The sequence below is a fragment of the Grus americana genome, chromosome Z (genome assembly GCF_028858705.1).
Source record: "Grus americana isolate bGruAme1 chromosome Z, bGruAme1.mat, whole genome shotgun sequence".
Classification (NCBI taxonomy): Eukaryota; Metazoa; Chordata; class Aves; order Gruiformes; family Gruidae; genus Grus; species Grus americana.
The window spans coordinates 71127140-71249035 of record NC_072891.1 but is presented as its reverse complement, the minus strand read 5'-3'; the positions used below and the strand labels follow the sequence as shown (position 1 = coordinate 71249035).

The following is a 121896-nucleotide window of genomic DNA, read 5'->3' as shown; positions in this document are numbered from 1 at the left end:
GGTGTACCAGAAGCCTACCTGCAGTACTTGGAAGGATTTTACCACCTTTAGCACCCACAGAGATTTCCCAGGTCCTCCAGGTACATGTGTTTTACCCACTGGACAGCCTGGCTGGCTCCTGTAATAGTGTATTTGAAATAGGTGCTGGGTTGCAACATGTAAAAGTTGAAAAGAAGTGCATACAATGTGAAGAGCAGTATGTTTTAGTGTGCCACACCACCACTAGGACCTGAAGAAACAGTAAGTGGAAAACTCTGCTTTGCTTTCCCCAGTTAACAGAGAAATGGCAATTTGGACAGGCTGAGAGAGTTGGGGTTGTTCAGCCTGGAGAAGAGAAGGCTCCGGGGAGATCTAATTGTGGCTTACCAGTACCTGAAGGGGCCTACAGGAAAGATGGAGAGGGACTGTTTAGCAGGGAGTGTAGTGACAGGACAAGGGGTAATGGGTTTAAGCTGAAGGAGGGTAGGTTTAGATTAGATGTTAGAAAGAAATTCTTTCCTGTGAGGGTGGTGAGGCACTGGCACAAGTTGCCCAGAGAGGTTGTGGATGCCCCATCCCTGGAAGTGTTCAAGGCCAGGTTGGATGAGGCTTTGGGCAACGTGGTCTAGTGGAGGGTGTCCCTGCCCATGGCAGGGGGGTTGGAACTAGATGATCTTTGAGGTCGCTTCCAACCCAAACTATTCTATGATTCTGTGATTTTTTCTTCCTTTTTTAAGGCAAGCTAGTAGGCATAAAGCTTGGTTAAATGAACACTTCAGGTTTGGGTGGTTTATGTTGTTTTGGTTTTTTTTACCTCTACATGAAGGTCAGTATTTTCTTTCTTCCTTTCCCAGAACAGCAGTCCCAAACTGAATTTTTCTATATGTTTTTTAAAATGTGGTTGTAGCTGCTTCAGAGCTTGTTGATTTGCAGCAAGGTTTACCCTGAGATGACAGGGCAAAAACAAGCCCTCCCCTGTTCTGTGATCAGCTGTTGAACAGAGTGGGGAGAAGCAATTGCTCCATGGCAGAGAAAGGGTTACTGCAGCAGGGACATCCTAAGCGGAGGCATCAAGCTGACAGGCCCCACCAGCCATGAAAGGCAGGCCAGGAGCTGATGGGTCTTGACCTCCAGGGAGCACTGTGGTGGGGTAGTTTCCATGTGGGCTCTGCTCCTTTTGCCCCAACTGACCCCTCCAAGCCAAGGTCCACGGGGTCTGGCCCTTGGGCTGTGCAGGCCAGGTCTACCACTGCTCACTGCGGCCAAGGACAATGGGGCTACTATGCATGGTGTCCTGGTTCTGGCAAGGACAGAGTTAATTTCACAAGGAGCCAGGACAGGTGAGCCAAGCTGGCCGGGGGCTATTCCATACCCTGTGACATCATGCTCACCACAAAAGGGGGCTGGTCGGGCAGGGGCAGGTTTGGCATGGCTCCAGGACAGGCTGAGTGTCCGGTCGGTGGTCAGATTGGTAAATTGTTCTCTGTTATCACCCACTGTGAATATCTGCTATCAGTGCTGTTGTTGATTGTTCCCCTCTCCCTTGCTGTCCCAGTAACCTGCCCTTACCCCAACCCACGGAATTTGGGATTTGCCTTTGTTTTCCCATTCTCCTCCCCATCCCTCTGGGGGAGGGCTGAGCAAGCAGCATGTGGTGCTCAGCTGCGGCTGGGGCTAAACCACAGCACATGGCTGTTCCTCACAGCCTGAAAACACCATGTTGTGTGTTTGCAGAGGAGTGCAAATAGGGCAAGCAATCGGATGAAACTACCTGGGAAAATCTGGATCACCATTAAAGTAACTCACAAACCAAAAATGCTTAACACACTATGGTATTATCACAGAAAGATTTTACCAGTTACAGTAAGCGCTACCCACAGAAGTAAGGGTTCTCAAAGTGCTTGAATGTTCAGGGGTCAAACTTAGCATGCAGGTGTCATCTTAGAAACTAAGCAGCACTATTTCATAGGTTTGTTACAACACAGCCACCCTCTCACGGAGCACAACCCAATCTCTAACAGCAAGGCTACAGAATACCTATAAAAATAGTGCCCAGCTGAAACAAAGTATGTTTCTCTCTGCAGAAGTGTATTTCACTATTTTTAAAGCAAGGCTACTCCACAAACATCCAGGGTAGAAGAGATGTATTTTTCACAGACAAATTCTAGTTACAGATCTCTGGAACTTGGAAATAATACTTAGAATACAGAATTTCAATTCAGTGCAAAATGTACAGTCAAACACAGAACACATATTGCAAAATATATACAGAATTGTTCAAAGAACATAAGGACAAACAGATGTTTAAATAGGAAAGAAAAGTCCATCTTTTATACTTTTTTTTTAAAACCAATTAGTACACTAGGTGTGTTATTTGTAGACAAGTTACCACAGCATAGTGATTTGCAAGGCAGACATTGAGAAACAAGTTACATCATTATAAGCCTGTTTCTGAGACCAATCTACAAGTAAACGTGATAATGCATTACTGGTTTGAGGCACACAATGTGGAAACAGTTTTCAACTACTTCGATGCTTATACTTGTGGGGTTTTTTTCTTTTTTTTCTGAGAATTCTTAGGCAGATGCACAAAGAATAAGCACTAGACAATAACTAAACTGTTCAGTGATCAACTTACCGTAGCTTGTTGGGCCAAGATGATTTATTACCAATGTATTAGAACATTCACAAGAAATGCTATAAGACATATTAGAGTATCTTGATATTAAAACAGCATTCATAAAACTGCTTGAAGTTGGATGATTTAAATAACCAGAGGTGAAAAACAGTTATTTAAGCAATAGTTAAGCCATAGTTTGAGAAGAGTTAAGACGTCATGGGTAGTTCATAAGTAGGAGGGACACTGAAATCTATAGTGAATTACAAACTCTGTGATGCTTTGCATTCAAAGCAGAGATACTCCTTCCAAGAACCAGAACTTGCAGCTTCAAAGTATCAATTGCTACTATCTACATCATTGCTAATTAAACTATCCCAAGGGTAACTTGCTTTTGACATGTTCAGAAAGCTGGACGTATACAACTATTGCTATACTACAGATCCCCAGAATTTTGCTTTAAAATAGCAGTGAAGGCTTTATAAGCACCTAAAATGACACAATAAATACTCAGTAATTCGTCAAGCACCTCTTGCTACCCCATTTGGCAAGACCAGCAGCACAAAGAAAGGGATGTCATGGTGGGATGAGCTGTTAACTGTTTGACACTGTGAACCTGTTGATTTGCGCCTTCCTTCCTTCAGAAAGCAAAAGGACCAATGTGTGGCGCACCCTGTGGAGGGTGAATGAGGACTCTTAAGTGCCAAACAGTCACCAGACTTGTAATGTTCCTGCAGTCAAGCACAAGAGCAGGCTTCTCCGCTCTTTTTCCCCATACAAATTGCTGCAGGTTAAAGTTCTGCCTTCTACACCTGATGTTTATATTAGGAGTTGCTGCCAGAGGTGTAATATGGGATACACACAACATAAATGAAGCCACATCTTCTGAAATCAAGTAATCTCCTAAATAACACACTGTGCACAGTGACATGTTGATTGGGTCTGTGCTATGAGAGCTCAGAGAGCTAACTACACCAGTAACAGTGCCCTGTTAAAATTACTTTGCTTTGGGATAAATCTTTAATATCTACACACATTTATTTCAAGACTTCAGACCAACTTTTTCTACAACACTGATCTGCTTATAAAACATTCTCATAAATTATCTTCACAAAAAATACAGTGAATCTTTCAGAACATGTGTGCAATACAACACATGTATCAGTAGAAATTCTGTCTACGAGTCCATGGCAGTAAAGTCACAACCCACGCTTAAATCTCTCCAAAGGGACATAATCAGGAATCCAAACCAGAAGGCAACTGTTTCATTAATTGGCATGGGAAGTGGAAATAATGCTTCCAAAACACAGAAAGAGTGCACTGTTTCAACTGACATGTATGGGTTTACAATCAATAGTCACTGTCCTGTAAACATTGAAACTGCTGGTCTAACTGCAGGTTACAATTAGTAATTTGCATTCATTTCACTGCATTCTGCACATACAATGGCTACGCTGTTAAAATACATTAAATAGCAAAAGGAACAAAGGCTTTGAGCTGGATCTCTTCTACAAGCCAAGTGTCAAGTCAGTAAATGTTGACATCATAAATAAAACTTTAACATTACTTTTACGCATTATAAAATCAGTCTAATAAACCTAAATCTTAGAATAGCAGCCAATTTGTAGTTGTTTAAAAATATATACGAACTTTCAGTCAGTCAGCTATAAATACATACTGCAATGGGAGGAAGATACCATCTCTCATTCCCAAGCAGGCTTTCAAGGAGAAGACAGTATTAGAGATGGACGGGGATCAAGGAATGCTGCAGTCAGATAAACACCTGAACAGCTGCATTCTACAAACTTGTTTTTATCGTTACCTGAAAGTGCATCTTTATAGAATCATCCCCATAGTTACAAAAAAGTACAAACATTGCAATTTTGCCACACTCTAAGCTTATCCTGCATTTTCTGTTAAGTGCAAAAAGTATATGAAGTGATACATGCACTGGTGCATACAAGATCAAAGCCTGAAAATGAGGCAACGCTATCACCACAAATCCAAGGTAGTTCAGTAGTTGCTGAGTCTTTTCTGCACAGCTGTGAAATGGCTGAAGTAGAAAGTCATGAACAGCCTAGCCCAATAGTCCAATAGCTAGAGTGGTGCTTTGGAGCAGGATCTCCATTCCCCCACCCTCCACACATGCGTCACCACACACTTGTGCCTTTGTTACCAGTTTCAGTATAAAGACTGGGCCCAAAGGGCAGGAAGGCCGCCTAGCAGAAGAGGAAAATGCACGGTTACTATGAAGGTTGTCAGGAAAAGAGGTATGAGGCACAGACTGACAGAGTTTCTACTGCCAGGTCTCTGAAGTGCACAACTCCAACGCACCCCGTTTCAGTGCTGGAGTATGGACTGGTGGCTATGCAACACTGGGCGTACCTGCTCACGCAGTCAGTACGTTATAAAATACCTATGCAGCTAAGTCTGTTGTGTCTTCAACATAAGTGCTTTTTAAGTGTCACAACAGCTCCTCTTACCTTCTCCTGCCACAAAATGAGGCTTCCATTTGATAATGACACATTTATATGCCAACAGACTGCTGCAGAGTAATGTGGACACATAAATGCTTAGTGATTCCAAACAGCTGATATTCAAAAAAGTACATTATTTGCTCTTTAAAGAAATGCAATCTGTATAATACTTGTAAGAGGGTAACTGAAGATTAACAAACAATAGTCTATTTAGTTTTGTACCTTAGTTACATCTTGCAGTGGACTATGCTACAGCTGCTTCTAGTTTTTAAAATGCTACAATAGCCATTGCTATTGATTTTAGACATATACGGACTTGAATAATATCTAGAAAGAGGAGTTTAAACTGTACACATGCAGAGACTGTACTCTAAACACAGTTGTGCTTTCACTATATTGCCATCACGTCTTGTTGGAAAGCACAGGTCCATTAGAAATATATGCTGGGCACCTCAGTGGGACCAGTAGGAAAGCAAGCTCTGCCTCCTATCCAAAACTGGTGAGGGAAAGATCCAGAGGTGAGTGCTATCAGAATGTTGTAACAGCAAAAGCTGTACAAGTAGGCACTGTGAAGGGAACAATAAGGCCTGCTTTTAAAGGGTGTGTGCAGATGTGTGTACACACACACATATATAAACAAAAAGGTTTTGGCAAAATAACACTTTCATTTAAAGATCCATGCAAAGAAAACATCAGCAATTTAAACTATACAAATCAGGTGTAAAAGTCATGGGGAGAAAGCAGCAAATTTTCTGAAGTAGCACCTGTATCTCAGGGATGAGCTTTTGAATTTCCATTCTCTTAATTCAAGACAGAGGTAATGTGTTTACCCATCAAAACAGATTTTAACCAACTGACCACCTTCTCTTATCTGCAATAGTGGGATATTTGAAATGCACCATGATTTTCAGGACCCTTTTCTCCCCCATGCTGGCAAAGTCTAGTAGGACACTAGCAAAAGGTCAGGAGCACATGCCTCTGCAGGAGAGATACTGGCTGTGCTGTATGTGCCTGCCATGGTTTATAGGCAAGGTGAAAAGGCAGGGCAGAAGAGAGAGGATGAAAGAGTATGCTCAGGATAGCAATAAGCTTCCATCTCCTCCCTGCCTACAGATCATGGTTCCTGGTCCTATGTCCCTGATGTTGATTAACACCTGTCTTGATAGAACTGAGCCTCTTCTCCAACACTTTTGTTATTGCATTACTTAAAGCATTTGGCCATGTGACCAGTACGTTCTCACACAATGTTGCTGAGAATGATTTATCTGCCCAGTACTAAGGTAAATTATACTGCCCTGTTTTACAAAACATAAAAGCTAAGTCAAAACGTTTTGTATTAGCTGCAAAGAGTTCTCTCTTCAAGGAAGCCTTACGTACTATGGAAGAAAATACTAGACCTTCTCAGATACTATGTGTGATGAAAATGACAAAAAAAAAAGTTCTTGATATTCTTGCCTCTACAATACCTGCAACTGAAACATCTTAATAGAGTGGTTAAGTAGTGAGTTTCTCCTTTTAAAAACTTTGCAGGAGCTTTCCTATCTCGACTGCCAAGGAATCTGTTTTATCTTCAAAACACACTAAGAATCATTTTATCATGCACAGAGACTTTAAATGCCAAGTGTGTTTTTCTTAAGATACGTTTTCATTCCAGTGTGGGATCCATCTGGTCAAACAACACGTGGGAGTCACTTTCTGGAAAAAAAAAAAAAAAAGAAAAGAGAAAAGGGAAAGAAAAAAGAAATCTCAAAGCCTTCCACCAGGATCCTCTCTGGCAGTTGAGAGAAGAACACATTCACACTTCTGTGTTGCCTTGCTACCACAGCTGAGACAGGCTCATACAGTGTTCCAGAGATGGAAAATCCTCATGGAAGGATATGCCACAGTAAAGGGCCCTCTGATTACAATACTGCGGCCCGAGAATTTCATGTTATTTCAGATAACAGATACTGAGCAACAGGGAGAGACAGCCAGGCCCTTAACAAGCCAAGAACACAAAACACTGTCAGTTGCATGCTGCAGGATGATATATATCTGGAAAAATATTACGACAGGTTTATTTACTTGCGCTGTAGAAAATGGTCAGTACCAGCAAGCTTAAAGCTTACACGTTTTCTGTAACAAAAAGTCAAGTTTTCCCTTCCATTAATGAGTCAGCAATTGGAAAGAAGACCATGCATTCTTTCTGCTGCCCTGGGGACACAAAGCATTTTTTCTGGCTTTCTGGACAATTACAAGCAGCAATCTATTTCAGATTTCCTCTCTAATTTATGAGCTTCATCCTGGGAGGGCATACCCCAAAATACACTTTACCCTTCCTGCTTGCAATGCTGGTACCAGGATGCCAGAGGAGCTCCAGCTGATCCTTTACGCCCAGGTTCTGAAGCGGAGACAACCCTGTGTTTAATGATCAGGAGATGAGGATTTTAGCTCTGTACTATCTACACTATCTCCTTCATACTGTGAGTCCAGTTTGCATGTTAAATAAAAAGGTAAGTTGTAGCCTACATGGTGGTGCCTGAAGAACATCTCTGAAATGAAATTAACTATTTAAACAATTAATAACATTGAAAACAGGAGTCAGTCCTCCCAATGCATTACTACCAGAACAGTAAGAACAGAAGGAATCAGGACAGGAAGGAGAGGCTGCAGGCAGCTGCCATTTTTGCATGGCTGTTTTGTCTCTCTCATAGCTTTAGCTGTATCACTTTTGCTATAGAGGACTGCCTTGCAGCACTCACTTTCACACCCTCATCTGCACTGTGACTGAAAAGTAGAAAGCAAGGTAACGATCAGACATTGCTGAAGCTGGCACAGTGCTTGGAGTACAGACTGATCAACAAGCCCTAGCAACAACTGCCTCAGCACATCATTGGCTCCAACACAAAACACCTTTTGCGTATTTCAAAGTTATACTGAAGTCCCCTGAAGCAGCTGGAGGTGTTTTTCTAGACACCCTGGCAAGAGGAACACTCCCAAAGCTGCCACTTGAGTGATCAATTCATGCCATCCACAGCTGAATTCATTAATACCGTGCAATAGAGCAGGCAAATAAGCCCACTGGCTAGCTAAGTGGGCTCTGGCCAACGCGGCTTAAACAGCACCAGGCAGCAGATGCAGATGCCTACAAGTGGCAAAACCATGCAGGTCCCCTGCACCACAACTGACTCGGCCCCTTGTGTATGAGGTTCATCTGAAGTGAAAGGTTCAGTCACTAGACAACCACAGTGAGATGAGACCAGCAGAGATGTGAGTGAAGACCACAACTATGGCCATAAACAGCAGCTATATGTAGTGTATGACAGGACCAGCATGTCTGCTCTCGCACCAATCTCTAGCAGGAAGCTGTAAAAGAAGTACTGGATCCCCACATCTTCAGCAGATGGGCAAGCAGAGAGGTGATCTCCATCTCACAGGAGCTGACAGAGGAACAGCCTCTGAAGCGCACACACTCATCCAAGTGAGGAGATAGTCACCATGTCCCTGGGCCCACACCTGATAGCGCCACTCACCAAGAACTTGAGAAGGCTGACCAGGTAAGTCAGTTTTCATGACAGCTAATGCATTCCCAGTTATCTGAAGCCTACAGCATGTTACATGCACACTACAAGCTTCAATACCTCCTGAGGGTCCTCAGCAAAGCTACACTGTACTTCAGCTCTAACACATGAATGTGCTAATTTACTTAAGTGAACACTAAATGGTGGTACTTTTACCCTAATTAGTGATGACTTTTAGTCTTTGAGCTTGCTGTTAAATAACAGCCCAACTGTGACAAATTAATGAAAATGAAACAGTGCAAGTAAAGAAAGAATAAGAGCCTGGTGTCAAAGGTAATGGTTTCAATTATAGTAAAAAATCAGTGTAATGTAATACTGCCTCGGGTGTTCTTGTTCCTTTTTACATTAGCTCCTAAAATTCAAATGCCTTTCACAACAGGCTTTGGCCAAATAATATAGGAGAAACTAAGCTGCAGCTGAAAACTCGCTCTACAAGCTGTGTCCTCTTCATTCATATTGTCCAAATACTGTTGAAATAAACTCTCTGAAATATTCTGACTCAACTGTTGTGGTACATTCTCTCTTCCCAGTGCACAGGGCTCCTTTTATAGAAATCATCTCTCCTGTGTTTTGTATTTTTCTCTTTACGGTAGTACTGTTTCAGCTGTGCTGTTTGGACTGATCCAAGGAGTTCTCAGCAGCTCATATCTTTGCCTTTTTTTGGTTGGGAGGCTACTGTGATAATTAAAGGAACACATTTTCATTTATGGAACGATGCACCAAAAATTATTGATGGAATGATTTTCTTTAAGAAAAAGCTGGGAGAAGGGGAAGAGTCTTTGTGAATGTAGATGCAAAAATCTCAGCATCTTGGAATCTCTGGCCTCAGTTTCTATATAGATGAAAGACTGGTAAATGGCTTACAGAAAAGCAACCCAAAGTAAACAAGATGAGACAAGTGGTACATAATAGTTATTTGTAACAATGAGGCACTATCTTTGAAAGATGAAATAGAACCCAGTACTATCAAAATGTAACGAAAGGCACACTCATAAGCAACCCTCTTCACCAGATGTCTGCACTCAGTTTTACTGAACCATCTTGGTATCCGCAGTAGGTGTGCTGCATCGCTTCTGAGTACAGCTCTCCACTTAGCGTCCTCCTTCGGAGCCTGATGTGCTATCCACTCTCGTCTCTCTCAGGCTTCCAGTTTTTTTCTGTTTCTGCTTGGATTTTTTCAACATACGGACCTAAACCAGAAAGTTTTAAAAGAAAATGAGTATTAAAATATCTGTAGTCACCTATAAGCAGATCTAAGGCAGCTAACTAATAAACAAGTAAAATGTTGGAACTGCAACAGAAAAACACTTAAGTACACAACTATCTGAAGCACCTATCCTTACAAAGCTATAGGACTAACTGCTTTTTTAAAATAAACATATACACACATGTATGTATATGTATATAGATGCATAAGGATAGGTATGTGTGTGCATATATATTCATGTACACACATACCCATATATGCAGATACCACTATTAGTCACTAACCTGATAGAAAGACAGAAAAATTTCTCAGTGGAAGGACAAGTTAGGTTTGTTCTCCTTCTCTTTTTCCCCCTTTCTTTCAGGAAAAGAACAAAGCTTATAATATTCCAAAACATTTGAGGTATGACCCTCTTTCACCCATTTTTCCTCTGCAAGGCCCATTGTTCTGGTAGCCCTCTCGGTAGGGCTACATATTCTCCGAGATTGCCTGTAGCAACAAATTTCTGTGAGTTAAAAAGGCATCTTTAAGGTAGCAGACAAATGTGCAGACTGGTGTGCACTAGAGTCAACTACTGCAAAATGTTTATTTCACAATTCCAACACCAAGAGAGAAGTTAAATTCTTAGGTAGCTGATGCTCTTTTCCTTCTACATATACATTGAGATATCAAGGAAAAACAGGCACCGATTACTCCAAAGTCTCTCTTTCTCAGACTGTCATCCTCCATTATTTGGTTTTCTCCTTTGCTGCTGACAGATCTTCCCTCATCCGACACTGGCAGCAGACTGCTTCCTACCCTGCACCCTGCAGTACTATCGTGGCCCTGATAACTGTGATCTGCTTCAGGGCAAGCAACACTGCCTGGAGATCTCAATACAGGGGAAAAAAATAAGTCACTAGGCTGAAGCTCAGGGACTAATTTTTTTAAACTCAAGTCTCATCTAAGCCAGTGGAGAGGGTCCTCAAACCATCCTCTGTAGAAACTGCTACGTATTTATCCAACAGTCACCACACTGTACTGACTAGCTCCTTTAAAGTTAATCATCAGACCACAACAGACAGGCAAGATAATATGGTAATATCTACTGGAGAAACAAAGTCAGCTTGCTAAGATGAACCTACAGCTAGTACCTTTGGTCCTGCAGCAGAAATAATAATCTGGCCGGGGGCCTGAATCCAGGGTTCTCCATCAACTTGAACTGGAATGGGCTTTAGGAGTGTTACACGAAAATATGAGCCTTGGGCTATGCGGATTCCTGATCGAAAACCACCTTGGACTTGACCCTGTCAGGAGGTAAAAGCCAGGACATCAATCACCCCCAAAACCAAGAAGCACAAATATTAGCTGCACTTAAACTGGGTGGATAGAATTTTATTCTCACCTGACATTTTAAGTTTCAAGTAAAAGACCTTCTTAGGCAAAATCTGCATAGGATGGCTCTACTGACACAGCATTAATTATTTAAGTTAGTGCACGAAGAAGAACTCAGATACCCCTGCAGGCTGCTGGAGGCAGAATAACTTACACCGTGAAGTCATCTGTACGCTCAGGTTGGCCAAGAAGCATGCACTCAGAGAGGTCTTGTTTGCTTTTACTTCCCCCCTCCATAACATAGTAAACACATTTTCAGAATAGCTAACTATACGCACAGACTTCGGCACATGTGAAACGCATAAGTCTGAAAGCACTTTATCAAACAAGGAGAGAGATATCTGCCAAACTCAACTCCATATACATACATACACACTCAACACCATATACTCAACTACAAGTAATGGCTGAGTGTAAACTATAAAAAGTGAAGCAAAGTGAACTTTGCTGCTACATATTGTCTTGGGGAATGTATACAGCCACCAAACATGGGGGTAAAAACCTTACCAGATGATCACAAAAGCGGAGCATGGGCTTGTTAACATTTATATTCCAAAGCAACAGGTATACTCCTTGTTGCTTCTAACTTCACAAAGATTTTAAGGATCTCTACGAAACCACTTCTAATGGAATGTTTTACATTTGTCTTCCTTAAAAGATCTGAATTACAAAATGGTAAAAGTTGGCAAACACCAAAGATTGAGCTGCACAAACAATTTTAAGCATCCACCTTTCCATTTTTGGTGGTTGTATGGATTAGTTGTCTCTAGTTACCTGACCACATACACTTTTTCAGCAGCAGATTTCTTAAGAGAGTGAAAGAAATATGAAGAACACAGAAAAATAACCCGCCATCCCACAGGACTGCATTGCTAATAGCAGACCATTGTAAAAATTCATAATACATGAAAGAATTAAAGTTGCATAAACTGAGTCATAATATTCTTTGCAGAACTGGCATGCCATCTGCTTCATGTAGCATTCGGATCAAAAGCAGGAAGCATCAGATTCTCAGAGACAGGTGCTGGAAAGCCTGTGGCATATAATTATAAAGCCACCTGTGTAGAAGGAATCTCTGCCCTGATTGTGCTGAGGTATGACAAGATTTTTTGCAAACACTAAGTGAAAAGAGGGTGCTTTTGTAATATTAAAATAAAATCTTGTTTTCATCCTATGACCTGTTTGGTTTTGATACCATAATACCTGTTACGAGAAAGCCAGTGCATTCCATAATACATACCTGTGTGTGTATATATGTATTTGCAATTCATATATATGTATACATGTATGTTTTTGGCCTTGTTTCAAAGCCTACTTAAGCCATGAAGCACTCTCTCATGCACTTTTAACATGTTCTTCACACTCCGATTACTACTTCTTATCCAACCACAGGTTTCTTCAGTTTCCATTCCAACTGTGTAGTCTGGTGCCTAAACATCTATCTTCATGGCAGGCCAATACAGAGGCACAGAGAGGGCACTGCAGTCCGTGAACAGGCGTACCAGCTGCAGCTGAACTCCCAACACCCAAACACTTTGTTCACAGACAGCTTACACTGCCCATGAATTCTGTTGATGATCTATAACCATTTCTGCGTAATGCAACAAGTACCTGAATAAACAATGGTATAACCTTAACACAAACGCATACTTTTTAGGACTATGCACTTACAATGCCTGTTACAAAAATAAGCCAGTCTGAGAAAATGTATGTTTCCTCTGTTCCTACTGGGATGCCAACTTACCATGTGAACGACGCCAGTCACGCCAACAACTTCCAGCAGGCCGTCATCGATGCGTGGTTTCTCAAAGCGGTTATCACTCTCAGACCCCCAGAGATCAGCTCCAGACCCCCAGCTGCGTAGAGAGCACACCACAGTGACCACCTGTGGACCTGCCATCTGCCACAGAGCACCGTGCCCTGAACCCTGCTAGAGGTGGTTCGACAGGCTTCAAAAGCTAAACGTTCTGCTCCCCACCAGCTGGAGAAGACAACACAGCTTTCCCACACTGTAAGAGCAGTAAGTCTTTCCTAAAATTTGGAAGACTTCTGACCAGGAGTGAAAGAAGGAGTAAAATAAGTAGTTTCTATTTGTAAGAGAAAGAGTAGGTAAGAAGAAAGCAACTCCAAGGAGTTTTAGTTTGCTACAGTAACCCTTAACTTCCAAGAGTTGAGAACTTAACATACTGGTCTTGACAATATTCACGGAAGCTACTGAACTAAAACTAAAACAAGTATCAAGTTTTTATTCTTGTACCTGGCCAAACTCGCTTGTGGTTAAGTGGGTATTCCTGCACTGCAATCCTCTGAAATGCTTCTGACAACACTGTGTTGCTTTTTGTGCAGTGTTGACCCTCCTTATTCAAATCACTTGCTTATCGTTTTAGTGTGTTGACTGCTCAGTACTAATTGTGATCTTTCCCTCTCCACAGTTCTCATGTGCAACATGTACTTGTGTGTATGTGCACATGCATGTGTGTACAAGAAGTATATATATTTCAGTAAAAAGTTGAAACATTTTCACACTAAAATGGAAAGACATACAGGTAGTTTGAGATAAGAGTGTACTTGAAAAAAAACAGTACAGTAGCACTAATTACCTGCTGGTTTTGTGCAAACAAAAAACCTGCCTCTGCCAACAGTACACCTAAGGAAGCCAGATTTCCTGCAGATTTGCCTTCCTTTCTTCCACAGCAATAACTGTAGCTCCCTGCAGGTGTCAGGGCAGCCCCCACAACAGGTACCTGAACTGTGGGGTTTCCACAGCTGCCAGGGGAGCATCACCAACTCCACATACACTGACCAGCTGGCTGTAGGACTGGGACAGTGCTTAGCAGCTGAATCCTGGCTGGCCTTCACTGCAGGAACTGCTTAGGCACCTGCTCTCTAGCATGCCAGAAAGTGTGTGCAAGTTGATCATCTTTGATCCTTCTACAAGTCATGGTGAAATCTGGTGGACCGTTCAGTTGGGGGAAGGGAGAAAATGGTAGTGGACAGAAGCCACAGGCCTACAGTCATGCCTAAAAAGTCATGTTTTACTAGAATACTGCTCCAAAGAAAGTCTGAAGGCCTTTGGTAAGGGAAAAATTGCAAATTACTGTTAGGACACAGAAGAAATAGCAAGTGTTTGGGGGTCTGCAGAGGGAAAAGAAGATAGTAGCACCTTTACATGGAGTGAGATTGTGAGTCTCAAAGGGTCTAAAAAACTATGTCAAAATGGCATTAACAGCTATCTCCTTAGGCACAGTTGCAAAGACAGCGAGTCAGGCAATAATCAAAAATACCCCAAACCAACCATCTATTAATCTAGACCATTTAACATTTTATCTAACCATTTGACATTTGATGCTCAAATACCAAGCAGCATTTCCACATGTGCAGCCAGACATGCATCGACACAGGATCCTTCCTCTCCTTTTTACCTGGGTATATTAATAAATATGAGTCCTTCTATACTTGGTAACTCCACCTCATGCTGGTCCACTTGAAGCTTTATGTCTTTGTGAAGATTTCTGGTATGACTTATCTTCTGCAGCCCAACTTTCACGTAAACTCCTTTGTTGTGAAACCTAGGAGCAGACAAGCATCCTCTAACTGAAGGTAAAGCCCAGCATAGCACTCTTCGTTTATGTATACAAGTATTGTCCTCTAGCAGGTATGTTTAAAGAGTTTTTCAATTAAAACCCTCTCCTAATTCTTATAGCCTTACTGCAGAAACAAAGCATAAGCCATGAACTGTTACTTTACATACCTTTTACTTAAGGCATGATTTGTGCTGTCAAGGCACGTGGAGGTCTGAAATTTTATTGCAGAAAAATCATCCCTTCTTAAAGTGTTGCCTGAATACAATGCCTCTCTGAAGTGTAAGCTTCTGGGCTGGAAAATTGTATTTTTAATTAAGACCTAGAGGTCTTCATGAAACATTTTAAAATGCTTTCTCATGCAAAGTTAGCATAATTAAGGTATAAAAGCCTTTGCGAGTCTTTACTTTACACATCGCTAATTCATTTGAAATGTACTAGCTGTAGAAACTTAGAACAGGCTTAGTAATGTTAACCTGTGACAGAGCTCTACCATCTCTAAATTTAGAGTAAAAAAATATAAGGAGAATTTTATGGCATCCCTAGAAATGTCAAAATGTTTCAAGAATAACATAAACAAGCGTTAGTTAAACACACACAGTTTTTTTCTTCTATAATGGAAACCTTTGGATACACGGCCTTCAGGGGCAACCTTAAAAAGCATAAATTTTCATTATTTGACCCTACTAACACATGGGTGTCATTGGAATCCAACTCTGCAAAATCTCTCTAGCATTATGTCTAAATGCTGTAGACATTCAGATGGGGAAGACAGCCAGTTCAGCATCTGGGTTATAGTCAACTCGTCAGACAAGGACTGTTCAGTTCTTTTAAATTATTACATTGGGAACAATTAGTCCTACATGCTAGCAGTTTTAAACAGCACTGAATGAAAGGTACCTGATGTAACACCATTTAACATATGCTTCTACTCCAGACAAGACAGTAAGATATGTCTATGCTAAGACAGGTTTTGTCTAATTTGGATACAACTGAAAAATAACAGAATAGCGGTAGGAAACACAGTACTTTAAGTATCCCCAAGAAGCATTAATTTTTGTTGCATGAAGGAGAAAAGCCTGCAGAAACTGAAAGAATATGACACAGTGCCCTAACTGCAGACACAGTTCTGAATTACGACTTCTAAGAAACACTTACGGACCACTGAGGTCCACAGGATCCAGAGACACTGGATATAGCACCCTGTGATGCACAACAAAGGGTAAATCTGTCAGAGATTAAATTCTATCACTTCATTCTTGCATACATATTCCACTTATGTATCTTATGAGGACACTGAGACCAAATAAGAATGAACAAACTGATTTCTGTAACGTTACCAGGCCAATTCCTACCCAATGGTTTTGAAGGTGACTGAAAAATTTTATGATTAAAATGTCCAGCCAAGCTTGGAAGGGTGATCTTTGCACATCCACTGCTAGAGAGAATCACCACATGTCACTGCACATTGACATGTGGGACATGGTTTGGGGAGAAAATGCCAGTGGAAGTTGTCAGTCTACTTGTAGCTGTAGCCAATAATATACTAGCTTGCCCACTTGGTGGAAAGAATAAGCATCTCCTAAAGCAAACTCATGGTTGGATACATTTTGCAGACAGTAGTTTCACCACAGTTAATTAGCAAGGCAGGAAGGAGGAAGTTGTCCTTGGACCAGTCTCCAAGGCCTTATTTGTGCTGAAGGAAATCAAGGTTTGCATTAAGTGAGACCCACGTTGCAGTCACTGCTGTAAATGACACTGATAGGGGTGAAGGAGGAAGGAAGGACGCGACATGCAGCTCATCCATCCCCATACAGCCAGTGAGTCCTTGCATCAGCTTGGCTGCAACGCTTGCATCACTATGTCATCCCAGAACTATCTGGAAGGCTCTCTAGCGTACAGACATGGAAGTGATATCGTACTGCTCAGATGATTTTGGGGATTTCACCTGTACAGCTCAGGAATCACCCTTTGGTTTGTTTTATTACAAAATATGCACTACAAGTATTGCCATGTGTTGGGTTTGTGTGGCAAGGTTTTGGTAGCGGGGGGACTACAGGGGTGGCTTCTGTGAGAAGCTGCTAGAAGCTCCCCCTGTGTCTGACAGAGCCAATGCCAGCCGGCTCTAAGACGGGCCCACTGCTGGCCAAGGCCAAGCCAATCAGTGCCTCTGTGATAACATATTTAAGAAGAAGAAAAACACTTAGAGAGAGAGCTTTTGCAGCCGGAGAGAGGAGTGAGAAGATGTAAGAAACTCTGCAGACACCAAGGTCAGTGCAGAAGGAGAGGGAGGAGGAGCTCCAGGCGCCGGAGCAGAGATCCCCCTGCAGCCTGTGGTGAAGGCCATGGTGAAGCAGGCTGTCCCCCTGCAGCCCATGGAGGAAGGAAGAGGGGGTGTAGAGATTCCACCTGCAGCCCGTGGAGGACCCCACGCCGGAGCAGGTGGAGGCACCTGAAGGAGGCTGCGGCCCGTGGGAAGCCCACGCTGGAGCAAGTTCCCAGCCAGACCGGTGGACCTGTGAAGAGGGGAGCCCACGCCAGGGCAGGTTTGCTGGCAGGACTTGTGACCCCGTGGGGGACCCCACGCTGGAGCAGTTTGCTCCTGAAGGTCTGCACCCCGTGAGAGGGACTCCATGCTGGAGCAGGGGAACGATGAGAGGAGTCCTCCCCCTGAGGATGAAGCAGCAGCAGAGACAACGTGTGCTGAACTGACCGTAACCCCCATTCCCCGTCCCCCTGTGCCGCTGAGGGGGGGAAGGTTGAAGCCGGGAGTGAAGTTGAGCCTGGGAAGATGGGAGGGGTGGTGGGAGGTGTTTTAAGAGTTGATTTTATTTTCTCATTCCTCTACTCTGTTTTGCCTAGTAATAAATTAGATGAATTCCCTCTCTACATTCAGTCTGTTTTGCTCGTGACGATAATTAGTGAGTGATCTCTCCCTGTCCTTATCTCGACCTACAAGCATTTCGTTATGCCTTTTCTCCCCTGTTTGGTGAATGAGGGGAGTGAGAGAGCGGCTCTGGTGGGCACCTGGCCTCCAGCCAGGGTCAACCCACCACATGCCAACATTCACATACTACCTGATGCCCCACTGGCTACTTACACCCATCCTGAGGGACATTCAGAAGGTGGAACTGATTCTTCAGTTTAGCTAACTGAATATCTCAGAATAGATAAAGTTAAAAGGTGATCCTATATAGGACCAGTTTCATGGATTATGAAATTAAACAAGTGTTTTTTAAGTCTTCCAATCCTGTATTTATCTTTGATAGAGCAGTCTGAAAAACACACTTTGTTCAAAGTCCCATGAACAAGTCTCCATAGACTGAGGGAGATACCACAGCATCAACTTACACTATTAGTTTAATCATCTCAGTGGTTGTTGCTCAAGCAGCAACCACCTCTGGTGGCCAGAGGAAGCAAGACTATCAGTAACTGCCTTCCAAGCATTCATGAAAACAAAAGAGAGAAGTAAGTCCTCAAGCCATGAAGCAGCGAAGTGAGCTGATGCAGAACGTCAGACTTTTCAGAGCTCTTGCCAACTGCTGCACACCCAGAAGGGTAGGTTTGGGGAACTATTTTTTTTTTAAAGGTGATGGATAAGAAGGCCTTTTTAAATGAACTTCAATTTCCCATGACTGCTAATAAACAACTACATACCATCTCCCAGAAGCAAACCTCTTAGAACTGCAGCACACAGCACGGAAAGCTATCAAGCAAAACAAAATGACCACCTTTTATCTCTAGTCCTGCAATTCAACAAGCCCACCACTGGGTGGGAAACCACCACTGCGAAAGCTAACTGCTCTAACCATTAATTAGCTATCATTTGGGTGCTTTTATTAGGGTGATCTTACTGACTGGGAAAGAACTTTACCAGGTGCACATACAGAGGACCCAAGAACAGAAAACACATGAGTTATACAGTAGCCATTGTAGCATTTTAAAACCCACAATGGACAAATCAACCAACACTTTCAAATCTTCCCCCCACCAAGACAGAAAACAGTTCTCTATCTTTGTAAATTCTCAACTTGCATTAAATCATGCAGAATATTCTCTGTGGCTAACCTTACACCCAGGACACTGCCTGCCACACCAGTCTCCTGCCATTTTTGGATGGCACAAACAAGATGTGGTCTCTTCTGTAGCATGCAAAGCTGAAGACTGCTCCAGGATCCCATAGGAATGGGGGAATGAAGGCAGATGCCCCGATCCTTAAGTTTTACACCGTGAAAAGAACTCACATAGCTTGGCACTCAACAACATAAAAACCATCACTGCCACAACATACACTAGTTCTGTCTGCCCTGCGATGCAAGTTCAGCACTAAATTCCCTGCAGAGAAGTCATCATTGCACTGTGAGTTGCTAGCCAAAGGTAAGGAGTCCTGAGCGTGTAAAGAGACTCTACAGTGCTAGGCCAGAGAACACACAGCTTTCAGGACACTTACCAGCTTAAAGTCTTGATTCAAAAGAGCACTCAAGCCCATTTTTCTTCCAACGACCACCTGCAATTTCAGTTGCCACAACCTGAAACTTCCTGTTCTGCACAGAAGAGCAGCCAGTTCACATGCCAGCAGCTGTTGCATGTGGCATGAAGTAGCCACCTTTCTTAGCTAATTTACTGAAAAAAATTTTTAAAAAAGGTAATCTTGCTGGCAAGAGCATGGACTTGCATATCCTGGGAAAGGGTAAAGCAAGCAATTTTAACAATCATTCTCAGAGGCAGTGAAAGACGATAATCATGTGCCAGCACTGTTAGCCTGCACAAGCTGTTTGTCTCCTGCAAAACCATACCTCATTATCAATTCATTATTTCATGTTTCTCTTCCAGATCTTGAATCACAGAAATACATAGCCCTTCATATTTAAAAAACAAAATAAAATCATCTCTTCTTTCCCACACAACCTTGAAGACACCCTGCTTGCATGGTGTCCAAATAAGCACGTAAAAGGTCTGCAAGAATGGTACCAAGTCATCGCCCACTGCACTGCAGGTGCTGCGTGCTGTGAACTGAGATAAAGGTTCAAGGGATGAAAAGCACACAGGGCAATAAAAGTTCAAAGTATAATCCTCAAATACAGTGGCAATAAGAAAAGGACACTTTTTTTTTTTGAAGTGCTGCAGCTTTGCAAAGTCAGCGTAGCATATTTTAAAGGAAGAATTAACATTATTCTTACGTTATATTAATTGCACAAGTAAATCTAGAACAGGTTTATACACTAGAACAGGCACTGCTATACGCAAATTTATTGCCCAATTTTACTATCTATGATGCTTTTAATCCAGTGGATTGAAAATGCAAACCAGTGCCTAATAGTAACTTCTGTACCACAAACAAAATCCTGCATTATTCCATTTTTAAGAAAAAACCATGAACAATGCCTGTAATGACAGACAGAACACATTACACACCACTACAGTCATAACTGGTCAGAGAATATTTTTAATAGTTAGGATTTGAATACTGCATAGTTGTAACTGGCTGTAACTCTCTCTGGCAACTGAGAGACAATTTAGAGAACATTTACTCACAAACATAGGGGAAAGCAGACAAAACCAGTTTCTACAAGGAATTACTGATTAATTACACAAATGTGATTTCTTTTTCTCATTAATTTCAGTGATTATGGGAAGAAAAAGTACTATTGCCAACTGATCTGCATGCTAGAAAGGAGAAAGGTCTCTCTCCACACCTTTTTAATCACACAGTCTCACTGGAGATGTGGTGATCTCTTTTTATCCTCATTACCAGCACACAGGTGCTACCACAGCACTAAGCGAGGGTGGGAAAGATACAAACAAGTTCTGAACATTGTGTTTATTGCTCATGTAGCAGCACTATCCTCCCTCCTGCTAAAGGCTTTGAGTAAGAGATATTTCCACCTCCTCAAAATTTCACTGAACTCAACACTGCAGTTATTGGCAAATAAGTACACTGAATAATAATGACAAGGCTTTCAAAAACTTCTTTGCTGCTCTCTCTTGGTAAAGGGAAAAAAAAAACCCAATCAAAACCCCAATTCTGTGTCTACAAGTTCCTGGCTAACTTAATTCCTCCCTGTGCCAGCTCTGCCTCAAGCAATATTGTTTGTGGACACCTGCAGCATTTCAAGATTATAGTGTAAATTGGAAGTTATGCAATACCACAGAGTTTGCTCTTCACCCCTGTTTTCCCCAGGATTACCTGCTATTAAATTTCCCTGGTTCTTCTTCTCTAGCATGATGAAAGTCCAAGCTCAACTCTGCGTCAATGCCAAGACCACAGTAATTGTTCATCTGTACAATCTGACAAAAAAAAATTGTATTATTTCCTCATTACATTTATAAATGAGGAGGTTCCAAAGTTTTTCAACAAAAGTAAGCTTTGCAGATGATCCTTCCAAGTCATTTGCATCTTGACAGATTTTGGAAAACATTTTCCAGAAACGCTGCACTAAAAATAAAACTGTGCAGACAATTGTTGACACGTGTAGTCATTATTTCCAAAGTATCAGAAACTTCAAAATTTAATCTAAATTGCAAGTAACAAGCATAATAAGGTAGAAGTAAAAATAAATGCAGAAATAAAACCAACCCAACTTCTCAAAGCAATTCTATGCAACAACTACACAAGTTGCTGAACACTAATGCCACTTACTTTTGGCATCAGCCATGGATTTATCATGACATCATTGAGAAGACGGTCTTCCTTACTTTGGAAGGTGACCAGCTTACGCCAGATGAGTAAAGAACTTGACTTCACCTACTCAGCTGCATTTTAAACAGCTCCCTATATGCCAATCTCAAGTTTCTACAGATTTCAACCACTTCTGCAATTAATTGTTCCTTTGCATGTCAGTTCATTCCATAGCTTTTCTACCCCAGTCCTTGACCCTCCACCCTTCACCTCTAAAAACCAGATTAGGCACTCAGGGCAAATCAACTCCTATCTCCACCAAGTGAAAAATAGCTGGAACCTGAGCAACTTAAATCCTCCAACTGACGCATAACGCCTAGCATTTTCCAGTGATTGGACTACAATCTTAGACAATTGGTACCATTATTACAATTTCCTACTTTCTTTTTGCTACCCCCTTGTCCAATTTCTTTGTTTTGTCTGAAGATAAACAGAACCAGGGTTCACACAAAGCTCTGAAGTCACCATCTACAACCAACATTTTTATTTTCCTAAACAGAAACAAGTAATATGAACCAAGGACAGGGACTTCCACTCAAAAAAAATAAAACAGATGCCAAAATAAAACAGATGCCACATATACAGTCATGCAATGGCAGTAAGATGACAGAAAGATTAACTTCCTGTATATGCTAGCAACTCATAGTAATTTTTTAAACTGTTAAAGGAAAGATGACAGTACTTTTTTTTTTTGGGGGGGGGGGCGGGGATGGGGTGGGGTGAGTTGGGGTTTGGTTGACATTCCAGTTGCACTAGTGTTCTGGAACATGTTTGCTGTTCCTTCAAAAAGCTCTTCTTATTTGAGAAATAAATTTATTTCCAACTGAAGCAAAAAGGTATGCCATTGTCACGTGAATCTTTTCATTAATTCTCCATCAGATACATTTTACCAAACAGCTACGAAGTGTGTTCTGCAGCCAAGCAATCCTACCAAAACTAAAGCACTAGATCCAGAGTAAGGAATAGCTCAGTAAGGCCCAGCTCAATGACAGGTGAGCAACAAAAGATTAAACTACATTAATATCTATCTTCTTTGTGATTTTTGCTAGAAATCACATCTTTGTGGTTTTCCTAACAATCAAACCCAAATGGTGCTCAGCTCACCTTTGGAGGCTCAGGTTCTGCCATGCCATTCATTGCACCTTCAGCTGGCTCGTCTGCATCCAAAAGGATAGTCCAGCGATCCATAAGAACATCGTCTGCCTCATCCACAGATACCAAAATAGAGTAGGGGTCCTCCCCACTGTAGCCAGCTCCCCAACGCAAGACCCTCCCTAAGTCATTACCTGGGCAACAATAAAGAACCCCAAAATATGACTGCATTTCAGAAAGTTAGAGAAAAGCATCAAGTGCATCAGCCCTGTTTTACAAATCAAATCACATTAAAGTGCTCCAAACAAGTCACAGTAGTAGTTAGATGGGACTGAAAAGTTAACAAGCAAAAAAATATCTAAGCATTTTGTGGTTGCATTTGTGCTTAGTATCACATAGATCTATGCTGTCTTATCTGAAGACTCTTCACAAAAAGTGATGGAAAACCTGTTAGGGAGTTGAGAAGTCAGGGAGCAGCTGAGTTCACTGGTTTACAGCAATGGCTGATGCACCTCTGGTTGTCAGGGGGAGAATATTTTGCCCTCTCCAACTCCTGCCCACTCACACACACCCAAACCAACACTCCTGCTGCTCATTCTTCCTTCAGAAAGCATGACTGACATTTCCTTGAAAAGTTGATAGTGCATTTGCTCTCCAACACCGGCCAGAGCTGAGTCATGGCATCTCTACTGCAACACTCCGTTATTTGTCAGATGGATAAAGATAAACCTTCTGGAGGACTTCCGCCCTCAGAAGAACAGTGGTCACTGTGATTCTCACCTGTTCCTAAAGGTAAGATGGCAACCGAGGGCTCTGCGCACACCAGCTTGTGCCTGATCTCCTCCAGCGCACCAAGGACCCAGCCGACGGTGCCATCCCCTCCACACACCAGCACTCGGAAGGAGGGGACTTTAGAGAACATGTGAAGCCTCCATTGGGAAACAAAGCAAAGGGGAAAAGAAATGTTACAATGTAGTACAGGAAAAGCAAAGCCTCTTAATATGCTATTTAAGATAACACATTATTATTGAATTCCCTCCTACTTTACCATCAGTTTCAGGATCAACTTCAACAAAATGAATGGAAAAATACGAACTTTTTAAAGCTGTTTAAAGAGTGAAAACCACATTCTTCTATGATTCTTCACAGCTAGAGTTAAATTGTTAATAACTTTCTTTTTCACCAAAGACACAGACATCTAACTATTTGTATGCATATTCACATATTCAATGTGAACATCTATAATTCCAAATCCTAGTGCAGATGTTGATTAGTGGTGTATTTGCGTTTTTTTTTTTTACTTAGTCATAGGACTCACAGTACATTTTCTTCTTCACAGTACTGTCTCCCAGGTCACTCTTACCCTTTGCGGCTTTTCATCCTACATAGCAAGATGTCCTACAAAGGAATTTTTATTTCCCATTGCACAAGGAGCAATGAACTAGTGGAAGCATTTTGGCATAAAGCTACAGAAGGATTCCATGGGCAAAACAAAATGAACAAATTACTGAAGTTGCAGCATTAGAAAGACAACAGAATTATACAGTTCTGACAAAAAGCTTAGTTTGTGCAGCTTGTTTTCCTTGCTTCCTGCATAAGCTGTGTTTCTCCCACAAAAGTTTTGGTTCTGAAGAGCTTATCATGACAGTTCTTTGTTAAAGCACTGCTGAAGGCATGAGGCTACTTTGAGTAGGCTACAACCATCACTCTCGTTTTATGAAGCTGGTAACAAAGTGGTGTTGATTAAATCAAGTAATCGGTTCCTGCCTCCCTACAAGCACATTATGTTCTGTTCCTTGTATTTAGAAATGTTGCAGCTGTGATCAGGCAGGCCCTGTTAATTCTGCAATTGTGGCCAAGTTTCAAGAGTCAAGATAGAAAATTTTATTATACTTTCCTCTTAGTTCCCATGAAACATCAGAGGAAATAAAAGCAAAAACGAGCACTCGTCAGGCAATGTGACATTTCTCTTTCCATCCCCATCCGATTATAAAATCTTTTTATTTTTAGTAATTATGTGTTATTGTAAAGCGCATATGACTTTCCCAGGACTGGACTCTATTAGACTTGACACAAGCACATACATCAGGAACTACTCTGTTCTCTTTTCTTTAGAGAACTTCAAAGTTTTCACAGTGAGAACAAGTCAGGAGGAGTGATCCACTGCTCTGGTCTTCAGGCACAGAACAGAAGCAATACAGATCTTCATAACAAGTTAATCGGATCCATTCTTTCAAAAATTAACAAAACAGCATAGAAAAATTTTAAAAATATGATGATTTACCCAGGCAGTGGGCCACCATTGGTAAGCTCAAAGACCTGATGTGGGTTTAGCAGCTTTCTAAAACTGTACAGCAGATCCCGACCTTTCAGACCACCACTTTTTGGATTCACAAATACAAGAAGTGGGCAGCAGTTCTGTGGTATCTTGGAAGCCTGAAAGAAGACAAGAGAAAGGATTACCAAACCCATGACTAGGCAAGGAAAATTACTACTACATCTCAGAAGTATTTCCTGATGCTTCCTTGATGCTTAGTAAAAAAAAAAATCCAGATTTGATAAATAAAGATTCAATGTCCAGACAATGGACCGGTTAGCTGCTGATCTTGTTTTTCTGGTAACTGAAGTTTCTTTAACCCATTCCAGCTACGCAGTTGAGCCTCATGTTAAAAGCAAAGGCACTGTAAGTGTCCTTCCTATGCATTCGCAGTAAACAGTCTATGTCAAAGACTAGTGTGAGGGATAAGGTACCTTCCAGAGTCACGTACAATTCAGTTTTCCTGCAAAGAGAGAACTCCCCAAAACAGCTAAAACATTTGTCTTAAGTTTTGTGGCAGTCTTAGAATAAACGTTAATTTACAAGGATAAAACATTTCAAAATGAGGGGCATGCCCCTCCCCATGAAATAAGCTGAAAGCTTCTTTTAAAAATATGTATTTACATTTTTTTTATCAGGAGGATTTGGTGCCAGTATCTTATGATTCTCAAACTTCTGCTGAAGCTGCTGCTGAAAGGACTCTCAAAGCACAGCCGTGCTGTGGGGAAGCCTGGTACCTGTCTGGAAGCCACTCCAAAGGAAGCCACTGCACAGGGCAGAGGAGGCATTTTCTGGGGTACTCCACGGACCATGCAGGAACAGTACCTGCAGCCTCACCAGAGATCAAAACTTCCAACCACCAGAAGCACCCCCTCAGGATTGGTTGTCAGCCCATAAATCATTCTGTAAAATTACTTGTAAATGGTTCAGAAAGATCAGAAAATGCCAGCACACCTTTCATCCCTCCTGCCGCAGTGCTGTGGGCAGGTAAGTGCCAGAACAGTCCGTCGGGCATTTCAATGAGCGCACTTCAGAACAGAAACGTTTGCCACAGTCCCTAAGTTGTGGTAATTTGTATTTACAAATTGGACAGCATTCAGGGAACAGCAATTTGTCACGCAGCTGACAGGATGGATTCAGGGAACAGAACAACACTGCTAAATATAAGTCAATTTAGACAAGAATGATTCAGGAGGCTGTGAGGCAGCAGCATGACCGCAGTGTGCAAACATGCGGAGAGATACCAACAGCTACAGAGAGGAGGAGAGAGCACCCAGAGAGCCTCTCAGCTGCTGTCTATGAGTGACCACCAGAAAGCTAGAACTAAGGTGAAGAATGGAGAAATCAGGACAAATTAATGAGTAACTTCGTGGGGAAGCAAACTGGAGTCTGATGTTGAGATACCCCAGACCATCATCTATCTGTGAGCTGACCTGGATGCTTAAAAACAAATGATCATTTGGGTCTTCCCAGTATTTGAGAGATTTCCTCAAATTTTGCTTTCCTAAAACAGCTGAGTGCTAATCCTCTGTAAGTCACACCCTGCCAGATGTCAAGATACCCACATCTGTGTCACTGCCTGGATGAGAAATGCACTGTGCCATCCAGCATGGCTCACAGGCACAAACAGAAAATGCATTGGGAAGAGGAACTCTAAGCAGTTAAGAAGGTTGGTGGAGCAGGCACACACTCCTCTTGTCCGTTCCTCCACTTGTCCTTTACATATTTTCAGACTGAATGTTTCTGGTAGAATGTATGTTTGCACACACATACCCTGCCCCCGCCCCCCCCCCAAAAAAAAAGAAGAGCCAAATAAGGGCTATTTTGGCTGACAAACAGCCAGAAGAACCTCAAAATTTCGTTTTACTGCAAAGGTTTCAGTGCTGGCAAAACAACTAGACTGGTGAGACAGAAGCTGCAAAGCTGTCCACACAGCTTCCTCCAGAAGAACCACCTTCACGCTATACTGTGACAGCTGCTAGGTCAAAACACCTCTCACCTCTATATTCAGGCTTTATTGGAAAAGAGGAAGCAACTACTCAAAGAGTGTCCAACCCACAACAAGGGTAATATATTTATTTCTGTTAAGCACATAGAAAGGATATTTGTAGCCAGCAAAGGAAGTCTAAGGAAAACACTGCATGCCACTGTCACAAAAAGGAAGGACTTCTTGAGTTGTAGGCTCAACAGCTCAAGGATCCACACATCCCAATGAGAGAAGTGGATTTCCTCCCTTCAAGCCATCACAGGCATTAATAAAAATAGTAAGCAGAGTTCTGGCTTTTCCCAAAGTAAAGCTCTTCTCATTACTCCATCAGTTCCTGCACCACCATCTGCCACATCCCATTATGAATAGTCCTCTGAAAATCCCACAGGCAACTAAAGGCAGAGCAGGTCTGAAGGGAAACGCCATGTCCCATGGGGTAACAGGGCAAACTGCTCTCGTCCTACACTCCTTGTTCTAGCTTCTACTCTGCCCCACCTGTCCACCTGACCACTTCCCATTTCTTCCTCTTCCAAGTTTTTTTACTACCTAAATTTCACCTCCTGTCATTTCAACTGTCTGAAAAATACAGGCTATCTGAAACCTCAGGCTTGGTCCAATGCCCGGAAACTTGTGGGGTTTAAAAAAAAGGGGGGTAATGGGATAATAGAAAGAAAAAATATTCAGTTCTTCAGCTCAAAGTAAACAAAAACTTTTTCAATAAAGAATGAGAGAGAAGAAACCAGCCCAACACTCAAAGTCAAACAAACACCTTACTTGAATGTGGACAAGAACGGTTGATTACCTTTTCTTCAGGAAATCAGTTTCTAAAAATACTGGGTTTGGACATTTAGAAGTGACATGTTGAACACATGTTTTATATTACTTGCTTTTACAGGCAAGTTCTAACACACTGGGTTTAAAATCAAGTAACTAAAATAATTCAAAAGGAACTTCAGGGAATCACAGTGATTTTTCAGACGTGGTAAGCTCCCATGCATTCAAAAGCACAGCTGTGTTTTGGAAAGTTGTCGGAGATCTAACCCAAGTAAATATATATTGTTGCAAATATGTATTTACAGTTTGAACAAAACTGCTATCTAAATTTCCTAATTGTCCAGTGTCAATATTATAAAAAAAAGTGAAACATTTACCTTGAATGCTACTAAGATTCACAAGCAGCTGCGGAGAACGCCTGGAGCTAACAACATATCTGTATGTAGTGTAAACTGAGCAGTCCTACCACTCAAACCCATCTTTATTCAAGCATCTTCTAATGTAAATCTCTAACTATACCTATTTAAGACTAAACACACCTATGTAAAATAAACAGAAGTATTCTAGAAAGTGCTTAGCCTTACAGATAACATGCTTTCCATCATCACTTTTCATTAAACTTAGAGGAGTAAGGAACATTGCTAAATCCCTAGATAAAGGGCAGCTTCTAAGAAAACAATTCTTTTTCCGTACGGGTTAAAAACTCTATGACAGTTTGTACAGCAGAGCAGGGCTGCTGCATTGCTTTCTGAAGACTACACACTCCGTTACAATTATGGCCATACAGGTAGCACTCATGCTGCAGAATTTTTTTTTTCATCCGTTAATAAAGCCCCAGTGGGGACATACGAATGAGTGTGTTACTGGGCAAAAGGGGATGTGTGACTCACAGCCTGAGGACTCCCTTCCCCCTTTAGCCCTGGCTTCAGCAATCTGCTTGAGAAGTGAAATCTGCAGAGGGGTTTTGTGTTGGCTGGTGTTCAGGAAGGAATTTATTGCTTGTTTCTTAGAGACAGCTGAACGAGGCAGTGTGATTTAGACACTGACAGTCACTGTGAATCGCTTAATTTGTCAGGATTAGCACAATGAAGCTTCAGGCTGGGGCAAGATATTTATTACCCATGCTAATCCCCTTTCTGTTGAGGGTACTGTGCATCATCTCATGATTAAGCAGAACAAGGCGTTCTATGCCACAGTCCTGCCAGCACGACAACCACGGTGCATCTTCCAGGGTGGTGGGTTGTCTCCAGGAACCGTAGATGTCTCCAAGTGACAAGTAAAACTCAACATTTGCAGGCAGGCTGTCTGCAGCATCTCCCACGTGCAAGGACTCAGAACACTGCAAATGCATACTTCCTCCACCCTGGCCAGAAAGGAGTCATTGCATCTGCTAAGAAATCATGCGCAAGATGTCTCAACACAACCAGAGCACCAGCTAGGTCAACACAGCAGGATATCATGCCTTTTCTTTACTTTTTGGGGAACTGCAGCAGTAGAAGGGTGGAAAGTAACCTTTCATGGTGTTTTGGCTAAGAGGGACATTAAACCATCATGCTTTTAAGTTGGACACGTGTGGAATTAGTGGAATGAATGAAATAGAACATTTCACCCATTTGGGAAACTCCCACATCTTTTTCTACTACTCTTAAGGAACTTAAATACAGTATGTCAGAGGGCACTCCATTCATAAGTGGCAATAGCGATAAAGCCACAAAAACTTGTCACCTTCGTGCCAATACTGGCCTTATACAGCACTCTGCTGATTTCCTTGTTGGCCAGTACTGCAAAAGGAGTTCTGGTAAATTAGCTTGCAATTCAAAGATTCAGCCCTGCAATGTCTTTCACCTTGACATGCTACCAAAGAGTGACACCAAACTGCCCCTGCAGGTCCTTACATATAACAGCTAAACAGCTTTGGAAGAGACTGTATTTTTTTCACACTCCAACAAAGGGAGTATTTTCATTTATTTGAGTATTGTGAAATGAAAATGCGTGTGATTAAATTCTTAAAGGCCCGAGATAATGAAACAGCAGAACAGATCAACACATCTAATCACTCTAATGGCTTGGCTTTCTAATAAGCAGTTAGTGAAAGCTAATTCTGCATTCAAACTTTTCAGTAATGACAGCAAGAAGATTAATTGCTTCTGGCAGACCTGACCATGCCAGACTAGAACTGGGCCTCCTCCTTAGAAGGTGTATCAGGCACAGAGTAAGTGAATCTCACCTCGGGAAAATGAAGGACTAGCAACCTGCTAATCACCATTTTACTTCTGTGCTTTTATTGACTTTTAGGAAGGGTTGTCTTGGTTTGTTTGTTCTTAAATTTAAGTTGTAATTTGGAAAAATAATTCATTAACCAAAACACGGTGGTGTTTATCACCCATTCTTCTTCTGAGACTTGGCATTAGCCCTTCATTTCCCAATTTCTTTGTATTTCACCCACAAGAAATGTCAAACAGCATAAGTTTAATATTGTGCTCAGTTCCTGTGTAAGTATTTACTGGTGCTGTATTTAAATGGTCACATGTATAAACAAAGGCTACTAGTATCATAGGATAAAAGGATAATCTAGGTCAGAAAGTACCTCAGGAGGTCATCTAGTCCAATCACTACCCAAAGCAGGGTAAACAGCCACTTATTAGTTTACCCTGGCTAATTAGTGAATGGCATAAGCTGGGTGGCCAAAGCACATATGAACAACACTTGAAATATTATTTAGATTAACTTTTGGCTTGTTTCAGTGGGGTGACCAAATATAAACAATAAATGCTGAAATGGAAACAAAATGTATGTGCACATGTACAGCCCCTCTCTCTTTCTTACACCTTAGAAATCCATCCCTAGCAGTCCTCTGAACTGGAGTTTCAAAAAAAATGTATTGCATCAGGTAACAGATAGCATTATCCATATTTTCCTGGCATCAAGAAATTCCCTTCAAAGGTATCTACTGTCAGAAAACCAAACACACATAATAACGGAGTGGAGTACGTTCAACTTCACACACTGTGCACCAAATCTAAGCTCATAATGCATTTGCCTAAAAGTCACCGAAAACATGCATCCAAAAGCAGTCCCATTTTCATGCTGCTTTCTGCTTCTGGTAACAGAAACTCTGAAACATAGTTAGGACAAGGGGGGGACTTTGGTTTCTAAGGATCTCACAAAACATAATGCCTATGCATGCATAAGAACAAGGCTCTCACTTTTTTTGGAGAGAGGATAGTTTTTCATCTGGCCGGTTTCATGTGAGCACTGCCACAAGTATCTGCTCTTACAAAAAAAATAATTTTACCTTCAGAAAACTTTGATTAGCATAAGGCTCTTTAAATGGTCAAAGCAGGCATGTCAGTATGCAACTATGGGTATTGAACTTGAGACTCTCCCATCTAAAGTTGTTTCATAATTTCCACTAATTATGTATTTTTTTAAGTTCTCAACGGTGAAGTTCTAAGAAGTCAAACGAAGACCCCAACTCCACCTGCCATAATGCAACTCCAGAAAGACAGTAACTGCTAGATACACAACAGCTCAGCAGAAAGTAACTATAGCTACACTCTCTTTTGGACAGAACCTACACTATCCTGGTTAAAAACCACTGTGCTCAGTGAACCATTTCCCTCTTTTCACCATGAATTTGCTTTAACATGAAACCTATTATTAAACCAACTAATTCATAGGAAAATGATTTGTAACCATAAAAATGAATAAATCAGAATCAAGTCAATTTGTGAAAGGACTCTTGCACTACGTCTTTCAAAAGACTGTTTCCCTCTGAAATCCGTGATGCAGCGTTTAAACAAGGTCAAACTCCCTCTGATACAGAATGGGGGAAATGAAGATACTGTAAATGTGAAAATTAGCATTAGTACTTTCTTTACCTCACGGTTAGTGAGGAAACACATTTAGTCCCCAAAACAAAGTTGTTGTAAGCATTTTAAGATATGCCAGTTAAAACTAAAACCCTACCTAACATTTCAATCATTGAAAGAAATAAAGAGGAAAAAAAATGTTTTTTTCTCTCCTTTATAGTTGTAGAGTTATTCCTGACAACTCAACAGTAACAGGACAAGTGACTTAACTCACAGAAGTATACCATATACGTGAAGTACAGACTTTCAAGTATTTTTTTTTTAATCACACTACTTACAGAAACTTACTGTATGGCTCCTTTGAATAAAATGTATTTTCATTTACTTCCAGCAGAAAAAGCCTTAAGGTAGTTGTTTTTCTTTTAAGACATATTTTAAATTCAAACCCGTCTCTTACCATCACTTCAGGAATCACCACAGCATTCAGCGGCTTGTCATTGACAGTTGTATCTTTAACTAGCATATATATTCTTTCAGCTTCAGAAAAGCATGAAATTTCGAGTACAACAGCACCTGTGAAGAGGCATCAGAACTATTTTTTGTATTTTCTGTCACTATTAGGAAATTGGTATCATCATATCACAGCAAACGTTTACTTGGTTTACTCAGGACATTATTCAGTAAGAGTTACTCTGCAACACTTGCGGTTGTTGGTTATCAGTGAATTGGGCTGGTTTTTGTTTTGTAAGCCTTCCTTCACACCCCCAAACACCAGATACCCATACCCCAGATTTTTGTTAAAGCAAAGCAGTTTGACGACAAGAACTGCAGCACAGAACTGATGCATATTTAGAGACTTCCTTTGGGCTTCAGAAGCATGGCCTATTTCCATACTCTTTATCATAACTAACAGGCTGTTCTCACCATATGAAAGTGACAAAGGTATAAGGTTTCATTTTTAAATTAATTTTCATCTCATTATTAAAAAAATCTAGTAGTTCCATTCATTGACAATAGCTCAGTAAGAATTACTACAAGCAAAGATTTGGTTTGAGAATCAATTAAGATCTTTATATTGGCTTAGATCTGTATAGGGAAGTTGGGAAAGAAGGAAAGACAAAAGGGAAAAACAAAATACTGACAAATTACTTTAAAGTAAGATACTTAGTGAGGAGGAAAACAGGGCAGGAAAAGATCAAAAGTGCATAACAGACAGCATATGAGATGTAAGCTGGTAACACAACCTGGCTGCAATCAAAAGTGAGTCAGGAAGTTACCAGAAACCTAAAAATACCCAGGAAGTGAAAAAACACAAAACACTCACATACAAGCAGAAACTTCTGAAAAACATATGCAGGTAAACTTGGTTAAATGAAGCTGTGACATGATAAGATTATCACAAAAACAACTGTTCTGCAATGACAAATATGAAAAGGAGTAGGCACATCTGAAAGCTTTATGGTTTTCCTTATGAGAAGTCAGTATTAACTAGCCATGTGCAGACAGCAAATGCACAAAGGAAGCACACATCAGTCCCCAAAACCACACTATAGAAAGATTCATTTAGCAGTCATGTGAAAGTTAAGCCTGCCAAAGGATGTGAAACACCTCGGATACGGACACCTAAACGTACAAAAGATAAATGCCACCCTTAAGTTTTATCAACCACAGGTCTCCACCTGACCCCTGCACTAAAGCTGCACAGAGCCACTGCTGCTCCGGCTCTCAGAAGCCTCAAGGCTTCTCCAACCTTGCTGAAATAAAACTCGTACAGCAAAAACAAAGCAACAGTTCCAAGGATAAAGGCAGAGAGGAGTGTACTGATTTTCTTCAGACTTCCAGCCACTGAATCCCCACTTAACACTGTGCTAGGAAACAGTGACTGTGAAACAATCCTATCAAGTTCAAAAGCAGTACCAAATTTTAGCATTTTGGAAGTCAAAAGAAAGAGACAGCACTTGAAGGGTTTTTAACAGCTCAGTGGCGTTAAGACTATTCCACTGAAGTGCAACTTCAAAACTAATTTTTACAATGAAATATTACCACTTACTGGTACATGAGGCATGAAGCCAACTTTTTTTTTTTTAATAAGGTAACACTAATCCACTGCTCTTCATAAATACGTGTTAATTTCATCTGAAGGGCTTCTTGCTTATGCAATAAGACTAACATACTCTGAGCTTAGAGACTCTAGTATTAGGCTGCAGTTTTGAAAATAGACGTTGTCTGCAAGACTAAAAATCTTAACGCTTACCTTGTGCTTGATAAACATGACTCACAGATACTACATTTGCTGCAAAGAATAAAAATATAAACACATAAAACCTTGGGTACATTTAGAGTAAATATTTAAAATATTTTTAAAAGTTACATAAATATAATATAAATAAATATTAAAAGTTATACAAATATAGGGAGAACCTCCAGCTAACACTTTCCCTCTCCTAAGTTTACTTTGCAAGTTAGAAAAGCTAAACTGATTTTCATAAAAGGTGACTATGAATTCTTTCTGGCATTTAAAGTTTAATTCCTCTTGAAGTTACATAAAAGATTGGGAAAAATGCTTCGTTTTAAGAAAGAAAAAGCATGACACATTCCTGATACTGTTTATAGAACACATTGGTTGAAAGAGTATTATGAAAAATCAATTACACTTCTTTGAAAAAGAAAAATTAATTATTTTCACTGACTGTTGTCCGTATGCGTGTACACACTGCTCATACTTCATGACCAGGCACAGAGCTCATGAACAACATGGAGGACAGTCCATGCAAAAGACATCAGAGGTTAATAAAGGTGAGGAACACTCATGCACAGGGAATTAAAGTGACTGCCATAATTTGAATGGTGTAAGGTACGTATGGTTCATTTATGAAAAGTGATGCTTTTCACTAAAAAAAAAAAATGGTGTGGTCACATATAACTCCAGTAATGTAATAATTATTCTGTGAATAATGAGCTGTCACATCTCTCATGCAACCATGAACACGTTAAAATGAATAAAAAAGCCCCATGTGAGAGTACATGGCAGACTGATTTTTCAAATAAGGTCAGAAAATGTTAAAGAAAAAAATAATAAAAAGGAACAATAGATGCTACTACATTTTATTCTCTACAAGTGAATATATCTCAAAATGCATCTGTTCACTTACTTTTGATAGCCAATTCATCCTTGAGAATATTTGTGTATTCTTCAGGCGAAAGCTGAGGTGGAAGGCCACTAACAAATAAATTTACTCGTACAATGGATTTACTGTTTTCCACAATGTAAAATCTTGTTTGATTCATCTGACGTATTGAAGTCTACCAAAACAAAGAAAAATAAATGACATGACATTTGACAAAAAAGATATCATGAAAAAATCCCAAATAGTTCTGAACTTAGCAATCAAGTGCTCTATGCCTAGACAATATCATTAACAGAAACAAACTTAAGTCCAAGCACTTAGCTTCTCTACAAATGAGCCAGCTGGGGGGATAACTGATTACTTACTTTTTCTGCAAAAAAGAGGACTCCCTACTTGCTATTAAAAAGGATCATATTTCTTTTTCAGATTTACCTTTCTTATGTCCTTGAGTCTGTTAAGAATCAGTTCGTGATTGTCCAAGATCATGCGCTGAACTAGAGACAACAATAACATTAACCATGTTTGAAAGCACTGTAAGTTATTATCAGGCTTAATTAAACAAAAACAATACAAAAATTTTAGGGAAAAATTCACAACTCTGCATAAAACTAACATTAAGGACCATGCAGACCCGAACTACTCATTACTCAAGAGAAAAATCATGTAGGTGCTTTGAGCATTCTGATTTCGTTCACAGTTCTTAAACACCACCCTCCTTTAAAAAAAGGCAGAAACAGCTTGAAGGCACTCAAAAGACAAGCAGTACTTTGGTAACAAGCTAACTGTTTGACAGAAGACTTTAAAATTGCATTCCCTGACAACTACAGTAATAACCAACTTCTGTATTTTATTAAAATATTAAAACAATTTTAACACCTTTCTAAAGTGAGGTTGTAAATGATGCTTTAAAACAGAGCACCAGAAATCAGCCAAGGTAAGACATTCACAAGGCTACAATAACCTTATAAAACGACTTAGTGATAGTGTTCACAAAGAAAGCAAAATACCAGGCCAGAATTTGAACTACAAAGATATTTACTCGGGTGTGGCCAGGGCATCAGACTACCTCAGTGGCTTTATTTATCTCTCCATGCAGCCTTACAAATAACGAAGCACAAAGGGATGTGAGCTTGGAGAACACCAGCTCAGCTCCTGCAGGTTCACAAACCTCTTGAGCAATGCCATGACTGCATATTTATGTACTTCATAACACACACACATACTCCTTGGACTACCTCAGGACTCAAGTTTGCTCTTGCCTGGGGGCAGTGTCAGGGGGAAAGAGGAGAAGAGGAAGGGAGTCAACTGAACTTTAAAATTAATCTTTACTAAATAACTGCAATTAAGAAAAATTACATCAGTTAAATGCAGCTCCCCAAAACAGGGCTCTTTGCCAAAGTGTCAATACCCACCAGAGACCACTAATAAACCTTTACGTGATGATGAAGAAAGAGAAGGGAACCATATTCCCACAGGACACACAAGACCGAAAAGAACCAACATCACTTCTGATTAAGTAATTCAACATGATGGTGAAGTATCATTCGTGAAGGCATTTATTGTAAAAAACTGTGACTGTTAAAAGGGGGGAGGGGGAAGCTAGAAGATCAGTTACAGATGTGCCTTTGGCCAATACTCCTTCACTTACCTTGCTTACTGCCCATAAGCACTTCCACCAATTTGAAATTCTGGAGGCACTCCGTCTGCCAAAAGATGCAACATGTAAATGTAGTTTCTGAATGAAATATAATTTTGCCAGATGTTTACGTTAAAGTTATGTTATACAATGCAAACATAGAGCATGGAAAATTAAACATTTTTAAATCAACCACAATGTTCTTCACCTAACCTACTCATCCCGAGACAGGAATAATCTGTAATAAATAACACGTAAAAATCACACTCAGCCTCCCACACATGGTGTCAGGCTCCCGTGCCCTTAACTACATTGGCATCCTCACAGCCCCACGGCAAACGGGCACCTGTAAAGCATGGTTAACTCTACCCCTCTTCAGTGACCAGCAGCTCAACTAGGGTATTTCCAGAGCGTCCTTCCAGAGATAGTTTGCAGGACTGGAAATGAACCTGTTCTTTGAGAGGATGGCCCAGGAACCAGGCTTAGCAGAAGCAGGTTGACTAGTCCCCATCTCCTGGGACACTCCACTGGCACTGATGGAACAAAACCCTCTTCACATGTGCCACAGTTCCTTCTCCCCTTCCAGGGACCACCTGAGCCCCTCACAGCCAGTTGAGAAAAGCTGCACAGCCAAGAGTTAAACCATTTACTAGGATTATTGCAACCCTGGAAACATGTGACACTCAGGATTGAGGAAATCTTACACTGAGGTAAATTTTGGCCTTGAGACTCAGAGGACAAATGATCTTGCTTTAAATGTCATGAACAGAAGTATTAAAGGCCTCAACTGCCTACATCTCTTTTCCTGAAATTTGATGAGAGTGACATGGAGAGGATCTTCAACACAGGCAAATTCTAGATATTAAAAAAAGAGATTTCCTGTATGTGCATCTTCATACAGAAAAACGAGAAAACCCTTTAAAAAACAATCAGTATCAGAAAAATTGCAATTGAGCCAATGAAGTAAGTCTCTTACAACATAAAACTAGCTTTCCAAATACAGAGATGTGAAGATCTTTCCCAAACAGAGCACCTGGTGTCGTGGTTTAGGCCCAGCCGGTAGCTGGGTGCCACGCGGCCGCTCACTCACCCCTCCCCCAGCGGGATGGGAGAGCAGAAGTATAACAAAAGGCTTGGGTCGAGATAAGGACAGGGAGAGATCACTCACTAATTACCGTCACGAGCAAAACGGACTGAATGTAGAGAGGAGATTAATCTAATTTATTCCTATGCAAAACAGAGTAGAGCAATGAGAAAATACAATCAAGTCTTAAAACACCTCCCCCCACCCCTCCCATCTTCCCGGGCTCAACTTCACTCCCGGCTTCAACCGTCCCCCTCCTCAGCGGCACAAGGGGGCAGGGAATGGGGGTTGCGGTCAGTTCAGCACACGGTGTTTCTGCCGCTTCTTTGTCCTCAGGGGGAGGACTCCTCTCAACATTCCCCTGCTCCAACATGGAGCCTCTCCCACGGGCTACAGTCCTTCACGAACTGCTCCAGCGTGGTCTCTCCCACAGGGTGCAGACCTTCAGGAGCAAACTGCTCCAGCGTGTGTAGCCAAAAAGAAAGGCCTGTAATGAAGGCCTGCTTATATTATACATAATAAGAAAATGTAGCCAAGAAGAAAGGCCTGTAATGAAGGCCTACTTGTATTATAGGTGATAAGAAACTCTTCGTTATTACTTTAGGTAGAAGGCTAATGATTCTTAGAATGAGCAGCTGCTACACATCATGAGAAAAAGGAGGAGCTACAAGACACTTCAAGCTCCTTATGTACATACTTTTCAGAAACGGAGGACACTAATTGCCTCCAGCAGCATCCTTATCTTGCTGAGGTGTATAGCAAACAATTACCAACACCGAAATATTGAGAAACTAGGGGAAAGGTAACCTGGGCCAGGGTCCCCACAACCACCGACTCATAAGCCCCCTACCCAAATTATCCCACCTGCTCAAAAGATAGAGGCGGAGAAAGGAACTGAGCATGCGTTCTAGCTTGCATACTAGGCGAAGAAATATGAACCAATTATTATAACGGAGAGTGTACCATTTTGTAATCTTTGTAACATTTCTGTATAAATATGACAAGAGAACCAGCATTAGGGGTGCCTGATTAAAGGAACTATCCTCCTGACACCAAGCACTGCAATAAAGGAAATGCCTGCTTCTTAATGCTAAATTGGTGTTAAGGAGTTTTCTTTCATTCCTGAATTTCAGTGACAGTGGGTCCCCCACAGGGTCACAAGTCCTGCCAGCAAACCTGCCCTGGCGTGGGCTCCCCTCTTCACAGGTCTACCGGTCCGGCCAGGAACTTGCTCCAACGTGGGCTTCCCACAGGCCACAGCCTCCTTCAGGTGCCTCCACCTGCTCTGGCCTGGGGTCCTCCACGGGCTGCAGGTGGAATCTCTACACCCCCTCTTCCTTCCTCCATGGGCTGCAGGGGACAGCCTGCCTCACCATGGTCTTCACCACGGGCTGCAGGGGGATCTCTGCTCTGGTGCCTGGAGCACCTCCTGCCCCTCCTTCCTCACTGACCTTGGTGTCTGCAGAGTTTCTTATATCTTCTCACTCCTCTCTCCGGCTGCAAAAGCTCTCTCTCTAAGTGTTTTTCTTCTTCTTAAATATGTTATCACAGAGGCACTGATTGGCTTGGCCTTGGCCAGCAGTGGGCCCGTCTTAGCGCCGGCTGGCATTGGCTCTATCAGACACAGGGGGAGCTTCTAGCAGCTTCTCACAGAAGCCACCCCTGTAGCCCCCCCGCTACCAAAACCCTGCCACACAAAACTCAACACACCTGCCTATCCTGTTTGACAGTTGCTTTTTCCAGATGAGACAAGACTTTCAGACAAGATTTTCCACGTTTTGTTAAAAGGTACACAGCACTTGAGGAAAAGAACTGAAATCAAATCCTAGGCCCCTCCCATGGCACAAAAGGAGGTGGATGCACTACATAGCTGTGTACACCTAGACAGAGATCTACAATTTTCACCTCCTGCAGGCAGATAGCCAACGTGTGTTCCTATGTACCCTGTAAATAACCACAAAGGCGGTGGTCACCCTCTGTGAGCGTGGTTGTTCCCTGGAGCAGTGGAAGCCTGCTCATGTGCTGGTGTGCTTACAAGCCCCAACTGCTCAATGAAATGTACACCCTATAGCTTCATGCCTCCACACTTGTGTGTCTGATTGAGACTGCCTTGGCATACTTGCAAATTCTATTAACATGATTTCCAAAAATCATGCTATCTTGGCACCAGCTGTAAGAAAGACAGGCAGACTGAAAAGAGCTTATCTTTCAAGGAAAACATGTGCATCTGCAAGATAACGAGATGTATCTAATCATTTCCAGTGACATGGGAAGGAATGCAGATGGTAAAGAATGTGGGTGCCATTCAGCCCAGAGTCCTTCTGTGTAGTCCTTGAGGACTACAGAGATACTGTTTGCCACTGTAGGGAGAAAATTTTTGCAGCCAAAGCTTAATTAGGGTTCAAGCTGGCCAGTACTGTGAAGGACAACAGAAAGGGTGCTTTTAAATATGTTAACAGCAAAAGAAGAATCAGAGATAACATTGGTCCATTGTTTGACAAGGTCGATCACCTCACAAACAGGGACATCAACAAAGTGGAGACATTCAATGCCTTCTTCACCTCCGTCTTCAACACCGATGATGAGCCGTGGGACCCTTGGAGCCTTGCATTGGAAGACTGTGACTGGGGGGATGATAAACTCCCAGCCAACCCTGAACTTGTTTAAGACTTGCTGCTCCAGCTGCATGCACATAAATCTAAGGGGCCCAATGGGATTCATCCCAGGGTACTGAACAAGCTGGCCAATGTCCCTGTGGTCTTCTATCCATTATTTTTCAACGGTCTTAGGATTCTGGAGAGGTCCCAGTTGACTGGAAGCTGGCAAATGTTGTCCCAATTTTCAAGAAGGATAAGAAGGAGTACCTTGGTAATTACAGGCCTGTCAGTCTCACTTCAATGCCTGGTAAAATTATGGAGGGGGTAATTCTGCGAGTTATTGAAAAACACTTGAGAGAACGCAGTCATCGGTCATAGCCAGCGTGGGTTTACAAGGGAAAAGTACTGCTTAACCAACTTCATTTCCTTTTCTGACAAGGTCACCCACCTAGTTGACCAAGGGAAGCTGGTGGATGTGGTGCTTTTGGATTTTAGCAAAGCTTTTGATACTATCTCTCACAGTACCCTTCTGGATAACCTGTCCAGCACACAGCTAGACAAGTCCATAATACGTTGAGTGTGTAATTGGCTGATGGGTCAGGCTCAAAGGGTTACAGTAAATAGGGTTACATCAGGCTGGCAGCAGTCACCACTGGGGTTCCCCCGGGCCCATTTTTAGGCCAGTGCTCTTTAATGTTTCTTATAAATGATCTGGATGCAGGAAATGAATGTACATTAAGTAAGTTTGCCAATGATACTAAACTAGCAGGAGCTTGTCACGGAACCACACAAACTAGGCCAGTCCGGTTAACAAACAAACAAAGATATTTATTTTACAAGATGGAAGGGGAAAACCTAGGTTTTGTTCTAACTGAAACCACTCTGGCTCCAACGGACATTAACAATCCACAGGTTCAGGATGTTGGTCGGGATATTAGTGCTACACTGCCGACTTAAGAGCTCCTAAGGTTTATGGTTGATGACCCAAAATGTGCAAAATCACTCATCCACGTAAGATGAGGTCTCTCAGTCTGTACAGAAGATGAACCGCAAGTGGTGTCCCAACCCACGGGGAGAGCCTCCAACCGCAGACCTGCTGCTCTGAGGGAGACCGACTCAAGATGGCCCCCTCGCAGGACTCCATTTATACCCAATTTGAATCCGACCTGTGGTCATATATCGTCACGTAGGTCTCCTATTGGCTGAAGGCCTCAGCTTTGTCTCCCGTCAACTGAAATGGCCACTGCCCTGTGGGCTTAACTCAAACTGTGGCAGGAAGGTTTTCCCACAGGCTTTATCAGGGTGGGTGCATCTGCCACAGAACTGTGGACTTCCCGGAGGGTAGAGAGGCCTTACAGAGAGATCTAAATAGGCTAGACAGCAAACTGGGCAATCACCAACCGCATGAAATTTAACAAGAACAATAACTGGATTCTCCACTTGGGATGGGGTAATCCTGGTTATACATACAAACTGGCACATGAGAGGCAGGAGAGCAGCCCCACGGAAAGATATCTGGAGTTTGGGTTGATGAGTCAACAGTGCACCCTGACACCCAAAAGGGCCAGCTGTGTCCTGGGATACATCAAGCACAACATAGCTAGCCAGTCAATGGAGGCAACTGTCCTACTCTACACTGCACTGCGGCAGCCCCACCTCAAGCCCTGTGTGCACTTTTAGGCACCTCAGTAGGGGAAGGACATCAAAATATTAGAGTGTGTGCAGAGGAGGTTGACCAAGATGGTGAAAGGCCTCGAGGGCAAGACTTACAAGGAACGGCTAAGGCCTCTTTGTTCAGCTTGGAGAAGAGAAGGCTGAAGAGTGACCCCATCACAGTCTACACCTTCCTCAAGGGAGGCAGCAGAGAGGGAGGTGCTGATCTCTCTCTGGGGACCAGAGGACATGAGGAAATGGAATGAAGCGGCATCAGGGGAAGTTCAGATTGGACATTAGAAGAAGTTTCTTCACTGAGGAGGGTGACTGGTCACCGGAAGAGGCTCCCCAGGGCAGTGCTCACAGCACAAAGCCTGTCAAAGTTCAAGGAGCATCTGGATGATGCTCTTAGTCATATGGTTTAGTTTTAGGTAGTCCTGCGAGGAGCAGGGAGTTGGTCTCGATGATCCTTATGGGTCCCTTCCAACTTGAGATATTCTATGATACTCTGATTCCCTTTGCAGAGCAGCACAAAGAAGTAGGAGACAAGCATGACCATCATAATAGTGATTACCAGTTTCCCAACAAGGTAAGATTAACAGTGTAGTTAAATACAAGTGTATTTTAACAATCTCAAGACATAAAGAACCAGAAAAAAAATTATACTGCATACCAAGAATCATTGTGTTCATAGAACTAAATTTGCTTGACCCAGACAGACTGATGGTAACTTCCAGTACAGAGCAACTAGGTCTACCATTGAGACCTGCAGAAAGTTTTGAGCATCATACCAGTAACAAGAGATAAGCCACCAAACATTAACAACATTCACATAAACTGCAAATGGACTGATTATAATTTTTCTCAAGAGAAAAACATACACACACGACTTCAGGGTCACTCAGGTGGCATATGGACATGCTTATGATCTTTTGTTTACCTGCCTTCCAAGTAATGGAAGCACTTCTTTGATCACAGTCTGTGTAGTGCTATCCTTATTTACTCGTAGAGAAACATACGCCATTCCCACCCTAAAGAGAAAAGAAATACTTATTTTAGGACAATCATTTGACCTATCCTGTATGTATCTTTTTTTCTCTAAGTGGCAAATTTTCTACGGAGTTAGACAGAAATTTGTATTAGTTAAAGAAACTTGTTCACTGAGGCTCACAGAAGATGCAGTATTAGCCCCACTGACAAGCAAAGACTTTCATCTTAAGGAACTGGTCATTACAATTGTAGCACCGCAAATTAGTTTCTTCCTATATACAGAATTACCTGCAAGTCTTTCATAAAATTTGGCAATGTAGTTGCATTAGTAAAATGAATAAATTAATTTGTTTAGTTTTGTTATTTAAATTTTATCCCACTGCTCTTAATGAATGGGTCACCAGCCAGTCTTGTTTCCACTGCTAAATATGCTTAAAATGCATATTGTCTCAGTGGTAAATGGAACAGACTTTTTTTTTTATTTTTTCCTCCTAACATCAGAAGTTACACTGAATTCTTCTTATTTAATATTCCTTCCAAAAAAAACAAGCTTTCAAGTGACATGTTTATGTCATCATTTGTTTACAGATGCAGTTAATGCATCTTCTTGGCCAAACGCACAATAACAGAACTGCACAAATTGCACAGTATGTTCCATGCATGTAAAGAAACCCACGAGTACATTTCCAGGCATAGAAATGAATATGTATATTACTCAGAAAAATAAACAGAAGAATCCTGAAATACAGAAGAAGAAACTACATTCTCTGTTATATTTGTGTGACTTCAATAAATGAAACACACTGGGCTAGTCTACAGAGGACAAATGTAGCCAAACAGGATAACCTTGTGATAAAAGAGGAAAAACACTCACTTCAGCCAAGCAGGATAAATTCTGATCACTTCCTCATCCTTTGGTTTGGCTCTGATGATCCAAGCTTCAGGAACAGACTCTCGGAATACTGAGCCCAAGTTGCTATCCTCTGCAGCATTGTTCCTGTTGATAACATCATCAGACAGCAGCGCCTGCTGTGTAAAGGTCTGAAGCTCATACTCCTGCTGGTCATCATTTATGTAGTATGCCCTCAAAGCAGCCTCCTACAACACAGCAAGATAAATTAACATTTTCTTGAAAAGACACCGTCAATATCTGTATAGCCATTTATAAGTGCTTTACTTATGGAACCAACCTTTAATGCATGTTTTAAGCGCAGAACAGTGGATAAATAGCAATGGCAAAACCAAAACAAGAGTCAAGTTTTGAAAAACAAATTTTAGTGGAAGATATAAAAAGAAAACTTGAGATATCAATGGATTTGAACACAGCCCATAGTATTTTTGTCATGTCATAGTCATTTTAACTCCATAGATCAAATGTAAAAATTCAGCACCAATAAAGCTACACTGACTGCATTCAAAATTTACTGTGCCCACCTCTGCATATTCAATCTTCTTGCACTAAGGGGGTGCTGAAAATTAGTGAGCTTCTCAGCCACAAGGCTGCCCTGAACCCACACACCTGTGAAGAGGAAAGGCAAGGGCTGTCCTCGGAAGATGTAAGCAGGAATTTTACAGCCATTACTGGCCCATGCCTGCAGCAACTCTGCGAACACAGATACTGCAGTGAATACAGCCCAGTAAGTCACTTATGAGAACTGGTATTAATCTGTCTCGGTATTGTAAGCACCAGCCTGATAAAATGTGCTTGAAAGGCAAGTAGCACTCCTAAATATAAGTGTTTTCAGCACTGTACACAATTTTCCTTGAAGATATTTGACATGTAAAACACTACAAACCATTTTCAAAACTCCTGTTGATTTTGAGCACAGTATCAAGATAAAAATCTTAATGAGCTGTGGGTTTAAATTGTCAAAATTCTGGTGTAATAAATTCCTCTGTCAAGTCCTTTATGACTTTGAGTCCTCACCATGCTCAATTCTGCTGTGCACCACCTTATACCCCCTCTGGGCTTCATTTCTGCACAGCATGAGGTCTCTGCCCAACCTAGTAAATAAGATCTGTACAGAACATTTGATTTAGTACTGAATCATGTTTCCACCCCAGATTGAGCACTGGAAAAGCTAGGGAGTGGCCACTATGTGATCAATAATTCATTACTTTCACAGCCAAGGACTGAAAGTAATTATGGCATGCTTCAGTCTTCAAAACTGATTAAGTGAAGTGCAATAGCAGTGGCTGTCCAGAATAAACCTCAAACCTCTAAATACTATAAAAGAGGAGGAAGATCTAAGGAGCTTATTATCCAGTATTGCTCACATCAATAAAATCAGACTTCAGTGTCACACAGGGAAGAACACGTAATATGCTGTGATGTCCATTATGCTATAGTTACGTAGGCCACCACTTCTTCAGATACTCTAAAGTAAGAGCACTACATGAAGAACAAATTACATTGTAATATTACAGCCCATTTACAAATTTTGTGGTTGCTAAGTTACATTTGTAAAACTCTTAGCTTTTGACTATTGTAATTTACAATGATATGCCCCTTTATCACACTGGAATATGGACCTTCACAGGGTATCTTACCACAACTTCTTCATTTTTTGCAATCCTTGGTACTGAAATCAGTCGAAATTGATTGCGTTTCACTGCATCATTCCCATCAAATATCTTTAATGTTTGTTTACCTGAATGAAAACAATTATTGTATTTCAATAACACACCCCTCAAATCATAAAGCTACCTGAATAGGAAGCATATAATGGAAGTATTAAAAACCCACTTTTAAGCCATTGAACTGTTTCTTCATCCCAGGCTTTGAGGTTGAATCTTTTCATTTTTGTTTTGTTACTGTTCATTTAAAACAGGGGTACATTCACAGAGGAAAGCAGGAAGAATATTTCAAGTAATAATTGTTTTATCCTGGCTTTTGATATAACTGTTTATATATAACTATACTGCTTATGTTATCACTTCTTCATCCTCACCATTCAAGACTGCATTTATTATTGGCAAGTTCAGCCACATGAAAACCAAGACAGAGTGCCATCACCTTCAGAACAGCTCCCAAAGCACTGCCAGGTCCAAGAGCATCCTTCCAAAGAAAGTCCTTAAATTACCTGGTTAGCTGTACAGACAACAGGAGAAAATACAGGAACAATAGAAAAACTAGAAGAAAGAAGGTAGAGCAAATGAAGAATTACAACCCTTTGCTGTGTTTCATTTCACTAACGCGTTATCAAATCCATGCTCAAACCATGGAGCACAAGTTGTTGCACAGACATCTCTGAAAGGTTGAAGAGTTAAGAATTTCAGGTTCATCTTTCATACACATGAATCAAGACCCAGTCTGGTACAGTCCACTGCATGACAAAGTTTCTCTCTTATTTAAGTGACTGTTTTAAGAGCAATAGCAAAGTGTAACCAAATTCTCATAGAACAGGCCATTTTTGAGAGGTTTTAAGAATAAATTAATGTTACCTGTCCAATATGTGTGTCCTTATCACCTATGGAAAGGAATCAAGTCAATCAATCCAGAACAAAAATGAGATTCCAAGACAGACCTTGTGTCATCTCCTGATCACATCTTTATGAAGAGACCCGATGAGCTGTTCAGTTTTCCAGGTTTTCGTGTACTCCCCAGAAAGCCCATGCTTTACAACAGACATGATTATTGTTCACAGACAGAATGTGCCCTTTCCATTGCAGTGTTGAACTGAACTGTTAACAAAGTCACTCTTTGTGTAGCACACTACAGACTCTGATCTCATAACAAATCTGTACGCCTGCATTCATTATAAAGTAATAAAATCACTAGACACTATCGCTTTCAGACTTGAAATGTTAGATATATTAACTGAAAGCCACATACACCAGCTGTAAAGTTCACACAACGGGTTAATCATGCAGTCTGTTAATACACATTGTAAAGGAGAGATACATCGCATACTGGAGTCTACTTCCATCTTTCTCTTACAGCTTGGAAATATTTTGTAGTACAGATGAAAGTAAAGACTTTTGCTCTCAAATAATATTGGCATTCGTTATAGAAGGATTAAAAAGGAGACCTGGAACTGGAGAAGCAAAAAACCAAACCATCCTAACTGATGGCTGAAAAAAGCAAGCTAGAATTCCAGGCAGAAATGTGCATCATTGGATACCTCAATGCTGCCGTGATAGATTATGAGGAAAGACTGCAGCAAGTAACAGCTTTGCAAGGACACTTCAGTGATGCTCTGCAAGCTTTCTGGAGCCACCTGAAATTCAGGTATGCTATCTCTAATCTACCTATTCCTATTTCAGTGTATATTTTGTCACTGCAATTGAAGGCAGATGCTGTGCAGAACCATTTTAAACTGAAAGAGGGTACATTTAGTTTGCACATGAGAAAGATTCTTTTATAAGAGTAGTGAGACACTGGAACGGGTTGCCCAGAGAAGTTGTGGATGCCCCATCATTGGACACTACAGGTCCTGGTAAAAAGTCTCTCTATATTTTTCTTATACGTCCCCTTTAAGTACTGAATGGCTGACATAAGGTCTCCCTGGAGCCTTGTCTTCTCCAGGCTGAACCACCCCAACTATCTCAGCCTGTCTTCACAGGAGAGGTGCTCCAGCCCTCTGATCATCTTTGTGGCCCTCCTCTGGACTCGCTCCAACAGCTCAATGTCTTTCTTGTGCTGGGGACCCCAGAGCTGGACGCAGTGCTGCAGGTGGGGTCTCACCAAAGTGGAGCAGAGGGGAAGACTCTCCTCCCTTGACCTGCAAGCACGCATTGTTGGCTCATGTCCAATTTTTTCATCCACCACTACCCCCAAGTTCTTCTCCTCAGGGCTGCTCTCAATCCCTTCATCCTCCAGCCTGTACTGATACCAGGGGCTGCTCTGACCCATGTGCAGGACCTTGCACATGGCCTTGTTAAGCCTCACAAGATTCACATGGGCCCAGTCCTTAATCCTGTCAAGGTCCCTCTGGATGGCTATGCCTTCCCTCTGGTAGATCAACTGCATCACTCAGTTTGGTGTCATCCACAAACTTACTGAGGGTGCACTCAATCCCACTGTCTGTCATTGATGAAGACAATAAATAGCACCAATCCCAGTACGGACTCTTGAGGGACACCACTTGTCACTGGTTTCCACTTGGACATTGATGTGAAAGTACAAAGGGTTTAAGCAGGAAGCAAAAGAAAAATTCCTAAATGAAAGTCAAACTGAACAAGCAAAAATTACTGCCTTTCTAAATAGTATCTACAACATGACAGATCTTTGAGCTTCTGGTTTTGCAGGTTTACTTCTGGCTCCTGTCAAGAAGAATGAACTTTGTAAGCACAGCTCCAATTTCTTCCTTCCTATATGGCTATTCCTCAAGTACTCTTTTGAGACTAGTTAGCTGAAACCTTTTACAACATCTGTTTAAGGAAAATAATCACACAATTTCCACAAGCAATGTACACTCTTTACAGCAATGGAAAGTAAGTTATTCTACTGGAGAAGCGAGCTTGGCGTATATCATATCATATATACCAGAACTTTTCAAGTTTTTTTTTTGTTTTGTTTTATTGTTTTTACTATGAAAAGTAGTATTACCAGGTGGATTTGGCTTTCAGTTTTCCAGTTATCAACTTAGTGGTTGTGTCTGTTGTCAATTTTTTTTTTAGTTACAACATAAGGAACATTTAAATATCATCAACTCTGACTTCTAAAGTATCGTTGAAACTCTTGTCATTGCATTGAGACTATAGTACATGTCAGAAAGTGATCTGCTCCTATAAACCCTGCTGGATTAGTGTAAAAAAACTGAAATTCTTTTAAAAAGAGATTTCCGTCAGAATGATCTCCATGGTGACTTTAGTATAGACAAATTTGAACCAAGACACACTGTGTCCTGGGTCACCTTCTTTAGGGCTAACGCAACTTGAAAAAACACAGCAAATACTGGTTACTGACAGCACATGTTCTGAGTATGAACTTTCATAACATTATCAAAATCTCTACTGTTTTCTCTAGCAATCCAGAGGGTAGGCAACCATCTGAGAATAAAAACATTAATCCAAGTTTTAGTACTTGTTTTCATTCAAACTGCCTCTGTAGTCTGCTCTTGTTAGATACTAGCTGGCCTGAGAGAATCCCTAGCAATTTTAACTGGTGACTTTTTTTAAGAGCTCTCCACTTCTTAAGACCAGCCAAATGTTGCAAAAAGTTGACTTGACTCTGAAAATAAACTGGTTTGCAAGGAGGAATTTATATCTACAGATCAGTAGTAATGTCCTAAACTCAAGTATGTTCCTTAGCTAAATACACAGTATGCTCAGCCCTGCTTTCCTTAAGGTAATCTTGTAGCCAAAAAGATAGGCCCATAACGAAGGCGTACTTGTATTATATATGATAAGAAACTGTAGCCAAAAAGATAGGTCTGCAACAAAGGCCTGCTTGTATTATATGTGATAAGAAACTATTCATTGTTACTTCAGGTAGAAAGCTAACGATTTGTAGAATGAGCACCTGCTACACATCATGATGAAAAGGAGGAGCTACAAGACATTTCAAGCTCCTTATGTACATACTTTTCAGAAACGGAGGACACTAATTGCCTCCAGGAGCATCCTTGTCTTCCTGAGGCGTATAGCAAACAATTACCAGGACCAAAGTATTGAGAAACTAGGGGGAAGGTAACCTGGGCCAGGGTCCCCACGACCACCGACTCATAAGCCTCCTACCCAAATTATCCCACCTACTCAAAAGATAGAGGCGGAGAAAGGAACTGAGCATGCGTTCTAGTTTGCATACTAGGCGAAGAAATATGAACCAATCATTGTAATGGGGAGTGCACCACTTTGTAATCTTTGTAATATTTGTGTATAAATATGACAAGAGAACCAGCATTAGGGGTGCCTGATTAGAGGAACTATCCTCCTGACACCAAGCACTGCAATAAAGGAAATGCCTGCTTCTTAATGCTAAATTGGTGTTAAGGAGTTTTCTTTTATTCCCGAATTTCGGTGACAATCTGGTTATCTGTCATACAAAACAAGCTCAATTTATTAGTGAAAAATCATGTTTAGCTTTGTCACTGAACTCCTTACAGGGGTCACTTTTACTGCAACCTGACAAAAGATGGCTTTCTTGCACATGAGCTTCTGAGGACATGTTAACAGAAGAACCAACAGCTACTTATTTGACCACAACTAGTCATCCAGAAAAAACACTTCCCAACTAATTCAAGTGTACATTCACAACATGAAAGTTAAAGGCTGTCTTATGCCAATCTGATTTGTCTAACTACCCTTGGAAAAAAACTCAACTATAATAACAGCTTTTGAAGTTGCATAAAGCTCCTTCTCCCTCCTTTTCCAATTTTTAAATATTAGAAAATGATCCAGTTATAGAACTGAAGTCTACATAACACTACTTAGTATAAAAAAATCTTGCTAATATGTAACAGATGCACATAACAAATTTTGCTATTTAAAGGAGTTACTGCCTGTTTTATAATATTGACATTTCACTGCCAAAGTCTTTTATCTTTTTCTGTTGGATCACACTACACAGTATCAGGACCTTCTCCTGAAAAACACATTATTTTTTTTTCTTATCATGGGATACTGAGTTGAAAAAACCCCCTGTTCTTCATGCTTATGCTTTTCAAGGGGAAAACAACTACAAAAAGGTCAACTCCAGGCATAATTTACCAAACTATGGAATCTGATTTCAGAGGCTAAGATACCAAGTTTTCCTGGGAAAAGGAAAAACAGCATATTCCCAACAAAACTTGTGCTATCCACATGCTTTCTGCTTTCCTTCTCTAGTCACTGCTACTTTGTATTACAACAGCATGAACTGACAAATTTTGGTTCATTCACAACCTACAAGGTCAGCAAAAAAATCCTAAGAATTGTGTATTTTTTCTTTTATTGTTCTTGATGAGAGTCTTTCAGAATCCCAGATTCTTCCTTTCTCTAGCTGTTCCTCTTCCAGGACAGCCATTTGTAGGTGTGTCACTTCTCTGATCAAATCCCCTTTGTTCTAAGACAGTTTTGAAGCACAAAGCTGTGTTAAACAGCCATCCTCCCATACTGGTAGCCACCTCTTCACCCTTCTCCTCCAGGGTGGTTTTCAAAACTTCTCCAAGCATGTGCCATATGTATCACCACTTTATCTGTTTTCACCTGTTTCTCCCTCTAGCTTTAAGGCTCCAAAACCATTTAAATAACGTTTCAGAGGAACATGTGACATGCTTAGTTATTTGTAAGCTGTTTTAGCAGAGTACAATAACCCATTTTCCTAAGTATCTTTAGAGGAAAGATCCCTCGACTCCACACATGCTGTCTTTGCTTCTTCCTGAAAACAGTTTGTTCCTGTTTGTAGAATTACAGTGAAGGTCTCCTCCACACTGTCAGCAGGTTTGGGACAAGGCATAAGCAAGCACTAAGCCAATGACTTAGGTCTACCTAATACAAGAACATTTTATCTCCCTTACTTGGCAGGTGAAGAGCTACCTGAACAGAGCACTGCTGGGCAAAAAGAGGGGCAGTGGAAGGACATGGTGTGAAAAGTATGTTTGCTGACAGCACCGTAGCCCCCATTTCTCTCCTCAGTCAGATTCCTCTAAAACCTCCTTCAGAGAGGGTTTTCTCTCCGACAGCTGCATTTTGTCCTGCAGAAGATGGGCACACACTGAAGCGGACAGTTCACATGTAGTCAGTGTGTGCTGAGAGACGCTCATAGGGCTGAGGGCCTCCCAGGTCAGGGCCGTGTCCTTGGCTCTTCACATGCCCCCATCTGACAAATGGGTTACACACACACACAGCCAGAAAGTCTGTTGAGCCCTCAATACACCTGCTGTACGCAATTCCAGAGGGCTGCCATGGAGAAACTGTACCCAAGCATCAAGACTAGCAGGATGTTAAAGCAAAGAGAATGCATAATCACAGAAACAACCCAACAAGCATGGATCTCTGTGTCATTCTTAAGTATCTATAGTTAAATTTTTATTCTGGTAAGCCTTGTCATAAAGACCTGTAAGGCAGGGAATAAATTAACACTAGCTAATAACATTTGAGAATATTTCTCCATAGCCTTCTGGCAATGATGCTACAGAACTACAGGAAGATTTTTTTCAATCTTTCTTCTTGAAGAGATTTTCCATAAAACCTCTTTACATTTTCAGGAAGTATTTAAGACGACGTGCTTGCCTTCCCTGAAATAGACATCCAGAGCTGCCAAAATTTTGACTACCAACTGGTATGAGACATGAAGGATGAAGGGGCAAGGGATTCAGGCAACAAGAGAGGGACAGTCACACTGAAAGGGAACCAAGCCAAAGCAGCAGCAACACTGGAGAGTAAATGTTGTGCTTGATGAAGGAGGGAAACTGGGAGAGACAAGTTGGGGAAGAGCACAAAACACAACTTGATGAGAAAAGAGAATGGCGGGCAATATCAAGTGTCAGAAAAGGCCGATGAAGGGGGTGGAAGGAAGGAGAGGAGAGTAAGATACACACAAAGGGGAAAGTGATTTTTTTTAGAACACTCATTTTTCTTTTCCCAGTAGTTACAGACAATTCAGCCAAGCGAAGGAAATATACGACCTCTTCCAGGACTTAAGCCGCTAGTTCATTCAATACAGTTGAGCATAATCCTCTTTTTCAAAATATCTTCAAACACAGGTGAAGCAAACTGTCTTGCGGGAAAAAATTTTTTCACCAGGTACAGCCGCTGAACTTGTAAATGGAGTATCTTTTGAAGTACCACCGAACACAAGCTTTTGTGAGGAAAGAAGTTGAGGACATGGAGAAGCAATATCCCTCAACCATGATCTATGATGGATAAGCTTTAAAAGAAATAAAAGCTGCCTAGGCCTCACTATACAGTAGTCAAGTACCCTCAGCTTTTATTGAGGCAAGCAATTAGGGCAGAATCTAATCTATTTTTAAGTGTGTCAGTCTGCAGGGATCTGGGAACAAGTAAGAAGTCTTAACTAATTTTTTATTTCAGGAATTACTGAAATAGCTCCTCTGGGATTCATTTGTTGCATATATACAACAAATCAAGTTTTTTTATTTCCCCCTCCCTCCACTAAGTCTTCATACTACCACGGAATAATAGGAATGATTTTCAGAAGTTTGCCTTTGACTTCTCAGGCTTGACAGATTACATCTGTGATTGCATCTGAGCCGAAACCAGTGAATTCTGCCTCCAGGAAAACAAGAATAATCTGTGCTGGTTGAAACCTAGTTCAACATTGCATCTCAGAAAGGACAGACAATGCACACCCTTGAGAGGCGCCCCTAAGGAGTACTTTAATTCCCTTCTTTACCTCCACCCCCAGCTATCTAAGGTTTGTCAATACAGAGCAGTTTTATCTGTTACATATTCCCAGAATGACCAAGAATTATTTTAGTATGAAAATGGAGTATGGGGCTCAACTCTTTCCCCAGGTAGTACAATTAACAACACTAAGGAGACCATCTACATGATATTTATCTTACTATCTTTGTAATATTCAGTTCTCCTAAAGTTAATTGTTCACTGTGTAGACAAGTCCTTAGAAGCTGGCTCATGTTCTCAGGCACAAGGATTTATAGTCCTTTTCCAAAGCAGCTCTGTAAGTCTGTTAAATCTATTATCTCAGAAAGTGTAGGATTGTTTTTATGGTCATTTTATGCTTTTGGCTTCAGTATCTTGGTAGACTAAGTTTTATGGTTGACTTACATATTTAAGCTCCCAAAAATCAAGACTTAAGTCTAACTTTACACTTCACTCAACAAACCTACTACAATAGCAAAGAAATAGAAGGGAACGCAGATCACTAATTCAAACTTTCTTCCACTATTAATCTACAGACTTTGCATCCTCTCCTATTGGCTTTTTTCCTATGGAAAAGCATGTCTTTATAAGGCAATATTATTCAATTTGTTCTGACTTGTTTTCACTGTTCTTAAAAATATGCATCTGTAAAACATGGATAGTTGATATTAAGAAAAGCTACAATATTCTGGAATATAGTTCAGTTCAGACACTCCTGAGGGAAAGCATGGTAATATCGCAAAAGATGTGGCAGATGTACTGCGTCAACACACAGAAGCTAATAAGCAGCTTGCTCTTGACCCATATTATATAAATGGTATTATCTAGAGATGGGGGGGAAGAGGTCCAGCACGCCATAAACGTGCCTGTCATGTTTGATAGGTTATGATTTCCCACACACACAGAGGCACAGAAGCACAACAGCTGGCAGGTGAACCCCAATAACTTTGTCAGAGAAGTCAGAGAAGCCATGCCTTGCCCTGACACAAGGGCATCAGCCCCATGGGCTAGGGGTGGTACCCACCAGATGAGTCTGCAGGAGAAGGTCTGTGGGTCACCTCGCCAACTGAGGAGGTCAATCAGGGTGTGGGGCTCTGAGATGCATGGGAAGAGCATTCTGGGATTGTACAACAGTTGTTAGGGGATGTTTAGGGGAGGAACCAAAGGCAAGGGAAGGGAGGGATCAAGGTGCTTTGTGGAGGAACAAGTATGGGCAAGTAGAGGGATAAGGCAATAAAAGAAGTCATTTGTAAGGAGGTTGCTGATTGGTGTGCCTGCCTGTCCATGCCCTGCACCTGAACAGCACAGTTCGCCCTGTCTTCTCATTAAATGCTATTTCTAACTCTTTTTGTGGGTGTGGTTTCCACTCTTCTGCATGCACATGTTCATATGGGTTCCTGAGTACAGCAAGTGAAGCAGGACCACAGGTCACTGTGACCAGTGTCCATGGTGCCAGCAGAGTGACAGCTGCTGTGCAAGCACCTGCAAACATCAGGTTGGACTCACTGGCACACAAGGTAAGTGGCCTGGGAGCCACATGTACGCGTGTCTCTGAGCGAGGCACCTGGCAGAGATGACTACTGGAGGGATGAGGAGGTCCAGGATGACTGCTGGAGAGAATGGAGGGGCTGGGGGTCCACAGAGAGACCTGGGAGGGGGAGGAGGGGGGAGCGCATCTATGTATGCACACATACACATGCAGCGCCACACACATCACGCTTTCTTTCTTTGGTTACCAAGTTGTCAGGGTAACGAACAGATTGTCACTCATGCCAATCTACCAATGGAAAATAGTATTGAGATATTTTTAAGACCCTAGATAAACGTGTTAGACCAAAATTTTGGACCTCAAATTGATACCCAGCATTAGAAAAATAGCCATTTTTTCATAAGGCAAAACAAGTTAAGATTATGAATAAAGATTTGACTGAAGTCTTACTTACTAAAATTCTGCTTACTTGAATCTGTTGAAATTTGGATATCTTTTGCTGATCCCTGCGTTGACCCTTCAACATCATCATCTTCATCTGTGAAAACAGAAACATTTTAAGAAGGATTCTTGTTAATTTGAACTAGGAAAAAAAAGTGTTTGCCATTTAAGGATGGTTTCCAAAGAAGCTTACACAAAAGAATCCAGTAAGAAAAGAATATGTTCTTCTACTTTATGATAATAATCCATACTATAAAAATGGCATTAAAAAAATCAAACCTGCATATAACTACAGTGAAGGCATGCCTGAAGTCCTTCTACTATGAGCTTTAATATTGCAACTACTGCATTTCACCCCTTTCTCAAGCCGCAGTGTTTGCCTATGACCAAACTATATATGGTTTCCATTAAGTTTTACATTACCAAATCACTCCAGGAATTGCAGTAACAGTTTTCCAGTCAGAAGTATGGGTATTATATAAATAATTTCTGTAACTGGAAAATAGATTTGCGGACACCCAAAGAGAAAGAAATTACTGCACTCCAGACAGCAGCTTACCGCTCTCACTAAAAGCTAGGAGCTAACATGTCAGATAATAACGCAGCCTGTAAAATACTTAGATGAGATTAAAAGAAAAGCTAGTAACATTTACATTTGCTTCTGTGAAGACTGCATTCTCATTCCTGACACTCAACTCCATACAGGAAGACTGGTGCAAATCCAAACATGATAAATTTTTCTTCTCTAAGGATAGCAGTAGCACGCAACATAAGCCAATCCAGTGTGCTGGTCGTATAACGGTATTCATACTCCCAGCCATTAAACTCCCAGTCAGTCTTGACAGGGATTGAGACAAAGCTGCCAAAAGATATAAGCCAGGCAACACCTTTATAAAAACTATGCCTTGCAGCTGAGGAAGAAAGCAGAAAATCAAAGCACAAAACAAGACAGAAAAAGTAAAATAAAATCAGTAAAGATAGCTCTTCTGATCTGAAGAGCTACTAGAGAAGTCTAACGCAGGAATCCTAACGCAGAATCCTAACGCAGGAAAACCTTCCAGGAAGCAGAATTACAGCATGTCAAGAAGGGTACTTAGCAGAAGTTCTAAAGCGGAGAACAAGTAACTTACTGAATATTTGGGTGATGCTTCAACTGACTACTAGAAAGACCAACAATAATGTTTCTGGCTTGGGGTTTTTAAAATATAAAGGAAGGGTTGAAATACTTCCCCTATTATAGTTGACACACAAAGAAATTAAGTTTCAAATTGGAGAGAAGTTTAGACAATATGGTCTTGAAATGCTGAATGCCTTCTTGAATTTCAGTTTAGACAAAATCAAATAAAAGAATAAGTAAATACAACAATAAGAAATGAAAGAATTCTTGACTTCTCCCAACCTTCCCCTTTTTCTAAGTTTAGATGGGAAGCAGCTGACATCTTTCTTTTATTACTCTTTCTCCCTCAGTCCGGATAGTAGGGAAATCTACACAAACAGCATCTTGAAGCTATTCCAATGAAGTTCAATGATTTCTTTTCAAATACGCTAAGACAGGAGTCACTTGGAGGAAGGGGAAGTGACTGCTCTACCATTGCTTCCCCTGGTAGCACAGCAGTTTTGAAAAGCCACTTTCAGCACAGATATGTTCACTGAATGTTGGCCATGAAGCTTAGCATTTACTCAGTGGCAAAAGCTAATCTGGACAAATGCTCCCCAGCAGGTCAACGATGATGTGCTTATTCTCTGTATAGGACAAGACACCTGGCACTTCGCAACCATCAGCTTGGGAAGAGCTGTGCCTGCAGCAGTTAACTCATGTAGGCAATTGCCACCAATTCTTTGGTACCGCAGACAAGTCTTTTCACAATCTTCAGAGCAATGCCCTTTGTCAGGTGTGGCAACAGAAGAGAACCCTTTGTGCACACTGCGGTGTGAGGACTCCTGAACAAGCATGCCTGCACGACGTGTCCCACAGAAGTGAGGACAGAAGTGCTAGTTATTCTCCAACAAAGCTGAAATGCTCCTTGTTCCCCAGAAACATCCCTAATGTGCATGCAATCTTTAATGAGATCTACCATTGGGAGCCTACACCTCCCCCTGGAAAGGCAGCAGCATCTCCCAGGGCAGCTGTCCCAAGCTGCTCTGTGGTCAGAGGAGTTTCAAACACAACCTGAAGAGTGTCAGGGAGCTGCTGGAACTGTGACACGTCTTGGTAACTTTTGGCGCATGCCAGGATCTGGTGCAGTTTTGAAAGAAAGTGCATGTTACTCAGGTGAACATTGGTAACAAGAAGGACTACCAGGCCAGAGCAGAGCTCCCTTGACGTAGGATAATACGAGAATTAGTTTAAGGCAAATCCCAGCTCTGCCTTTAAGGAAGAATCTGGGTAGAGGGAAAAACCTGCATAGTGATGGTATTTGGTGCCTTTGGCAGGGACCTGCAGAGAGCTGATCTCCAGCAGATGACTGACAGCAGCAATACTCCAGCAAAAAGTTTTAAAGCAAGCCTTAACAGGATGTGAACAGTATAACAAGGAGCCATGCGTGAAGGCACCAGACTTGTACCTGAACATCAGGGACCTAGGTGCTAAAACAAGTGTCGCATACCATCGTAAGCTAAGGAAAAACAGAACAAAATGCCTTATGCACAGCACACTGCAAGGCAGGTACCACAACGCAAATATTACTCTCCGTGCGTTGCAACCATGGCCCATTGACCACGCGAATTGCTGGGGGAAGCCATCAAGTTCAGAGGCACCAGCAGCAGGAGGAAAGGGGAGCATCCCCATGGCTCAGACCCTACTCCCCTGGGTGTCAGCAGCCCCTCCGCCCCAGGAGGCTGCTGCCCACCATGCGACAGGGAGCTCAGCCCAAGGAGCAGAAATTCTCACAGACCAGCAGAAAAGAGATCTGATGTTAGAAGAGAGATTTTTTTCAGGGTGTTGCTATATTTTATCTGTGTATATGCAGGCTAAGCACTATAAAAATGCATTCTGGCTTTTCAAATATGGTGGGGTTTCTTCATATTTTTTCATATCACATTAAAGCACTGGAAATGGTGCAAATTAAGTTACTGAGTATTTCCCCTTCCCCATGCATCTGTTTCTGATCACCAGCTAATGCCTAATCTGCACTGCATTCTGTCAATTCAAAGTACAAGATAAACATTTTAATTGAAGGAGTGCAAAAAACATTATTATTTCAAAAAAAGTTGAATATGCATAACATGAACTCATGCACTTAGTACGTAGCCTAAGTCCTGAAATGGAAAACCTTCTCTTCTATCATGTAAAATAATGAAGGAAGAGACTAGAAGGTACAGCTATAACCTTAGATTCTTTCACTCAAGGTGGTCCGTGTTCAATTTTTACTTAGATGTTTTTTAAAAATTAAGAAAGGAAAAACTTTAAGTCTGACATATTAAAAGAACACACCACTGCTTAAAAGACAAGCTTAGTTAACATCAGAAAAGTCACACCCGAAGAGGCCATTTAAAAGGTTTGTGATTAACTTCTGTTAATAATAATAGAATTTTATCTTCACATAAGCCCTTGGGACACTTGCAGAATTCCTAACAATAGACCTGAATCAAGGTTCATAGTGAGTCTTCCAGCAAAACCAAGCTCATCCAGATTGTTTATTTCTGGTATTTCTTACGTTGGAAGCGTTAAGAACTCTATGACTCTCAAGTCTGTTGTACTTCATGTTCCCCCACCAACAAGCAAATTCATTTAAAAGAAAAATAATTCACTGAAAAAAGCATGCTAACCAACAAAAGCAACATTAACACCTCCTCTCCCCCTTCACAATTCAATAGATCGCTTAAGCGTATCTAAGTTACGTAGACTTAGGGTCATGGAGTTTATGCAGTAGCAGGACTCTTGCTATAGCTTCTGCATATGAGAACGTATGGTTCTTGTTAGCGACCAGCTGCCTTCACTAAAACCAAACCTACGTGTTCAAAGCAGAAGGTTCAAGAACAACCTGTCGGGTTGAGAAAACCACAGTGCAAATATTTAACTTCCATGCCCTGCATTTTGCCGACCTTTTATTTGCTTTCCTATTGTATTCAAGCACCAAAAGAAAGGCTTTCAAGAACGTAATAATCAGCGGCTTAAAAACCTTCTCTTGTTCTTAAAGAGCTGTTAAACAAACATTCACTCTAGGTGGCAGCAGAACATTACCCTCCTAAATAGATGATTTCCTTTCAGCACAGAAATCTTAAAAAGGGCAGATGCTTAATTGAAGAGGCAAATAAAAATATCTGCATGCAAGATATGTCAAATAAAACCCAACATGTATATCAGTTGGTAGCAATAATAACATTCATCTGCTAAGCAAATTTTTGGATTTTAGGTTTTCACTTTCTGCACACTTACTATTTAAAGTACAGTTTTCAAATCGCCCTGCACCAGTAAACAGAAATTTCAGCATTCAGCAGTCTGCATTTAAAAATCTATATCCTGTCCCAGAAATAGCAAGAAGTTACAGTATTGTCACAAAAGCAAGTGAAAATTAGCAATCGTATGCTTCAGTGAATTGTAACAGTAGGTTAAGTGTGCTCATCAATTAATTGCATTCAACTTTGAAAATTTTTACCTGTTTCTGTTTGCAAATTTTCTGATATTCGAAAACAATGCAGTTTGCTGAAGTTGCGAGAAAATAATTGCACACAACTTGGAGGAAGAATCATATTCCTCAATCTTCCAAAAGTACATTCTGGTGTGACAACTATGTAGCAAGCAGCATGAGCCTATAAATAAAAACATCAATTAAGAACTTAGTGATACACAAAGAACGCAAACTTTTTTATAACAAAATATGCACCCGAATTGCAAAACTCAGACTAGGAAATATATAGACTTTTTGTAAATCACTTTCATGGAATGACCCATTTTTCACCATAGGTTCTAATTTGTTCCATTCAGTTTTTATATAACCAATAATGGGAAGTTTTAACGTATGAAGAAACTCCAAGAACTACAAAACTGCTCTATTAAAAACCTAAAGGTTTTTATACAGCTATGTGGAGAAGTTAAAGTTTTGGTCTCAAACCCTGGATCTTCCATTCTATATGGATATTTACTGGGGGAGGTGAGAAAGGTAGGCAGGTTATACTGAATAGCTTGAAAATAGCAATATCCTCTTACACAGCTGTACTCACTTGCAGATTCAGAGATAACACTGTCTGGACTTTTATTCCAAAACATGACTGGCTAGTTTCTGCCTTTATATTTGTGTGAGATCTTTTGCCATTATTGAATACGCATACCTTTGTATGTGTGGCCATATGGCATGTTACATTTATTAGGCTATTCTCAAAGACAGCCCTTCCCACCTCAGAAATTATGAATCTGATTAAAAATACAAAACCCATAAGATTTTTTTTAAAAAAATTCATTATTCAAATCACCTGAAATACTTAATAACCTCAGTGTTTTATTTTAAACTATTATTACATAGAGTACCTCATCTTGCATTAAGTGGCAAGTTAATGATTACCTACTCTTTTCAGTTCCCACCCCATGTGGTGCTACTTTGCCCTTTCATCTTATTTCAGTAAGAGGCAGCACTAAGTGGATGGACCAATTGTTATCTACACAGCAGGCTGTGAATTAGTATGTGAAAAGCTGTGGCTTTCATGAGGATTATTGAAGGGTATCATTATGTTGCACAGGAATTAAACATATGTTGTGTGAATGCAAAAACACAGAAACCAATATTGACAGCTCAAAAAAACCCCAACCACACAGGTTAAGAACTATTCTACACCGAAAAAGGAATAAGCATATTAGAATGGTAAGTCTTTGACCTTGCAGAATTCATGAAATTTGAAATTCCGATTTCACGCAGGAAAAGTAACTGCAGGCTTCTAAGCAGAAACCTATAGTGATTAGTCCCTGTTAAATTTTAATTCCATTACATAAAAGTTTAACTATGATTTTGAGAATTGCTTATTTTAATGACTAACGAGGGGGGTTAAAAAAACCAGATTTTCCATCTAACTCAAATATATGTTTTTATACATAAGTGTACAAATGAAATCTTTATAAAGTGTCCAAATAAAGTATATTATATAAAGTGTTTAAATAAGCATGTGCACATATATATAACATATATATATATTATCGAGTGCACCCTCAGAAAGCGTGTCACACCACCAAGCTGTGTGGTGTGGTCGATACGCTGGAGGGAAGGGATGCCATCCAGAGGGACCTTGACAGGCTGGAGAGGTGGGCCCGTGCGAACTGCATGAAGTTCAACAAGGCCAAGTGCAAGGTCCTGCACGTGGGTTGGCACAATCCCAAGCACAGCTATAGACTGGGTAGGGAATGGATTCAGAGCAGCCCTGAGGAGGAGGACTTGGGCGTAATGATTGATGAAAAGCTGGACGTGAGCCAACAATGTGAGCTCACAGCTCAGAAAGCCAACTGTACCTTGGGCTGCATCAAAAGAGGTGTGACCAGCAGATCAAGGGAGGTGATCCTGCCCCTCTACTCTGCTCTGGTGAGACCCCACCTGGCGGTACTGCATGCAGCTCTGGGGGCCCCAGTACAAGAAGGACATGGAGCTGTTGGAGAGAGTCCAGAGGAGGGCCATGAAGCTGATCAGAGGGCTGGAGCACCTCTCCTATGAAGACAGGCTGAGAGAGTTGGGGTTGTTCAGCCTGGAGAAGAGAAGGCTCCAGGGAGATCTAATTGCAGCCTTCCAGTACCTGAAGGGGCCTACAGGAAAGGTGGTGAGGGACTGTTTATCAGGGAGTGTAGTGACAGGACAAGGGGTAATGGGTTTAAGCTGAAGAAGGGCAGATTTAGATTGGATGTCAAAGAAATTCTTTCCTGTGAGGGTGGTGAGGCACTGGCACAGGTTGCCCAGAGAGGCTGTGGATGCCCCCTCCCTGGAAGTGTTCAAGGCCAGGTTGGATGAGGCTTTGGGCAACCCGGTCTGGTGGAGGGTGTCCCTGCCCACAGCAGGGGGGTTGGAACTAGATGATGTTTGAGGTCCCTTCCAACCCAAACCTTTCTATGATTCTATGAGACAGACAGACAGATAGATGGTTCCCACAAATATATGCAACAGCACAACATACCAGGATGCCACACCATTCACATCTCATGCCAGACAGCACCTCAGAAGAGCCACATGTTTTTTTGCAAACTTCGCAACGAGCACTTGATGAAAGGTTTCCCTCCCTCCAGTGGTGGTGATAAGTATCCTGCAGAAACACATCACGACTTAGCATTACACAAAACTATACAGAAGCATCTTCAACCTAACTTTACAGCACTTCAAACAGCTCTGAGGAAACAGCAACACAGACTAGGACATTAAGTATTTTCTCACTGTAAATATGAACCTGAACAATCTTACATTTCACTGAAAGAAGTTTATCACACTATCAAAAACTTTATTGTATAGTACTTTTTCTTCACAGTCCACCAAAAATAATATTATTTTCAAAACAAACTCCTCAAAGGTCAGTATTATGCATGTATTTTACAGTGAGAAGCTGGGCAGTCTTGCCTCAGACAGACTGCAGGAAGTCTGAGGAACATGATAATGTTTGCCAGGGATGCAATGCAGCCAACAGCTTAACATACAGAGGGGAAAAAAAAAAAAAGAAAAAAAGAGTTTCATGCCAGCTTCTGCAATGCAAATTTTTAGATAAGATGCTTGATTTTTTTCTTTTTTTTTTTTCTTTTTAATCAGGACATTGTATACATTGCACAGACTTTTCAGCACCATTTCAATAAGCATTGTGAATATGTCAGAATTTAAGTTCATCTCACTTTCCGCAATACACTCTGAAGTCACATGTTTCCTTTGCCTGCCAATAAGCAGCAAAAGTGCTTTGAGAATTGGCAGCACGTGAAGAAAAGGCCAAGACTCCTCCCTCCTCCTCTAACCCACGTTTTCACACCAAAAATGGGTGACCACTTTCTGCTGCAGAGGCATCTGCACTTACATGGTCCTGGTGCCCATCCTGGTGACACTGCCGGCAGTCACTGCAAGCAAACAGGATACAGTCTGTGTGCACATGTAGCTCACAAACTAAAAGCATGAAAACAAGAAAACTTCTTTAAGCTGGAAACTCTGGGGTTTTTGCAGCTCCTCCCTCCATCCCTCCAATACTCCTCCAGTACCTTTTCACATCAATTTTTCTTTCCTTTATGCACTTTTCTGTTCAGCAAAGACAGGCAATAAAAGAAATTTATCAGCATTGACCTGTGTGTTAAAATGATGAAGCAAGTATAATAAAAGGCTGAGCTAATTTTGCTTATAAGCACTAGCCATATTTCCTTCACGTTGTGGTTTAACCGCAGCCAGTAACTAAGCACCACACAGCTGCTCGCTCGCTCACTGCCCCTGCCCAGTGGGATAGGAAGGAGAATGGAAAAAACCCAAAAACTCATGGGTTGAGATAAAGACAGTTTAATAGGCTAATAAAGAGAATAATAATAACAACAATTTTTAATATATATTTAATTATATACACACGTGTGTGTGTATGTGTGTGTGTGTATATATATATATATATATAAAAAAACCCCAAGCAATGCACAAATGCAATTGTTCACAACCTGTGGAAGAAAAAACAACTATGCCCAGTCCATTTCTAAGCAGCAGTTCTGCCTCGTGGCTAGCCTCCTCAGTTATATGTGGTGCATGACATTACATGGCATGGGATATCCCTATGGTCAGTTGGGGTCAGCCGTCCCGGCGGTGTGCCCTCCCAACTCCTCGTGTGCCCCCAGCCCACTCACTGGTGGGGTGGTGTGAGAAGCAGAAAAGGCCTTGGCTCTGTGTAAGCACTGCTCAGCAGGAACAAAAAACATCTCTATATGACAAAAGCATCTTATAACACTGTTTTCAGCACAAATCCAAACCATAGCCCCATACAAGCTACTATGAAGAAAATTAACTCTGTCCCAGCCAAAATCAGCACACTCCAATACAGCAAGTTAAATTTGTAACAACTGTTTGGCTTATTACAGGTTTGTCTCAGTTTCACAGGAACTGCTGCCTATTCCAATATAACTGTGCCTGAAGTCTACTTTGATTTAATCAAATCTGAAAAAAGCTGAATGTTAGAAGCATGAACAGAACAACAGTTAAGTTCTCCTTCTGCATCCAAATACCACCAAGTCTCGAGTGTAAAGTAATGGTCTTCCTGAAGCAATACTCTATTCTCTTTATACATCCTCTTCCAAACCCTACTGCAGAGCAAGCAGGCATTTCACAAGTGGGTTCAAAACAGCAGATGCTTTTCTGCTGGAGGGCCCCTCTCTCCATCCCTGTAGCTGTCAGAAGCATGAGTAAACAGGAGATGAGGTGTGCTCAAGCTTCTAGACCCGGCAAACCAGGGAGCACTACTGCCAAAACAGCAGCAAGGCAGTAGTGCACCCCTCCTGCTCACAGCCAGGAGCCCTGTCTCACTCACGGTCCCGCAGGAGATGCGGCTGAGGTCAGATCAGCCACCAACCCACGTGGCACACCTGCACTGGCACGGGCTCACTTGTGTTTGCAAAGTGATATGACACACGCTGATGTCAGAACATGCAAAATGACTGGAGGATATAATTCTCAGGGAGACTGCAACAGTCAGAAAGCGTGTTTTACTCAGGAAATAAATCCTTTTATTGCCAGATGACACCCAATGGATTTAATTTTAAACCTGACCAGAATAAACTGGTATATTAATCTCAGAGAATATTTGTCCAAGCTGTGTCTACATGCAGTAAATCACTATTTCATTGTCAGGAAGAGGAAAATAACTATTTTTTCAGCGTACTCTCCTAACCAAGCTTAACATTGTCTTCCAAAATACCTCTTAGATACTGTAGCTGGAAGGAGTTTTAGTGAAGCCTATAAAGTTTTAGGCAAGTAGGCAAGTTTGGTTTTGGATAAAGTACCTTCATTATTTAAAAGCTAACTTGAAGTATTAGATGTGAAAGAAAAGAGCTAAAATGCTATGCTGCAAAGGATCTGTCATTAAAAAAATAAAACAACTAAAAGATCTCAATACCTAGCTTCATTACTACAAGAGTTACAAAAGTTCTCTGCCGTCATAGACAGAGATGGATGAAAAAGATCCTCCTCTAGCTGCTTTTTAAAGACTTGTGTAAACAAGTACTCTGATTTTTTGTTGAGTAAATGAAAGTAAGAGGCAAGTGTCAAATTCCTCAAATATTTTTTCTGTTCTGCTCAAACAGGTTACTACTCCAAGCACATCACAAACTTGAAGACTGTAACCTGAAGATTGGAAGGTGGCAACTGCATCTTAGCTGCATTATCTGAAACTATCCTGAAAACAGTATTAAATTCCATGGAGAATAATACCTTAGTTTGAAATCACTCTCTGGGCTCTAGAAAAGGTGATCAGTACCAACACCATCTTATTCTAACCCCACAGAAGACCATGACCTAACACCACACCAAAACGAAGCCTCTTTTAACAGAGCTTACTAAGTCAACCACAAGCTTTCACATACATGGTATGGTGGGCTGTGTCTTCAGTGAGCTCAAGAACTTTTATATGAAGTGTGACATGGTTCTTCCTCCACTCACATTTCTCCACATTCATAGATGTAACAGGTGTATTTTACAGTTTTGCCAATTCAGCTACCAGGCAAGCTAGATGTTTTGAGTCACACCCTCAACTAATGGTAAAAGTTTCCATAGACCCAATTTCAGCTTCAAGGAAATAACAAAGCGTTGGATTTTTTATTGTTAATTCTGCTAACACAGGTACATGCGGCCCTTTGCTATACTTTGTAGGAACACAGAGGGTTTTTATCCCTTCATTTAATTCATATCTGCTGCTTCTAACACCAAAATCAACTCAGAATTAATAAGAAAATGTGTCCATGTAAAAGGTGGGAATGTCACAGCAGTTAAACCATTAAGATAGCTAGCCTGCTGATAGGAAAGACAAAGTTTTCAGTATATAAAGATCGAGTCAAATCAGAGGGCCTACAAAAAGAAGTTTCATCTTTATCAGCCCTTCCCTAATCTACACAATTCTTTAACTCGTAACAGAATGATGGTCTTCTGTTCAAGCTAGTCATGAAAGTGCTGTGAATTCCTTTACAATTGCCAAAAAACCCAAGTTGGTTAATTTCAGACACATGAACTCGTCAGAATAACATTTAAAATGTTAACTGCCTCCCTTCCCAGTAAATTGGCTGCTCTTGGTTGATGCTTAATAAGAAACTTTTGTAAGTGATCCAACACTAAAAAAAAGTTTGGATTACTCCCTTTGCTCTTCTTCTTTCCAGCCCTTCTTGGAAAGAAAAGGAAGAGCAACTCTCACCATCATGAGTCCAGGTTCAACTGTTACCAGTGAATGCTAGAGCAAAAATAGCTATCTAAAGCAATTAGTAATTGTCAGCAGAATTTGGAGTCCAAATATTGTAATTTTTGCCAATGAACTGTAGGTACTTATCCCACCAGGGGATACATGCATGCTCATTTCTGAGAAGATATGCCCCACTATGCACCCACAGCATTTAGTACATGTCAAAATTTTCAACTTACTTTCAAGAAAATTTATTTTATTGTAAGATATGAAGAGTCCAAAACAAATTATTTAAATTATTTTAAAAGTACATCTAATGATGTCAATCATTTGCTTAGAAAAGGTAATTTCATCTTAACCCTCTTTTCTATCTTAATTATGGCAAAGATTCCAGGAAAAGTTCTCTAAATTTCAGTGTCAGAAGAGAACATCATAACTAACAGCAGACTTGTACTACTAAGCTAAGTTATTAGAAGTAAGAGAAAAAAGAAGAAAGTTCAACATCTCCATCTGGATTGAAAAGCTCTACAGATTCGAAGAGCTGACTTCTAAAACAAATACTGAAAGATTTTTGAAGAGTAAAGGATGAATTTTGTGCATTTTACGAACCTCAAATGCCCCTTTAAAGCAATGTTTTGGAAAAATATCAGAGAAACAAGTTGTTGCCTTATTGGTATTCAAAAAACAGGATAGCAAACAAGTCAACAAGTCACACCACACAAAACAAGAAGACTGTTTAATCCACACTAGGAACACAATTCAGAACCTTCACTGAACCAGAAAAAAACCATGTCCGGGCATTTGTAATACTGAAATATAACACATGAATTCACATTTCTTGTTTAAGAACACTTAAATGGAAGTGTCTGAAAAAATAAATGTTCCCTTGTAATGGGTACAATGCTAATACAGTAGAAGTAAGAGTGTAAGAATATGAAAGCAAAATTTAGGAAGTTTTAACTAAAATAGATCGCTACACTAAAGCTATTTTCAAGACTTCAGAGGACATAGCTAGCAAAAATTTTCTTTTCAAGTTCTCTATGTTTATCTCATGCCACACAAGTTCTGAGGCCTATTGAGACAGATCATCAGAAAAGACTCTGTGGTATCTGTAGCTCTTTGACCATCCCACCAAATCATCCAGCTCACATGGTAACTATATTAAGTGACAGATTCCCACTAGTCAGAAGAAAATAGTTTGGATTGGTTATGCAACTCATCAGACAAAAGCAGAAACAAAAACACTGCACCATTATAAATCTAAATGCCCCAATCAAAGAGAAATGTTTCCCTTACACAGACAACAATATTAAATAAGACATTATCTTTAGCATAACAGCTAAAGACAATCTCAATTCCCTACAGAACTGGTTATTCTCTCAGTAGACTCTTATCTGTTCTTTTAAATAGCTCACAGGTAATATTACTTTAAAATACTAAATTCTATGCAATCTCACAACAGCAACTGAGCAACTACTAGACACTCGTCACAGGGGAGACAAGGGAAAATTAATGAGTTGCCCCACGTCATAATCAGTCAAGTACTTATGACAACATGTATTTCAAATAAAGATGCTGGTGTTTGGGTGATTTCTTTAATTACTGTTTTTTCAGAGAATCCCTGTCAGAACACTCAGAGCAGTACTATTATGACAAATAATATTTTCAAATATCTTTCCATTGAAGGCACCTCATCCCCATTGCAAGCAACAGACATCGGAGACCAGTAACACAGAAAAGTTATATTCTATTCCTTTGTAGAAAGGGGAAGGTTTTAGAAACATGAATACCTGATGATCCCCTGCATCAAAAATCTTCCAGTGGAAACAGAAATAAATTACCTCAACAGGAGAAGTTTTTCTTTTGGCATAATAGTTTCTCATTCTTTGCACATCGCAAGCATGGATTCATTGCACACCATCAACACCACAGACTTGCTCAAAGTAAATTGGAGGAAAAATGAAAGAGCATACACATTTGACAAAGTTTATTGTTTATTGAAGGTTATTGAGGTATTATTCCTCAATCTGAATTACACATTTCCACAATCAATGAGTGGATGATAAACAACCCAAAAATCTCTCAAACACACTAAGCACATGTGTGTGTGTGTGTCTCTGTGTGTACATACACAAGGTAAGCAATGCAAACAAAGTGTATTCTACTGAATAATGCAGATGGCTACACAAATAGGGGGTTTTTAGGTTACCTTCACATCGAAAGGCAGGTGAGTCTAGTGACTTTCTGCATACAGTGCAAAACTTTTTTTTGTAATGTCCTGGAGACCCAAAACAGTGTGCAACTGGAACCTGCCAATGAAGAATGCATAAGACATCATCAGCCACAACTTTTAAAGTGCCCGTTACAATACACATACTGCTTTATCATGCAAGACAGGACAGTATATACAACAAATTTAACTAAGCCTGAGAACAAATATACAGTCAAATAATCCTTTTAAAAAACATTCATGCTTAAAAAATAATTCGAAATACTTTATTTTAAAGATTTTTTTAAATTTTTTTTTTTTAAATTCTTGAGTTTCAATACATAATGTATGTATTTTTAAATGCCGGTCAGCTTCGTGATGATTCAGTGGCATGAATCCAAAGGTCTCCTTTGAGATCAGTACTGTGCAACTTACCTGGAATCACAGTTCCTCTCCTAAGTAGTCTTAATTGAATCAAGGACAATTAAAGAGTAATAGTTGCGTATGTACACAAAAATAACCTCAAGACAATTTTTAAAAGCTCAGTGCTGCCACAGTCCAGGACTGTCCAACTGGCTGATCAGGACAAAGGCATTGGTCTCCCCTCAGCCCACCAAAGCTTCAAAGCCTGGATGGTACAGAGATCCAGCTCCTGAAGTACATCCATACTGAGGTTCATATTGACTGTGGAAGATAATACATTGCAATATCCACGTGCCAAGAGCTGTAGCAACAGTTTTAGCAAATGTATTTTAGAATACTATTCACTTGTCCTAAAAAAGTAGATTTTTTTTTCTTGTTTAGCGATTAATAATGAAGACTGAAAGTGACAGTACCAAAAGATCAACAGAAGAAAAGATGAAAAATGAAGAATAAGAAACATACTTGATCTTTATACTTGTTCTCTAGAGCACTCTTCCTACAAAACGCATATCTTTGTAAAACTGAACTTCTCAATAGAAGGAAGAAGCATAATTGCATCTTTAACATTCTAGAATCCAAATGACTTCCATAAGTTTGCTGTGACCTAGGTATTTAGTATTATTCATCTCACATGCCCTTCCTGATATAACAAACATATCAGATTCATCTTCTGGTTTTTGCACCACAAAAAAAAAAAAGTATTTCTAGTAAAGGTTGACAAATGGTTATTTAGGTATGAAATTAGATTAGTTATTTCCAGCAAAAAGCTGGAAATCATGACTTAAGATACACGTAGTCCCAGATAGCTTCTTTTCCTCCCAGATTTACTAGTAAACAATCTTCCAAAGTGTTGAGAGGATTTGAATTTTTGTCCTTGTATATTAGGGTTTTTCTGGGAACCACTAGCAGCAAGTCTGACATACTGGGAACACAGAATTTGATGACAAAAAGTCACTTCCAGATGTAAAGGTCTAATTCCTACCAGTGTTTCTGCCTCTGAAAGCTGAGGACAGTTATGCTAAACAATCCTGTACTTCAAGTATGCGCAATACTTGAAATAAGCAAGATAAAGTTTTGCCAGATGTTAACACAAGAACAAAGAAACATTGCTGGAAGTTTAACCAAGAAAAATCACTAACCGTCAAACTTCAAAACATGTGGTTCCTCCAGTCCTCCTCAGAATTAGTCTTTGGGAAGTAAAGGAGGATGAAGAGAGGTACAAAATGTGCCTGTTATAGATGTGAACAAGATCATAGAAAGCAGTTGACCGGTCAGGCAGAGTCACCAGCTCATTGTCCCGGCAGACTGTGCTGTCTGGAGGAATCCTTGGTCCCTTGCTGACCAGGAGCTGTCTGTCCAGATCCCAGGCTCACCTCCATGCTGGGCTGCCAGCCAGCCCACCAAAATGATTTCATATCAGCATCTCCAACATATTGCAAAATGTCCTTGCCTCCAAAAGCTTAAAATTTTTTTCTTTATGTATGAGTTCGGGATTTAAAAATACAGACAAACCATGCTTTGGGGTCCATCTCCCACTCCCATCAACCCAAACAGAAATTTCATTTTATGCAGCCCTCTAGAGCTAACTGACACAAAGTTCATGGATGGCTTGCATTATTTTACCTTTCTTTAAAATCAGAATACTCTAGTCTGCATGTTTATAAAAAGAATATATATCTTTGGAGGAAAAAAAAAACAACTGGAAAGCCTGGGGAATTTTAATCAAATTATCTCAGATTAAGTTCAAAGCTCATAATCCCTCCCCACTTTTCTTGCGCTTTCATGCTACTTCTTCAGGGGAATGGAAAAAACAAACCTCCCTATACAGTAACATACACGTTACCTGGCTTAGCTAGTCTGGAGGAAAGCATTAGAGCTGTTTTCTCACTCTAGTTGCTCCAAAAATTCAAGTCCAATCCCAGCTTGGTGGGAGAAGGCCACTTGCCCAAGATTCATCCTACACAATGAGTCCAAGTGCAGAAAGAAGAGGATGAGAATGGCAATGTGAGCACAGTCCCAGCCAGCCAGAGCTGTACAAGGAGTATTGAAAAGCCCCGGTTAGATTTTTTTTTTCAGGAAAGCTTTTCTGCACATCCCAACCTGTCTCCAGGTTTCAAGTGTCACCTTCAGGTCATCTGCCTGCCCTACTCCCACCACAGCCCCAGGCACAAGACAGCAGTATTCCCCTTGGTATCAGATGCAGAGGAGACCTTCTTTAGCTCTGGAGCAGTGAATAACCTGCTTTGGACACCCTGCATGAGCATCTGATGCCCTCAACAACCCATGTTTGAAACACAGAGAACTTTTCTTTCCCTAGCCATAAGCCTGGCTATGTAAGATAAAAATCTTATGCCTGGCTTAGAAATGTAGGCTTTTCATTATTGTCACAGAAAGGTTCTGCTGAAGAAAAAGGACACTCCACAGATAAAGGATCAAAGTAGAGTTTTGTGAAAAACAGTGTTTATTTTGAGAACGACTACAAGAAAGGATTTTGACAGGAGTCAAACTTATTCAGGGTCTGACCGTACTTATCTAGAAGACTTGAGGGAAGGAGACCAAGTCCAAATTTTGCGGTTGTTCAGACCCTGGTTACAATCCTCTGAAGTCTCAAGTCACTACCAAAAAGAAGCGAACAGCCTGCTGATTGAAATGTTGAGTAAAAAAAAAAATGGGGAAAAAAAGAAAAAAATCTGTTCCTTTAACATCTTCCTTTCTGAAACAAGCCAAAGAAACTTTGTTTATTATGAGTGGTCTTTCTGACTTGCTTTAGAAGTGACAGGTATAAAACCACTGCAGAGCCTGGTGGAAAATGGGATGGGAATAAGATGGAAAAAGAGGTAAAAGAGCAAGTACAACATAATGAACTCATCAATCACATCATGCTTCTCCCAGCAGCTCCCTGCATTTGCTTTGTTGCTGAACAAGTGCCAAGTACCCAACACATAACAAAATTCAAAACTCAAACTGGGAAAGTCAGTGAGGTAGCATGTCAGAATATCAAATGTTATGTATTATTCTTTAATTTATATCCACCTGGATAAGTACAGCAAAGTACAGAGGCATAAGGAGGCCTACAGAAAGTTAATAATTGATAAGAGTTTAAAGCTGCTTTTTCAATACAACTACTTAAATTACTTTATGCAAACCACTAAAATCAATTTCCACAGAAAAACAGAAAATTTCTGCTAGTAATACCATTGAACAACATCTAAGTACCCTTACAGTATTGATCAGAAGCCCATGGACAGAAAGTATAGTGGTAACATGCCAGCATAAACTCCAGAATGACTTTGCACTCACAGACAAGATACTTCTAGTTCCTATTTTGTTTCCTGCCATCTGTTAAAAAATCCAAAGCATTACAGAATGTAACACATTTCTGTAAAAGTTTATATAAGCCTGTAAGAAAACGTGATCCTGTAAAACTTAAATCCTAACCTCTTCAGTGCAAACCATGCAAGTGCACAGCAGTTCTGCATCATACAGAAAGAACAGCAACAAACTGCTCTTAACATCCAAACTTTGGAAGAAAAAAGACAGAACTGTTTTCTTTTGGTAGTGCCTTTTAAAATTGTTCCTTATCCTGAAATACCACAGGTTATCAAGTATGTGGCCAACAGCAGATCATAACTATAAGTGCTTCTCCACTGAGGTGGAATCACTACATACAGAGCAGCCCAGCTACCACCCAAACCCTCTGGTTCATGGATAGAGTCAGGTCAGCTTAAGTCTTACTGGTCTGCAACCTCCTGGATATGTCAGCAGGGAAAAATACAGCTCCAGGAAGGCCTATTCTTCACCCAGCTGCAGCTGCTTTTCTACCAGCTCAATCAGAAGAAAGTTTTTAGCCTGCATCCTAAGCCAAAGATGACCAGGGGAATGAGAGAAATACAGATATACCAAATGCCAGAGCGACAGCTGCTGTCTTGGGCAGTCTTAAAGAACAACCTACTAAAGACCTCCTATGTCTGTGTCTAAACATTATTTTGCCCACACTTCTCCCTCCCCATGACATCAGAGAGATTTGCACTTGGCAGGACTTTGTAAAACACAGCAGAGAAACTGAGAAAGCAGAGCTGCAAGACCTACACTAGTGTGGGGCTGATAGCTTCCAAGGAGGAAAGGGTACACAGAAATAAGGATACAAATACTCTCCAGCCTCCAAAGGCTGAGCAAAAGGAATTTAACTTCAGGTCACTAGTTTTCAGTTCAAAAAACACCGTAGCATTTTAAGGATCAGCACAACCAGCTTGGAAGCAACCATCTTCATGAAATGCCCATAAGAGTAGTCACACAGGGTCTTTCACAAAGACTGCTCTCAACATAAGACCAAAAAAAAAAAATTGCGATACAAAATGACATGGTGTTTCTGAAACATCTTCTATAGATTCTGATAATTCCAGTGCAAAAGTACTTCCTTATCTAACACTCCTAAGGCTCACTCTGACACCAAAAACCTTTGCTCCAGAGAGGTAGATGTGGTGATCACATCGAGTACACCCTATGATTCCTTGGTCCAGGTTAATTAAGTGTCTAGACCACACACTCTAAGAGAAGTTAACAACTTTGTGATTCAACTTTTCCCAGTATTGACATCTTTTCAATTATTTACTTATTACGTAGTAATCACAAAGAACCCTTTTAGTTGCTTGAAGCCCCTCTGCTTTAATAGCAAAACATTTCTGCTACTTAAATACACTGCATGCACCTGAATGCACTCCATTTCTACATTTTCCTTTTAGGGACAAGGCCTGTCAATTACTCATCAGTTGTGTCCAAACTGACATTCTGCCTCTAAGCACTTGAGATATATCAGTTGGTGTTAAAAAGCAACTTTAAGTACACATTCCATATGGAACTTCTGAAATCAGATAAGAATACAAAGTTAAATGGTATCTCAACATATCATAGGACAGGAGAGATGAGAAGATCAAATACGTAGTTATCAAAATTTTAACTGGGGCTAATGCAAGGGAATAAAGCACACATCCATATGTCACCTCACCATATTCAGGATTTTTTTTTCTCCATCCTACAGATCTCTCTGACAGGACATTAGGCCTTATCTACAAACTCTCAAGGACTCTTTGTGATGGGAACTATACAGTGAATTCCATACCATTTCAAATCAGGAATATTGATACTTCTACTAGAAATAAGACTTGTATAAGAGCTTTCCACGGCAATTAAAAGTTGCTTCGACTAGCATTTTTTTGTACCGTAAAGAGAAAACTATATGCAAGAGACAGTCACTCCTTGCTTTTACTGCTACAGAGGAGATCAATGTCCATCTCCTTTTATCAAGGTAAAGATTAAGAATTAAAAGAAACACACACAGTGACATCCCATACCACTTCTGAACCTGAAGACTCACTGATACAAGCTACAGGGCTTGTCTGGGAGTTCACAGGCTACCAGGCAGCTTGCATCTATTTTCAAGAGAGCATAATAAGCTCTCTTGAGTGTATAAAATACGGAGTGCTAGTCCTTCCCTTTAACTTCAGGGTTAAAGGGATTATCACTTTGGGGAGGTAAGAGGAAACCTTGGTGCAGTGCCAAGATGACCAGCAAGCAGTTTTACACCTCATTTGGCTTCTAAATTATGCCACGTGGTTGCTATACTCCAAGCAATTAACTGCCTTGCTTCAACAACACAGGGATGGGGAAAGTGTTGAAGAACTAGAGGTGGACTATCTCAGTGAAGGTGGTCAGGGCTATCCAGCAAGCACCCAGATAAAACATAGAACCATAGAATAGTTTGGGTTGGAAGGGACCTTTTAAAGGTCATCTAGTCCAACCCTTCTGCAATAAGCACGGCCATCTTCAACTTCATTGGTTTGCTCAGAGCCCCATCCAACCTGACCTTGAACGTTTCCAGGGATGGGGCATCTATCACCAGAGTACTCTGTCCCAGTGTTTCACCACCCTCATTGTAAAAAATTTCTTCCTTATATCTAGTCTAAATCTACCCTCTTTTAGTTTAAAACCATTATCTCTTGTCCTATCACAACAGGCCCTGCTAAAAAGATCAGCTTGGATTCCAACTGTTGCTAAGACACAATGTGAAAAACTCCCTCATACCAGCAAAGCCTCTTTACCACGGACAAATAAAAAGGGAAGAAGAGAGAGAAGAAAGAACTTTCCCAAACTTGTTTTTATATTATATAATATAAAAGATGAAAAATATTAAGCATATATTTTGTGAAGTCGAGTTCATGTTACAGATCTAACTCCACCACCAAAAGGATAGAACAAGAGGGGCAGGATAAAAAGTTCCTTGATTGATGCATGCTAAATATACAGTAATTTGAAGATGAGATGTAACAATACTATGCCATTCAGCTTATTCACAAACATTGCATTTCAGCTTGTCTTCTATGACAGTCTGCTGGGAGAAGCAGTTAAAGTTCAGCAAGCATTAACTGCAGCATTTTTTAAACCATGTTGATATAAAAACTCCAACACCTGCAACTACCACCAAGGAATGATTTTTCCAAAATCGGATTCTGATTTTTCTCCCCCTATACTGTCCAGAACTCCCACCCAATCCAACCACATCAAATTCTCCTTCCCAGCTTGCCAAGCTCTTTTCCATTTGTTAAAATGTTTACGAGCCATTTTCAACAACATTCTGTATATTCTCTGAGGCAGTCACACAAAAATCCATCAGACATTTCTGACAGCTGAATGAGACTGGGGGATTTATAATTCCAAGGCAGGTGAAGCAGTAACCAAGCCTTGATGGCTTTTGTCTTGCATGTTGGAGCTTCCCATTGCTTCTTGGGCAGGGAACAGAGGTAGGAAGAGAAAGTAAACAAAAAAGAGTTTGTGTCCCAGTCCAGAATTCCTTCAGCTGCAGAAGAATGAGATGCTGCTGTTGTGTATACAAAGTATGAAGTGTCCAATACAGAATAGATTATCAGAAGGTGGTTTAGGGGAACTTACCCTAACCCGAGGATCCTTTTTCCCTCTCTTCTACTTTCAGTTCATGAGGAACTGACCCAAATAACCACCTGCACACAGCTGAATCTAGCTGTCAGAGGGACAGACTCAGGTCAGCTGGCAAGGGCAACACCTGCTTGCCTGAGCGGAGACCACTGTGACCACCACAACCTTCCCATTCCCTATCACAACCTGTGAATGCAGTAGCTACCCACATTCTGAACTACAAAGTCAAGTTTTATTTTTAACATAGAAAGCTTCAGGAGAAGCTGTTGGCCTAAACCAGCATTTTTCCACTCTAGACAACCTGGCTTTAAGAACAAAAGCACACAAGAAAGTTTAATGAGCGGCCTAACAACCCTTCTCAAAGTGGAAATGTTTAGAAACCATTACAGCAATGCACCAACACAATGAGGAAAAAGAAACATGGCAAGTGTCTAACCTCACTAAAACCACTTTTAATGTACTCTCATTTCCATTTAGTTTTCAAAGAACAGTTACACAATACATACACACACTTCTATGGCAAATCTAAAGGGTAAAATGTCTAATTCACCTTCAATTCTAACCTAACTAGGGAAAACAAAACTTCACATTTCACACCCAAAGAGGTTTTGTTTTCACTGTTATTTTGGTTTTTGTTGGGTGTTGGTTGTGTTGGGAGTGGGTTTTTCACGTCTTTCTTTTTTTTAAATACATACCTCAGAGTAGGCAATATTTATGGGAATGTGGGGGAGAGAGGGTTTGAATTTGGAAAAGTCACCAAGATCTTACCAGTGAAACAAATCATATCCTCTGCAAACCATAAAAAACACAAACTTGTTCAAGAGACTGATTCATGAAGTCTTGTTTTGAAACATCATGACCTGAATTCAGTCTGGAATGCTAAATGCAGGTGATAATGATTAACAATAGTGCAAAAAAATTCTTAGGGCAGCCTTAAGAGTGAACTCATGAAGAATGATCTGAGGCTGGATGCAGTCATGGCGTGCTTGTGGTGCTGTGAGCCTTAACTTGACCCTGGGAAGGAAACCCTAACTCTCAGGAATAAGTTTCCATGAAACATCTGCTGAAAAACTACTCTCTGAGAGTTTGACTTAGTATCAAATGACACACACTCTGACGAGCTTTAACAATTGCCATCTTCTCTAGATGGAATCCAGAGGATTAAAAAAAAAATCTCATTTCTGTAATACACTGAATATTGACATACTAGAAGGAACTATCAGAAAAAAAATCCCACCAGTGTTCCCTCCTACGTCAGACCTTTTCATAAAGGGATACACTCAAATAATCCGAAAGCAGAACAGGAGATTAAGAAAATAAACTTTCCACACATTCTATAAACGATTATAATTTGATTTTTGCTCTGTTATGTTTTTTAAGCAAATGCCAAGTTCAATATTTACTTCGACAGAGCCTGCGCAAAAAATGACATCTGCCATATGGCAGACTTCACTTGCACAGCAGACCAGGATTAATGCAACTTGGATGACCACATCAAGGAGGACAAGACTGTCCAGAAAGAACAGGACAATCCAGTATTTTCAAAACACAATCGTTATAGCTCAACACAGATAACACAGAAGACTTCACAGCTGAATACAGCAACATTAAACTGCAAACAAACAGCTTTGAGTGCTGACAACACTCAGATAAAACAAATTGTACTGCACAGCAAGGATAGATTTTATGTGTAAACAATAAACAGATAAAATTCATGTCTTGAGGCAGGTGGAGAATGGGAATCAGCAAAAGAACAAAAAACTACACTGACATCCATGACTGATGCAAGTGGAAACATTAATAAGTTTAAATGGAGGATTTTTACCATGCAAAAGCAAAGGAACAAATACTATTTTGAACAATGAATTAAATCTAGAGCAAATTCACAAAAGAAGCACTCACAGATGTTTAAAACTCTGACATTCTGAATTAAATTAATGTTTCCCAGTTGGCTTTGTACCATCCTCCCAAAGACCCTTGCAAAGATACCTATATCATCTGACTTGTCATTCATTTTCCCATGCTGCAATGACTGACCGCTAGCTCACTGAAATAGTAGTAGATGCTAGTTCTTAGTAATAGCATTTCTCACTACCTACCTGTCCCTTTACTGTGGGTTCTAAGACTTAACAGCAGTATTTCTTAGTATTTCACTGGCAACTTTCAATGTATCAGACATCTTTTTGCCACCTCAGTTATACATCTCAAGATGAAAAGTATGTGGGAAAGAGGAAGCATGTAGCAAAGCCTCACAGCAAATTTAAGTAGAGTGGCTAATTTCTCTCTATCCAATTTCTGCAACTTGATGACGCTTTGGGCAACGTGGTCTAGTGGAGGGTGTCCCTGCCCACAGCAGGGGGGTTGGAACTAGATGGTCTTTAAGGTCCCTTCTGACCCAAACCATTCTATGATTCTATGAACTTGAGTTTCATATTGTTTTAATCTTTCCTGTCTCACCCTCTACATAAGTTTCCGCAACACTAAGGAACGTGTAAATCTTTTTAGGATACAAAGAAGGGAATCAACTCCCCTTCACAGGTTCCCAGATCCACACAATGCGTTCCTATAAATGTGCTTTTAGTCAGCGAGGTCTGTAATGCACACGATTCTGATATTACAGCCATATCTCATTTCACTTTCGCATATGGCTCCTTAAGGTATCTGTAGTGTTTTACTACTTCTCTAGTAAATTTCTCATCTCCTTCTCTTTTTTCCCTTTTGTCACCTTTTCCCAGGTGATTAATACACTTTGTTCTCTCCTCAGTTTAGCTTATTATCTTAGTTGCATCCTATTATCTTCTTTAAAGTTGTTTCATCTTTCACACCCTTTAAAAGCAATCTCTTAAGCATGAAGTCTTGTGGGAAAAAAGTCACAGGGCATCTGAAAGCAAGTACTTTATAAATTACCAAAAATTAAAAAAATTAATTCTTACCATCAATTGAAGTCCTGCCCTCTGTTTTTTTGGCTTTGAAATCCTATGCTTTTAATGCAATGACTTTATTCTCTGGACACAATAAACAAGCAAATTCTTAAGATGCAGCAATCAATAGAAGCCAAACATAGCCCCTTTGCTAGGCCGAGAAGCTTTAGCGTTTTCCCAGTAAGATCTAATTGCTGTAAAAAATTCAGTGGTGTACAGAGTTGTTCTTTAGTATGACACATGGTATGGTTTTCTGAGAGCACTGATATCAATCAGTCACCCCACTCCATTGTTGCAAGGTTTCCAGGTGATGACACACAAGTAAGAACTTCTAGTAATATTTAAAGAATGCAAATAACTGCTCTTCAAAGACAAGACTACCCACAGCCGCTCATAGCAGGGGCTTTTTGAAGGAAATGTAACTTTGCCTTTGAGCAGCTATAAAAGCCTCAGTGATGACTAACACAATTGATTTAAGCATTACAATATTAATGAACATGGTGTAGTACAGTGGTGGCTCATTAGTGATAAATTTGTGCTATTATCCCCAAGAAAGAGACAAGGCAGTGTGTGCTTACTCACCCTTACAAGGCTGGGAGCAATACATGAGCATGGTATCTTGACATTCTTGAGGCACTTTTCATGAGACATAAAGTTGCAAACTGTGGAAATAAAATAAGAACCGTGAGCAAGTCTTCACAAACAAGGGAGTGTGTGAAAAACAAACAAAAAACCCTATGTAGTCAAATACAATTAGGAACACATCTTTTTAATCACATTTGCTCTCCCCTAGGTTTGAGAACCTACATGACTTCTTGCAGTATATGAACTCCAGCTTGTTTTGTTACTCAGAAGTTGGCAAGGGAAAAGGAAGGAGAGTTTATCCCAATGCATTAACAGGCCTACAGCAAGTCATGCCCTCCCACACTCTCTCTCCATAAGCACCAAAATGAACTCTTAAATTTCAAGAGATTTTAAACAGTCTAAAGTCCAAAACAGCTCTTTGATGTAGCCAAAGCAGATGGACATGTTTGAAAGTGAATTATTCTACCATTTAGTGCATGTGACAGGAATAAATCGGAGAAAACACTGTATTGTTATGCACTGAGTGTAATGGATGAAGGAGATGAAATTAAAGGTCACCAGTGGCATTCAGCTTTGAAAGTCAAGAGCAACTAATTATTTCTTTTACTGTGGGACCAACAGGTTTAGAATTCCACTCAAACTCCACAAAGCATGCTTTCAAGCAAGACAGTGTTTGAAAAAAATCATTTCACATAGGGTTGATATTTTCCACAGCTTCTTACTGTGGATTTACATGATGTTAAGCTGTGCAAAGAAAACGAGGGATTCTTTATTTCATTCCCACCACCTCACATTAATTAGGAACTAATAAGCCACACAGCCAGGGCTTTAGAGTCCTCCTCCTTTCAGAATCACTCTCTACCAGTCCAAGCGTGAAGATGCTTACACGGATGCTCAGGCCCTGACCTCTTGCATGGAAGCATGTACCTCTCCCAGTGCCTGGGCAGAAGATCACTTGCCAGTGGCAACTGTTGCCATACACAGGAGGTTTTTGCACGTCCCTGCTTTTCAGAAGTGTGCTGTACCACTTTCTAAGTTTCACCAGCAACTGAAAAAACTGCCACGAGCTTCAAGCTTCCCATCCACAACCCATTGCATTGGGCTGTGCTAGTGCCATCGAAAGCAGACAATTTGCCTCTCCTTCCCCTTCTCCAGCTCACTGACTTCTGATTTCACAACACTGCTTCTCCCATGCCAACTCAAGCATTAAAAACCAGGTCCACTTCTCTATGCTGCTTACTGCCAGTCCATGCAAAATAACCTTTCCTTTTGGTGGCACTAAAAGAAGGATGACCCCTTTCACATTGGTGCTCATCTTAATGTGAACAGTAAGCAGATGTTTGGTTTTCATTAGTCTGCAAGTCAGAAAAAGCAGCTCTGCAAGTCACTACTGTGTACAAACATGTTATTCATCATCCATGGTTGAACACAGAGTGATTACTGCACTGATAAAAAAAAGTGGGAACAGAGCATATCCAAACCTTCTGCTGGGTGCTATGAAATGTTACATGCATCTTTAAGTTTGATAACATTCCTGACTAAATGGGGCTGATAAGAGGTGGAAACAGCCAACAAAGGGATAATAAAGCTGATTCTCGGAGCTGAAAATGCAGATGCTCAACACATTTGGAGGTTGTCACCACAGAGGAAGAAGCACACAGCCCATCAGCACAGAGGAGACCAAAAAGAACAAAATGATTCTCCTGGCACAGGAAAGCTGCAATCTCCTGCTCCAGAAGACAGGTATGACCCCACACAGAACTGGTGAATTTTTATCACACTTCTGTATGTTATCACAACATGGATGTAGCTGGACATAACCTACTCTCTCCTCAGGTCTCTGCAACATTTCTACTGACACTTTTAGGAGGGTCAGCTGGTTGTGAGAGCAGATCTGCAGAGGTTGCAGGAGAAAAGCCACCTGCCCATTACCAGCTGGTCTGAGATTTACCACATATGCCCTGCCACTGCCAGAAAACATTTGCCCCAGCCATTTGTTTAGGCAGCCTCTTCACTGTCTCAAAGGTAATGCCCAAAGCTCAGCTGAACCTGGCTAGGTTAGGGGGACTGACCTCTGCAGGCAGAATTGTAGAGTCACAGAATGGTTTGAGTTGGAATGGAACTCAAAGATCATCTAGTTCCAGCCCCCCTGCCATGGGCAGGGACACCCTCCACTAGACCACGTTGCCCAAAGCCCCATCCAACCTGGCCTTGAACACTTCCAGGGATGGGGCATCCACAACCTCTCTGGGCAACCTGTGCCAGTGCCTCACCACCCTCACAGTAAAGAATTTCTTTCTAACAGCTAATCTAAATTGACCCTATTTTAGTTCAAACCCATTATCCCTTGCCCTGTCACTCCATGCCCTTGTAAACAGTCCCCCACCATCTTTCCTGCAGGCCCCTTTAGGCACTGGTAGGCTGCAATTAGGTCTCCCCAGAGCCTTCTTTTCTCCAGGCTGGAGAAGCCCAACTCTCTCAGCCTGTCCTCATAGGAGAGGTGCTCCAGCCCTCTGATCAGCTTCGTGGCCCTCCTCTGGACTCTCTCCAACAGCTCAATGTCTCTCCTGTACTGGAAACCCCAGAGCTGGATGCAGTACTCCACAGTGACAAAGATCCCCATGGCTCCAACCCACAGAAAGCTTCAAATATAAGCAGGCAGCTGTCAAGAACTTCATAAAGGGGTGAGAGCTAGTCAAGGAGAAAGCATCAGTGACAAATGAAATTCAGTGAAATGGCATTGTTTTCCCTTGTATTTGTTTCAGACGCGGGCAGACTAGAAAGGAAAGAACAGAGCAAGGCACGGCAGATTGCTCCCAGAAATTTTACGGTCTGCAAGAAGCAACAGGCAACTGAAGTCTGCAAGACCAGTATCTCCAGGTGGCTACTAGCTTTATTTTAAGTGCACAATAACTCAATACACAAGTTAATCAAGCCCTACTCAAACACCCCAGGGAATTCAAAGAAGGTGGCTCCGAATCAGCTGATAGAAGTGAGGCTCCTTCCATGGACATGGACCTTGAGAGGTGCTCTCCATTTATTCAGACAACTCAAGTCACTACACAACACCACTTAATTTTCTCTTTGTGGTGACAGAAGCCACAAAACATGGTCCTGCATAAAGACAGCATCTCATAGTTCAGCTGAGGAAACATCTCATGGCACAGGAAAATATACTAAATAAGAATTCGAACAAGCAGTAAAGTCTAAAGGTGAATGAAGGTTTCAGAAAAGGAGTAAAATAGGAAGGTGTATAAAGGTTTTAATTGTTTGACTGAGTGCATACAGAAAAAGACAATATGCAAAATAATGAGTTTCTTAAAATTTAAAGGGAAAGATTGAAGCATTTGCAAAGATTCAGATTAAGGAATATCAGGAGACAAACAGGAGTGTATCAGCAGTGCCCAGAGATTGTAACATTCTCCATGAAAGACTTTCACACATTTTTCAGGAGGTACTCACACACCCCTCGTCTGCTTCTCACATGTCTCAAATTTGGCAGGGAGTATGCACTCTGGAGCTGCATGTCTTTTTCCTGTCCCACAGAATTCCTCAGGGAGCAAGCTAACTCTTACAAGTCACCATTTTGTTTTTGTTTTCCACATTCCCCAAAGAAAGAAAGAAAGAAAAAATAATGGCAGCAAGCCAAACTGAAGCACGAACAATATTTGGGGGGGGAGGGGTGGGTGGTGTGTTTGATGTGTGTAAGGCAGAAATCCTAAATTTGTATCAGTAGTCCCAGAGAGGCAACACAATTAAGCCTGAAGTTCTGACAGCCAGGACAGGTTTGGTGTTTTTAAGGGGTGATCTTTCACCAGGAAAAAAAAAAGAAGACGCTGTGTGAAGTTTCAGGACATGAAATGCAAAATTTTGAGGAAAAGCATTTAAAGGAAAAGGAAGAGGATAGGCTGTTCTATTTATAAGAAGAGGATTTCTTCATAAATACAAACTCAATGATGAGCTACCAGCAGACACATATATGGATTGTCTAAGTCAAAACAAAGCAATTTCAATTGTAGCTTTCAGATACTGTATACAAAACTGCATCACTGTTGCTGTTAATAAAGTGTTCCCAGGCACAGCACAGTAAGATGACAAGCAGTACAGTAAGCAGCAAAAGCAAAAAGCAGCCACTAACAAGCACTGGACTCATACACAGTAAGGCAAGCAAGACCCATGCCAAGCACAGGACCCTGCCTGTTAATAGCTAAACAGCAATAACAGCTGTAAATTCAATCTAGCACATTCCAATCAAATCTGTTGTTATCTCGAATCCTTCGAGTCCCATGTTGGGTGCAAAAAGGACTGTTGTGGTTTAACCTCAGCCAGCAACTAAGCACCATGCAGCTGCTTGCTCACCCCCCTCACAGTAGGAAGGGGTATAGAGTTGGAAGAATAAAAGTGAGAAAACTCGTGGGTTGAGATAAAGATGGTTAAAGCAAAAGCCGCGCACAAGCAAAGCGAAACCAGGAATTCATTCACTGCTTCCCATGGGCCGGCAGGTGTTCAGCCATCTCCAGGAAAGCAGGGCTCCATCACACATAACGGTGACTTAGGAAAATAAATTCCATCACTCCAAATGTCCTCCCCTTCCTTCTTCTGCCCCCAACTCTATATGCTGAGCATGACGTCATACGGTACGGAATATCCCTTTGGTCAGTTGGGGTCAGCTGTCCCAGCTGTGTCCCCTCCCAACTCCTTGTGCACCCCCAGCCCACTTGCTGGTGGGGTGGTGTGAGAAGCAGCAAAGGCCTTGGCTCTGTGTAAGCACTGCTCAGCAGGAATGAAACCATCCCTGTGTTATCAACACTGCTTGCAGCACAAATCCAACACACAGCCCTATACCAGCTACCATGAAGAAAATTAACTCTATCCCAGCCAAAATCAGCACAGTACATACAGCAACACCCAGGAAACATACAGCCTGTAGCTCTTCAACATACACTTGCAAGGAAACAGAAAACATCCCTCTCCAGCCCTCTCTAGGAAGGCCGGAGATAAAAGCTAGGCATCACTATAACTCATGAGCTGTGTTACACTTGCATCTCAATTAACGTGCCCCAGTATCAGAAGCAGCAGTAACACTGTCTCCTTTTTCCAACAATTCTGACTTGCTGTCTTCACTACAGCGTGCCACAACCCATGGGTATTGCAGGACATGGTCTGGTACTAACACTGGAGCCATCACTCTTCTCATTGCTACAGGTTATACTGAGGACTCTCAAGAAGAGAGGGCTCCTGCACCTGAAGACAGAGGTAAGTTCCTGCAGCCAAGCACTCTCTCCATGCACACCTTGCATGCACTGGCAAATGGCAGACACACAACAAACTTCAGTAACTCCCAAGAAACAACAGTGTTTTGGCCAACTACCTGTCACAGAGCCAGCACTGGGAAAATTTCATACCCCAACATGAAGTGACAACAACACAACTCCTCAATATTGCCTGTATGACTTGGCAAATAATAATTTCATTTCATTATCTGTGAGTGCCGTAACTCACTCGCATTTTGCTCACCTGCAAATTTTAAGTCCCAGCAACTGCCTGCCAAAGTTTCTTCTAATCTTTTAACAAAGGTTATAGATTACTGAATGACCTAGTTGACTAAAGGGCTTATTCTTATCTTTAAAACAAACCATTAGCTCAGCCAGGAATTGCCTAGTAACTCAGAATTGTTTTCCCAGCTATCAGTACACAATAAATTTTTCATTTCTGGAAAAATTTAAGTGCAATGCATTAAAGAACATACTCAGCTCATTAATGGGAATATAAATAAAACTAAATGAAAAGCAGTAATTCTCTGGCGTATCTTGTTAAATGCAAGACTTGGAAGACGACCCTGTCTTGGAGAGTTTACTAGACACGATGGCTTGGTATATGTAGAAGTATTACATAAATGAAAACTCTCTACAATCCTCCGTGAAAAGCCCTATAAATTTACATAGATTACATGAAAGAATTATAAGGGGGATTAAAAAAAAAAAAAGAAAAAAGAAAATGCCTTGTTGAAGATGCAAGGCTGCATGAAACTCCTACAGACTCGCCAGCAACCCAGCCACATAGACAGTATGTGCTCACTGAGTTTATATCACAGCAGTGAGGTGGCTTTTGTGCCACTCCTCCCCATTCCTTTCCTAATAATGTCTAGCATTCAATTTGCCTTTTTTTGATAATTACACACTGCGCATATATTTCACTAGACACATCATTACAACTCTAACTTCATTTCTTGCCCAATTTGTAAAAGCTGACTCAAGGCTCATCAACTTATAAGAGTGTATTTCCCTCCTTCATACACACCACTTAACATTCATCAACCCCAGGTAATAAAATGGTAGATTAAAATTAATTCACTTAAAAGATTCTTCTGCACTCCTCAGCAGCTGATCTCCAATGTGAACTCTCAGCTCACTACTAGCCTTTGTAGAGAGGGTGGTGGGCAGTTCACAAGAGAGTTGAGTAGCATATACCCTACTAAGACATTGCTGCCACAAATCCACCTGCAACACTGAGTTCATTGCTTCCCTCTATCAGTTTTGTCTGCCACCCAAACCCAGGCCTATAGTCAGTGTGGTTTTATTTTAGCATTTCACATGTCATGAATGCCAACTTTCAGTTCTGGAGGGGACCTTCCATGCAGAGTACCTCGATTGTATCTGTCTTTTGCTAAGATGCTCAGAAAAAACAAGACAAAGCCTGTGGTTATGCCTAGCAACTGACTCTAGCACTGGGCCACTTTTTGCATGGCCAGAGGAATGTTGTCTACATTATCTTGAGTGCACAGAAATTGTACAGGACAAAAACCCCCTCCTTCTACCAGATTAAATATCAGGCAGCTTTTTTTTCCCCAACAGCAGGTGTCTACAAGTGTTATAGATGATCCCTATCCAAACACATCATCTTTGAAAGGTTATCTTTAAAAAAAAGAGATGAAACACAGTAGATGGAGAAATATGGACAAAGTCCTCATCAGGTATCTAAAGTGCAACTCTACTTCTCCTATCCTGAACTGGAATGTGTGTCTCTACTCACACGTATTTTTGGCTTACAAATTTGAAGTATTCATTTTAAAAGTCAAACACATTTATAAGTAGCTTCCTGGACCAGATGCAGGTGGTACAAGTATCACAGAATCATAGAATGGTTTGGGTTGGAAGGGACCTCAACAATGCTAGGCCAAATACCAGCCCCTGAGGAACACCACTCATCTCCACTTGGACATCGAGCCATTGACTACAACTCTGAGTGCAACCATCCAACCAATTCCTTATCCACTGAGGAATTAGTCCTTATCCAGCCAATGCTTTGCACAAGTTGAGGTAGTTGACATCAGTTGCTTTTCCCTTATCCACCAACCCCATAACCCCTCTTGTAGAAGACCACCAAATTTGTCATGCACGATTCACCCTTAGTGAAGCCACGTTGGCTGTCACCAATCACTTCCTTATTCTCCATGTGCCTGAGCATAGTTTCCAGGAGAATCTGCTCCATGGTCTTGCCAGGCAGAGGTGACGCTGACCAGCCTGTAGTTCCCTGGGTCTTCCTTTTTTCCCCCTTTTAAAAATGGGGGTTATGTTTGCCCTTTTCCAGTCAGTGGGAACTTCACCGGACTGCCACGACGTCTGAAATATGATGGAGAGTGGCCTGGCCACTTCATCCACCAGTTCCCTCAGGACCTGCGGATGCATCTCATCAGGTCCCACGGACTTGTGCACCTTCAGGTTCCTTAGATATTCTCAAACCTGATCTTCTCCTACAGTGGGCGGTTCTGCATTCTCCCAGTCCCTGCCTTTGCCTTCTGCAACTTGGTCAGTGTGGCTGGAGCACTTGCCGGTGAAGACTGAGGCAAAACATGTGATTCTTAAAATGCATAAGAAACTTCAAATTTTTAAGCCTAAAATATGCATGAGTACAGAGACACATTAAAGTTCAGGATAGGAGGAGTAGAGTTGCACTTTAGATACCTGATGATGACTTTGTCCATGTTTCTCCATCTACTGCAGAAGCCTAAATTCTTCTAGTTTAAGTCAATACACCAGATTATAAATCAGACCATGTAACATACATTTTGTTTTTATCAAGACGAAAGAATGAATTGGGGTAAATTATTCCCTCAAAAACATTCCCAGGCTTCTCATCACTAAACTTCATAGGAAAAGATATCCATCAGTACTTCTAGCAACACAAATATTTCTTTTAAACAGACAATTATTACAAATCTTTGTTCTGTACATCACCAACTTATATAAAGCATCAACAATGCAGAAAAAGAGGGAATATTTGAATTTGCTTTGGCTACACCAAGTCATTATTGCAACCTATTCTGCAATTAGAGGCATTTCGTCTCCCTGAAGTCAGAGCTAATCTTCAGAATATGAATGTTCCTCAGAATTATGAAATGTTCTTCTACTCCAGATGCCAAACCTGAGAATGCTACAAATTCAACAATTAACAGAAAAGTATTGGCATTTATCAAAATAAATAACTGTAGGAATTCTCGCATGGCTTGCTCCTGAGAAGACACCTCTCAGAAAGGAAGGGATGAGGACATTCCTGAGCCCAAACGATGAGGGAAGCATTGCGATTTCCATACTTTTCTTCTCAGATCTGCAAACCAAAACTCATTCTAAGCAGAAAGATGGAAGAGTAGTAACAACTCTGCTCAGCTGATGTCAAATATTCGCACATTATAGTTTACAGTGTGTTATTTCTGTGCCACATACGTACTCTGTCAAAATAATTTCTAGAAAAATATTTACTACTTTGGGCATGAATCTCAGTATGTCTCAGAGGTAACTGTAATGAAAGCATGTAGGCAACACGTTAACTTTTACAGAAAACTGGGCACCAAGCAACCTCAAGAACTCAGCTAGTCTGTGCTTCTGACAAGTGCCAGCCAAACCCGCTCCAAAAACCCACCGAGGAGAGATAACCCTCAGCCTCTCCACACAGCCAACTCTTCAAAGTCCTTTCAGTTAGGAGCCTGGTGCTTGATGTCCAAACTAAACCTCCTTTATTACAACTTATGTTCAGCATTTCTTGCCATGTGTACTACAGCCATGAGGAACTGATTATTTTCCTTTCTCTGTGCAACTATTTCTGCAGCTAGGTAGTGAGGCAAGGTGCTAGTTATTTTAACAAGTCAAATAGGCTTATTTTGGGCACTTACTGACAGCAAAACAGAAAGGACAGCAAAAACCACATAAGGTGGCAAAACTTAGCTAGTCTTTCAAATGGTTAATCTCACCCCTCAATAAAAAAAAAAAAAGAAAAAAGATAAATGCTCAGCAAGTGAAAAAACCAGCTCTTTTAAAGAGCACTGGAAACCACTGCTAGAATAAGAGAAAACAAGACGTTCTGTTATTACCTCTCTTATTAAGGAACGGGATGCAAATATTTGCTCAGTCTAGCCACTTTCCCCAGGGTTACCCTGAAACACAGCAGAGCCCTCTGCCTTCTGGTGGATGACCAAACCAAACTGCTTTAGTCCAGGACCTGGAAAGGCTTCCAAAATTCCCATTTTGTTTGCCAGCATTCATAGAGATGTCTTAGCTTCCACCTCGGTTCTGCCAGGGTTCGCAGTCATGAAACAGCAGCACTGATTTACAAAGAGGCTGTTTACGAGCGCTTGGGGAAGGAAGATGGGTACAGAAGAGCTGAACGTGGAAGAATTAGCTTGCTCAGAACAGTTTAATAAAAGTACACCCATGCACACAATGGTAAGGATGCCCAGCACAGGAGGCATAGCTTTTGCAGTGTATTTAAAAGATGGAAGGAGGAAGGACAACTGTCTATATATGGACAGAGCAAAACAAACAAGAAATCTAGCAAAGCCAGGGAGTAAACCAAAGCTTCAAAGCTGTTATGCAAGACAACAATAACAGCCTCTACTTTCCAAACAATGAATCAGTGGGACCTAAAGGGCATATCAGCACCAAAACAATTCAGGCCAATTCAGACTAATTCTATCAAAACAAAGTTTTATTTTGGTCAAAACTAAGTAGGTTATTTCCTCCTGTCTTCCTGCTCTTCCATAACATGTGCCTAACATGACAGAAGCCAAAATACAAGTTTAATCTTAGAGTATCTCTGCCCTTTGGGCACTTTTTCACTCACTTCTGAAGTTGTCCTCAGTCCTGCAAGCAGGCTACTTTGTTCAGCAGGACAGCCTTTGTGTTCGCTGAACAGATCCATTGATAATTAGAAGACAATAGCTTTAAGGAAATGCTTGCAGACTAAGTAGCCATAGATTGGAGAAAAGTACTTCTTTTTATTTTAAATCTCAATGTTTTTAAATTACTATGTAAAACACACTGTTATCAGACTGCTTGTGCAGACAGGACCATTCAAGCTGATAGAGGAGATGTTATTTTCATGAGTAACTTAAAAGCAACACTCTCTTTTCACTGGAATTTTGTGCAACTTAACTTTTCCATTTGTTACACAGCTTTGAGCTCCTTTTCTATTGTAGCAGCTTGCCAACACAGACACATTTAGCTTTTTTGTTTAGGACCATGACCACAGGCCAGCCTGAATACTGTGACTATTCACTGAAAGGAATGCTGGATGCAGTACATGGACCTTGCCAGCTTATTTCCCAATTCATCAGAAACATGCAAAGACCTGTATGCAATATTGGTGTGCTCTCTCAGACAAAAACACAACCTTGTTTAAGTTTAGAAGCCTGTTGTGCAATGCTTGCTAAATGTCACCAGGAAAGCTGTCACTAGAGGCTTCGGTCTTCCCAGAACATTTCAAACAGCAAGACAGGAATGGAAAAAAAAAAATCTCTGAAAGCTTTAAGAAGTCAGGCGTTAAAAACACCCTCCTCTCTCACTGCAGTGAGAAACCCTGGGCCTTTCTGTGTCTTACAGTTCAATGAGACCACATTGTGTATCCTCTTCCCCTGAAAATCCAGAAGAAATTAGAAACCTGTTAAGGTTTTCCAAATGTTTACTGAGCTTCCCTACAGATCACTTGTACTTGCCAGGTTCTTTCACCAGGACTCTCAAGTCTTACCTGTCTCTGCCTTAAATGGAGATACTAGAATACACCCTATATGATAAAAATGCAGTTTCCCCACACACAATGTGGATTGCATTGTACTTTATATTTCCAGAATTGTCTACATAGGACCAAGCTCTATTTATAGGTATAAATACCAAAAATAAATGCTTTTGTAACATCTGAGCTCTGTGATTTCAAGGTAGCACATTTGAATCCAAATTAATTTGTATTTCAGACATGCTGTTAGGAAATAACATAGCAACAAGTCAAGTGAAAACAAGACAAGCTCCTGAATAACAAAACAGTCAAATTCATTCAATTATATACTTGAACTGTCAATAATAAAAGCACCAATTTGGTTATAGTAGGTTTGCTTGAATGGTGGTAGCCTTACAAAGCCCCTAGGCTACCCTGAGGAACTCTAAGTCTCTCATCAGTAAGGCCGTAAACATTCTGAAGTCTTAACAACAAACTCTATCTTGTTTTTCCATCTTCCCTGGTACAGTGAGACCAGTACTGACAAATGAACTAATAGAACTTCACCTGTCAGAAAAGCATCCTCCCCATCCACCCATCTCCTGACTTCACCCAGAGCAGGTTTCCTAAATTCTGCTAAGCAGGTGAAGCTAGAGCACCTACAGCTGGAGAGACAAAGGTACCTACACTGGTGTGCTTCGCACTCCAAGGAGCCAATAACAACTGCAGTAGCAAGCTATGCAATAGTAGCAAAAAAAGCCATCTCCATTTGGACAAGAGGCTTTTCTACATCAAAATCATAGCCAGCAGAAAATCTAGACACCCTACCAGCTGTACCTATACAAAGAAGAGTGGTCCACCCTCTCCACTTAACATGCTGCAGTTCACTCTCCTTCCATGCTGTGCAAGAAGGATATGGCCCAGCTCAATACAGGCTTCAATTGTCTAGATGGTCACATCCAGAGAGTAGTGGTCAACAGCACAATGTCTGGATGGAGATCAGTGATGAGTGGTGTCCATCACGGGTCCATATCGGGACCACTGCTGTTTAATATCATCGCCAATGACAGACAGTGGGATTGAGTGCACCCTTAGCAAGCTGGCAGATGACACCAAGCTGAGGGACACGATGCCAGCCAGAGGGACCTGGACAAACTCAAGAAGTGGGCTCACGTGAACCTCATGAGGTTCAAGAAGGCCAAGTGCAAGGTCTTGCACATGGGTCATGGCAACCCCTGGTATCAATACAGGCTGGGGGATGAAGGGATTGAGAGCAGCCCTGAGGAGAAGAACTTGCAGGTACTGGTGGATGAAGAGCTGGACGTGAGCCAGCAATGTGTGCTCACAGCCCAGAAAACCAACCAAATGCAATTTGCTCACCCCTGGACCCAACATCCATCCTGTCCCCAAGCAGCAACTCCTCCTCCTCCTGGTGTCATATACTATGGAATACTCCTCTGGCTAGTTTGGGTCAGCTGTCCGGGCTGTGTCGCCTCCCAGCTTCTTGTGAAAATTAACTCTACCCCAGCCAAAACCCAGGTCATTATCCACCCTTTATATCATCGATGTCATGCCCAGATTCTACACTAGAACACCACCACTCCTCCCATCTTTGATATATATACAGAGAGACAGAGAGATACACACATACACACAGATATCACTATCTTTGTCTGTGGGCCATCCCTCTAAAATGTCTGTTGAGTTCCTTTAGTCCATGACTTCAGGTCCGTCTGTCATAACAGGGGAGACTGCATGGTGTTGGATTGTTGCATGCTGCATCCAGAGCTCGTAGATGACTATCTGGTGTGGTCCATGCTCATGGCCTGTAGGTTGAAGATGTCAATCTTGAGGAAGTTGCTGGATGCTCGTTGCTGAAGCCAGTTCTGGTTTCATCACCTCTGCACTTTGCTGGGTTTCATCAAAGTTCATTCTTCACTAATTTAAGTGATTCTTACTGTAATACCATTGATACAGCACATAGCAATGATAACATATGACACAGTTATTTAGCAATTAACATCACAGAATTTAATTTACAGGCTATTCTCAACCAAAATCAGATCCCCTTGAAGTACACATCGGACTTCCCTATCCTTCTGCATGACCCTCCGAGTGCACCCAGGTCCCTGAGCAAAAGCAATCCCACAGATGGGTTTGGCTTTGCCTGAGGCAGGAGTCACCAGATTGTCCTCCCTAACATATCCCTTATGTGCGCTACAGGGACTTTATGCCCTTCTACAGTACATAAAAGTTTCCACTGGGAGGGTCAACTCAATTGGTTGACCCCCTAGTGTTACCTAACCTGCACCGGCAGTTGGGATGCCAGGAGGAGCTGTGCTTCAGACCAACCACCCCCAAAGCAGCTCAAAGCCCTCCATATGCTGCCACTCTCTTTTTCAGTTGGAGTGTAGCAGGCCTCAGATCCTCTGTATCCCCAACTCCAAAACCCCAGGGGTCAACCTCGAGTCTCCCCTGGTGCTTTCTGCCAGAGACCCCAGGTAGGGCCGTTCTCCTCGGCTGCGGTGTACAGCACATTTTGACCTCTGGTCCTGCCTGGACTAGCCCAAGGGCTACTACATGAACTATTTCCTGTTTAATTTGTTCAAAGGCTTGTTGTTGCTCAGGGCTCCATTGGAAATTGTTCTTAATGTCACCTGATAGAGAGGGCTTACAACCGAACTGTAATTTGGAGCATGAATCCCCCAAAAACCCACAACACCTAAGAAAGCTTGTGTTTCCTTTTTGCTAGTGAATGGAGACTTAGCTGCTATTTTACTGATCACATCCATTGGGGTATGACAGTGTACATCTTGCCATTTTGTTCCTAAAATCTGCATCTCCTATGCAGGCCCCTTCACCTTACTTTGTTTTATGGTAAAACCGGCTTTCGGAAGGATTTGGACTATTTTCTTCCCTTTCTCAGAAACTTCTTCTGCTGTGTTGCTCCATGCAATGATGTCATCAATGTATTGCAGGTGCTCTGGGGCTTCACCCTGTTCCACTGCAGTCTGGATCAGTCCATGGCAAATGGTGGGGCTGTGTTTCCACCCCTGGGGCAGTCGGTCCCAGGTGTACTGGACGCCCCTCCTAGGGAAAGCAAAGTGTGGCCTGCACTCTGCTGCCAAAGGGATCGAGAAAAATGCATTAGCTATATCAATTGTGGCATACCACTTGGCTGCCTTTGACTCCAGTTCATAGTGAAGTTCCAGCATGTCCGGCATGGGAGCACTCATGGGCGGTGTGACTTCATTCAGGCCATGATAGTCTACTGTCAGCCTTCACTCTCCATTAGACTTTGGCACTGGCCATATGGGACTGTTAAAGGGTGAGCGGGTTCTTCTGATCACTCCTTGACTCTCCAGTTGATGAATCAGCTCATGGATGGCAATCAGGGAGTCTTAGTTAGTGCGATGTTGCCACCGGTGCATCATTGTGGTAGCAATTGGCACCTGTTGTTCTTCAACCCTTGACAACCTCACAACAGAAGGGTCCTCCAAGAGATGAAGCAAAGTAGACAACTGTTTTATTTTCCTCTGTTCTCCAAGGCAGCTATGCCAAAAGCCCACCGGTAGCCTTTTGTGTCCCTGAAACACCCTCTCTGGAGTCAGACTATGCCAAGGATGCACGGAGCCCCTGGGCCAGTCACAATGGGGTGCTTCTGCCACTCATTCCCAGTTAGACTCACTTCAGCCTCCAGTACAGTCAGCTGTTGGGATCCCCCTGCCACTCCAGAAATAGCGATGGGTTCCACCCCTTCATGGCTTGATGGCATTAGGGTGCACTGTGCACCGGTGTCCTGTAGAGCCTTACGCTCCTAGGGGTCTGATGTGCCAGGTGTGCTGGTTTGGGCTGGGAAAGAGTTAATTTTCTTCATAGTAGCTAGCATGAGGCTACATTTTGCATTTCTGCTGACAACAGTGTTGATAACACAGGGATGTTTTCGTTCCTGCTGAGCAGTGCTCACACAGAGCCAAGGCCTTTGCTGCTTCTCACACCACCCCACCAGCAAGTGGGCTGGGGGTGCACAAGGAGTTGGGAGGGGACACAGCTGGGACAGCTGACCCCAGCTGACCAAAGGGATATTCCATACCATATGATGTCCTGATCAGCATATAAAGCTGGAGGAAGAAGGAGGAAGGGGAAGACACCTTTGGAGTGATGGCATTTGTCGTCTTAAGTCACCATTATGCGTGATGGAGCCCTGCTTTCCTGGAGATGGCTGAACACCTGCCTGCCCATGGGAAGTGGGGAATGAATTCCTGGTTTTGCTTCACCTGTTAAACTATCTTTATCTCTACCCATAAGTTTTCTCACTTTCACTCTTCCCATTCTCTCCCCAATACCCCCATAGGGTGGAGAGAGTGAGCGGCTGCATGGTGCTTAGCTGTGAGCTGGGGCAGAACCATGACACCAGGCCACTGAATCCACACAGTCCAATAAACCCACTTGTCTTTTTCCTCCACCTCGCTGGAGGCAGGGCCCCTCTAGTCCTGATCATCATTTTTTTTACTCATTTCTTGTAAAAAGTTACTTCTTGTGAAAGTTAACTCTGTCCTAGCCAAAAACCAGGACACCGGGGAGACTGTATTGTGACCTTTCAATACGTAAAGGGGGGCTTAGAAGACGGATGGGGACAAAATTTTTAGCACGGCCTGTTGTGATAGTACAAGAGGTAATGGTTTTAAACTAAAAGAGGGTAGATTCAGTCCAGATATAAAGAAGGATTTTTTTTTTTTTTTTTTTTTTTTTTTTACAATGAAGGTCGTGAAAAACACTGGCACAGTTTGCGAGGTGGTAGATGCCCCACCCTGGAAACGCTCAAGGTCAGGCTGGATGGGGCTCTGAGCAACCTGATCTAGTTGAAGATGGCCCTGCTCATTGCAGAAGGGTTGGACTAGATGACCTTTAAAAGGTCCCTTCCAACCCAAACTATTCTATGAAATTTTATCAGAATGGTGAGTTCTGCGTAGACTTTACTTACTCCCTCTTGAAAGAGGGATAGATCAGACTTCCCACCTGTGAAATGCAGGTGGGCACAGAATTGCAAAGGCACATGATTTTAGCACAGAACAGGTCCCCGACATTAAGAGCTTTGTCTTCTTCAGACAGACATAAAATGGCTAGTGCCAAACTCACATTCATATCCAGAAAGCACCAACCCCTTCTCTTTTCTTGAGGATTAGGCCAAAGACAGAACAGTGCACTGGGACAAGGCACTGGTTCACTGATGGAAAACCAGAAATCTCCAAGAGGACCACAACATCAGGAGAGAGCTCACCATCTCTTTTCTGACAGTTCCCAAAAAAAGACCTTCCAGAGGAAGAGGCATCCCAGTTACAACGTGGAGTTGCACAGAGAGCTTGGAGGGACACGGTTTTTGCCCTCTGTCCACTGAATTCACCTTTCCACTGCATGGTCCTAGCATGGTAACACACTACTGGGAAGCTGCACCAACCATGCAACAGCCACAGACCATTGGGATGGCCACAACTCTCCTTCCAGTAAGAAGGAATCACAAGATCCCCATCTTAGGGGACTAGCAATGGTGCTCAGTGATGCTGAAGACAGGGATCCTGAAAAGAAAGTCTCTGACCGCAGAAATCTGTCTATCCGAAGGCAAACAATTAAGCGTTGCAGTAGCTCTTTTGTATGGGCTAGAGGATGAAGGTTGCCCATACAAACCAGATGCCAGCCCATTTAACACAGTTGTAGCTTTTTGCCAGATCTTCCAGACTGCAGCCTTTACACAGCTAGAAAGGGTCAAGCCAGCTTGAAGTCTGACAGAAAAAACTCTGACCACCCTCACTGCACCTGCAGTGAAAGGTTATAGCTCCTAACACCCTGGAAAGGAGAAGAGAGATCTTCCAATGACACCCAACTCAATCTCAGCAAGATGCCATAGGGGTAAGAAGAATGTAGATACCACTACAGACAAGCCTCTTCAAGACCACTTAAACATCGGTGTTTTCCTCTGACTTTGTCTTAAGCTGGAGCCGCTTTTGTCTTCTGCTGCAGACTGCCCACGCGATCAGCTGAACAACAGATAAAAAACAGTGGCTAGCATAGAGAGGCACCAGCTCTGCAGCATCTGTAAGTGAAACGGGACAGCAGGGGCAGAGAAACATGCAATGGTTAAAACCAGGAGAGTGACAAGGGAGACCCAGATGGACCACAGAACCACCTACTGTAGGACACGCACACCAGTGTCAAGAATACTAAAGACATGGCACTTAACTCCCTGCAGCTGTTGTCTGCAACAGCTTCTCCAATTCACTGCTTTCAGGATGATGCTTTCTTTACAAAGAGAAACTTTGTCAATTGTTTATCAGCATGCTCCAGCTGACTCACAGCTACTGGTCAAAACAAAGAGCTATATATTACAGTATTCAGAACAGAGTAACACAACAAAAAACACCAAGGCAGTCTGATACAGCCTTCAATTTTAAGGAAAATCCACTAAAATAGTTTGACATTTACTGAAAGCTTCCTTGTAACTAAAACTTCACATTCTTAGGGAATGTACATAAATCCTGCAGGTTTCCAGCCCTCACATACATGGCCTCCTGCATCATTACCACTGGTTGCCCAGTATTGCTCATGTAACTTCACACACAATGTCAATGCCATACTACAATAACTAGTTTCTGAAAACCCAGGTGGACAACACAGATGTCTCCTACAAAAATCAGTCCTGTTAACACTTCCGCAATCTTAGACATATTCAAGCCAAAATGCTTCCCCACTGAGGAAATAACAGTAGCAAGTCTTCAGCTTTGAAAAAGAGCAGTTTGAGTTACACTTAAATAAACAGAGCAGATCACAGCAGAATTTAATGCAGCACAGGACTTCATAAGCCATGAAGGCATTTTGACAGAAAAATGTGAGGTTTACACAGTTGCCTGAAATCCCTCACAGTACTCAAAAATTTGGAGACATTCTCAACACTACAGCATTCAGAGCAGCCATAATATAGTGTTGGACCTATGGGGCATATCACCAGGGGCACACAACATACACGGCACATGCACACACCCCACACAGAGCCTCAATGCTCGGTGGGGGGGAGAGGGGGGAAACGACCCATGAATTCCCTCCAAAACACAGGTAAGCATTTGAATGGACCAAGGAGAGAGAGGCAGCATTTTACATAAACCCAGCCTCCAACGCTCAGTGATGTACCCAGTAAGCAGGAGGGTTGCAGCCCCTAGGATGTGCACTTCCTTCCACCTTGCCTCTTAAAAAGCTGAGCATAGAACATAAAAAAGTAATAAAAAATCCTGAGGAGACTAAAACTCACTGCTAATCTTAGCTACAACAGCACCCACCTACCTCCACAGCAGTTATAATTTTAAAAGAAACACTGAATACAATTAAAATGTATGCCAAATTACTAATATACGTAACCCCAAGATAAGTGTTCTTCCTCTTTTAACTTTGGTAATCTCAGCATTATCTAGGGCATCTTAACACTTCCTATCACCACAAAACAAGTGAAGGGAAAAAAACCCCAACAAAAATACCCTATTTGCCATAGCAACCTCTACCTCTCATTCATGCAGGGCTTCATTTCCAAGCTGCATCACAGACAGAAGTGTACAAAACTGCACGATTTGAGTGAAAAACAGAGCTGGAACAGAGAGAAAGAAAACCCCAAAAAACAAAGAACCAGGGTCCTCTGCAAGCTGGGTAAGTACATCCAGTATTTTCTTCAATGTGGTTGCTGTGAGGGTATTGACATGGTCAGGAAACTAATGATTCATACAGTGGTGAATCAGAGGAAAATAAAACACTCACAAGGCACTATTTCCAGAAAGAAACTGAAGGTGCTAATCTCTGAGTTACTTTTTTTTAAATCACCATTCCTATTTTCATTACGAATTTCAAGCATTTTAAAATGATTTCTGTTAAGAAAGAGTGAGGATTTCAATTCCACCACTCAGGCTTGAGTCACTAATGAGACTCAGGACTATACTTATCTTGAATTTAAGGAACTGTCTCTTTCACATGAGTAAGATCATACATAATTCATAGAAGCTGAGCATTTACATCTATCTGGAGAGCAGAAGTCTGCAGTGTCAAGGTATGTACACCATTTATGAGTGCATCAGAACTTCCAAGGTGCAAGAGCTCTGTTCACAAAACAGTAAAATTCAAAATCTACCACCAAGAAAGTATAAATCATTCCTAAGGAGGCACCAAATGATCTCAAGTTTTTCTTTATCTTGGTTTGTTGTTGTTTGGATCGTGGGGTTTTTTTAATCAGACTATCATGGCAAGTTCTTGTAGCACTTGCTCTTAATTTATTATGTAGCATAATCAGGTATTAATTTATACACATGAATTACCAACGCATGCTGAAAGGTTCTTAAGGCTTCCCGTGAGACCGTATTTAGAAAATAAAGTTACACTGAGCAAAAGTATAATATATCTCCATTATCTTTCCAGATTTGGGACAAGGAAGGGGAGGAGGATTTATTTTTTAAATAGTCTATTTGCTCCTCCTGAAGAAAAAGTGCTTGAATGAAAAATACAATAGCTTCAAGAAATCTCAAGGCACTTGCCAGACAGGAGCTATTCTGGAGCAACAAGAAGATAAGAGGAACAGAGTAAGAGAGGTCAAAACCAGAACGGAGACGATGATACTTAGCTGTTTGAAGGGTATTTTTAACATTACAGTATTTTTACCTCCTACTTCAGCCAATTTCTGAAAGAGGATTCAGCTGGGGAGATCTGATAGTCTTAGGTGCTGTTGGGAATACGAGGCACTGGTCAACTTCTTTTCTTCACAAGAGAAACTACATGCATGCAAGTCAATGGCACAGAAACCAAAACAGGAATCTTTTCACTTGTTTTTAAGGTTATGTCTACTTTCACACCTCCTCATTTTGGGTCGCATGCGCAGTTTCTCACCATGCATCTTCTATTTGCAGAGTTAATCTCCCCAGCATCCAGACAGAGGGTTGGAGCAAACATAATTGCAAGCACCATTTTCCTCAGGTTTCAACCCCTTCTAGGATAAAGAAGTTGTGATTACTTTTCGAAGGGCTGCCATTACCACCACCGACAACCCTCCAGCAGCAAGCGCAGACACACTGCTCACAGCTCACGTGCACACCTACCAGGCACAGGTGTCCTGCTGTGGTACTATACCACCAGTGGCATCTGTGGCCACCCAAAATTTGTGTATTAACTTGCAGAAGTGTCTGGAGACTTTTAAATTTTTTAAATATTTGTGAATATCCAAGAAGTTTGAAATCAGCTTTTCCAGTTCTCTGTATCAACAGTTTTGAGAAGAGGTTTAATGTGAAAAAGCAGGCTTTTTCTAGGTCATGCTACTCAGCCTACACCTTTGATTCAAGTCTAAGGGCTTCTTTCTACAGCAGATACATTCCAGGATTACTAGTCCTAATCACTTTCCTTATGCAAATTTGTGTGTGTGATGATTTACACTCACTGTAGCATCCTAACTAGAATCTGAAGAAAATCTTTCATCTCACAAAGGGCATTTTTTATTCTGAAAGAGAGCATCCATGGTCTCAAACAGGACTAACCTTTCCACTTCATGTTCACATCCTTCCCTCATGCCCTCTTCATGTTTAGAAGATTCTTAGCAATTTCCTTCTGCCTTCTTTTGAAGCTCCCAATCACGCAACAATTTCAGCACTAAGGAAGTATTTTTGTTTGAAACACTTAAGGAATAGGTTAGTGGAGGACTCCTACGCTCACTGGTTAACAAGGTGTACCAGTTTTTATCTCCACGTGCTGTACAGAAAGTACTGCAGAAAAGGCACAGACTCATTTCCTGAATTACATCATAACAAACCAAAACGTGACACATTCTGCAGAGGAGAAAGACATGCAATGAGGAACAGAGATTTTTTTTTTGCTACATATTCTTGTACTTAAACTGGAAGACCCATTTCCTAGCCACTGTAATCTACCCTGCAGAACAACATACTACTACTCCTATTTTAACACCTGAAGTTCAAATCATTCAGTTTTTCCCAAGTGCATCTGTTTAGCGAAGTATTAGGAATGTCTCTAGCAGTCTTCTGTATGTAAAACCTCCAGGGACAGAATAAATTGTGGTCAAACACAGTAATTTTTATTCTCACTTTTAGTTGCTTTAGATCTTAAATGACATTATTTTTACATAGCAAGTAGCACAGCATTTATATCATACAAGGCGTATTTAAAAAGAAGCCAAGCAGGTGAGCAATATTACCTTCATAATCTGAAACATACTTCCATGTAAATCACTCATATTCAGTTTTAAACAGAAAAAAAGCAACAAACATATATAAAAATACATGTATTCTTCCTGTGTGTATATATATATCAATATATATGTATGAATATATACACACACACATTCTTCCAGAGCCAAGCGAATAAAAATATTTAAATAAAAAACAGGAAGTGAAATTAGGGGTTGACTGTACACTAGTGAATAACAAACTTTCACAAGTGAGACAACAGTAGGCAGCAATATGGTTCAAAAAGAAGAATACTGTGGTGGCACATTTAGAAAAAAAGAAGTACATTTCCACTTAGTTCCTTATCACATTGTGATATACAAATGTTAGTTTTTGCTCTTTGCTGGCAAGTGTTTCCAACAGCCTTCTCTCAAAACTGAAAGGTGCTATTAAATAAAAAGGCAGGGGTAGGCGGGAGAACAGGAGGTGATCAGCACACACTATAAAATAATTTAGAAAGGTCTATATGCTATGGATACATCCTGTTCTTTCCACACCGAAGCCAAGGCAAATTAAATACATGAATGTAACTTAGTCACCTGTCTTCAACAGGGATTGCAAAAGCAGTTTCACCAAAGGGATTTTCCTGAGCCAGGATGGTCCTAATAAGCAACAAGCAGCCTGGGAGGAAGACATTTTGAGCTGGTGAAATGCAATGTTAGAAACAACTGGAAGAAACTAGAGACATAATGAAAAAGCAAAGGTCATCCGGGGACAGTCTAATTCAAAGAGAATTCAAAGCTGCCAACTGACAGAAGAGCTCCACAAGCAGGAAGAGAACCAGGTTTCCATGGGATAGTAAGCAGAAAAGCAACATTATGGATGAGCTGAAAAGAGTACATAATCAAAGAGGGGAAAACAGACAAGCAACAGGGACCCTGTCCAGAGGGAACCCACTGGAAACAATGCAGCAAAATTCCTTATCCCTGGACTCGGAATTCAGAGCAAGGCAGGGGGGAACGGAATCAACAGAATCATCTGTTACAAACTGCCAAAAGGAGAATGAAAACTAAAAACCTTGCACATCATCCTCCATAGCACTATAAGCAGGAGACCCTACCTCAAGATCAGCATCTACTCTTGGGTAATAAATGCCCATTGTACCTAACACGTCCCTTATTATGAATCAATTGTCAATGCAAAGCGATTACTTAATGGGTTTTTTCACATGGAAAACCTTAGGATACCTTAACAGTATCAGGCATTTTATTGAAATAAAAGTAACATCACTACTTAAAAAAATTGCTGATGACTAAAAGTGAAGGACAGAGTAATCACACACAGAGATGTGTGTTGCTGAGTAAGATGTACTATATCCTATTCTAATACAAACTTCCACATCTATAAAGAAGGAATGCACACCACCTCTAGAGAAAGGGGACGTGTTACCAAAATGTACTGGTTTCCGAAGAGAAAATCCCCTGAATCAGGGGGAAACACTCAGCTAATACTTGCAAACATTACAGAAAATAGGAACAGGCAAGTGCTTCTGCACCCATGAAGTACTGAGGTCACTTCTGATTGAAACTCTACTCAAGTTTTAAAGAAAACACTATTAAATGGCTCAGTACAGTGCTTAGAAAATGTTTTATGGTGAAAGCCTTAGAGTTCAATGTCCTTTGTTTATCAGAAAGAAATAACTAGTTAGGCATTTATCTCCCACACAACTGCAAGAAAGAATAAAAGGCTTTTTAGACCCTTAGCATAGCACTGCAAGAACTACCGTCCACAGGAAACTTACCAGAGGAAGACTGAAAAAAAAATTTTGTGATATGGAAAGAACCGGGGGTATTAGCCTAGAAGATGGCCAAGGAACATGTGACCTTATTAAATCTAAGCAATATTAGATGAAAGATCATCTAGAAAGGAAACCTGGAGAGAGCAAGCTGCAGCCACTCCAGACCATGATGGATTGATGAGCACCTTCTTTATTGCTTTTGTCATTTATCACTGAGTCAGACTGAGGCAGAAACATAGATGAAATACGAAAGTGCTGTGTAAAGCCTGGTATTGGATTACTGGCTTTAGCACTTTCTGTGGTAAGTTATTTCCTACATAATTGAGTTTCTGAACTGAAATCTGGGATAACGCTATGAACACAAAATATAGCTTCCAGCTACAAAAGCTGTGTGTGTCCTTACAAATCTCCCCCTCCTTTCCTCTGCATCTCTGATGGTGACAATGATGTTTTTCCTCCAAATAAATGTCAGAGGGAGACAGGGAAAAGAAAAGTGTAAATTCCAGTACAAAATAGATTATCCTTTAAATCCAGACCAGTAAGTAAGTTGCATCTTTCAGTGTGTCAGTCAATCCTCCAAACATTTTTCCCAACATATGTTTCAGCTTGACTAGAACTGAGCTAAGTTTCTGTGTCAGGGTTTCTTTCGGGGAGTGTTTTTTGGTGGTTTTTCAGTTTTTGACAGTCTGTGTGTTTGTTCCCAAGGCAGAGTCAGTCACATGGCTCAATGTAAGTTTTAAATACAGCAAAGTCAGATCCAGTCAACGACATCTCAACCACAAACTCATATTGCCTCTCAACATCAAACATCTTATTGTTGCATGGAAAGGCCCTACCACTGACAAGGAACCTACTAAAGAATAAAGCGAGCAAGTCCTGAAAATTCAAACTGATCATGGGATAGAAGCACCATTTTACTGCAGTTTTACCTTCTTGCATCTTTTGCTTTTAGCTCAAAATGCACTAAAAGCAAGCCAAGCTTGTCAGAAGAAGGAAGAATTTGTTTTCCTTTTGAACTGCAAGCATTAAGACTTTCTGGGGAATCTCACATATCGTTCACTTCCTTCAAAACTGAGCTGAACAGAGCCAGCAGGGTCAAGGATGTTCAGGCTGCCTGTCCCAAGAACAGAACCAACCAGAAAGGATGACAGTCCAAGGAGATTGCTCCTCATCCCTTTATTCCCTGCTACTACTTCCATATCTGTACAGAGATTCCCTGTTGGTGTAACTTTCAGTTTTAAACTAACACACACCTTCCCTATTTGACTCCAGTTCCTTAGAACAGTCTTTAAATGGAGAAGACTCCATCCAAAAGATGTCCAGAATGTGCATCCCCAGACCCTGCAGAGATCCTGTCTGAACATCTCCAGGCTCTCCTACACTAATGAGGCATAACGTGGCTTGTCCACGTTTGGGACATGCCTGTACCAATCACAGCAGCTTTATGGCTGTCTAAGTCAGAGATTTATGGCATAGACATAACTCCAATTCAACATTTACATTTTATTCTGGAAAAGTTGCGGTGTTAGGAGTAACACTGATTTCTGCATCTTGGAATATGTTTGGAGGTTCTCCTTGGAATGCAAAGCCTAAAAAACAATCAAACAAAAAACCCCCCAAAATACAAAAACAGAAAACAAGGATGCTATTTCCCAAAGTATTATTTGACTTAGTGCCTTCATATCAAAACAAGTACCCTACCTGCTCAAATGACATTTCCCTAGTAGACACAAAACATATCAAAAAGTCCCTGACAGCAGCTTCCAATAAATGCTCTAATGAAAGATATATATAGTGAGATATAATGTAAAAATGGCTAAACAATTCTATTAAATTCCCTAACCAACTTGCTTATTACTTAAATCCCTTACATTTTACCTTTGGTTAAAATAAACAAAACTGAGTTCACATCAGAAAGATTTACAGTACCGTAAATATTTGTAGCCCCCAAAATGTACAGATTCACAATTTTTTTTTTTTTTTTTTTTAAGTCTTTTATGGAAGAAAAAAAAAGCAGTGAGAAAAGAAATGTATTTATTGGTGGCTAAAATAAATACTAAACTCCAAATTAAAATATCGTCCAGATATGTTTTCATGTATGAAATTGATTCCTCTGTGCACTACCAATGAGAACTCAACTCTATTTCTTATACAGATTTCATATATTTACTATTTTTCATTTTTAAGGTGCACACACACATGTACAGAAACTCAGTCACTTACACTGCCCCTTCCTTACTAAGCCTGAGGAAATTTAAACTCACTTGAAACTGAAATGACCTGGCTTTGGAAAGCAAGAGCAATGTAAGACAGTAATTGTTCATGTTACTATCCAAACATCACTTATTCTTTCACACACACACACACACACACTTATCAAAGGAATCCACGGCTACAAAGAGTAAAGTGGCAAGAAACATAAAGAGTCATTTACAAAGACCTTATGGAAAGCATATTTGCAAGGGGGGAAAAAAAAAACCACCACAGCTGCAAGCCTGGTTGACTGAGATTACAGTAAATGTGCACAAAAGCTTAATATAGTGACATCTTCAGACCCAATTGCGCACCTAATCCACGTAGGAAGTCTACTGCCTTGCCTGTAAAATTTCACTTATAAAAATATCTTGCCAGTCTAGCAAGAGAGCTGCAATTCTACCCAGGAGTACCTCCCCTCCTGTACAAAGTGCTGGCAACAGCACTACTGGCCCAGAACTGGAGAGGGGAGCAGTATTTTACTTTGAAAAAAAGGGATTAGATCCAGGACACTCTGTACCTTGTATGGGGAGCATCGAGCATCTCTTCTATGCATTTTTCAGAGTCCACAAGAAAAAAGAAGAACCACTTATCTTGGCCTGCACTGCCAGAAATGTGTTAAGAATTCATTATACTTTCTTGTGTTTTTGCTACACAGCCACGTAAGCCACGTGGGCATGTGCCGGTCTGCTGAGTAGTTGATAAGTTTACTGAAACACTCCACAGACCTGATCATTCACATACAGAAAATGTCATTTTCTAAGGGTCAAAAGCACGATCACAATTCAAACCTCAAACCTAGGTCATTTAGGCCACACAACTACTTCAAATAATGACAGGCAGGAGCTCCCTCAGCCCCTCCTTTAACTGATGGAGTCTTATCACCAGCATGCTCAGTTCCCTTCAAAGTTTGGAAACTTTCTGTTTTGATCGAGACCAGCTTCAGGGAACATCAACACAAACAGGATCAGGACACTGAACACTTTGAACCCACAGATTTGGAACAGAAACCATTGCAGATTCACCTAGAAAGAGGCCACTCAACAGCTTCATTTCAAAGCCAGTTTATCAAAAGGAGTCCAAACAAAGACAGCATCAGTGCAGCTGCAATTACACTCGCAATCCTAGTCTCAGTGGGGAGAAGAAAAAGGCGATAGCGATTAGCTACCAAGTTTTTCCAGTCTACTGCAAACATTTCCTTCACTGAAAGCTGAGCGGATTTTTGTTTTTTGGGGTTTTTTTTTTTTTTTTAATTTTATTTTTACTCAGCCTGGCACTCCTAGAGATCACTTTTATTGCATTCCAAAGAACAGTGATCAAACTCCATTAGTTAAAGCAAACATGACAAGGAGGTAATTATTAAATGGAATTTACTTAAAATATCATTCAAGAAATCATATTAGCATTTATTAAATAACTTGGAAAAAACAAGCTGCCAAGCTATTCAAACAGGTACAAGGGTGTATGCATGGCTGTCAAAAGCAGCCACCATCAGCAAATGACCCATCACATATTTTTTAAATTTGCTGTTTAGCAGTAAGTTGTTCAAAAATACAAACATGATACTGAGCATAGCTGGTTGAAAACAGACAAAAAAATCAGTTCTTCACCCAAAGGAGACACTGATGTGCCAGGTGTCATTACAGGGTTCCCCCACACACACTCTGAGCAGGGAATGTTACACCTAATGAAGACTAAGAGTATTTTTCTCTCTCTCATTACCCCTCACACACACCACTTGTTTGGGGTGGAGGTTTCAGATGTAGGTTTGAAAGAAGTATCTTAACAGTGCAGCTTGGAAGTGCGTCATTAGCCCACAGACAGTGGTGCTAACGATCTTTACCCAAAATTCAGCCTGAAAAGCCAAAGGGGAAAAAACAATTCCAGACCACAAACTGTTAGCACAGTTTTCAAACTAAGACAAGACCCTAAATTCAAGTTACAGCTATGCACTACCTTTATGTACATAGCATGCAAATGGAAAAAAAAAGTGTGGCATTGCAGATAAAAGCCTTTCACATTTTCTTACCTGTTAACATACCAAAGCCACTCAGCTGTTCAAGTAACAAAACTGGCACCTGAATGCCTGCTTTTGTGACTCCAATAACTTGCCTTTTCTTAAGGCAGTGACATAAAAGACGAGCTTTGTGCATTTTCACAACTTATGAAATTTTCACTCGAGTTTGGGGCTTTTTAGCTGTTAGGGCAGATGGTGACTTTCTGCTGTGCAGACAGAACAGTGCATCTCTCAGCAGAGTTTTAAGCAAACATAAAACTGTTCTTGCAAGACTTTTTTTGCACCACACAGGAACATGACTTCCACCCAACTTAGTCCCATACCCTCTTCACCCACAAAACCAACAAAAAGCAGGAGCTATTTCAAGCACTGCAAGGTACTTGCTCTACACCCACAGCCTTGTTTGATACTACCCAACAATGAAGCTCTTGTACAACCTGGCTCCTCCAGATGTGGTCTTGGAGATCCAACCCAAGCTGGCTGGACTGCATATGCTCAAGTAGACATCAAGGTGTTGTTTTGGGGGGGTAGGAGGTTGTTTTTTTTTTAAAGTGGGACATGGAGAACCTCTCTTTTTCCTACAACACTGGTTTTACTGCATCAGAACAAGCCATCATTTTGTTGCCTCCAGGAACTTAGCTGCTGGTGGGGGGCAAGAAGGAGACCTAGCAACTCCTTCTCCCCTCCCCGGCATCAGCCCAGGTTTAAAAGGTTCAAACTCCACACAGGTTGCAGCTCCTCCATGCCATCAGACATTTCTGCAGATAAGAGCACCCCTGGGACCACAGTGGGCACTGGTGGCTCACAGCAGATCCATCCTGGGATGGGCAGAGCTGCATAACCACATCAGAGCAGGAAGTGCCACACCTCCAACTTTTTATTATTGTTGTTAGAATTTATATTATTACTATCAGAACTTTTATTATTGGTATAATTTATTATCAGAATTATTATTGTTCGAATTCATCATTATTACTATAATTTTTATTATTACTATTGTTAGGTTTTTTAGTGGAATGTACTGCTTTTATCATTAGAATACTATTATTATTGTTAGTAGTAGTATTTTTAGAATTTTCTTCCTCCTGCCCCCGCCCGCCCCATCTCGCCCAGGACGTGGCGATCGTTCCCAGCAGGTCCCGCACGACCGACACCCGCCCCGGCCAGCACGGCAGCGAGGCGCCCGGCCTGGCCCCCCTCTCTCCCCGGCCGGCTGCCCTGCCTCCCGCCCGGCCGCCCACCGCCCTCCTCATCCCCTTACCCTCGCACTGGTAGCCGGCCAGCCCCCAGATGAAGTCGGTGCAGTAGTGGCAGAAGGTGGGCTTGGTAAGGGTCACCCTGCGGAAGCCGTGGCCCGGCAGGGTGCTTCCCCCGGCCGCCGCCACCACTACGGAGCGGCCCCGTCCGCCCAGCACAGGGCTGGAAGCCGGACTGCCGCCGCGCAGCGAGCGCGTCCCGTCCGCCATGCCCGCTCCTTGCGGTGCGGCACCGGCCGCCGCTCGCCCTTTCTTCCGCCCGAGGAGGTGGCGGCGGCGGCGGCGGCGGGGGGGCGGGCGGGGGCGGTGCCCCGTCACGGCCTCGCCGGGCGGCGCCACGCTGCCACCTGGCGGCCGCGCGCGCTGCGCAGCCCGCTCTGAGGGAAGCCCGGAGCCGTCCCGCCGTCTCCGGTCAGGCCAGCGGCCTTGCCTCGGGGCCGCCGCCATTCTGCCCCTTTCACCGCATCTCTGGTGAGGTCTCGGCTTGTCCTGAGGTGTCCTCGCTCCTGCTAGGTACGAATTATGCACAGGGCGCGTAGTTCAGGTGAGCGCTGGAGAAGTAGGTGGCAGGGTGTTGGAAAAACGAGCTCCTCCGTAGTGGTGTAGGCAGTAAACAGGCATCAGACAGATGGGCATGCTTTAGTGCGGCGTCGCTACTGCCGGTGCGTTGCAATCAGTGACAAAGCCACAGGAAGAAACGTTAAGGCAGGGAAGAAAGACCTGGTTGTGAGAAGGTCTCATCACAAACAGGCAGCAGGTTCAAGCTGTGAAGCTTGAAAAGACCTCCAGTTTCTTACCATGACATTAAACTGGACAGTTTTGCTACCCCAGCCTCGTGCAATTTTGGAGGGCACAAAGCTGCATCTCAAGAAGTTTTCTGATGATGCACTGGGAGAAGGTGGTTTGCCATAGATTTTGCCTTCTACTCTCAACATCTCTGCCTTTTTGACAATAGAGGGTTCTGCCTAGCAGTCTCTCTCCACTATAACACAATTTTTTTGTCCTTTACGTTCACTTCACCTTTGTGTTGCTACTTTTGAAAACACTTACACACCGGGATGCTTCCATGTTGCTAGTCTCCTCCTCTGCCTCTGAATTGCCTCTGTTTCTTTGACTGTTACCACATTAGGCAAAGTATCGTGGCTGGAGTAGGTTGGGACAAGATAGGAGGCTATGCCTTTGGATTTTGTGTATATAGATGTATGCTGTCCCTATCTCCACTTGTCTAATTGGATCCTAGATCTCAGCTTCGTATTGAGAATCTCCACTTAGCTGTCTAAAACAACATCCAGACACCTTCATTAAGCCATGGCAGATAAGAAAAGAGTAGGTTAGATTTTCATCTCTGACATTGATTTATTTATTTTTTAGTAAAACCATCCTGTCATCTTGTAGACCAACACTGAAGTACTTCGAAAATTTCTTAGCATCTTCTATTTTTTACTAATCTTACTTTACATCTCCCTTCCATGTTGTTAATATGAACATATTTATGATCAGAAGCCAGAAAGATTTGAGCAGGTCAAAGAGTAAAAATAACTTAGACACTAAAGAAAGCATGACATGTCTTTTAATGGTTAGTGAGTGAGCGGTTAGATACAAAAGCTTTGAAATCTTTCTAATTGCTCCTACAAACATGATTTAGAAAACTTACCAAAGATCCTATAGAGCTTTATGGAGTCCCAAGTATACAAGAGGATGAGGAAGAGGGAAGCAGTGTAAAACCCCTTCCCTTGAAGATGTGTGCCTGCTGAATACAATGAATGAGCCAAAGCCCATAATGAGAGGTCCTATCTTCCACAAACTCAGCCTGGCTTTGGTGTTTATGAAGATTGCAGAGCAAGGCCTCTTGAATCACGTTTCTGGACACATCGAGGAGAAGATGATGACTAGGGACAGCCAATATGGATTTGCCAAAGGTCAGTGATTCCTGACCAACCTGATTGCCTTCCATGACAAAATGGGTAGATCAGTTTAGGAGGGGAGACTAGTGGAACCTTGACTTCAGCAAGGTTTATGACATTGTTTCCCACAATACTCTTGTATCCAGGGTGGAATATTGTGATCCAGCATGGGTGGATAACTAGATGGATAAAAAAAATGGTTGGGTAGTTGTGCTCAGTGGGTAGCAGTTAATGGGTCATACTTGAACTCTGCCTGGAGGCCAGTAACGGGAGGAGTAGTGGAGGAGTCACTCCTGGGACCTGTTGTGTTTAGCATCTTTAACAACAACATGGACAAGGTGACAGAGAGTACTACTGTCAGGTTTGCACATGACACCAAGCTGGGGGTGGGGAACACTCATTATGCTGCCATCCAGAGGGACCTGGGCAGACGGGAGAAATGACAGGCAGGGGAGCAGCGCTGTGGAAAAGGTCCTGGGTGTCTCAGTTGACAATGAGCTAATATGAGCCAGCTATTCTGCGGCAACAACCCCAGGGTAAGCAGCATCCTGGGCTGTTCAGGAGCACAGCCAGTAGAGTGAGAAGGGATTATCCCTGTGTCCTCAGCACCCATTAGGGTATTGCATTCAGTTTTGGCCCCCAGTACAGGAAGCACATTGACAAACTGGAGCAAGTTCAGTGGAGGGCCACCAAGATGGTCAGGGGCTGGAGCACTTATCCTGTGAGGAGAGGCTGAGGGAGCAGGACTTAGCCTGAAGAAAAAGAAGACAGCTTCATGAGGACCTCATAGCAGTCCCCTAGTACCAACACAGAGGTTTTCAAGAAGATGGAGCAATGTTCTTTACAGTGGTCCATGCTGGGGGGACAAGAGACAAAGGGCAGAACTTCAAACAAGGCATTCAGGCTGGAAATAAGGAGAAACCTTTTCACCCTAAAGGCAGTCAAGTGGAGGAGCAGGTTAATTGGAGAGCTTGTGCCATCTCCATCCTTGGAAGTTTTCAAGACATGACTGGATAAGCCATGACCAACCTGGTCTGACCTCATGGATGACCTGGCTTTGAACAGGAAAATCAGACTAGGTGACCTCCTGAGGTGCCTTCCAACATGAATTATCCCATGATCCTATGATTCAGAATGTTACACTCAGCCATTTCAAATGTGAATGGACCTCAACACACACACAAATACTATATCTGGCTATGGTGACAGCTGGTACAAGCTGACATAGTTCCTTGAGTTTTATCTCTGTGTGCACCAGCTGAGAGTTCAGGGGACACCTGAATTCAGAGAGACTGCAGGTACTTTTAAATTCCTGTTGAACATGCAGAAAGTGAAACTAACTAACTTAGTGAGACTAACAAAAGCAGTCTGTTTGCCATGCTGTCTGCTTGCCTCAACTCCTGTGTAGTCTGTTTCAGTGCTTTCAAACAAGCTGAGTTTGACTACCTCATGACAAAAGTTGTAATTAGATTAGAAATGCCAGTGGATTTTTTAGATGGAGTTCAGTGCTGTTTGCCAGATTTATTCTTTGGGACATTGCTCCTTGCTTAGGAGAGGAAGCCCCTTCCCTATGTGCTTAGCCCATGCTTTATTTTCACTTAGCTGTAGAGAACTCCTCTTGCTTCAAGAACTTGTCTACAAAGCATCTTGCCTCACCTGTTCCATGTGCCTGTCTTGCCTTTCTTTTCCACATAGACTATCCTCTTGAACCACCTTTCTTTTGTATGGATCTAATAGTCCTTCCCCTCTCAAGAGACAAAGGCCCAAGAGCTGGAAAGCTGAAGCTCATGTGAATAAATCTACCCTATGATCAGGGAAATACACTGAACTGCCTTATAAGGGCATCAGAATTTGGCCCTGTTTCAAAAGCCTGAGGAAGTAATTAATACATCCTTTTATGGAAATGTGAAAATGCATTCAATTAACAAGTAATTCAGAGACATTACTGCATCATCTGCCAATGCAGGGTAGTCACAGAGTTTCCTTCCTAGAAGTTACCTGTGGAATGGTAGTTTTTATTGTTAAGGTGTGAATGAACATGTGAGATTTTGGCTATTTTTTAATACCTGACTCCTCAGATACGTATTTATATGCTGTAACATATAGGCATGTGTGACCTATACTTGTTTTGCTTTAACTTCCCTTCTTATGTCTGGGTAACCAGTCTAACCAGTCAAAACAACCTAAACCATCAGATGATTGTCTTCAGCCAAGTCTGCAGCAACCTCTGCTGCCAGGATCCATGGAATATGGCAGCAGTTGAAGACTAGCCATCCTTTCCGTTTCGCGTGTGTAGCAGGGATGTGGTCCTAGACAGTGGAGAAGGGTGAGGTGAAGAATTATTGTCAGAGCTGTCACATTCATAAATGTGATAGCTCACTAGAGGGATTTGATATCTGTTCCTGACTCAGAGCTGGTCATCTTAACTGCAAGGCTTCTACTGCCTTTGTGTTTGCACTCAGGTTACTCATCCAAAACCAGAATAATGCTAAGATAGCTGGAAGCAATTCCAGCTTTTTGAAGAAATTCCAGCTTTTTGTTTGTTTGCTTTTTCTTTTTTTTTGTTTTTTTGCTATCAAGGTGTTCTTTATAAAAAGGTCATATGCTGATCTTTGTAAAAAAGTGATAGTTAAAGTCTTATTGAAGAAGAAACAGCAGTGTCCTGGTTTCAGCTGGGGTAGAGTTAATTTTCTTCCCAGCAGTGGGTACAGTGCTGTGTTTTGGATTTAGGATGAGAACAATCCGTTCATAACACATGGATGTTTTGGTTGTTGCTAGGCAATGTTTACATCAAGGCAAGGACTTCTCAGCTTCTCATGGGCAGTGAGGAGGCTGGGGGGTGCACAAGAAGCTGGGAGGGGACATGGCCAGGAAGGACAGATGACACCAACTGATCAAAGGGATATTCCATACCATATGTTGCCATGCTCAGTATATAAGTGGGGAAAGCTGGCTGGGGGGCTGGGACCGTGGCTCAAAAACTAGCTAGGCATTAGTCAGTGGATGGTGAGCAATTGTGCTGTGCATCGCTTGTTTGGTATACTCTTCCTCCTGATATTAATATTAGAATTATTCTCTTCCTTTTCCATCATATTAAACTGTCTTCATCTCAACCCATGAGTTTTATCTTTTTTTTCTCTGCGGGGAGGGAGTAAGCAAACAGCTGTGTGGTTGTTTTAGCTGCCTGCCGGGTTACACCACAACAAGCAGTTTGCCAGAGCCAAAGAGGATGGAGTTACATGCAACTAGTGTAACTGCCTGCACTCTCACAATGGCAGGAACCTGTGCAGTTAAAAAGAATAAAAGCATAAAAGCAACTACCTGTTTTAGAAGTATAAAACCAGAAAACCAGATGGACTGAAGAAGCAGTTTGAGATGGCTGGATCATAGCAAAGCATGTAAAAGGGCCACTGCCGCTCAGGGTCACAGTTAAAGTCACTGTCCTGGTGATGTGACGCTGGAACATATTTATGTCAAGTCAAGCAAGTACTGTTTGTCTCTGACATCTGTGCTGGAACAGCATTATCACCCGTTTTAAGCAGCAGTGTGTTCTTGGCTCGCAGCTTATTGTGGTAAAGCTATGCTAGGTTGTCTGGGTCTGGCTATCTGAGGGAGGTCGTCCTCCTGGAACTGTAGTCAATTGTCAACTTTATATTCAGATCTGGTTTGGAACTTGTTTCAGATAATCCAATGTCATCAACAGTCAAAGCATATTATGGGGAAAAACCATAGAATCATAGAATAGTTTGCCTTGAAAGGGACCTTTAAAGGTCATCTAGTCCAATCCCTTTGCAATGAACAAGGACATCTTCAACTAGATCAGGTTGCTTAAAGCCCTGGCCTTGAACATCTTAGTTAACACTAAAAATCTTATATTCTCATGGATAAAAATCATGGAGCATTTCCAGTTTAGAATATATTGTGGAATTCCAACAAGCCTTTGATTCAGAACCAACATTCCTGTTTACTCCGGCATAGACTACAGATACCCATGAATAGGTGAAAAAGTAATTTCTACCTTTATGTTTTAATCGTAAAGTCTAGAGTTGACAGAGGTCAAAGGATTGCCTTTGTTAAATATTGCTCGGTGGCTCTTCTTTTTATTTATATATAAAAAAGTATTTATAATATGATGAGATAGTCATCATGTCTCAATGGACTGCTTCAAAAGATCTGCATAAATCTCCACGCTGCCATAAATATGAGGGAGTTTTTGTTCATGCAGGAATTGTTATCTACAGACTGATAACTGAAAGATGGAACAAACTACCACTTTTAGATATACTTTGGGTTTTTTTAATAAAGTGCCAGACAGATGAAAACAGGCAAAATTCTAAAAGTATCCATTTTCTATGTTTTGACAAGATTCATAAAAAGGGTTAAAATGTAATGCCTCTGGAAAGATCATTTACTTAGTTTTATACTCAGACAAACAATTTGCAGTATTTGGTATGCTATAACTTCATTAAACTCAAGTAATACAACTCTAGGGCAGGCAATACAGGAAAATCCTCATTTTTACATGTTTCCTGGCTTGTTAGAGGTGTATTCTGTAAATCAGGCAAGCTTTATACCTTGGATCTTCTGAACCTTTTGTAACCTTCTTGTACTCTATAGCTAGGGAGAGAACATACTGTGTCAGATAGAAAGCCTTTTGTACAACTGAGAAGTGCAAGTTCTGGTACATTACCCCCAGTTTATGTACAGGATTAAAGGAGTTTTATGTGCTGTCAATATCACATCATATTTTTATCCTTTAAGTAATACAGTAAATCATATCAGTGCTTTCTTGACACTCAGTACAATGAAATCCAGTTACTTAACTCTGTCGTGAAGCAATTTATTAGTAAGCAAGCTGCAAAAAAGCTGACAATAAGCAATCAGGTCTTATTCAGGCACAGTGAGGATTTTTATAAGGGTGTATAAATCTGAGATTAGAGGGTGGAAAGCAGATGGAGCCACAGTTTTCTCAGTGGTGCCCAGTGAAAAGATGAGAGGCAATGGGCACAAAATGAAATAGAGAAAATTCCATTTACATCTAAGAAAACACTTTTTTTGTTGTAAGCATGGTCCAACACTGGAACAGCCTGTCGAGAGAGGTTGTGTGGGCTCTTGGAGAGTATCTTTGAGTACTCTTTGAGTATCCTTGGAGATACTCAAAACCCAACTGGACACATCCCTGAGTCACCTGCTGTAGGTAACCCTGCTTTTAATGGTGGATGGGATAGGTGACCCCACAGAGGCCTGCCAAGCTCCACAGCTCTGTGATCCTGTGAGGCAGGTTTGAGAGTCAAGAGAGTCAAGCATGGCAGTCCTTCTTTTGACTGAGGCTCTTACTGTGTTGTGGTTTAACCTGGCTGGCAGCTAAAACAACCACACAGCCCAGTGGGATGGGGGGGAGAGAATCAATCGAAAATGGGAAAAAAAAATAAAACTTGTGGATTGAGATAAAAACAGTTTAATAGGATAGAAAAGGCAGACAATAACTATTACTATTGTTATTATTATTATTAACAAAACAAGTGATGAACAGCACAATTTCTCACTACCTGAAGTTGATGCTCTGCAAGACCCCAAGCTGAACTGCCTCATGGCCCACCCCCCAGTTATGTATGGAGCCTGATGTCCTATGGTATGGAATACCCCTTTGGTCAGTTTGGGCCAGCTGTCCTGGCTGTGTCCCCTCCCAACTTCTTGGGTGCCCCCCACCTTCTCATTAGCAGGACAGTATGAGAAGCTGGGAAGTCCTTGACTGCTTGGCAACAACTGAAAACATCAGTGTGTTATCAACATTATTCTCATCCTAAATCCAAAATACAGCTCTACACCAGCTGCTAGGGAGAAAATTAACTCTATCCCAGCCAAAACTAGGACATACAGAAGCAGCGGGACCAAATGTGGCAGCCTAAAATAGGTAGAAGTAGTTTCTTGAAAAATTGAACTATCCTGGCCTTCTGACTTCCTGGTTTCTTGGAGAGCTCCAAACACCTTCTTCCACTCACAGAACAGAGCGCCATTACCTTCCCAAATGCCAGATCAGCTTGCTAAGTTTCTGTTTCTATATAAAGTATTCTTTACATATTGGTGAGGTGTGAAATTCAATGCTATGCCATCTCATAGCTGAGTTATGAGCAAAAGCCTTTCTGAGCTTAGCTGGATCTTCTATACTGTTAACTTCTATTTTCTGAATTTCTTTCCCTGCCACTCGGCATTGAGAGGGACACATGGCATGAAGTATATGTGGAGGCAGAAAATTTAAAATAAACTGTGATTTCTAAGAACAAAGAATTTAAAACATACATTGGACCACATTTGTGCACTCCACAGCCTGCAATGGAAACCAAAAGAGAAATGCAACTTCTCATACCTACACTGCAAGAAGTATTAATAAGTATCTAGCATTTAATTAGTCTGCTTTTGCTTCATAGTAGCTCTATGGCTTGCTTCATAGTAGCTGTATGGCTTACTTCCTGAAAAAAAAAAAGTCTTTAAAACAATTGTTCTGATCACACTAGAAATACATCAAGTGCGGACTTGTTGGTTAAAAGCACCAACAACTGCCCCTGAGTAAGAGAAGCAAAAGCTCAGATATGGAAAGCCAACACAAAGTTCTGTCTCAGTTTCAAGTTATGCAGTAAAATAGCTGGTATGTCTTTCGATATTTGATTTGATTCTTTATATAGCCAGATTAAGAGATTATACCTTTTCAGATAAAGGTTATAATAAAGAACACATTAGACTACACAAGCTTAAACAAAAAAAAAGGGAAATGAAAATGTTTATCATCTTGAAGTCCAGAACATTAATTATATATAAAATACACCAATGCACATATGGGTACAGAGACTTAGATCAGAAGAAAGTGCTTCAGTTTAAATACATCCCGTGGGGAAAAAAACCCCTACAGTGATAACATTAATTAATACAGGTTTATTTTTACAAAACCATTATAGTCAGCACTAGTAAGTGTTTAAAAAAAGGGTAGAGAGACACTTACCACAGGCAGACATAACTGCAGAACTCATACCCTATTTTAGCATTTACACTTCTTGCTATCTCAGGAGCTTCTCTGGCTCTGCTAACAAAACTGAGACTTGTAAATAATAAGCCGTATCAGAGCTGAAAGGAAAAAAAAAAACCTGTGTAACAATACAGCTAGGTTCAGAGGCTGAAGCTTTATGTCCAGTCAGCTAGCAAATATGATATGGCAGGCAAGCCATTTGTGCTCCAAATACACTGATTTTTAATGTTTAATAGCTTATTTACAGCTCTTACATTTTAGCACAAATAACTTCCTAACAAAGAACATAAGGGATTTGCTCAGAGTTAAGGAATCACTTCTCTGGGGAAAAATACCAAAACAAGACCAAAAACCAACTAGGGTTTAATTTATTTATTGTAAAGGATTGTTAGTTTAATTTATTTAATCATGTTTTGTTTCTGGACCTAGGGAACACATCAGAAATTCTTATTATTAGAGTAGCTAACTCATGCCTTCTGAACTGCAAAATATGCAGAAACACCCTCTTGTGGAATAACAGATTGCTGTTTAGGTTTGGTAAGAGTTGTGCACACTGAAAAACATTTTTCCATGTAACACAAGTCTGAAGTGCATCTTCTGTTCTACACTCTAATCATGTATCAGAAACCCAGTATATAAAACACCATTTAATAAAGCCTTATTTCTCTTTACATATGATTGAACCCATCAGCGCACAGGATGCATCCAGTCCTTCACCAGCAAGAATACGAGGAACCACCACCTGCGCTCCCATGCCCTTCATCCTAGACTCCAGAGTGATGTAGTCACATGTGAGATGCTCCTTTGGTAGTGTCACCAGTGCCCTCATGGATGACGGGGGGGTGAGCATCCAACGGCTGGACAAAAGCATCCCAGATCTAAAGCCCTGGCAAACAACAAACCTCCTGAGACAGTGAGTGTGGGCAGCAAAAGTAGAGTCTCCACCCACCATCCCTCACTCTGTCCTCGTGAGGGGATGTGTGTTTCAGGCTCAGATGTCCTTCCTGACTGAGTTCACATCTGCATGAGCAGAAGGAGCCATTCTCCTGCTGCCCGGAAGCACAAGCTCCCAGCCTTTCCTCCTTGGGAGTCCCCACCTACCACAAAGTCAAGCATAGCCTTTAGCTGTCCCACCTTTTAGGCAGCTGTCACAGATGCATTATTAACAGAAGTCATCATTGTGGACTTAATTAAAAGGATTTTGTTGATGATTAAATGATGATCAAATTATAATAAATCAATGATTGAATGATAATTAAATACTAATCAAATGGTGATTAAGCAATAATTGGTAATTAAGCAGTGGTTTGATGATTTGACAATAATTTAAATGATGATTTAAATGTTTATTTAAATGGTGATTAGATAGCAGTCAAACACTCTACTACTTTCTACACTTCTAATAATTAAGCTATAGCTGGACATATAAATGTCACTAGCATACAATACTCTTTTAGTCCTAATTTAAAATGCCACTTACCTCATTATAGATACCAGATGCCAGGTAAAGGGTCTCCCAACCTCAAGGAGTAACCACGAGGAGTATCCCAGCTCCAGGGGAGATGTCTGCCGTGCAGCCTGCTGCTGTACAGCAGAGCTCAATGGGCTGGGCAGGGGGACTGCAGCCATCTATAGTGTAAAGTGACTGACTCACAGTCACCCGCCCCTTTGGTGTATATGCAGGAGCACAGCCATAGCGGTTTTAGTTTTGTCTAGTCCCAGTTCAGGCTGGTACTGTTAGCTCCTGATAAGATACAGCCTAGACTCCCTGGTTCCTGAGAAGATAATGGCCCCGCACAATTCTCAAGGTTTGCACAGCAGGGCTGATTTCAGTCAGGCATGCTTGTTGCTGATGCCTAAACCAAAGTGAACGTTTGCTCAGTCAGAGCGGGGGGAACCCATCACAGCAGCACAGGGCTCCAGCTCTAGCCTCTGCACAAGCGTCTCCTTGGAAGGATCCTGTTGCTCTCCTGCTCATCCTCCCTGACGCTACGTGGTGTGCTGGCCTTCTCCCATAGCTTCTGCACCAGGCAGCCCTGCACCTCAGCCAGACCTTGACCTCCCATGGGTGAGGAGGCACCAGGTACTCCCTATAACCCCACTCATGGAGGGCCCCCCATCCTCCTGGAGCAGCATTTGGGCTGGTGCTAAGGGGCATGCTATCATGCTGGCTCCATCTGTCCCGCACAATCTTCCACAGTATTTCCATGCCCCCTTGGTGTCCCCTGTTAAGCTTTTGCTATGCTAAAGGCCAGCTTCCCCTCACCAGCCTGGTCACTGCTGTCCTCTGTCCAGCTGAATGGGAGCAAACACTCCCTGACCAGGAAACCACTGACTCGGTGTGCTCCATAATGAGGAAAACACATGCAGGAGCAAAAGCCTATCTCTGTCTGTGAACAACAAAACACTGGTCTGTTAAGTGCAAAGTCCTTCTTTGCTCCCTGTGGTCACCACTAGATTTCCTTCTTCTGCTCTGTAATAGAGTAAGTCTGTAACTAAAATGGTATCTGCTCAGTGCAGTCCAGGGTTGATTCATGGAAAGACACATACTGTGAATGCTGTAAGAACTGGTTTCGTAGGTGTCTATTTCATTGAACAATGCAGGATAGGACAGGTCTCTGGAGCTCAGAGCAGGGGTAACCTCAGTTAGATCCAGCTTCGGTATTAAAGCAGTTCCCCACTTTCTCCCAGCAGGGCTGCTGACCTGCTCTAGCACCTTGTTGTGCAGACAAAACTTTACAATGTGTAACTCAGTTCAAGATTTTTGGGAAGAGTGTGAATTTTCCAATCCATTCTGCAAGTAAAACAATTAAAAACCTGCTTGTGTGCTCTGTGACATAACTGGATGGGACCAGCAAGCAGTCATGGGTGTAAAACAGAAACTTTCAAGGTATGCAGGGCAGCCGATGGCCCAGGCAACAGCATGACATCCTGGACGGTCAGACAGGGAAGATGGTGTGGCAGTGGCAGTTATCCCTGCAGAGGGAGATGTCCTCAAATTCCTCAGGGGCCAGATGAAATGAGCACCCAACATCAAAATGCAGTCCACAGCTAAGTTAACAGGGATTCTGCACCTGCACATTGCTGCATGGGGACAGGCACCAGCACCTCCAGCACCAAAGACACAATGGGTCTGGAAGTAACCCCTGGGAGAGAAGCCAAGACCTCATCTGCACAGCCCCAGTCCAGGTACCCACTCACAGTCAGTCGGCACAAGGCTGGTTATGGGACAGAAAAGTCATGAACCCTGCAGTTTCCCACAACAGACCACTGGCATCATGAAAGTCTAAAGCACTGGAGTCCAGCCTGGCTTTCCCTCAGAGATGACCAAAACAGAGCCCTTGCCTTTCGGCCCAGGAATTTCCTTACAAACCACTGCATTGGCCCAAGATGCTGCTCCTGGCAAGACCTCTGGCTGTGGTGGACTCCCAGGCTTCCTGTCAGCCTCTTCCCCTGCCATGAGCACTGCTTGGCTGATGAAAGAATCAGTTCAGCTTGAGTATTTCTGTAAGTCGGATTTAACTTCACAAATACTTCAATCCCCAGACAGTGCCATTACAGGTGCTTGGGATTTGTTAGGAGTCAGGCCCTACTAACATCAGTAATTGTTAGGTTGCTCTGTATGCTTACATACTTTAATCTAAATGAAGGGTATCTACAGAGAGGTTTAACCCACACACAAGAGAAAAATGTTTCTCTTGCAAATTAAATCCTCTTTTTTTTTCTAACTTTTTTTAATGATCACATTCCAAAGCTCTCCTGCTACATTCCATTCTTCACTAAACAGGTACAATAACTGTCTTTTTTTTTTTTTTTTTTTTTAAAATAAAGCAGCGTATTACATCTTCCTGGAAGGCTCCCCTAATCCCAGATGCCCACTCAGAACACTGAAATATAAAGTCATTTATGTTTCCCTGTGAAAGCTTAAGAGGTTCAATCTACCAACAAATACTCGAACGCACCATCACAATTATTCATTTACAAGGGTTTCAGAGATCAGATAAACATCAAATAGTTGCCAAGGTTTGGCAATTTAATCCTAAATTAGTTTCATATGGAAAAAAACAGCCTTCAACACTTCCTTCTGCTGTGTTAGCATTATGTTCAGGTTGAGAAGGCAGACTTCAGGGTGAGATTTTAGGATGGCTTGCCTTTTGTCTGGGGGTGTAGCCAGAGGAAAGAGAATGTGAAATAACAGGGTGTAATGTTAAAGCACAGCAGATAGTCCTCCGTTAACTTTCACATGAATGCTTACTCCCGAACTAGGGTTCTGTAAGCTAAATAAGTTTTCTTTGCAAACGGACTGAACCAAGTACTGCCAGTGTAATCTTTAGTGTGGAACAAGATCATCCAGATGGGACTGTAACGTGGAATAGCCCTTTTGAATCATTACCCTCCAAATAACACATTTACAAAATCTCCTAAAAGGCAAAATTACATCAAGAGCTCCATCAGGCTGATACTAAATGCTTTTAGGAGGTGGACATTTAAAAAGAAGCTTAGCCTTGGTATATGTTGAAAGCACCACAGAATTAAATTTGGCTGTACAGGAGCTGCTTGCATAGGGAACATGACCAAAATATCTCATCAGTATTTAGTAAATAGATTTTGCAGTCGTTGTGGGCAGTTAAGATACTGCATTAAAAAAACAAGATGAATGGGATTTCACTGATGGAAATGAAGCGCTGAGAGCATGATAGCATTCAAATTAACATTTCACAGTAAGACCCATTGGGTAGATTGCTCGTGGCTTAACCAGAGCTTTTGATTAAGGTCTGTGGTGAATGAGGCAGTTCAGTGAAAGAGAGATCAACAATAGAGGTACTATTTGGACACAGTGTAGTAGTAGAGGATTACCCCCTCTCGTGGCATCTAAATGTTGTGCTAAGAAACATCAACCTCTGTCTTCCTCACTGCGTAATCCTCAGCTGCTCTGTTCAGTGGGTGTCCTGTTGGTTAGTGCAACCACTGAAGTAGATATTAATGAAGGCTTAGTTGTATGGAAAGATTTGGACTACTTGCAAAGGGGCTGAAAAGATAACATTTTAAACAGAAATAGTATGGCAGTGCCTGGTGTGAGATGTAATTTAGCTCCATGCTCTCACTTTTGCTAGGGTATACCCTTAGGATGCATTATTCTCTGCCCTCAGAGGCAGGGAGATATGTCAGAGAAACATCCATCCTGACTGTGCCATATCACAAGTGATCTGGTCTGGTCGGGAAGCCCTGAAAGAAACTTAGTGGAAGATTCTTGAATTATGACTGTTGTTTTTATTCAGAGTATTAACTTTCTGCAGGAAAACTGAGAAATCAAAAAGCAAATTACTAGTTCAAACAT

The 121896-nt window shown here is 41.5% G+C and overlaps 1 protein-coding gene across 6 annotated transcripts; it reads right to left on the bottom strand.

The window, feature by feature from the left end:
* Nucleotides 1–2114: 2114 nt before the first annotated feature.
* Nucleotides 2115–107873, bottom strand: DGKQ (diacylglycerol kinase theta). Of its 6 annotated transcripts, none has more exons than XM_054809528.1 (23): nucleotides 107639–107873; nucleotides 79125–79204; nucleotides 68251–68350; nucleotides 62709–62794; nucleotides 61833–61958; nucleotides 59342–59495; nucleotides 54757–54840; nucleotides 45095–45195; nucleotides 43419–43642; nucleotides 42495–42585; nucleotides 36233–36287; nucleotides 35017–35078; nucleotides 34609–34759; nucleotides 33711–33749; nucleotides 31914–32029; nucleotides 24851–25002; nucleotides 23347–23495; nucleotides 22579–22760; nucleotides 20983–21083; nucleotides 14637–14783; nucleotides 12959–13070; nucleotides 10974–11126; nucleotides 2115–9823 (listed from the first exon to the last, which is right to left on the bottom strand). In XM_054809528.1, exons 1-23 carry the CDS (start codon nucleotides 107841–107843, stop codon nucleotides 9725–9727), a joined length of 2769 nt encoding a protein of 922 aa, XP_054665503.1. In that variant the 5' UTR covers nucleotides 107844–107873; the 3' UTR covers nucleotides 2115–9724. The 6 variants fall into 6 exon arrangements, with proteins under 6 accessions (XP_054665503.1, XP_054665504.1, XP_054665508.1 ...); XM_054809529.1 differs by having other exon boundaries at nucleotides 54772–54840; XM_054809533.1 differs by lacking the exon at nucleotides 14637–14783.
* Nucleotides 107874–121896: the final 14023 nt, after the last annotated feature.

Coding starts and splice junctions, on each gene's coding strand:
- DGKQ (XM_054809528.1), bottom strand. CDS start 107,843: ATGGCGGACGGGACGCGCTCGCTGCGCGGCGGCAGTCCGGCTTCCAGC. Junction 45,196..54,756: donor TTCAAGTAAGCAGAATTTTA/GTAAGTAAGACT, acceptor GTTTTCATTCAG/GTAAACAAACATTAAAGATA. Junction 14,784..20,982: donor CCAGGGAAATTTAATAGCAG/GTAATCCTGGGG, acceptor GTCTGCTCCTAG/GTTTCACAACAAAGGAGTTT.